At 45.1% G+C, this 123478-nt stretch overlaps 5 protein-coding genes across 10 annotated transcripts; 2 read left to right on the top strand and 3 right to left on the bottom strand.

Annotated features, from left to right (window-relative positions):
• Positions 1-37344: 37344 nt before the first annotated feature.
• On the top strand, positions 37345-57780 carry UBTF (upstream binding transcription factor). 4 transcript variants are annotated; one of them, XM_036754833.1, is made up of 21 exons: positions 37345-37637; positions 40631-40753; positions 43248-43423; positions 43791-43874; positions 43977-44132; positions 46845-46909; positions 47162-47282; positions 47651-47761; positions 48244-48377; positions 48539-48680; positions 49685-49726; positions 50621-50734; positions 50911-51066; positions 52018-52173; positions 52345-52455; positions 53111-53199; positions 53314-53503; positions 55346-55393; positions 55546-55614; positions 55743-55886; positions 56005-57780. In XM_036754833.1, the coding sequence occupies exons 2-21, from the start codon at positions 40696-40698 to the stop codon at positions 56128-56130; spliced, it is 2292 nt and encodes a 763-aa protein (XP_036610728.1). In that variant the 5' UTR covers positions 37345-37637; positions 40631-40695; the 3' UTR covers positions 56131-57780. The 4 variants fall into 4 exon arrangements, with proteins under 4 accessions (XP_036610728.1, XP_036610731.1, XP_036610729.1 ...); XM_036754834.1 differs by lacking the exon at positions 37345-37637 and adding an exon at positions 37848-38080; XM_036754835.1 differs by lacking the exon at positions 37345-37637 and adding an exon at positions 39197-39366.
• Positions 57781-72876: 15096 nt separating this feature from the next.
• On the top strand, positions 72877-81135 carry ATXN7L3 (ataxin 7 like 3). Its single transcript, XM_036757072.1, has 13 exons — positions 72877-73097; positions 74630-74740; positions 75234-75366; positions 75967-76138; positions 76219-76316; positions 76470-76492; positions 76757-76802; positions 76980-77011; positions 77354-77422; positions 77676-77719; positions 78080-78151; positions 78247-78380; positions 78591-81135. Exons 2-13 carry the CDS (start codon positions 74690-74692, stop codon positions 78737-78739), a joined length of 1023 nt encoding a protein of 340 aa, XP_036612967.1. The 5' UTR covers positions 72877-73097; positions 74630-74689; the 3' UTR covers positions 78740-81135.
• Positions 81136-81226: 91 nt separating this feature from the next.
• TMUB2 (transmembrane and ubiquitin like domain containing 2) lies at positions 81227-84785 on the bottom strand. Of its 3 annotated transcripts, none has more exons than XM_036757283.1 (3): positions 84671-84785; positions 82799-83359; positions 81227-82624 (listed from the first exon to the last, which is right to left on the bottom strand). In XM_036757283.1, the coding sequence occupies exons 1-3, from the start codon at positions 84751-84753 to the stop codon at positions 82261-82263; spliced, it is 1008 nt and encodes a 335-aa protein (XP_036613178.1). In that variant the 5' UTR covers positions 84754-84785; the 3' UTR covers positions 81227-82260. The 3 variants fall into 3 exon arrangements, with proteins under 3 accessions (XP_036613178.1, XP_036613180.1, XP_036613179.1); XM_036757285.1 differs by having other exon boundaries at positions 84676-84756; XM_036757284.1 differs by lacking the exon at positions 84671-84785 and adding an exon at positions 84133-84496.
• A 1076-nt stretch (positions 84786-85861) lies between these two features.
• Positions 85862-89780, bottom strand: ASB16 (ankyrin repeat and SOCS box containing 16). Its single transcript, XM_036757281.1, has 5 exons — positions 89387-89780; positions 88711-88978; positions 87753-88239; positions 87102-87215; positions 85862-86563 (listed from the first exon to the last, which is right to left on the bottom strand). Exons 1-5 carry the CDS (start codon positions 89685-89687, stop codon positions 86378-86380), a joined length of 1356 nt encoding a protein of 451 aa, XP_036613176.1. The 5' UTR covers positions 89688-89780; the 3' UTR covers positions 85862-86377.
• Positions 89781-92475: 2695 nt separating this feature from the next.
• Positions 92476-120340, bottom strand: HROB (homologous recombination factor with OB-fold). Its single transcript, XM_036753633.1, has 10 exons — positions 120059-120340; positions 119108-119158; positions 115157-116269; positions 114212-114295; positions 112919-113056; positions 112317-112425; positions 96566-96651; positions 95912-96037; positions 94614-94755; positions 92476-93839 (listed from the first exon to the last, which is right to left on the bottom strand). Exons 1-10 carry the CDS (start codon positions 120086-120088, stop codon positions 93775-93777), a joined length of 1944 nt encoding a protein of 647 aa, XP_036609528.1. The 5' UTR covers positions 120089-120340; the 3' UTR covers positions 92476-93774.
• Between the last annotated feature and the right edge of the window lie 3138 nt (positions 120341-123478).

Genomic DNA, 123478 nt, shown 5'->3' with positions numbered 1-123478 from the left:
AAGGACAAACAACAAAACAATAGAAATAACCAAACTGGGAGGTAAACACTTTGCTCTACATACTCTTTCAGTCCCCAAGGGAGAGCAGACTCAAACTTTAAGGGATTGCTCCTTAACCTGGGGGTACTTTCTGGTCCCAGGAACCTTTTTCTTCTTTCACAGAGTCCTTACCAAGTTCATTTCTGGGTGTGGCATAGCCAACGAACCAGTCACTTCCGCTGGACGTGGTGTCATGGCTGCTAGGTTGACTCAGCAATGGCTTTTCACCAAATGTGGCTGCTACCAACACCAATTGCTGGACCTCTGACGGTTCTTCCAACCATTTTGACACCCGCATGCTTGGCTGTCACCTGGTTGGTTTGACTCATTCACTTAAGATGAGGAAGAGAAAAAAATAAACAGAGGTACCAGGCCTCTGTCTTAGGAATTTCACTTTGCTTTTACTAGGCAACTGGAGAGGGGTGGAGGTGTGAAAGGAAAGTAACCAAAGTCCTATGAAGCCTACAGAACAGGAGTTAAATTAAGTTGTCCCCTCCCAGGAGGTACGTGTGGGAATGGGCCTCCGGGGCCATCCCAGGGAGCATGCACCTGTGCTCCCATGGAAGCTTCCCAGGACTCCAGGGACGTGGACTCCTCCTCACTGGGGGATCTTGTGCTTTGAGCTGATTAAGCAGTTTCCTTATTGGACGCTGAAGAAGAGCCAGTGACTCAATGGATCTTTAAAAAGGGAGTGATGTACCATTTGAAAATCCACTAAACCTCTTGCAAGTAGCTTCGTTTCTACAAAGGTAAACATTTGTTAAACATTAAGGCTATCTCCTAACCTGAAGACAAATCAATTTATTAGCTTTATGTTCCGCTTATTCCTACTGTCAGTTTATTTTGCAAAGCGGCTCAAAGTGTCATTCGGCTCAAATGTGCACAAAGAGATTTATTGGTAAAACACCAGTGTTTTTTTTTTTTAAATATCAAATGGTTGCATTTTCATTGCCTAAATGATTCATTTAATGTGACGTTTATTTTTAATAATTTAACAGAATACTTATAATTTGCCTTTCAGCATTTATATTAAAACAACACTACTAGCTTTCTTTTGGCAGAAACATTTTAAAGTAAATTTGAAGCTTTTCCAATTAGGACAATTATGCATTGTGCTTTGAACTACCATTATGATGTGCAAATACTGACAGGATAAAACAATATTTTAACTGTGTTTAATGAACCTTGATAATAAATACATTTTCTTTTTTTTAAAGGGGGTAGAGGGGGGTGATCTGTCTCTCTTCCTATCCATGGATCAGATCAGTACTATTCAATACTATCCCTGAAAGGGTAGAGGGAAGAAGGCTGCCACCCTTATCTCCAACCCAGCAGCATGAGAACTACCTGGAATGGCATCTAAAGCAGTGGGGCAAGCTTGCGCTTGGACCCCTGGCTGCATGCTATGTGTATCTTTACCTGATTCTGTGCAACGAAACAGCAAAAAATCCCAATATGGAAGTATCCAGTCTTGGAGGCAACTTCAGGAGTTTGAGAATTGGGAGTGCTAGGTTCCTCAGGTGAGTCTGACTGGCAGCACGGGGAATTTCTTTATAGAAGAAGATGACCACTAAGAAGCCCTGCTCAGATTTGCAAGAAGACAGGGGCATGGAGGGATTTGTTTGGACAGTGAAGAGTCAAGGTAAAATGCAAGATATCTAGTCCCACCAAATTCCTTATGCTTTGATGCTTTTAAAAGTCCTCAGAGGGCCATAGAGATCTTCATGTGAAGTTCTAAAGAACTCTTCTGAACACGGCTCATGAGACACCCCAAATTTACTATCTCCTCCCTGCCCCCCAGCTCCTGGGAAAGCATATGTATCTACTTCTTCATTCATTAAAATAGCATGATGTAATAGGCTAGGCCTGACTCAAGCAAATCCCCTGGTGGTTTAGGTCTAAAACGGGAACAAAATGAGAAACTCATAATCTAACAACTAATAAAAGGAGGTTTACATAGTCATCGCTGCAGGAAGACATTCAGAGCAGGGAAGGAAATGTTAATCCAAAACAAATCATCGATTCAATTGAGCATAGCTTCTCAGTATTGTTCCTGCTTGATGGCCTATGGTCTAAAGCCTCAGGGAAGAGTCCCAAGCCCTTGTGGACTGGATGTTTTGTACCTACACGACCAGTAAGCTACGTCAATGGCCCAAGCCTTAATCCTCCAAGCCAATCAAACATAAAGAACATTTCTTATATCTCTTCATGAAAAACTAGCCTAGGTTGCGAGGACTGGGAAGTCTCTTGGGCTATTGGCTCTCACCAGACATAGGATTGCATGGCATCAGTATGAATGTCTCTCTACATTGCTCTTTCTCATAAGCGATGTCTTGTTTTGGGGGTGTCATTTCTTTGCAGCCAGAGTTATAAGCTTCTACCCAAAGACTGCCATATCAAGTCAGGTGATACACTGTTGTTAAGTCATTTTTTCAGTCGTGTCCGATTCTCAGTGACCCCATTTGGGGTTTTCTTTGGCAGAGATAACTGTAGTGGTTTGCCATTTCCTTCTCCAGCTCATTTTACAGATGAGGAAACTGAGGCAAAAGGGGTTAAGTGACTTACCCAGTATCACACAGCTAAGTGTCTGAGGTCGGATTTGAACTAACAATGTTGAAGTGATAAATTAATTCAGAGCAAAAATTCATTTAATGGAATAGAATAGCAAAGTGATACCCCTCCCCATTCAGTTTCCCCACTTCCCTAACATGAAGGGGAAAGGACAGATCAGTTCAAATGGATGCTATAAGTCTGAGCTATGCTGCCTAATCAACTCACCTTCATTCAGAGCTAGACAAGGTGGGAAACAATCCCACTGCCATTAACTTTTGCTCATTACATCTACTTCGTGAAATTCCTCTTACTGAGAATGCCAAAGGAACACCTACTCAATTAGAATTAAAGTTAAATGACTTTTCTACCACTGCAAAACTCATGCAAACTCTGTGGGCCTAATCCTGGTATAGTCTTAGGAAAAACACTGTAATCTCAGTTGGACCTTCAAGGCTTCCAGGATCAGCCCATTCCCCCAATCCCATTTCTACATCATAACCAGAGCTTGCATTAAGAAAAAAGTTACATACATTGTCTCATTTGATCTTCATGACACCTCTATGGGCAATATTATTATACCATTTTGTAGATAGGACTTAGGTCAAAGTGAATGGTTTTGCCATAGTCTCTGAAGCTGGGATGAAGACCTGGGTCTGCTAGGTCATAGGGCAATATTGCATGCTGACACTAACCATATTTTAGCTCCCAGATTCTTGCTATCTCCTTGACTTCCTCGTCAACTAGTATCTTCCCCAGGAATCCTGACACAGAACAACTTTGTCTCTTGAGACTTCCTTCGTTTGGTCTTTCTGCTTTAGTTGAACAAGCCTTTTCACTATCTCTGTCTCACCCTCTCCAGTCTTAAAAATCATTAGCCTCTCTCCTGTCTTCCCATACTTTTTCCTAACCTTCTTTCCAGCCCTACTTATTCCAGTCCAAGAAGCATTTATTGAGTGTCCACACCATTGCTGTGGTGCCTCCATACCATTCTTAGCAGTCTGGGGTATCAACTGGACAGAACCAGCCTCTAACTTGTGAACGGCCAGGGCCGAAGAGAGCAGGCTAGAGACGGGAGAGTCGGGAATCAAACAGAACTTTAATTTCAAAGTGAGGGAAATAGCTCGCAAGCGGAGACACATGTGCCGGGGCCCCACCCCTAGTGGGGGGACCAAGGTAATGTGGGGAGATCTCAGTACTAATACCGGTGGCTACACAGTGAGCAGTAGTCCTGACTCTAAGGGATAACAACAACAATGAAACAAGTTTGATTCATAGCAGGGTTTGATGACTGGAACATGGCTACTTGTCCAGAGCTCGTCCGTCCGAGTTCAGAGAACACCTGGTGCTGGTCAAAGCAATACGATAATTATGTGATTTTGCCAGAGGGTGAGATCATCCAGAGGGTAAGCTCAAATGATTGTTGTTATGCCAAGCTCAGGGCACAGCCTACTTACTGGGCCTCAGCTCTGAAAAACAGATGTCTCCTAATATCTTGACAGGGGATACAAAAGAAGCATGAGATGTGGCCCATGTCCTTGAGAAGCTTATAATTAAATGACATGTATACATAAGATGAACAGAAAACCAGAAAATAATATAAAATGAATAACCAAAACACGTCAATAATGTCTGATGTGATATTCGATATTCCAAACCCATAGTTCCCCACCTCTGCAAAGAAGGAAGGGAAGTATATTTTCTCCACTGTTCCCTGAGGTTGAGCTTGTCCACACTGTAAGAATTTGGGGGTGTTTTTATTTCCATTTCCATTGTGGTAATATTGTACATACTGAATTTCTAGTTCTACTTACTTCACTCTAAATCATTTCATATAAGTATTCCAGTGCTTCGCTGAATTCTTTATATTGTTTCTTTTTGTATTGTTTCTTGTAATATTCCCATATATTCATATACCACAATTTGCTTAACTATTCCCAAGCCATGGGCATCTCCTTTGGTTCCACCTCAGTACACAAAAAGTGCTGCTACAAATATTGTGATATATTTAAGACTTTTCATTCCATTTCTGACCTCCTTGGGATCACACGATATGCCTAGAAGAAGGAACTCTGGGTCTACAGGTATGGACATTTTAGTCATTTTTATAGCATAATTCCAAATTGCTTTCCAAAATGATTGGGCCAATCCATAGCTTCACTGACGATGTATTAATATACCTGTCTTTCTGTAGCTCTTCCAACATTGACTATTTCCGTATTTTTTCAATTTCCTGGGGATGAGGTGAAACCTCAGAATTGCTTTAATCTTAACTTATTTTATTGTTAGGGCTTTGGAACAATCTTTCATAGCATTAGTAATAAAAGGAACTTTTGAGAACTGGGGGTTTTTTATATCTTTTGACTAATTATTCATTGGGAAATGGTTCTTGGTTTTATGTATCATGTTAGCTCTCAATATATCCTGGATATCAGACCTTTATCAAAGATTTCTTATGTGAAAGTTTTTCTCAATTGACAACTTTCCTTCTTATAAACTAACTGCTTTTTATTCATTAAAAAAAATCTCTAAATTTCATATAATTGTAAAATTGAAAATTGGTTTTAATTCTATTTTGCTAAGACTTAATAAAGCTAGATTTAATATTCTTTTCCATGGTTCCCTTTATAAACTTCGCCCACCACCCATGTCCCAGAGAAACTTGACTAAGGGGTCAAGCTTTTGTTTACAATTTTGTTACAATTCCACCTTTATAACCCCAACCATCACGCACTTTCCAGAGAAATTTGATTAGCCTAAAAAGCCAAATGCTATTAATTTAAACTATTGTAATAACTACTCCCATCCCATCTTGATAGGTTAATTACCAGATACTTCATGAAATTTGTACTTACATTTAAAACAATTGCTTTTCCTATTGATTTTCCTTGGATTTTGTTAGTAATATATAGAAATACTCATGATTTTTTTTTTGCAGGGGGGGAAGGCAGGGCACTTGGGGTTAAGTGACTTGCCCAAGGTCACACAGCTAGTAAATGTGTCAAGTGTCTGAAGCCGGATTTGAACTCAGGTCCTCCTGACTCCAGGGCCAGCGCTCTACTCACTGTGCCACCTAGCTGCCCCAATACTCATGATTTTTATGAACTTATTTTATATCCTACTACTTTATTAAAACTATTAATCCTCATGATGAGGATTCCTCACTGATTCAAGGGATTCCTAAGCAAGCCAACTTCTTGTATGTAGATAAAGATAATTTTGCTTTCTCTTTCTTAATAGTTATTTCTTCTAATTATTTGTCTTGTGCTGTTGATACACCTAGTAATTCCAAAACTGTCAAATAATAGTGTAGAACTGATCTATGACTAAACTTATTGGGGGGCAGGCAGGTGGCACAGTTGGATAAAGTATTGGGCCTGAAGTCAGAAAGACTCATCTTCCTGAGTTCAAATTTGACCTCAGACACTTACTAGCTTTTTGAAGTTGGGCAAGTCGCTTAACCTTGTTTGCCTCAGTTTTCTGATCTGTAAAATGAGCTGGACAAGGAAATGGTAAAACATTATAGTACCTTTGCCAAAAAAAAAAACAAAACAAATGGGGTCACAAATTGTTGAATACCACTGAACAAAAAACTTATTGGGACAGCTTCCACTGCTCCTCTAATACAAATAATGCTAGCTCATCGTTTTAGGTATGTTCTTTTGATCAGATTAAAGGATCCTTCCATGCTTATTTTTTTAGGATATTTATCATAGATGAGGATTGTAGTTTGTCTAAGGCATTTTAATCATGGTTCTCTAGAATTTATTATTTATATGACTAATTATGTCAATTGTTTTCTTAACATTCTTAATATTGAACCTTGATTGCATCCCTGATATAAATTTAACTTGGTCATAATGAATTTTTTTTGATATATTGCTATCATCTCTATTCTAAAATTTCACATAAAATTTCTCCATCAAAATTAATTAATGATATTAGTCTCATTATCTTCTTCATCCTTCCATTGTTTGGAAATCAGGACCATATTTAATCTCATAAAAAGAATGCGGTAGAGTGCGTTCTTTCTTTAATTTTTTGAACATTTTATGTAATATAAGGATTAATTGCTCTTTAAGGATTTGCTAGAATTCACCCATAAATAAATCCACCTAGAATGCTTAATTTTTCCTTTTGGTGGTTCATTTATGTCTTTCTCTGTCTTTCTGAGACTAGGTTCAGGTTATCATTTCCTATTCTGTTCATTTCAATATTTTAAATTTTTTGGTAAATGTTGTGGAAGAAAACAATTAATACTCTGTCTTAGGAAAAATCTGTCAGACTGTTAGCTGACATGAAAGCATTTCTGCTTAGAGGCGATCCAGATAGGCAGAGTTCCATCTCTAAATTAGGATACCTTCTGTCCCAAGTGGCTTCCAACTTCCAATTTATAGGAATCATGAAGCACAAAACGAAGCTACCCAGCAAAGTAAAAGAAAGTTACACGTGCAGAGGAGGGATCTATCAATGAGAACTCAGTACTTAGGGCACGTGCAATATTTCCCTGTCTGGTACTAACCCATGTGAAGGCTTAGTGAGCCTGGTGAGGATAACTCTGACTTTTTCCTGTAATCTTACTACACAGTGACAAAAAAAAAAAAAAAAGTTTTATTTGGCTGTTTAGCCAGAACTGAGAGTGTCTATAAAGGATTCAAGCAGACTGTCTCTCCTGTTCTCCTCACGACAACAAACAAAGCAAGAATTGTGGTGAGATCCCTTGTTGGGGGATCCCTGCCCCACTTGGCTACAATACGGTCACAAATGCATGGTACTTCTGTATACTTTGTCTCTTGTGTTTATTTTTTTCTGATATTAGGACAGGTGGGGTCCACAGAGAACCAAGAGTTTTATGAATTTAATTTTTAAACTACTTTGATAAAAAAATTTTAATATAATTTGTTTCATTAATAATCATATATATTTTATTTTATGCATTTAAAAACATTATTCTGAAAACACATCCATAGGCTTTACTAGGCTATGAAAGGGGACCATGACACAAAAAAAGATTATACTCATTCACCGTATCTTAGGTGAATGAGTATTTGGAGAGAAAGCGGAAAAGAGTATGACCTTGTAAGTTTTGAAAGGCTGGAAGAACCATCAGAAGTCCAGCAAGCCCGGGTACTAGACACCTCTCTTTATTAGATTAATTTAATTTTAGGGATTTTTTACAACTTTTTTTATATTTCAAATTTAATATGGTACTTGCAACACTGCCTTGCTTCTCTGTGTCCCCCTCTGAACTTCCTTCTCTTCTCCTCTATGTTTAATGATTCATTGATACTCTTTTCTTTCTAAAATTAAGCTAATTTTTTGCAATTAGCAAAATTACTTTTCTCTCTCTCTCCCCCACCTTCACAATTAAAGAAAAACGAAACCTTTGTAAAAAAAATATGCCTAATCAAACAAAGCTAATTTTTATATTAGCCATGTCCAAAAAATATGTATCCTAAACCATCACCTGTGCCCAGCACCTTTTTGTCAGGAGGTGAGTAGCATGTTTCATCATGTATACTTTGGAATTGTGGTTGATCATTGCATTGATCAGAGTTCTTATATCTTTCACAATTATTTGTCTTTACATTGCTGTTGTTTTTGTATGAGTTGTTCTCTTGTGATTTTTACTGCATTGTGTTTGATAAAGGATGTATTTAATAGTTCTGCTTTTCTGCATTTGCTTATAAGGTTTTTTGCATTGACACATGGTCAATTTTTGTAAATGAGTTGTTCCAGCCAAGCATATGTATATTCCTTTCTATTCCCATTTAGTAATTACCTGATTGTCATTTGTAACTTTTCCAAAATTATATCCATGTCCTTAACTTCTTTTTCATTCATCTTCTTATTAGATTTGTCTAGATCTAGGAGGAACACTTTGAGGTCTCCCAACTATTACAGTTTTGCTGTCAATTTCTGTCTATTCAATGATTAACTTTTTTCCTTTAAGTATTTAGATGATATGCCATTTGATATATGTGGTTAGATATAGACACAAAATATTGACATTATTTCATTATCTATGGTGTCTTTAATCAAAATGTAGTTTCCCTGCTTATCCTTTTAACTATGTTTGTTTTTACTGTTGCTTTGTCTGTGATCATGATTGCTACCCTTACTTTTTAAGAAGTCATCTGAAGCATAATAAATTCCATCCTGGCTCTTCATTTTAATTCTTTATCTTTATGTTTTAAGTATATTTCTTGCAAACAACATAAGGTGAGGGGAAAGAAAGGAATCTGACCAAAACAAGTAACCTATAATTAAAATATTCTATTCCTATTTCTCTCTTCCTCTTCTCTTTTTTAAAATATAATTAATTTATTTTTAGCTTTTAACATTTACTTCCATAAGATTTTGAGTTTTAAATTTTGTTCCCCCTCCCTCCCCAACCCCCTCCACTACATGGTGTGTAATCTGATATAGACTCTATACATTCATATTAAACATATTTTCACATTAGTCATAATGTAAAGAAGAATTAGAACTCATGGTAGGAACCATGAGAAAGAAGAAACAAAACAAAGCAACAAAAGAAAAGGAGAGCAAATAGTATGTTTCCATCTGCATTCAGACTCTAAAGTTCTTTCTCTGGATGCGGATAGTATTTTCCATTGTGAGTCTTTTGGAGTTGTCTTAGGTCCTTGCATTGCTGAGAAGAGCTAAGTGTATCAAAGTTAGTCATCGCACAACATTGCTGTCATTGTGTACAATGTTCTCCTGGTTCTGCTCATTTCACTCAACATCAGTTCATATAAGTCTTTCCAGGATTTTCTGAAGTCCGTCTGCTCATCATTTGTTATAGCACAATAGTATTCCGTTACATTTATATACCACAACTTGCACAGTCATTCCCCAATTGATGGATATCCCTTCGATTTCCAAATCTTTGCCACCAAAAAAGAGCCGCTATAAATATTTTTGTACATGTGGGTCCTTTTCCCATTTTTATTATCTCTTTAGGATACAGACCTAGAAGGGGTATTGCTGGGTCAAAGGGTATGCACAATTTTATAGGCCTTTGGGCATAGCTCCAAATTGCTCTCCAGAATGGTTGGATCAGTTCACAACTCCATCAACAATGCACTAGTGTTCCAAATTTCCCACATCTTCTCCAATATTTATCATTTTCCTATTTTGTCATATTAGCCAATCTGATAGATGTGATGTGATACCTCAGAGTTGTTTTGATTTGCATTTCTCTAATCAGTAGTGATTTAGAGCATTTTTTCATATGACTATAGAAAGCTTTAATTTCTTCCTCTGAAAACTGCTTGTTCATATCCTTTGACCATTTATCAATTAGGAAATGACTTGTATTCTTGTAAATTTGACTCAGTTCTCTATATATTTTAGAAATGAAGGCTTTATCAGAGACATCTTTTCCTCTACTCTTCACCAAGCTCAAACTTCAATCTCTGGTTCTTATACTTCTCCCTTTTTAATTTCCCTTTATGATCAGCCCTCTGAAGTTTCAGATTTTATGTTTGTTTTTTTTTTACTTCTGACTATTCTTTCCAGTACCAGGCCTGGAGTCAGGGAGACTTCTCTTCCTGCGTTCAAATCCAGTCTCAAACACTTGCTAGTTGTGTGACCCTGAACAAGTCACTTAACTCTGTTTGCCTTAGTTTCCTCATTTGTAAAATGAGCTGGAGAAGGAAATGACAAACTACTCCCATATCTCTGCCAAGAAAACCCCAAATGGGGTCACAAAGAGTTGGACACAACTGAAAAGGACTGAACAACCACAACAAAATTCCTTCTCTGACTTTACTGTCCATCTTGCACGTTCCTTTCCCTTTTCCCTATCCCTGCCCATTTCCTTGTTGAATTTAACATTTATCTACACCAAACTCTGTGTGTGTATGTGTTTGTTTGTGTGTGTGTGTGTGTGTGTGTGTGTGTGTGTGTGTGTGTAGTGGGGCAGCAGCTAGGCGGTACAGTGGGTGAAGGGCTGGGCCTAAAGTTAGGAAGACCTGAGTTCAAATCCAGACTCAGACATTACTAGCTATGTGACCCTGGCCAAGTCACATAACCCTGTTTGCTCAAATGCCACAAGGGGGTGGCATGTGTTAGGAGCAACAAGGCTAGTTTTTCCTTAAAAGGTGTTGAAACAGGGCAGCTAGGTGGTGCAGTGAGTAGAGAGCACTGGCCCTGGAGTCAGGAGGACCTGAGTTCAAATCCAGCCTCAGACACTTGACACATGTACTAGTTGTGTGACCTTGGGCAAGTCACTTAACCCCAATTGCCCTACCCCCCCCCCAAAAAAAGAACCAGAAAAAAAAGTGTTGAAACTATCCTTGAGGCTTAATTGGCCCAGGTGACTAAAGCTCAAACGATTGATGCAGCTTCCTAGGGCCCTATATTCATTCCCCATACCAAACGCATAGAAAGAGAAGCTCTACCCACCTGAATCAAGGCTGTATCCTTTCTGAGCATCCGTTCCATGCTATGGCTAAGCAAACCTCCTTTCAGTAACTGTTAGATGTTCTACAAGCATTTTCTTTTATTCCAATCCTGAACCTGAAGGCACCAGGCCAGCCTGAATGAGAGCCAGCCTCCAACACCCTCAAAGCATCCAAGCACCGATCTAGCACAGGTGATGGGCCAGAAGCAGGCAGGATGTGTCTATGTATACTTTGTTATACTTAACTTTCCCTACTTGATTCTCCAGGCCACCATTTCCCTCCCTGCAATATCAAAAGTGAGAAACTACCCCGACATGACTGGGTAAGAGCCTACCTCCTCCCTGTAAAACCCATAACCCTAATCTGCCCTGGCAAGTTACCCTCTTGTGGAGATGATAGGACCACAGTCATTACTCCAAACTGATATGTGGAGTGTTGGCAAGTAGCCCAAAGGCCACTACTCAAGTGGCCTGTCACTGAGCCCTCTTTTCTTCTTCCTGTTACTCCTGAACATCATTATGGCCCAGGGTCCGGTGACTTCACTCAATGTATCCTTCCTTTGCTGTTCCCTGTTCTCCCCCCAACCCAGGTCACCTCTTGCCCCTAAGTATCTCATTTTAGGCTTGGGACATGACATGCTCCAATAAAGGCCTATTGCTATATGAATTTCTGGCCTGACTCATTTGTAAAAACCTCCCATTAGTCCTAAAACTGCTAGAACAGACTAGAATAACTCGATACCCCTTATGACTGTAGAGAATAAGGAAAGGTCAGGCATAAAAATTCAGACTTAAATAATAGAAATGATGATGATTGTGATAATGATGACCTACTATATGCTTCAGCATTTTACACTTACATATGAATGAATGAATCAATGAATGAATGAATGAATTGTCATTTTCTAAGGACTTAGCCTTGTATAAATCAGTGCTGTAGATATAAATAGAAAAATGAGATAGTCTTGGCTGTCAAAGACCTCACATTCCAATATTGGAAGCAACACATATAGGAGGGCTTAGTTGTATGTAGGACATGTGGAAAGGCCCAATAGTCCAGAGGGCTCTATAGTGGGGCATGTGTTATTATTATAATCATTGTAATTATTTAATATTACTTTATTAGTCCAAGTTTTACAGAACAAATCCTTTTATTAGGGGGATTTGTTCGGTGAAGTTTGAATTCAGTCAAAGGGCTGCGCTTGAGGATCTAGAGGGTCACGTGGTCTTGACGCTGCAGGTTCCCCACCCCTGGACTAGACTTATGGTTTCATTGATATAGGGAACTCCCAGGTAAGAAAACTCCATCTACCATTACAGGCTGGTACCTTGGCATCTTGGCACCTTCTCCACAACTTAATCTTAGAGAATTTCCTAGAGCACTAAGAGGTTAAGAGATTTACCCAGGGTCACACAGCCATTATGTGCCAAAGGCAGGACTTAAACCCAGGCTTTCCTAGTTTTGAGACCACTATGTCATACTGCCTTATTATTATTATCATCATTAATTATTACTATATTATAGATTCTCATAATAGCCCAAAGAAGTAAGTGGTTTATTGTTTACATTCAGTCATCTCAGTCGTGTCCAACTTTTCATGATCCATTTTGGGATTTTCTTGGCAAAGATACTGGAGTGGTTTGCCATTTCCTTCTCCAGCTCATTTTACAGATGAGGAAACTGAGGCAGACAGGGTTAAGTGACTTGCCCAGGGTCACAAAACCAGTAATTTTCTGTGGCCAGATTTGAACTCAAGATGAGTCTTTCTAACTCCAGGCCTGATACTCTATCCACTGTGCCACCTAGCTGCCTTATATAAAACATTGTTCTCTCCTATGTCACGGGATCATAGATCTAGAGTGGGAAGATCATCATCCATTTTCTGCTCCCAGCCATGCAGTCTCTATCCTAGGCCTTCTTCTCTTCTTTCTCTCCGCTTTCTTTCTTGGTGATCTCCTTAGTTGTTCGGGATTCAGGAATCATCTCTATGTGGATGACTCCCAAATTTATATATTCAACCCTGGTCTTTCTCCTGATCTCCAGTCCTGTATCACCCAACTTCTTGATGTATATAAGCCGAGATGTCCCATCAGCTTGTCAAACTCAACATATCCCAAATGGAACTCATCATTTCCCCTGCCCCAACATCCATCCTTCCTTCCCCCAAACTTTCCTATTTATTTTGAGAATATCACAATCCTTCCAGTCACCTGGGCTCATAAACCTGGAGTCATTCTGACTCTTCACCCTTCCTCACTACCCCCAATAGTCTATTAGTTGCCAAGTCTTATCAATTCTTCCTACATATCATCTCTCACTTCCATTCCCAACTCTCCACTTACCAGCAGCTCAGCTCTAAACTGCTAGGGCCAACTCTCTCTCAACTCCTCAGCACACAGTTGGATTCCTATATAATAATAATAATTTGATTGATGTTGGAAATAATAAGATTTGATTTATGAACTTCTTCACATTTGTTAAGACTTTAAGGAGGAGAGAGAGTGGGCCAAGATGGTGCTGTGAAAGGAGGGGCCTATGGGAGCTCTCTCACAAATTCTGTCAGATAGCTCTAAAAAAGTGAATCTGAGCAGATTTGAGAGAGTTAGAAGCCTCTGGGAGACTGAGTGGGGCATGAGTGCTGGGCATGTGGACAGCACCAGACCACAACAAATGGGAGCAGCAGAGGAACCCAGCCAGTGAGCTAGGCTGGAAGAGCTCTGGGCGCAAAAAACACGGAAGCAGGAACAGGCCCAGGGCTAAAGCCAGGAAGAGTCTAAACAGAGAAAGAAATATAGACCAATTTCCCTAATGAATATTGATGCAAAAATCTTAAATGAAATATTAGCAAAAAGATTGCAGCAACTTATCATGAGAATAATACACTTTGACCAGGTAGGATTTTTTCCAGGAATGCAAGGCTGGTTCAATATTAGGAAAACTATCAGCATAATTGATCATATCAACAACAAAACTAGCAGAAACCATATGATTATCTCAATAGATGCAGAAAAAGCTTTTTTTTTTCAAAATACAACATCAATTCCTAGGAATAAATGGAGCCTTCCTTAAAATTATAAGTAGCATCTACCTAAAACCATCAGCAAGCATTATATGTAATGGGGATAAGCTAGATCCATTCCCAATAAGATCAGGGGTGAAACAAGGATGTCCATTATCACCCCTATTATTCAACTTGGTGCTAAAAATGTTAGCTTTAGCAATAAGAGAAGAAAAAGAAATTGAAGGAATTAGAATAGACAAAGACGAAACTAAGTTATCCCTCTTTGCAGATGATATGATGATTTACTTAGAGAGTCTTAGAGAATCAAGTAAAAAACTACATGAAATAATAAAAAATTTTAGCAAAGTTGCAGGATATAAAACAAACCCACATAAATCCTCAGCATTCCTATACATTACTAACAAAGCCCAACAGCAAGAGACAGAAAGAGAAATTCCATTTAAAGTTACCGTAGACACTATAAAATATCTGAGAGTCTACCTGCCAAGACAAACCCAGGACCTATATGGACACAATTACAAAACACTTTTCACACAAATAAAGTCAGATCTAAACAAATGGAAAAACATCAGTTGCTCATGGTTAGGCAGAGCTAATATAATAAAAATGACAATTTTGCCTAAATTAATTTACTTACTCAGTGCCATACCAATCCAACTACCAAAAAATTATTTTACAGAGCTAGATAAAATAATAACAAAATTCATCTGGAAGAACAAAAGGTCCAGAATATCAAGGGAATTAATGAAAAGAAATGCTAGGGAAGGTAGCCTAGCCACACCAGATGTTAAACTGTACTATAAAGCAGCACTCATCAAAACTATTTGGTACTGGCTAAGAAACAGAGTGGTGGATCAGTGGAATAGGTTAGGTATATAAGATGCAGTAGTCAACGACTATAGCAATCTAATCTTTGATAAACCCAAAGAATGCAGCTTCTGGGCTAAGAACTCACTATTTCACAAAAACTGATGGGAAAATTGGAAAATGGTAGGGCAGAAACTGGGCATAGACCAATATCTTACACTGTATACCAAAATAAAGTCAAAATGGCTTCATGATTTAGGAATAAAGGCTGATACTATAAGCAATTTGGGAGAGCAAGGAATAGTTTACTGGTCAGATTTATGGGAAAGAGAAGAATTCATGACCCAGCAAGAGACAGAGAACATTACAAAATGCAAAATGGATAGTTTTGATTATGTTAAATTGAAAAGTTTTTGTATAAACAAAGCCAATGCAACAAAGATTAGGAGGGAAGCAGAAAATTGGGAGAAAATCTTTACAACCAGTGTCTCTGATAAAGCCCTCATCTCTAAAATATACAGGGAACTGAGCCAAATCTATAGGAATATAAGTCATTCCCCAATTGAGAAATGGTCAAAGGATATGAACAGGCAGTTTTCAGAGGAAGAAATTAAAGATATTTATAGGCATATGAAAAAATGCTCCAAGTCACTATTGATTAGAGAAATGCAAATAGAACAACTCTTAGGTACCAGGTCTCTCCTGTCAGATTGGCTAACATGACAAAACAGGAAAATGATAAATGCTAGAGAGGATATGGGAAAATTGGAACATTGTTACATTGTTGGTGGAGTTGTGAACTGATCCAACCATTCTGGAGAGCAATTTGGAACTATGCCCAAAGGGTTATAAAAATGTGCATACCCTTTGATCCAGCAATACCACTTCTAGGGCTATATCCCCAAGAGATCATACAAATGGGAAAGGAACCTGTATGTACAAAAATACTTATAGCAGCTTTTTTTGTGGTGGCAAAGAATTGGAAATCAAGGGGATGCCCATCAATTAGGGAATGCCTAAACAAATTGTGGTATATGAATGTAATGGAATACTATTGGGCTATGAGAAATGAGGAGCAGACAGACTTCATTATAACCTGGGAAGATTTATATGAACTGATGCTGAGAGAGGGGAGCAGAACCAGGAGATCATCATAAACGATTACAGACACACAGTATCTGTAAGAACCAACTTTGATAGATTTGACTCCTCTCATCAATGCAAGGTTCAAAGATGGTTCCAAAAGACTCGTGATGGAAAAAGCTATGCACATCCAGAGAAAAAATAATGGAGTCTGAGTGCAGATTGAGGCAAACTATTTGCCCTCTTTTTTTTCCTACTTTTTTGGTTTCGTTTCTTCTTTCTCATGATTTGTTCTATTGGTTATAATTCTTTTTTACAGCTGGACTCTTACGTAACTAAGCTCAATGTGAAGGTATATGTAGAACCTACATTGGATTACATGCTGTCTTGGGGAGGGAGGAGAGAGAGGGAGAGAAAATTTGGAACCCCAAAACTTGTGGAACAGAGTGTTGTAAACTAAAAATAAAAAATAAATAAATTTATTTAAATAAATTTTTTTTAAAAGACTTTAAAGAGGAGAGAGATTTTCTTTTTTTTAAATTTTAATTCTTTTTTTATTTTTAGTTTACAACATTTGGTTCTACATAATTTCGAGTTCCAATTTTCTTCCCTCCCCAAGATGGCATGGAATCCCATACAGCTTCCACGTATAACTTTGCATTGAATTAATTTACACACTAGTCAAGTTATGGAGAAGAACTGTGATCAATGAAATGAATCATGTGAAAGAAGAAACAGGACCAAAAAAAAAAAAAAAAACAACCCAAAAACAAAAACAAAAGAGAGAAAAAGAAAAAAAAAGGGGGGAGAAAAAGGCTAGCATGAAGTGTGCCTCAATCTGCATTCGTACTTCATAGTTCTTTCTCTGGATGTAGATAGCATTCTGCATCGTGAGTCCTTTGGAGTTGTCTTTGTACCTTGTGTTGCTGAAAAGAGCGAAGTCTGTCAGGGTTGGTCCTCACAGAATTCGTATATTTGTGGTTGTGTATAATGTTCAAGGAGAGAGATTTTCAAAGACATGGGCTAACTCTGCCTCTCCTTGGTCCTCTCTAAACTAAAATGCTTAGATTAAAATAATCTAGATTAATAAAAATTGTTTCTGGCAGTCTTGCGCCTTAATAAAAAAAAAAACAATTTTAACACCTAGTTGTCTCTATGATACGTCTGTTACCTTCTATAATTTCATTAAGTGATCTGGGAAGAAATTCAAATTACCAGTGGTTCTCTGATCAACCCTACTACCACATTCAAAATAAATATAATTTTAAACAAAGGACCATACTCTCCAATCTCATCAAGCTGATTAGAGGATTCATTAAATGGGTGAAGGACTCCTTTAACCACCCCCTCCCCTTACAGGTGCTGTAAAAGAAACAGGAGTCATACCCCAGTGCATATAGAAGTGAAACCTACCCTCAGCCGGTAGACAGCCCTTACTTAAGGAGCTATGCAGTCTCTCCTCTGTGTCTCTGTGATTCTCCTTCATCAGCAAGTCTTGTCCAGTCACTGTTCCTTAACAATGCTCAGTTGTTCCAACATCCTCCAACCTTGGCAAGTGACACAGGTCCTTCCCGTTGCTGTCCAGAATTCCCTGGAGGCCTCATGATGTCTATTCTCTGTTTCCCTGCCCTGTGATGTTTAACTCTCTTGTCCTTAATGGTGTTAGTTACCTTATTCCTAAGACAGCCCGCAGAGCCCACTCTGTGAAGTCTTAGAGCTGCAGCCACCAATATTGTAGCTTCTTCATAACCACAAGGTCCAGAGTAGTGTCCCTGGCTTCTTTAAAATCACTGTTGTTTTCCACCCTGGTCCTACAGGCTACCTCCCTCCATACAAAGGGGCCCTTCACTTGGCTGTGGCTCAAATGGAGCTTTGTTTTCTATTCTAAGTTAGTACGTGTTGATTCTGCAGCTATTTGCCTCTTTCCTCTTCAAGTTCTTTGGATTCTGTGCATTGTGTCAGCACCTAGCACTGAGGCATTTGGAGTTCAGAAAGGCACTCAGGCTTCCTTTCCATCTCCTTTCTTCCTCAAGGGAAACTGGAAATGGATATTCAAATGACTTTGGGCTGATGTTGTATCAGTAAGGCAAGATCCATGATATTGATGGTGACCATGAATATGCCTGTATAGTTCTGAATCACAAAGTATAAGAGACTCTCTGTATAGAAGGCAGAAGAAGTAAAACAGTTATTCAGACACAAAGGATCAAGTCCCAAAACCAATAATTCCAATTTGACATAGAAACAATTGTATCCCAAAACCAGTAAGTTCACTTCAATGTAACAGTAAAGGGATTAAAATACAGTATCGCAGCAAGGAGCCAAGCCATCCTATAACCTTCCCTTCTGCTAGGGCCTTTCTGAAAATACTCACTCTTGAATCCTAACTATCTGCTTGCCTGCATCCTCTCCTCCTGCAGTTCTGAAAGCCCTTGCAGTTCTTAGAGCCCTTCCAGTTCTTTTTCTCACAATTCTCTCTTCTTCTCGCAGTTCTGTCTTCTTCGCAGCTCTCTAGTCTCCCACTCTCCGCAGTTCTCTAGTCTCCACAGCTCCCTAGTCTGAGTTTAATGGCTACCCACAGGGTATATATAACCTGTGTAGGCCTGGGGGTTAGCACCCAGTAGCAAATGGGTGTAGGCCCGGGGCTTAGCACCTAATAGCAAAAGGGAGTGGGCCTACCTACAAGCAAGCTTCTCCTAATCAAACTTCCCCTAAATAGCTCCACCTGAGGTGGGAGAAAGATCTCTGATCACAGTAGCACCACAGATGTCCATCAACTGGGGAATGAATGGCTGATGATTGGGAAATGGAAAATGGAAAATGCTACAGGAATATGGGGAATGGCTAAACAAGTGGTGACATAGTATTGTGATGGAATACTATTATGTTATAAGAAATGAAGAGCAGAATGGTTTCAGAAAAACCTGGGAAGACTTATATGAACTGATACAAAGTGAAGTGGACAGAACCACTGTACGCAGTAACAGCAAAATGGTAATGATGATCAACTGCGAAAGACTCGGCTATTCTGATCAAGACAATGATCCGAGACAATTCCAAAAGACCCATGATAAAAAAAAAAAGTTATCCACCTCCAGAGAGAGAACTGATGAACAATGCAGGTTTTTTACTTAGTTTTTCTTGGGGTTTTGTGTGTGAGTATGTGTGTGTGTTCTTTTGCAATATGTTTTGCATGATTTCATATTATAATTGACATATTGTTTGCCTTCTCAAGGGGTGGGGGAGGGGTAAGAGGAAGGATGAGAGAATTTGGAACACAGAAGTTTTAAGAATAAATGTTAAATTTTTTACATGTAATTGGGAAATATTTAATGAAATATATAGTGTGTGTATGTATATATGTGTGTGTCTGTTTCTAGCACAAATGTCTATGGTTGAGAAAGGAAATCCCTCACTATAGCAATGCCCTTCCTAAAATGTGGCACTTGGTACTGAGCACAATATCCAGGTCTAGTATTTCCAGTAGCATCATCGCTTTCTTCATTCCAGACACTAGGCCTCTTGGTAAAATCTAAGATCGCATAAAATTTTTGTGGTTGACATATTACTCCATCTTAGGCAGCTAAAGCTAAAGCTAGCAGTAGCTAGAACGCTGAAACTGGAGTCAGGTGGACCTGAGTTCAAATGTGACCTCAGCCACTTACTAGGGTTATAAATGTGGAAGAGTCACTTAACCTCTGCCAGCCTCAGTCCCCTCATCTGTAAAATGGGGATAATGATAGCATCTACCTCCCAGGATTGTTGTTAGGATAATATGACTCAATAACAACAAATCTGTAAAGTGCTTTGCAAACCTTATGACACTATAAAATGCTTTGTGGCTGTTACTTAGTCATTTCAGTTTTGTCTGACTCTTTGTGACCTCATTTGAGGTTTTCTTGGCAGAGACACTGGAGCGGTTTCCCATTTCCTTCTCCAGCTTCTTTTACAAATGAGGAAACTCAGGCAAACAGAGTTAAGTGACTTGCCCAGGGTCACACAGCTAGTAAGTGTCTGAGGCTGGATTTGAACTCAGATCTTCCTGACTCCAGGCCCAATACTCTATCAACTGATAATTATACTTAAAACAAAACAATGCCCAGATCTTTTTTATATGAATTTTCCCTATTGATTTTTGAAATTCAAGTATAGGATTTCATATTTATTTCTATCAAGTTTCACCTTATTAGATTTTTCTCCATCTCTCTTTTTCTCACATGATCTTTTTAAATCATGACTCTGTCATTAAATATTCTAGATATCCCTCTCAACTTTGTGCCATCTGCATTTACAAAAATCATTTCCCATTTCTGAAATATACTCCCTCCTAATCTCTACGTCTTAGAATATTTCTCTTCCTCCAAGCTTTTGCTCAAATGCTCCCCGCCCCCGTAATTGCCAATATTCTCTCCTTCCTCAATTTATGTGGCTTTATGCTTCTCTGTGTACAAGGTATAAAGGCTACCTTGGATATATGACCACAGCAAAAAAGCAAAAAGGCAATAAAGTGAGTCACACAAATGTTTTGGTTTCCCAGTGCATATAAAAGTTATGCTTATACCATACTGTAGTCTATTAAGTATGCAATAGTATTATATCTTTAAAAAATGTACATACCTTAATGGAAAAATATTTTATTGCTAAAAAATGCTAACCAGCATCTGAGCAGTCAGCAAGTTGAAATATTTTTGCTGGTGGAGGGTCTTGACTCAATGTTGATGGCTGCTCACTGAACAGGGTGGTGGTCATGTTGCAACAATTTGGCTAACACCTGCTGTGGGGGTGAAAGACCAACACAAGCCCAACAATAAGATTGCTGCCAGCATAGGTTCTTTTGATCTGCTTTACTAAGGAAAGCAAAGTTAAGAGGTTAACAATCTTATTTTAATCCAACATATACATATAAACTCACTTAGTTCAGGAGGAAAAATCAGCAACCTGAACTTCAGAGCAAATACAAGTTACAAATATACACGATATAAACAGACCAGATCACAATTCATAGTTACCAAGAAACCATCAACATCTGAGTTGATGAGCCAGGAGGCTCTTAAAGCAACTGCCCAGAGTCCCACGCCAACACTCCTCCAGGAGTGAGAGCCTCAAGCAAAACAGCTCTGTTCTCTCTTTTTATACAGTCTTTGGACTACATCAAACGTCATCTGAGTGACCAGAACTTAGGCTGCTACTATAGGCTCTGGCCTTAGCAACTCCCCTTAGGGCACTAGGGGCTTCCCACCTCTCTCAAACTAGTAAACTAGTTTGCTAACCAGCCTGGGGCTTTGCACCTAGTAGTAAAAGGGTGTGGGCCTGGGGTTTAGCACCTAGGAAGACTCAATCAAAAACACTTAATTAATTTAGCATTCTAAAACAGTAAAAATAAAAAGTCCCAACTTAATTAATATTACAGGTTGCTGAAGGTTGGGGTGGCAGTGGCAATTTCTTAAAATAAGACAACAATGAAGTTTACCTTTTACTTGAACACTTAGAGGCCATTGTGGGGTTATTAATTGGCCTGATTTCAATATTGTTGTGTCTCAGGGAACAGGGAGGTCTGAGAAGTAGAGAGATAGAATGGCGGAGCAATTAGAACACACACAACATTGATCAATTAAGTTCATCCTCTTATATAGGCATGGTTCATGGTGCCCCAAAACAACTACAGCAGTAATGTCAAAGATCACTGATCACAGGTCACCATAACAGATATAATAATAATGAAAAAAATTGGAAATATTGCAAGAATTATCCAAATGTGACACATTCACGATGTGAGCACATGCTGTCGGAAAAATGGCACTGACAGACTCGCTTGTCAGTCAACACAAATCTTCAGTTCGTAAAAACAAAACAAAACAAAACAAAACAACAAACAAAAAACCAACAGCCCAATATCTATGAAGGGCAATAAAGCCAAGCACAATTAAAGGAGGTAGGCCTATATCCTCCCAGTAGAATGTAAGGTCCATGAGGGCAGGAATTGTTTCCTTTTTGTCTTTATATCCCCAACACCTAGCACAGTGCTTTGTCTATAGAAGGTACACTGGGAATGTGTGTGGAACTAAACCTGCAAATATAATAAACATGACACTTATGTTCTCATCTTTGTGCTTTCTCATCTGTAAAAGGAGGGAGTTGGACTAGAAGACCTTCCCCTTCCTTCAAAGCTCCAGATCTATGATGCTAAGTAAATAACAGAAGTGTAGTATAGATTTCTATGGCCTCATTTGAACTCAGGAAAATGAGTTGTCCTGACTCCAGGCTCAAGTGCTCTATCTAGCTACCCCAATTGCTGGTATAAGCCCTCACTAATCAACAAAAACTTCTGGGAAAATCAGAAAGCAGTCTGACAGAAATTAGGTTTAGAGCCGTATTTCACACCATACAAAGATAAGTTCCAAATGGATACATGAGAACCACACAGTATTTAACAGCCACAATTATAATGGAGTGGAGTATAGAAAATACAATGTTCTAAAAGGCAAAAGATAGAGAATTAGAAGAGTAACTTACCCAGCAAAACTGAGTACAATCTATAGGAGGGGAAATTGATCTTCAGTGAAATAGAGGACTTCTAAGCCTTCCTGATGAAAAGACCAGAGCTGCTAGAAATTTTCAAATACAAACACAGAACTCAAGAGGTAGATACAAGTAACCACAAAGGACTTTATAAGGATGAACTGTTTACATTATAAGCAGGGAAGAATGATACAAGTGTTCTTTCAGAATCCTAATGTCACCGGGGGTCATAGAGGGAATCAAATAAAAGAGAGGGCCTAAGCCAGGTTTTGTTACATTTTGATGATCTTAAAAGAAAAAAGGAAAGGGAGGCAGAAAGAGAAGAACTTTGGAAAAACAGTCTCACTGTTGGTGGAGTTGTGAATCCGTATAGCCCTTCAATTTGGAACTATGCCCAATTTTTGACCCAATAATACCATTATTAGGCCTATAGCCCAAGAGGTCAAGGACCTACAGGTGCAAAAATATTTGTAGTAGATCTTTTTGTGGTGGCAAAGAACTAGAAGCTAAAGGGATACCCATTAATTGGGGAATGACTGAACAAAGTATGGCATTCTGTAATAAGGGAATACTATCGTGCTATGAGAAATGATGAAAGGGACAATCTCAGAGAAACCTGGAAAGATTGGATCAACCAATACAGAATGAATTGAGCAAATCCACGATTTATATGATTAACACCACTGTAAAAATGAATGACTCTAAAAGATCTAAGAACTCTGATTAATTCAATGACCAACCATGATTCCAGAATACTGTTGGTGAACTCTCTAACACCTGACAGAGAACAGATAGACTAAATACACAGAATAAGGTACATGTTTTTGGACGTGGTCATTGAGGGAATTTGTTTTGGTTGACAATGCATATTTGTTACGAGGGTTTTGTTTTTCTTTTTTTTCCCCCCAGGGTGAAGAGTGCTGCAGAAGAAAGAGAAAATAAATTCTTATATTTTGGAAAAATAAAATTTAATTATAAAAAAAAAACCTCCCAACCCATGATGCCCTTCTAGTTTTAAAAGCTTGGGGCCAACTTCCACAATTGCTTTCAACTCCTGAACTTTGATTCCTTAACTAAGGAAGATCTGAGTTCAAGTCACTTAGACAATGGCCAACACAGGAATTTCTTTTGCTTCATTATTAACATTTGTTATAAGGGTTTGGGTTTTTTTCCCCCAATGAAGGTGAGGTGAAAATCAACTTTTATTTCACTGAAAAAGAAAATTTAATTAATTCCTTTAAACAGAACTCTTCCTCATAGAAGCAGCTAGGTATTACAATGGATAGAGTGCTGGACCTGGAGTATAAAGTTTATGTTTAGAGTTTTTATTTGCTTAAAAGGAATAATAGTAATGTCAATGTTGACACATCCTTGAACAAATACCTTCCCCCAAACCAATTACCATTCTTTAACTGTTCCTTCTAAGCATTCCCCCTTCAGACTTACCAAAAAAAATAACAAAATTCATCTGGAGAGAAGGTCAAGAATCTCTGGGAAATAATGGAAGACAGTGCAAAGGAAGGGGGCTTAGCCTTCTTCAGTCACAAACTAAGCTACAAGGCAATAATCATTTGATACTGGTTAAAAACAGGCAGCTAGGGGTTGGAGTGCTGGGCCCAGAGTCAGGACAACCTGAATTCAAATGTGACCTCAGACACTTAGTAGCTATGTGACCCTGAGCAAGTCACTTAATGCTGTCTGACTCTGTTTGCTCAAATGTGAAGTGAGCTAAAGAAGGAAAGATAAACCACTCTTTGCCAAGAAAACCCCAAATGCAGTCACAAAGGGTTGGACATGACTGAACAACAACAAAAGTAGATTATTTGATCAGTGGAGCAGATTAGACACATAGCACACAGAAGGAAATGAATGTGGTGTTCAGAAAACCCAAAGGTCCCAATAACAGGAGCAAGGACTCGCTCTTCTAAAAAGACCATTGGGAAAACTATAAAGCTATCCAGCAGAAATTAGAGTCAAACCAACATTTCACACCATATACTATAGTAAGGTTCAAATGAACCCATGGCCTAGATATAAAAGCTCACCTCAGAAACAAATTAGAGGAACAAAGAAAGAGATTCCTTTCATGTCTATGGATAAGAAAGAGTTCATGACCTAACAAGGGACAAAGTGGATCACGGAAGATAAAATTTGACAATTTTGTTTATATAAAATTGAAATCTTCCGTACATATATATGCAAAAAAATCAATACAGTTAAAATTAGAAGGGAAACAGCTGGGGGGAGGGGGAATATTTGCAGCAAATCTGTCCAATAAACATCTGATATCTGAGATATGTAGGAACTGATTCATATAAATAAGAAACAAACTCATTCCCCAATAGATGAGTGATCAAAGATAAATGACTCAGCATTTCTTCAGGAGACTCTACCATGCTGCTCATTTCACTTCCAGCTTAACCACTTCCCTGCCAGCTACCTCCCATCCCCACGTCTTTCAAGACCAGTTAGATTTTGACTTCTCTTGTTAGAATACCAGTTTTTTGAGAATAGGGATAGGCTTGTTTTCTTGTAGTGGTATCCTAGCACTTGGCACAGTACCTGTTACAGGATAAATGTTTAATAGCTATATTATCTATCACCTATCTATATCTGTTTAAAAATATGAACAGGCAGTTTTCAAAAGAAAAACTAGTTATCAATAACCATATTTTTTAAAAGCTCCAAATCACTAAGAAGAGAAATGCAAATTGAAACAACTCATGTTCCACTTCACACCTATTGGATTGGTTAAGAAGAAAAAATGGAAAATCACAACTGTTGGATGATAAACATAAGAATTTGGAACTATACCCCAAAAGTCATTAAGCTGTTTATATACCTTATGACCTGGCAATACTACTACTGGGCAGATGCCCAAAGAGACCACAGAAAGAGGGAAAGGACCCATACATACAAAAATATTTAGAGTGGTGTTTCTTCTTGTAGGAAAGAATTGGAAACTCAGGGTTGGCCCATCAACTGAATAATAGCTGCAGAAGTTATGATATAGAGCTAAGTCAAATTCATAAGAATACAAGTCATTCCCCAATTTATAAATGGTCAAAGGATATGAAAAGCTTTCAGATGAAAAAACAAAAGCTATCTATGGTCATGTGAAAAAATGCTCTGAATCGCTATTGATTAGAGACATGCAAATTAATACAATTCTAAGGTACCACCTTATACCTATTAAATTAGCTAATATGACAGAAAGAAAAAATTACCAATCCTGGAGAAGATAGGGGGAAATTTGGACACTAATGCACTGTTTGTGAAGTTGTGAACTGATCCAGCCATTTTGGAGAGCAATTTGGAACTATGCCCAAAAGGCAATACCACTACTAGGTCTGTATCTCAAAGAGAATTTTTAAAAAGAGGGAGGGCAAGGACCTACTTATACAAAAATATTTATAGCATCTCTTTTATTGGTGGCAAAGAGTTGTTGCTGTTGTTTGTCCTTCATTCTTAAAGAGAACCTTGACAATAAGGAGGTGGTACCATGACAAGCAAGTGAATTGTATTTAAGTGAGGGAGGGCTGTGCAAAGTCAGCACACTCATTTTCTCCTCCAGACCCATGGAAGTTGAGGGAATGTCCATCAACTGGGCAATGGTTGAACAAGTTGTAGTACATGATTGTGATGGAATACTATTGTGCTATAAGAAATGATGAGCAGGATTCTTTCAGAAAAATCTGGACTCACATGAACTGATGCAAAGTGAAGTGAGCAGAACCAGGAGAGCGTTGTACAGCAATACTGTACAATGATCAACTGTGAATGACTTAGCAATTCTCAGCAATACAATGATCCATGACAATTCCAAAGGATTTATGATGAAAAATGCTATTCATCTCCAGAGAAAGAACTGAAGGAGTCTGAATGCAGATCAAAACTTACTTTTTTTAAAACTTTATTTTTCTTGGGGTTTTTCTTTTTTTTGGGGGGGGGGTTCCTGTGTTTTCTTACACGAGTAATATGAAAATACTTTGCATAACTTCACATGTATAATCTGTATCATATTGCTTACTTTCTCAAGGTAGTGAGGAGTGGGAGGAGGGAGGAGGAAAGAAGAGAATTTGGAACTCAAAATTTTTTTTTAAATGTTAAAATTTTTATAGTAATTGGAAAAAATTTTTAAAGAAATTGTGGTATAGGAATATAATGGAATATTAATGTGCAATTTAAAATTATAGAAGGGGTGGATTCAGAGAAACCTGGAAAGCCTTGTAAGAAAATATTCAGAGTTAAGTGAGCAAGAAAAGAAATACAATTTTTTATACAATAACAACATCATAAAGAAAAAGAACTTTCAAAGATTTAAGAACTCTGATCAATGTAATGACCAGTCATAATTTCAGAGGACTGCAATGAAATATGCCATCCCCCACCTTACAGAGAGGTAGAAAAGTGAAGACCTAGAGGTACAACTTAAGATATACATTTTCAGACATGAACAATGTGTGAATTTATTTTGACTGTTTATTTGCAACAAGGTTTTTTTGTTATTTGTGTCTTTTTTTAATGAAGCTTTAGAAAGGAGGAAGACTGATAATAACGATGCCAAAACAAGAAGAAAGAAAAAACAGTTACTGTAGCATTTTTTAAAAAAACATAGAAGTGGGGTTCAAAAGCAGACATAGACAAATAGGACAGTTTTGAAAATGACATATTGGCTTTTTTTTTGCTTTCTTTCATACATATATATAGTTTATTTCTTTTTTAATTTCTTTTTTATTTTTAATTTACAACACTCAGTTCCACAAGTTTTTGAGATCCAAATTTTCTCTCCCTCCCTCTCCTCTCCCCTCCCCCGCAAGATGGGATGTAATCCAACATAGGTTCTACATAGACCTTCACATCAAACTTATTTATATAATAGTCCAGTTGTAAAGAAGAATTATAACCAATGGAATGAATCATGAGAAAGAAGAAGTGAAACCAAAAAAGAGAGAACAAATAGTTTGCCTCAATCTGCATTCAGACTCCATAATTCTTTCTCTGGATGTGCATAACTTTTTCCATCATGAGTCTTTTAGAACCTTGCATTGATGAGAAGAGCCAAGTCTATCAAAGTTAGTCCTTACAGATACCATGTGTCTGTAATCATGTATAATGATCTCCTGGTTCTGCTCCCCTCACTCAGCATCAGTTGGTATAAGTCATTCCAGGTTGTAATGAGGTCCATCTGCTCCTCATTTCTTACAGCACAACAGTATTCCATTACATTCACATATCACAATTTGTTTAGCCATTACTCAATTGATGGGCATCCCCTTGATTTCCAATTCTTTGCCACCACAAAAAGAGCTGTTATAAATATTTTTGTACATACGGGTCCTTTTCTTGTTTTTATGATCTCTTTGGGATACAGCTCTAGAAGTGGTATTGCTGGGTCAAAGGGTATACACATTTTTATGGCCCTTTGGACATAGTTCCAAATTGCTCTCTAGAATGGCTGGATGAGTTCACAACTCCACCAACAATGTAAGTGTTCCAATTTTCCCACATCCTCCAGCATTTATCATTTTCCTGTTTTGTCATATTTGGCTTTTTTTTTAACAAACAATTCATATAAAATCTTCTTTCTCTGTTCTTCTGGGTATACAAAAATACTCATTTGTTTCTGTTGGTCAAGCTTAGAATAAAATAAAAGTAAGTTTGTTTAAAAATAGCTTAGGATATTGAAAGGTCAATTGGTATGGGTTAGAAACAGGATGTAAACCCAGGTCCTTCTAATTCTATTCACTATACCAGGCTGCCTTATTTCGAGTGAATGCTATTTTTTAAAGGTGTTTGTCTGTCTCTCTGTCTGCCTCTCTCCCCCTCCCTCTCTATCTCTCTCTTTCTTCCTTCCTTCCTTCCTTATTCCCTTTTCAATCTGGTCAAAGGTAAACCCAAGAGAAACCTCTCTCATTTGAATTTAATAAGAAAACAATCCCTCCTTAATAAACAAGACTGAGTCTCTTAGTCTCAGAGAATCCAGATTCCTCTCTGAATTTGAATCAATCTTCTCTTAGAAGCTAATTAGGCCTTTCACTCCAGTGAAACCTGAGGATTTGAGAACTAGGCTCTGTCTCCTTGACACTGATTAGACCTTGATATGGTTTTTCATTCAGATGAAACCAGTGACTTTAGCCCAGGATAATGCAAATATCATTTCTCAAAAATTCCTAAAAGACAGAGACCTTCATGGGAATACTCCCACAATACTCTCTTCACAAATCTGGCTCTTGATGTTCTGGTCAAACCTGCACTTCTGGTCTTGTTTCTTCCACGTTATTCCTCCATGAATTCTATGGTTGAGCCAAACTGGACTACTAGTCATTTCCCAAATGCAACATGCCTCTCCCTGACTCCCTACAGACTGTCAGACACATCTGAAATGTATCCCCCACTTTCCCCGTTCCCCATCACTGCCTTTAGCTTGTTTCTGGAAGGCTCATTTAGGGACCACTTACTTTATCCGTGGAACCAGAGAATCTCTGAGCTGGAAGGGATCTCACAGGCCCTTTGATCAGCTAATATCTGAACAAAAATCCTTTTTTTTTTAAACTATAGAGCACTGAGTAATCAATTGCCATCAATGAAGAGAGTCCTAGTCACCCTTAATTTTAATTTGTAATTTTTTCAGTTGGTATTATGGTAGAGGGTCCCTGGGAATTGCTGTGGCCAGCCTGGTGATAGAAGTTAGGCTGGTCCTCTGAAAACAGACATGCAGGGCATCATCAGGTCTATACTTCCTACCAGGAATTATAATCACCCCATCTCACGGTTAATGAGTAAGGAATTTTAATGGTCTTTCTCTTTAGCACCTTGAAGCTAGGTGATAAAGTAGATAGAGCACTAGGCTTGGAATCAGGAAGACCTGAGTTTAAATTGGACCTCAGAGAGCATTAGCTGTGTGACTCTGGGCAAGTCACTTAAATCTGCCTCAGTTTCCTCATCTGTAAAATGGAGCTGGAGAAGGAAATGGCAAACCACTCCAGTATCTTTGCCAAGAAAACCCCAAGAAGGGTCAAGAAGAGTCAGATTAACCTCAATTGCCCTGCCAAAAAAAAAAACCCCAAAAAGAGTCAGAAATGACTCAAATGACTGAAGAACAGGTCATCTCATCATGTCCCAAATCAACTCTCCAACTTGAACCCCAGGTTATCTCTCCTACTCCTTCCCACAGTTTTCCATTCCTGTTTATGTGTGCTCTTTCTCCCACTAGAATGTAAGTTCTGGCATTGTCTTTCTTCTTGTTTATATCTGTATTCCTAGCACTTAGTATAGTACTTGATACAGAGTAATACTTAACAACTGTTTTATCTATCAGTGCCTTAATCGCAAGAAGAAAAGCATAGCTGTAGAAGGTGGAGCTCTCTTAGTGATATCACTTAAGTTTTCTATCAAGGATAGTGTGCCTTCCCCTCCCACAGGACTCATACTTACCACCATCTTTGGCATTTTTAACTGGTTGGGAGGAAGACTCAATCAGTTAAGTACTTCCTGAGTACCTACTACTTGCCAAGCACACTTGGAGGGGGGGTTGACAAATACATATTAATAGATATAGCATGAATATAAAGTCGATAATTATATTTGTTATATTTATATAGTTAACAAAAATATATTATGTTAAATATATTTGTTGTGCTATATATCATAATATGTAGGTGATATCTCATATATCATATATAGTATACATTATAATATCTAATTACATAATATCATATATTATGTAGATTAAATATGATGGGTTCATTATATGTTGCCTATAAAAATAGGACACCTAGGTGGGACCGGACCTGGAATCAGGAAAACTCATCTTTCTGAGTTCTAATATGGCCTCAGATAGGTACAATGACTCTGTGATCCTGGGCAACTCACTTAATCTTGTTTGCTTCACTTTCCTCATCTGTAAAATGAGCTGGAGAAGGAAACGGCCAACCATTCCAGTATCTTGGCCAAGAAATGGGGTCATGAAGAGTGAGACTTGTTTGAAAGGAATGAACAAAAACAATGATGAACTAAGGAGGTTGACGCATGCGTGGAGAGAAGGGGATAGGATGGGAGAAATGTGAAGGTTGAGACAGCAAGATTTAGCAACTGTGGCGTGCAAAAGAGTAAGGACTGGATTATGAACCTGGGACACTAGATGTCTGTTGATGCCTTTAAGAAAAATAGAGATGACTGGAAAAGTGGTGAGTTAGAGGGGAAAGATAATGAGCTCAGTTTTAGACATGTTAGGTTTAAGAGGTCTCTAGGACATCAGGTTTGAAATATCAAACAGATGATTGGTGATAGAGGATTGAAGCTCAGAGGAGAAACTGAGGCTAGATATAAAGATCTGGGAGTCATCTTCACAGAGATGCTAGTTAAACTTGTGGCAATTGGTGACATTACCAAGAAAGAGAGTCTAGAAGAAGAAGAGAGGAGGGCCCAGAACAGAACCTTGAGAAACACCCACAAATAAGGAATATGATAAAAACGATGAGCCAGGAAAGATTAGAAAGTGGTCAGATAGGTAGGAGTCAAATCAGGAGAGACTAGTATCTCCAAAACCCAGAGTAAAGAGTATCCAGGAAGAGAGTATTAAACTATACTATACTATTAATACTACATAATACCATACTATATACTATATTAAAATACTCTACTATTAATCAAAAACAGGTTGAACACTAAGAAAAGACCATCAGATTTAGCAATTAATAACACAGGTAACTTTGGAGAGAGCAGTTTCAGTTAATGATTAGATCCAAAGCCAGAATGCAAAGGGTTAAGAAATGAGTGGGAAAAAAGGAAAAGAAGCAGAGAAGATAGACAACACTTTCAAAGGAGTTTCAGAAAGGAAGGAGAAATATAGGATGATAGTTGGAAGGGGTGGTAGAGTCTAATAAATGGTTTTTAAATTTTAATTTTTTGAAGATGGGGGAGACTGGCATGTTTGAAAGTAATAGAAAAAGAACCAGTTGATATCTGGCTTAAGGATCCTTCCTTAAGGAAGGGGCTCAGAAAGTCTCTGAGCTGCCCATCTAATTCAAGTACCAGTGAGGACTTTGATAGGAAGCTGATGAGGTGAGGTCCTAGTCCTAGAAGGAGAGGGAAAGAGAGCCAAAAGGAACACTCCAAGACTTGAAACCTCAATCAAGTTGCAACTTGTGATTGTTATCTCTGCCTAAGGGGAAGTGGCTCTCCAGGCTAAATGACTTGTGTGCCCCAAATCAGGCAGGGGACACTTGGGTTCTCAAGCTAAAAGTGTTCCTTTCAATTTGCCTGGAGTCCTAGCCAAGGTAGTTGCTTGAAAAGAGGCAGACAGCCTAACTCCCATATATCTACTCCAGCCAAAACCTGAAACTTGTACCAGATAGAATAATGATCAAGTAATATCAGGAGAAGCTACAGTAAATTATTTCTTCCACCTTCAAAATGCCCAGAAAGTCAGCCAGATGACCACAGACAACAGGAAAGGGGTTGCCAGCAAAATAAATGCTAACTCAGGTAAAGAAGTTGGTAATCTTTTTAGCTTGACCACAAACAGGCCCAAGATGTGAGTAGCCTTCAGGGCTCTGTGTTTAGAGGATCCCATAAGAAAGCATGGCGGGGGAGGGGATTATAAGGAAGAAACAAGAGACAGAGACAGAAAGAGACAGAGAAAAAGACAGATCAAGGTGGAAGAGAGAGGAAGAGAGGGAGGGAAGGAAGGAAGGGAGAGAGAAAGAGAAAGAAAGGAAGGGGGGGAGAGAGAGAGAGAGAGAAAGAAAAAAGAAAGAAAGAAAGATAGAAAGAAAGAAAAAGAGAGAGAAAGAAAGAAAGAGAGAGAAAGAAAGAAAGAGGCCTTGAAAGAGCCGAGAAGCAACAGTAATCAATGTGGTCCTATAGTGCTCAGCCCAGGTCAACCCAGGTGCCCTGGGGCTCTGAGCTCCCTAGCACTTAGTCCTGAGATGATGACATATGAGACCCTGAAAATCCATCACTCTGCACTTCCAAGAATCAGGAAGTTCTAACCCTAGGATGTAGAGATTGGCACAGGAGCCCAACTAACCGAGGAGGAGGTCAAGCAAGGGCTAACCACCTTACTCCAAAAAAGCAAAGCAAGATGCAGAGCCCCAGCCTTGGCATAAAGTCCAAGTTCAAGAACTAAAGCTGAAGAAATGAGCAAACCACCAAAAGGAGACATCAATTAGTATAAAAAATTAGGTAGATCCAGAGATGGCCACAAACCTAGCCTAGGAAAGCAACTCCATAACAATTGCAAGAAGAAACTCAAAGGAAAAGATGGATTTTCCACAAGGATGCCAGGAATATCTAAAAGAAATAAAAAATTAAAGTAAATCAAGAGAAAGTAGCAAACTTACTCCCTGAAAACTAGAATGGACCAAAAGTCAATGTCTCCAACAGACAACAAAAAATATTAGAACAAAATAAAAACATTGAAAAATATTGAGGAAAATGTAAGCTGATATCAAAAACAGCTGACCTGGAAAACAAATCAAAGAGTGATTAATTTTTATGTCATTGCGTTCCCTGAAAATCATGATTTTTTTTCATAGCCTAGACACTATATTTCAAGAAACTATAAACAAAAAATGAAATTTATTGAAAGAAGAGCAAAGTGAAGACAAAAAAAAAACCCACCAATCACCTCTTCAGAAAAAACCCAAAAGGATAAATCCCAGGAGTTCCATAGCCAAAATCCAGAGCCCCTATATCAAAGAAGCAATATTGCAAGCATCCAAAAAGAAAGTTTGAATACCAAAGAGCCACAAACAGGATCACACAAGACCTGGTAGTTTCTATAATATATGAAAGACCTTGGATCACAATATTCCGAAAAGCAAAAAAAAGTGGACTTATAACCAAGAATAATTTACCCTACAAAGCTGAGTATAATCCTATGGGGAGGGGGAGGTGGAAAAGTTTTTTTTTTCTTCTGTGTTTCAAGCATTTCTTATGAAAAGACCAGAGCCAAGTAGGAATTTCGAAATATCAGCATCAGAGTCCAGAAAAACCTAGAAAACTAAATTTAGTTCAGTAAATGTAAGGAGTTGTATTATGACACAGTAACTAAAACTCCAATAAGGAGAAGAGACTAGTATCCCTTCAGAACCTTAATATCTTCAGAGTATTATATGGTAGGGGCTAAATTAGAAAAACAGGACTTGAAGGTATCTGTTCTGTTCTAAAGGTTTTAAGAAGGCAAAAAGTAGAATAAAAGGAATTTACTTGTGTAGAAAAGAGGAAGAAAGGGATGGAATTTTATATTCCTTAAAATTGAAATACATTTAAAGAGCATACAAAGACAGAGTGAGGGGTCAGAGGAGTGGGCATCAGCTACACCTTTTATTTGAAACAAAGGAAGGTACAACACCATAGAGTATTTTGTTTTGTTTTGTTTTTTTGCAGAAATACATTAAATTCAATAGGGAAACAAGGGTGGGGGAGGGCAGTGTATAATTTGAGGTTAAGAGGAAGGATAATCACAGTGAAGGAACAGTTACAAACAAAACAAATTTCCTGATCCTAAGACAGTATTAAGGGAGAATGGAGGGTGGGGGAGGGAAAAGGTAACGGAGAGAGAAGCAAAGAACTACTGGAATCTAAGGTGTGCCCAGCAATTGGGGAATGCCTGAACTATATTATTACTCTATAAAAAAAAAAGACAAAAAACATGATTTCAGAGAAATCTGGACAGCATGAACTAATACAGAACCAAGAGAATGATTCATACAAAGACAATAACATTATAAAGGAAAACAACTTTGAAAGGCAAGAAATCTGATCAAAGTAGTGACCAACCATGTCTCTTAGCAGATCCATGAGAAAGCATGTTACCCACCTCTTGACAAAGATGATGGACTAAAGGTGCAGAGGCATACATTTTTGGATATGGCCACTATGTGGATCCATTTTGCTCCATAATGCTTGTTCCTTAAGGAGTTGTTTCTTTCTCTCTGTTTTTAATTGGGGTTGGGAATAGAACTGTATGGGGGCAAAAAAGTTTAGCAAAAATTATTTTTTAAAGAGAGAGAGAGCCATTGAAACTTTTTTTTCAATTTGCAGAAAAGAAGGAAGTTCATAAGAAAGCACAGACAAGCCAGTTTTGAAATTAACGTGGAATTTATTATGTACTTTTAAGAACAGTATGAAATGGAGATTCATGGTTTCACATACAATCTTTTTTTGTGTTCTGTTATGTATAAGGAAACTCACTTTTTTATATTTAAGTTCAGGATAATGAAAACAAAAAAATTAATTTTCAAAAATCCACACATTTTGCTAGAATATTTCCTATAGTGCATTTTGCCTACATTTCTCCGTTGCCTCTACAAACAAGCCGATCCTGTAGCAGGGATTGTCTGGCCCGACCACCATGCCCACAAAAATGGAAATTGAAGAAATTAATTTAAAGGGGGAAAAATATTGTCATCATGCTCTAACCCCTACCTTGTATTATACAACATGTGTTCATGTTCTATCTCCTCTTTCGGAATATGGGTTCCGTGAGGGTAGACGGTTGTGCCATTTAAAAAAAAGAAAATGAAAAGCAAGCTTTGCTTCCCTAATGATGCTATTCCACATAGTAGAACCTTAAGTAATCTTTGTTAAATTGAATTGTAAAATTTCCAGAGTTCACTGAATCTACCTTGCAGCTAGGTGAAGTAGAAGGCTGCAGGACTGAGTCAGGAAAGCTCAAGTTCAAATTCGGCTTCAAAAATATAATTAATGCATGACCTGGGCAAGTGCCTTAACCTCTCTGGATCTTATTTTCCTCAATTGTAACATGAGAGTTTGACAGTCTCTAAGGTTCCTTCCGACTCTCAATCTCGATGCTTTTGAATGAATTTAATCTGTTGATCAGCTGTTTTTACTATTATTTTGCTCCACGTCTTACAAGTCCGGTTATACCAGGGTTTGGGGAGGGGATGAGTAGGGAGAAGGTTAGTCTTGCTAGGCGAGGAAGGGTCGGTCCAGGCTGGATGCACCTGGGTTCAAATCTACAGATTCCCTGCTGTTCACTTCCTAACCTCAAGAGGAAGGCACTGGACATAAACAAAACAGCCTGCTTCCAAATGGGAAGGGAGCCATCCGTGACTTTTGTCAATCAAGAAACAAAAAATCATTAGTTGTCATTGCTGTAAGTCGGGATAACCCCGCTTCGTTCCAAAGTACTTTACATAATAGCCTCTCGGCCCAATAGCATCTAAGTGCAGGCTAGGAGCCAGCCTGGTTTCCTGGTCTAGCTCGGAACACGGAAATCTTCCTGGGCCTGTTTCCTCCCGGTCCGTGGGGGAAGGAGGGAGGCCAATTGCAGTCACCTACAAGGGCCCTTTCAGGTGAAAATAACATGCCTATAACATACTGTGAGCACAGAGAACATACGTCCACCATTGCAACACTATCAACAAACGCTGATTCTGTTGTGTTCCAGGCGCAGGGAATAAGGATATTCTAAATGAAATAATCCCTACTCCAAAGGAGAATGCAGCATTCAGAAGCGCAAATTTTGGCCTGGGCTTTTTCCCCCGATTATGTGAAAGTAGGCAGATGTGTGACGAGATTATGCTCGGAAAGTGTTTTGAATCCTCCCTGGAAACAGGAGAATACACAAGCGTCTGGCCATCCTCCTAAACACATGCCTTGTGGGTGAGAAAAGCAACTGTATCCGCGCAAGAGTGAGCATGAGGGTGCAGGGCGAGCTTCGCAGCCCTCTGCCCGGGAAAATGGCGCTGCTGTAGGGGGAAAGCAATCCCCCTCACCCAGACGCTAGGGCAAGCCTCGGCCTCTGCTCCTAGACGGCCCCTCGGGTTCCCACTTCCTCGGTGGAGGGAACAGACACCACCAGCTAAACCTTCCAGAGAGGAGGGACGTCCGAGGCGCCCTCCACCCCTACAACTCTCTCCTTGGATAAACCCCAAGCCCCGGAGGGACAGTTAAAGCTGAGAAATGCCTCCTCCTTCCCTCCCCGCCCCTGACGCAGGCCTAACAGGAAGAAGGCCTCCTAGGAGTAAAGGGGGATCCCGACCAGCCTCTGCAGGCAGAGCGCTGGGGCTGCCTGGGTCCCTCCCGCGCCTCTCGCCGCCGGGCGGTGGGGGGTGGGGGTGAGACTGCTCCAGCCGCCCTCTTTCTCCGGGATGACCCAGGCCTTTTTGACAAGCAAGCTGATCCCGTGGTGGGGATTGGCTAGCCGGACCGTGACGCCCATAACAACAAAGGTGGAGTTGGAAGAAATTAGATTAAAGGGGAGAAAAAAAATTAAAGGGGGATCTCGCTGGGGCGAAAAGGAGACAGACCGAAAGGCAGAGAGAGGAGAGAAGGCAGATCCAAGTCCCCGTCTCCACCCTCTCCCAAGCCCCGGAGCCCCGCCTCGCTCCTAGCTCTCCCTTCGCTCTCCAGTTTTGTTTTTTTTTTTTCCGCCTAGGGGTGGGAGGTAGGGGGAGTCTTCTCTCCGCTTGGTGCCAAGCCTCCCTTTTCAGCATCATCGCCCACCCTAGAGGAGAACTTTTGGAGAAAATCACGCGTATTACGAATTCCACGGAGGGGCATAAAAACCAGAATGCCCTAAAGGAACAGAGATGGAAACGGGGGGGGGGGCTTTTTTTGTTTTTCTGGAAATATAAGAAGAGAATTTTGACATATCATACTCCCCCCTTTCTCCTCCTCCTCTTCTTTTGGCTTCAGTGTTGCAAAAGCAAAGAGCAATAAAAAAAAAAAACGCGCACACAGATACACACGGAGAGGCACACACACAACACTCCAGTCGCGAGAAGGGAGAGTTGAAAAGAAGCAAGAGGGAGAGAAGCCAGGGAGAAAAGAGAAGAGAGGGAGGGGTGGTGTGAGGGGAAAAGAGAAGCAGGTTCCCTAATAAATCCACCTCCGTCTCTCTCTCTCTCTCTCTCTCCCCCCCCCACCCCCCTCCCCTCTTCTCCAGCCCAGGGTAGGGAAGAGAGGAGCCGGAGAGAGCAGATGGAGGAGTGGAGTCCGCTGTAGGGCTGTGGAGCTTGGCTGGAGGATGGAGGAGCCGCCAAGCGCCCGGCTGATTGGAAGAAAAAAGCAGAGCGATGGAGGCGGGGGTAGGAGGACGATTTCTCTGCGGGGACTGGCGGCGGAGTCCACGCCCGGGTCGGGCGCTGCAGAGCTTGGCTAGCTTTCAACCAGCGCTCCCCGGCACCAGCCCCACTCGCCCCCCACCCCCGGCCCTCCCGGCGGCTCCGCAGGTGAGTGCGAGAAGGAAGGGAAAAGCCAAAAAGAGGGGGAAAAGTGGGCTTTTTTTTTCTTTTTCCAGCCCCCCAGCGGGAGGGGAGGGGTCGGTGGGGGGAGATTGAGGGAGCTCGGCCGAAGAGGAGGGGGAAAGGAGAGGCCGGGGAAGGCCTGGGAGGCGGCGGCGGCGGGGCTAGGGCACTGACAGGGCGAGCGCTCGGAGCGCTGCTGCGCTGCGCCGGGGCGGGCGGACGGAGCGGGGCGGGCGGAGCGCCGCGCGTGTGGCTCGCCATTAGCCGTCCCTCCGCTTCGCCATCGCGGGCTTTGTCTGGCGACTCGCTCCCCCGGCGTCGGCTGCAGCGGGAGCTGCAGATCGGCTCCACGTCCCGCTCCCTCGCCCAGCCGCCGCTCCCCGGATCCCCCCTGGCCCGCGCACCCACACCTAGACACACGGAGCCGGGTAAGGAAGCCCCTGCGTCTTCGTATTTCGGTGTAATGGGGGAGCCGAGAGAGGAGCTGCGGGAGGCGGATCTCCATGCGCTCGGGGAAGGCCCGAGCGAGCCATGCCGAGCTGGATTGAGCCAGCTCCTTGGAGGCACCGCTTCAGACCCGATTCCCGCGGCGTTTCCGGGGTGTAGAGAGAAATGGAAAAAAATCGGGGGGGGGGGAGGTTTGCTGTGATTTTTTTTAAAACAAGATTTTGGAACCGTGTTTTTCTGGGAAGGGGAGCTTAGCCCGGCGAGAAAGGGGAGAAGCGGTAGCCGCTGCTCTGCGGCCAGCTTGTCCCCCGGCCCGGCGGCGCCGATTGGGGGTGAAGGTGATGGTAGTGTGGAGGAACTAGTAGGGGGAAGAGGGCATGGATTATGCCCCGGGAGGTAGACGGAGAACCAAAATTTCTTTGCCGAGCTCCGCAGAAAATAGATATAAGATTATGGAGGAGATTCCTTTGCTCCCTCCCAGAGTCTGGGAGACCCATGGTGTTCCCTCTCCTGAGCCCGGGCCTTGCGCCCTCCAGCTTTGGCCGAAGCTGCTAGTTCTCCTACGGGTCTGGGGAGGTCGCTCTCGCCGCCAATTCACTCCTTCTCCCCGGCCCCGATCTCCGCCGCCATCCGGGCGGCTGCGTGTCTGTTTTCCCTCGGCCCCCCCCAGCCGCCACCAGCCACCGCTGCTGCCGCCATCTCCCCCCCCTTCCTTCCCTCCGCCTCGGCCGCCCGGGTCCCCCCCAGCTCCCCGCCCCTCCTCCCAGCTGCCCCCCGTGGAGCCCGCCCGGGCTGGGCTGTGGGAGGGAGAGGAGCCTTCGGGGCGGGCGGGCGCTCGCTCCCCGGGGGTCGGTGTGCGCTCTACGGGGAAGGACGCGCTCGCTGCCCCGCTTCTCCCGCCCCCCCCTCCCCGCTCCTCCTCCTCCCTTCTCCCTCCTCCTTCCCGCTCCGGCGGCGGAGGCTGCAGCGGCGACGGGGGGTGTGCTCGCAGAGCCCGGGGCCGGCCGGCGGGCGGGCGGGCTGCCTGCAGGCGGAGGGCGCTGTGCTTTGTGCTTTTCGCCGCGAGGAGCAGCAGCAGCAGCCGCCGCCGCCACAGCCGCCGCCGCCCCAGCAGCAGCAGCAGCAGCAGCAGCCGCCTCAGCAGCCGCCGCCCCAGCCGCGCTCGGAGGAGGAGGAGCTGCCGCGGGAGGGAGCTGCGGCTGTGCCCGGCAGAGCGGGGGAGGAGGGAGCCGCGGGAGCGGGGCGCCCGGACGCGGAGCTGCGCCCGGTAATCGCGGGACCGGGGCTGGGGTGGAAGAGCGAGAGCTTGCGCTGGGGAAGGCGAGATCGAGCGACGTGGAGGGAGGGGACCGAGGGCCGAGCTCGGGAGGACGGCACCCCAGGAGCGCGGAAGGGGAAAGGGCCGGGGAACGTGGGCTGGGGCCGAGGAGCTGGAGCAGGAGGCCAAGGACGGAGCCGGAGGCCGCGCGAGGGGGCCCGAGCCCCCGGGAGAAATCCTGCCCGGGGGGGAGCTGGAGGAGGAGGAGGCTGGGGGGAAGAGAACGCGGGGCAGACTGAGGAGGACGCGCGGGGCAGCCGGGCTCCGGGAGGCCCAGGCCGAGCCTGGCCGCGGGGCGGGGGAGCCCGCGTTCCTCCCGGGGCGGGAGCCGCAGTTCTCCCGGATCGCCGGAGGGGGCGGCGGGGACGGCGAGTCCTGTACGCCCCCGCCCGCCCGCCTGCCTCCCCGCCTGGCTGCCTCCCTCCCTCTCGGCCTTGGCTCGGCTCCCCGGGGGCCGGGGCGGGGGCGCCGCCCGGACTGGGCCGCGGGGCCCGGGGGACGAGGAGGTGCTGACTCCAGCCGCTGGGGCCGCGGCTGCTGCTGAGCCCGGCTCCGGATCGGGGGGCGGCGGGGTCCCCCGGGGCTGGGGGTAGGGGGAACTCCAGCTGCTCGGCCTGGGGCGGGCTGGCCCGGGCTGGAGGCTCGGGGAAGGGGGGGGGAGGGCGGTGGGAATCCGGATCCGGGTCCCCGGGGGCGGTGCGGCCGCGGCGCTCCGGGGCTGGCGGTGCCTGCGCAGCGTCCGGGTCCCCGCCGGGCTGCGGAGGCGGGGGGAGCAGGGAATGGAGGGGGGGGGGCGGAGGAGGAGGAGACTGGCGCGCGCGCCCCTGTTCCCGCGGCGGCGCGCGCCCTTTACCCGCCCTTCTCCTCCCCCCCTCCCCTCCGGCCACCCCCCTCCCCCGCGCGAGGAGAGAGTTTTGTTTTTTTCCTTGGGGTGGAGCTCGCTGCACCCTGGAGCCCTGAGCAACCACACACGTGGGGGCCTGGGAGTACTCCTGCAAGCCTGCCCACCTCCTCTAGGCAGAGCCCTGCTGCAGGGGGAGGAGGGGAGGGGGGAGGGGGGCAGAGAGGGGGGAGGAGGGAAGGACCCTTGCCAGTCCAGAGGTTGGGTGGGAAGTGTGGAGACTGCCCCCTTTCTTTTAGGGGGAGAAGCTGAAGGGGAACCTCCTGGTGCTCCCAGCCAGGCTGAATTGGGGAATGGGTGTGCTCTTTCCAGGGTGAAACGCCTTTCACTCCCGGGCTGGCTCGACAGGACAGAAGTAGAAGCTGGACAGCTGGACAATGAACGGAGAAGCTGACTGCCCCACTGACCTGGAGATGGCCGTACCCAAAGGCCAAGGTGGGAGAATCCTTACCCTCACCCCTAACCCCCACTCACTTCTCTGTGGGCGTATAGAGCTGTCCTTTTCCCAGCCTCAGTTTCTCACCAACACCACTTCTTCCCCCATCTTAAGATGAGAGAGCTATAATCTTGGGGGTGGGGTGTTCTTTTCACTCCCACCACCAAATTCTGTGTACTTTCTTCAACACTGCCTATTACTTACACTTTGAGCAAAATCATCCTTTTGGTGGGGGGGGCCTCGAAGGATGGAATCCCATAAAACACGAAGAATAAGACTTTGGAAGCTCCTTTGAGGGCAAGCAACCTGTTTTATTTATCTTTGTATCCCTCAGAAAGCTCTGCACATAGTAGGTGCCCAATAAATGTTTGTTGAAGGAAGGCATTACAAATCTCGAGGCACCCTTAAAGCAACTGCTCCCCTCTGCTCCTATGAGACTGGATAGATTTAAGTTATTTGTCATCCATTTCAGAAAATGTTCTCTGCTCTCCCACTCTCATACACAGAGTATATCCCTTTTTCCATCTGGATGTTTAAGAAGTTGCTTAAGTATTCAATCTTCACAGAACAAAATCCTCCGTTTCTCTTGGGTTCCAGCCAACTGTGGGAGTGGTGGGGGTATCCCTTTGATGTGAAGCCATAGACAAAATTCACTGCTCACTTTGGGTTTGGAGGAGTAAGGGTTTGGCTATGAAGAGGAGGATTGGGTTTATTGGGGGGGGGGGGGGGTGACAAAGGCTTCAGTTTTATTAAATTGATACGATTTTTACGGGGTTGGGGGAGTGGCTTCATTATGGTTACTTTATGGTTACATTATGGTTACTGTATTGAGCAATCATGTTAAAATCCCTTTTCACTCTTGGAATACTGAAGAAATCCAGCCTGTCAGAGTGAGGGGGGATTGGGGGAAGGGATAGGGATTGGAGCATCTGGCATCACCCTGAGAGGATTATGGGTTCGTGTGACCTATGCTAGGAAAGACCTCTGTCTGTTGCAGGTTACTTACTGGATAAAAATGAAAACAAATAAACCACTTTGATTGTGGTCCCTGGTACAGCTGCTTAACAATTCCCACAGTTCCCTCCTTTCTCCCTTACCATCTCTAAACCAAGACATATATAGTGCAAAAAAGAAACCTAGATGCTTGCTTTAGGTTTGGACTTATATTTGTTTGGAACAGCTGTTTCAAATCCCCATCTTTGGTTTCTTAGAGAATTGAGCCAAGAAGGCTAGGGATTCTTTCCCAAGTCACCCAACCCTATTCTTCTATTTCTGCCCCCCACCCCGAATACTGCCCCTCTTCTTGGGACTGTGGCTTTTTCAGATTCCTACCAATCTACCTTCTTGTCCAGCCAAGGGGAGGTTCTTCTCTTCTCCAACCCCAATTTCAATTCCATTTTTCCTACCTCTGTAGGAATTCCGCTATGTATGGGATTAGGGGCATTAAAGATGTTCCTTCTTTACCCTCTGGTTTCGACATGTGATAAAGAAACATCTGTGTGAATTTCTCAGGGTCTCTCCCACATCCATAGCCAGGGTGTTAAGCCTCAGCTACAACTTGGCGGCTGTTACCATACGTTGCCTCCCCCGCTTCCTCCCCTCTCAGAGAAGCCAGCTGAACTCTGTGGGCTGCGCAGCAGTCCCTACATCCGGCCCCACTGGGAAGGACATCCTCTATGTCCCTGCGAGCTTTTGCTCCTCCCTTTTCCATTTGAATAATATGACAGAAAAATAATTTCTCTCTATCCCCCCGCCAAAAGCACTTCAGATTATAAACTGCCTCCTACTTAGCCTAAGCTAAAGTTCTGTTCCTTAATTTAATGAGATCTCTTCTTTTCCATATGATTTGTTTCTTTTTTGATATTGAGTCGCATAGGGAAGGATTCTAGGACCAGTCTCCCATGAAGAGGCAGCAAGGCTGAGTTCAGATTCCAGCTCTGCTCCTTGGTGCTGTGTGACCTTGGGCAGCTCACTTCAGCTCTGGGTTTCTGTTTGCTCATCCATAAAATAAGAGGGTTGGAAGAATGATATCTAAGGTCCCTGCCCAATCTATAATCCTATGAAAATGCTGCTCATGTGTCAAAGGGAAATAGGAGTTATTATGGCAGTATCACTTGAGTCCTTGGTCACTTGGATGCTACCTATTTCTCAGAGGTGGTAGGAGACAGGAAAAAAAAAGTTCCTAAGGACAGCAAATTGGAGCTGGCCTCAGCTCACCTCTTATTTGTGGGATGATAAGCCTTCTGCCATGTATTCCTCAGGGAGATAAATTGAGTCCTGAAGGAAGCTGGGCTTTTGGAGGTCAATGTAGTTCAGCAAAGAAATATTTATGAAGACACCTACTATGTGCCAGGCATACCTAGCAAAACAAACAAGAATACAAAGACCAAAAAAAAGGGGGGGAAATGGCTCCTGTCCCCAGGGAGCTTATATTCTACTGGGTTGCAGCCCAGCCTTATGATGGTGACATCCACTTGCCTCCCTTCCCAACAGACCGCTGGTCCCAGGAAGATATGCTGACCTTGTTGGAATGCATGAAGAACAATCTGCCTTCTAATGACAGCTCCAAGTTCAAAACCACAGAATCACACATGGACTGGGAGAAAGTTGCCTTTAAGGACTTCTCTGGGGATATGTGCAAACTCAAATGGGTTGAAATCTCTAATGAGGTAACCATCTCTGCTAAACCTACACCTGCTCTAGTCTCCCTAGGCAGACTACCATAATTTATTCCATGTGGGTGTCCTTATCTACCTATTGATGGGAGTGGGGGTGTCTTTCCCCTAGCAAATGGGTGGAGAAGGTGGTTCTGTGTATCTATAGATGTGGTCATTTTTTACTAGTTCTTCATCGCCTCCACCCCCGTGTCTCTGTGTCTCTTTCCTCTCTCTCTTGCTTATGTGTAAGAGTGCCTGTTACCTAGCTTGGGGCTTTGCTTTTTTACTCTGGCAACATGGTTACAAAGAAAATGAGGTCTGAGTGAGCAGTAATCCCAGCCCCTGACATCCCCAATGTCATTTTTGTGTTCTCCCTAAGGTAAGGAAGTTCCGAACGTTGACAGAACTTATTCTGGATGCCCAGGAGCATGTCAAGAATCCTTACAAAGGCAAAAAACTCAAGGTGGGTCTCTTTGAGATTTGATGAGGACAGAGGGAAAATGGGTTTGGGATAAGGTGAGGAAAAGGCTGAATCTGACTATCACTTTGGCCTCTCTCCTTTCAGAAACATCCAGACTTCCCCAAGAAGCCTCTGACCCCTTATTTCCGATTTTTTATGGAGAAGCGGGCTAAGTATGCAAAACTTCACCCAGAAATGAGCAACCTGGATCTGACGAAGATCTTGTCTAAGAAGTATAAGGAGCTTCCTGAGAAGAAGAAGGTGGGGGGAGGGGGACAGAGGTGGGAGGGATGGTTTCACTTTGCCTGTGTTACGTGGGCAGGCATACACACATACGTACATACACAGAGTGGATGCTCAGAGTTGGGACTGGACCACACCCATTCACTCACAGACCCCATCACATACAAGTGAACTCAGGTGGGGATAGACTCACATTGTTACACAAGGCCATGTGTTCTTTCAAGAAAGCATGGCACAGGTATGTGCACACCTAGACATACACACATTGTGTCCCATAAACATTTGTATTTGTACACATGTTCCCCCACATACATGCATCCCCACACACTTGGCATCCAGGCATCTACTTGTCCAAAACTGAAATCCGTATCGTGGTCATATATGCTTTTTTTGCAAACACAGACATACATAAAGGCATGCTCTCTTAAAGACATGTTGATAGCATGCTGGAGGTGGGGGTACCCACTCATGGATTAAGATTTAAGTTTCAGGAAGAGTGGTGGGCAGGAAGCTAGACATGAGCTGGGACTGACCAAACCACACAGAGATAGATGTGGGGGTAGTGGTTGACAGATTCTGTATAGAGACTTCCACATTGAACAGTGATATATAGAAACGGGTAGAAAAACCACAACATAACCATAGGATGTTGCCTAGGATAGAGCCTAAGGAAGAGCTTGGAGGATGAGAAGGAGGAGGTGGGCACAAGTGGCTAGCATTTAGGATAGATAGGGCATAGATAAAAAAGGAGACAGAGAAGCAGGAATCAAAGAGGGGAAGAGAAGAGAGAGGAGAGACTGGACAAAGAAACGTGGCAGGAGGAGTATGAGAGGTGAGGACCAGTTATACATAGGGAAGAGCATTGGTCTGAACCAAACAATGAGGAAGGTAAATCTGTCATTCAGAAGTAGTTGTAAATGTATTTCAAAGTCAGATGGGAACCCTGTCTCTTTAAAGTCATTGCTTCCTGCCCTGGTCTGACTGGAAGAGCAAGAGGTGACTACATACCTGTGCTTATATTCACATATGCATGTGTGTGTATATATGTTACTGTATACCCGCAGAGAAGGATAGAGTGTCAGGCAACCTAGAAGGAGAGGAAGAAGCAGCGTGGTCTCATGGAAAGAGCCATAGACCTGGGAGTCGGGTCATGGGTTTTTGCACAAGCTCAGTGTGTGACCAGTCCTCCCTGGGCTACCTCAGTTTTCTTTGACTGTGAAATGAAGGCTTTACTCTTAAGTGAGCTATATGACCTTCCATCATGGTTATTCTGTGTTCTCTACGAGAGGACGGAAATGCTAAAAGGGGAGGGAAGTCAGGAAACAGAACCCAGACTAAAAGGGAAAAAAAGATGGCAGGAGTGATAAAATGGAGGTTTGATACAAGTGAAGAGAAGGGATAGACACATTAAAATTACTCAATGAGGGGGGAAATAAAAGACTAAGGGATAATTTTTAAAATAGAAATGGGAATATAAAGATATGATTCAGAAACAGGGAAAAAGATCGAGGGAACCAGTGGGAGGTGGAGTGGGGGGGAGGGGTGAGCAAATTCTCAATCTGTCTCTTGGTCTCTTTGTGGACTTGGACACATTATTTAAATCTTGTGCCTCAGCTCCTCACTCTAAGATAGGGTTTGCACTACATGATCTTATAATTGCCTCATCAGCCCTAAATCTTAAGATCTGAGATAGGAAAGAGAAAACTATGGGAAGAAGCATCATTATGAATAAAGGTTAGACAGGAAATGTCTGTATGGTTGGGGGAAAGATTAGAAAGGGGGTAAGATGAAAGGCAGAATATAGACTAACAAAATAAGAAAGGGAAAAGAAATAGGGATGGAGAAAGGCTGTGAGAGAAGGGATAGCTAGAGCACCCTGAGGTGTGACCCTGGAGGAAACCTGATCGCTAAAAGTCTAATTATAAAAAAGGCAGCTCATTTAGGGCACACTAGCATGACAGAAGCAAAGCAACTCAGGGTTTGATAAATACTAAGTGACCCTTATGGATTTTAACTACCCTGCTCTCAGCCAACTTTTCAGGAACGGGTCAGTTCTATAAAATGATGTGGGACTAGCTTATGTTGACTCAGTGCTTTGGGGTTTACAAAACGCTTTACGCCCCCCCTCCTTTGAGGCTCTCGGTAGTCTTGTGGAAGTTAGTAGTTGAGACTGCAGAAGAATGAGTCACTTGGCCAGTGTCACACTGCTGAGAAGTAGTGGAGTAGGGCCCAAACCCAGGTTCAGCTTCAGTGTTATTTTCTCACTGCTCTGATGCCTGAAACTTTCCCATCAGCCCCACCGGGAAATCTGACAGTGAGGCAGGTAAAAAGTGGGGCATAGAAAGAGCTGATAGGATCATTATTGTAGAGCCAGAAAGGACCTTGAGAGGCCCTTATCTGTACAGCTCACTGTACAGATGAGCAAACAGGTTAATGGCTTCCCAAAAGTCACACAGGTAGTGTCAGAGGTGAGATTTAGAGCCAGTGCTCAGATAGAAAGGGGGATAGAGGGGTGGCCATGACAAGAAAGGCTGACTTGGCTGTTCTGCCTTGGTGCCCCTTGAGCCTCTGCCCTTGCTGTTAAAGGCAAGCAGACCATCCCTCTCTGGCTAGCCCGACCACCTTCCTTTCTTAAGCTCATTCTCCCATTAGGGTGAATTGCTGGGACTTTTCTGTGGTTGGGGAAAGGCAGACCTTGCCCGCATGGTAACCCCTCCTCCCCTCCCCCAGATGAAGTACATTCAAGACTTCCAGAGAGAGAAACAGGAATTTGAACGAAACCTGGCCCGATTCAGGTAAGGGAGTGGGATTGGAGAAGGGGCTTGCTGGACTCCTGAGAAGGCAACCAGCCAAGGGCTGTATGTTCACGGTGGAAATATTTGATTCTCATGCTGACCCCTGGTGGATAATGTAGCCTGATGGGAGGTGGTCACAGCCTATGGCCTAATTGACATTTAGAACCTTGTGATGGGGTTTGGGGGGCGGAATCAGAGTAGTTGGGTTGGGGTCCTTATCTCAGCACCCACTTACTGGTACCCTCTGGCTAGGGAGGATCATCCTGACCTAATCCAGAATGCCAAGAAGTCGGATGTGCCTGAGAAACCCAAAACCCCCCAGCAGCTGTGGTACACCCATGAAAAGAAGGTGTATCTGAAAGTTCGCCCTGATGTGAGTGGGCTAGGGTTTGGGAGGGGCAGGAGGAGGGAGGGTTGGGAAACTGCGCCAGGTGGGGCCATGCACGGAGGTGGGGAGCAGGAAAGGAGAGCCCACGGGCAGGGGGGTGGATTGCATGGACAAGGCCGGGGGCTGGACAGTGTGCGTGTGTGAGAGTGTCTGCGCACGCTTGTTACCCTGAGAGAGGGAGGGAGGGGGGCCTTCCTCGGACCCTCCTCTCCATCCCTTCCCTTCCAGCCCGTGGAGGACGCTGATGTGTCCTTCCGTGGCTTCCTGTCCCCCCTCCTTGGGGGAGGGGGTCTCTCTGCCCCCCTCCCCCTGCCCGGGCTGCCTGTGTGTGTCTGACGGCTTTTGGTTTCCAGGCCACTACGAAGGAGGTGAAGGACTCCCTGGGGAAGCAGTGGTCTCAGCTCTCGGACAAAAAGAGGCTGAAATGGATTCATAAGGCCCTGGAGCAGCGGAAGGAGTATGAGGTCAGGCTTCCGCTGCATTCCACCACTGGGCCCCCCAGCCCCTCACCCCAGCTCTTCATGACTTGGGGCGGGGCAGGGGACCCCCAGAGGGCCCCCTCACCCCTCTACCCTCACCCACTCTATTCCATGGCCACCTCGCTCTGTTTTTGGAAAGTTACTTCCAAGCTGAGCGAAGGGAGGTGTTTAATCCCTGGCCCCAAATAGAGGGAGGGGCCATTGTGGCCCCCTTTCCTCTCCCTCATCCCACCCTTGACCCCTCTTAAAGGCTCAGGCTAGAGCAGGGCAGGGCGCTTTTAAACCAACCCACCCCCACCCCCCTTTGACAGGGGGTAAGGGTATGGCCAGAGAGCTGGCTGCTCCCATCCCCCCAGCTTCTTTCTTCCTCCCCTTTCTGCCCAGAAGCGGCTGGCCTCCCACAACCTATCCCTGCTAACCCCTTGCCCCCATTCGCCCCTCCCTCCACCCTACCCCTGACTCTGCAGGAGATCATGAGGGACTACATCCAGAAGCACCCTGAACTCAACATCAGCGAGGAAGGCATCACCAAGTCCACCCTCACAAAGGCAGAGCGTCAGCTCAAGGACAAATTTGATGGGCGACCCACCAAGCCACCTCCGTAAGAATTGTTCCTAGAATGGGGAAAGGGAAGGGAAAAACGGGGATCCAAAGGGTGGCTGGTAACTTCTACATGGCCTCTACTAAGAGGACTTGCCCCCCAGAACCCTAAATGATGGACATTTTTTGGTTAATGACCCCTACCCATATGCCCTCCCCCAGAAATAGCTACTCCCTCTACTGTGCGGAGCTGATGGCCAACATGAAGGACGTACCAAGCACAGAAAGAATGGTGCTTTGTAGCCAGCAATGGAAGCTCCTTTCCCAGAAGGAGAAAGATGCCTACCACAAGAAGTGTGACCAGGTGAGTGTAGATTTGGGGAGGGAAGAAGAGGATCTGGGTGGTGGGAGGGGAGAAGATAGAGGACCAGCCACCACATCCTCATCACTGCTGACGCCCAAGGGTATCTGCCTTCCTCCATCCATCACGGGATGGATGGCTTAATTCAGGGGTTCTTAACTAGGTCTTCAGACTGCCCACAAGGGAGGGGCCCATGAATTTGGAGGAGGAAAAAATTCCATCTTTTTTTCCCCATTAATCTCTAGCTGAAATTTATCATTTACTTTAATTATTTAAAAACCTTTTTCTGAGGAGTCTGTTGGCTTCATCAGCCTACCAAAGTAGGCCACAATACAAAAACTTTAATTCTTGTCATTCTGGTGCATCAGTTCCTAAACCTTTTGGTTTCAGCACTCTTCAAACTCTTACAAATTATCGAGGAGCCCCTAAAGAACTTTGGTTTATATAGGTTATGTCTACTGATGCTTACCATGTTAGAACTTGAAACAGTATAAAATACATGGATACCCTGAAAGTGTCTAGGGAAGCCTCATAGGTCTTTGGACCACACTTTGAGAACTGCCGGCATGGTTAGTGAATTCTCTACTCCTCATCCTCCTTCCTCCTCTCACCCCCCCATACATCCTCTCTAAAATAGCGGCAGAACCCAGAGGTCTTGTCTCTTCTCCCTACAAGGACCGTTGTGCTTCAGAACATAGGATCTTGAGGTTCCTTCCTTCCTGGTCAGGAACTTTGTTATACAAGTTTTGCTCTTCAAACCTGTGCCGTGGCTGCCCTTTTCTATCATACCTCCCATCGACGCGCCCCCTCCACCCAACTCCCCCTATATTAATGGTGTTTGTAGACCCTGGGGGGACGCTTTAGAAGTTTAGAAAGAGTAAGTCACTTCTATAGTGGACAGGCCTTCCCCGACCTAATGCTGGACTTGTCCAGCCACCTCCCCACCTACCCCCTGAAAGAGTGAAAAAACAGGCTTCCATGACTAACTCTCCTCCCTGCTTCCCCAGAAAAAGAAAGATTATGAGATTGAACTCCTGCGCTTTCTGGAGGTGAGTATTGGACATGGGCAGCCCCTGGGAGAGGAGGGATGGAGGTAGGGTCACAGTGGAGAATCCAGAGGATCCTGGGGCCAGGTCTGGCTAGGGGGAGGGTAATGCAGCAAGACAGACTCCAGGTCAGGCCAGGAGGTTTGTTAGCAGGCGGGAGTAATTCATCAGCGAGGTGGTACAGTAGATAGAGTGCCAGGCCTAGAGTCAGACCCATCCTCCAACAACTGCTAGCTATGTGACCCCGGGCAAATCACTTAACCTTGTCTGCCTCGGTTTTCTCATCTGTAAAATAGGGATAATAGCACTCTCCCCCCAGTCTTGTGAGAATCATATGAGTTGATAATTATAAAACACTTCGTACAGTGCATGGCATGTAATAAGTGCTACGAATGCTAACGTCGTTGTGTTATCATAGCACTTTGCACTGTGCCTACCATGTAGTAAGTGCTATATAAATGTTAACCACCATCATCATCGTCATTATTATAGTGCTTAGCACTGTTAATTATTACTAGATTTAGCACTGTGCATGGTATGTAGTAAGTGCTACATAAATGAATGTTCATGATAGCCATTTTATTCTCCCTTCCTGGAGCCCTTGCTCTCCAGTCAGAGGACCTACCTGGGTTCAAAGCTCACCTCTGGCACCCTGTGTAACCTTGGAGGAGCCACTTCCAATCCCTGAACCTCAGTTCCCTCAGCTGTAAAAAAAGAGAAAATGAGGTTGGCATCTGAGGCACAGCTATGGATCTGTGATCCCTATGACCCTAGGGCAGAGCTTAGGTGGAAGCTTAGAGGGTCCTGACTCCCTCCAGGGGCTCAGTCAAGGAGATGGAGGCAGACAAGGAAGAAAAGAGCAGTGTCAACACCCTATGTCCTCTCCCACCCCCTCAGAGCCTGCCTGAGGAAGAACAGCAGCGTGTCTTGGGAGAGGAGAAGATGTTAGGCATCAACAGGAAGCGAGCCACCAGCCCTGCCTCTAAGAAACCTTCTCCAGATGGTAGCAAGGTAAGGATGGATGGAGGGGAGTGGTGCCCTGGGCTCAGAGATGAGGCACCCCCCCAGCTTCCTCAAACGTAGGCTCCCTGCTGCTGGAAACCCATACAAGTCACACGATGTCCTGTGCTTTTCGATGGCCTCTAAGGTCCCTGCCAGGTCCCTGCTAAGGTCCCTGTCTTTGCCAGGGCGGCTCCGAGAAACCCAAGCGGCCTGTCTCCGCCATGTTCATCTTCTCGGAGGAAAAGCGACGCCAGCTGCAGGAGGAGCGGCCTGAGCTGTCAGAGAGCGAGCTGACCCGGCTCCTGGCCCGCATGTGGAATGACCTGTCCGAGAAGAAGAAGGTTGGGGGGAATCATAGAGTACCTCCCCCCACTTTCCTAGCTCCTTCCGAGAAAGGGAGAGACCTTAGAAGCCATCGAGTCTAACCCCCTCATTTTACAGATGAGGCCCAGAAAAGTTAGTAGGATCATTGACCTAGAGCTGCCTTTGGGGAAGGAGAAAGCTGAGTGGAGGCCGCCTGTGTCCGGCTCCTTGAAGAATCCAATAAGCTGCCCACACCGGTGTCTATGAAGCAGCACAGACCTATACCCAGCAACCCTCCCTAAGCCAGCATTTTGAGCCGAGGTGTTAGAGGCGGTTTGGTGGGGCGTGGGTAGAGTGCCTGACTCCTGGAATCGGGAAGACCTAACTTCAAGTCCAGGCTCAGACATTTACTAGTCACTTCACCTCTGTTTGGTTCCGTTTCTTCCTCTGTAAAATGAGCTTAATAACAGTACCCAGCTCCCAGTGTTGGGGGGATCAAGTGAGATTATATTTTGTAAAGTGCCTGCCAACCTTATGCTCAGCATGTGGCCTGTAGTATGTTACTATTGCTAGTGTAATTACATGACCAGGTCATATGTGCTTCTTGGGCAGCTATAGAAGATCATAGATTTAGAAACCCTGGAGGCCAGCTCCCTCATTTTGCAGAGGAAACAAGAATATAGAAGTCACAGAGCTCCTGAGTGTCTTGAGGCAGGATTTGAACTCAGGTCTTTCCAAATCCCAGTACACTCTCCACGGTGCCATCTGGAGAACTCGCTGTGTCAGCTCAGGCAGAGGAGGTCCTCCAGGGAGAACATTAGTGGGAGTTGCCCTGGGATAGACATCTTGAAACCTCTCTCCCTCGTGGTATTACGTGGTATTGTAATTCTGAGAAGAATGGCGGAGGGTGGAAGGAGTGGGCCCGCAGGAGCCAGGTGCTGGAGGTGGCCAAGACCCTGACCGCCTCTTGCTGACCTTCCCCACCCCAGGCGAAGTACAAAGCAAGAGAAGCGGCCCTGAAAGCACAGTCCGAGAGGAAGCCTGGCACAGAGCGGGAGGAGCGGGGAAAGCTGCCTGAGTCGCCCAAGACTGCAGAGGAGATTTGGCAGCAGAGCGTCATTGGAGACTACCTGGCCCGTTTCAAGGTTGGAAGGCGGGTCAAGGGGGCTGGGACTGATTGAAGTGCTGACAAGGGGAGGGGGGAAAGTCTTCCTCCTAGAGTCCGAGGGAGCAGGTCTGCATGGGGTGCATGTGGATCGAGGGGGAGATCTCCTTCCCCCACCTGCACCCCCCAGCGCCGTCTTTTCCTTGGCCAGAATGACCGGGTGAAAGCTCTGAAAGCTATGGAAGTAACCTGGAACAATATGGAAAAGAAGGAGAAACTCATGTGGATCAAGAAGGCAGCTGAGGACCAGAAGAGATACGAGGTGTGTGGGGGGAGGGCGTAGAGCAGAGTGGCCCAGGTTGTGCAGTGGAGAGTTCTTCCCAGTGCCATGCCCAGATCCCTTTCTGGTGCCCAGCCCTGGGTTATGGAGGCATCATTTGTTGCAGGTCCTCCCAGGCTTCTTTAATGCCAACCTTTTGTCAGGGGGCAATCGTATTCTGTATTTTCATTCATCCCCGTATGGGCCTAGCTACTTGCCCTTGCTTTACTTCCTCCTAGGGATGGGATTGGGGAGGAGCAGGGATTAGCACTGTGCCTGGCACCTAACAGATGCCTAGTAAAGGTTTATAGAGTTAAATTGCATGGTATCCTGGCATGCTCTGAATGGGCCAGGTTAAGGAGCTACAGCAGGGGTAGGGAACCTACATTCTCAAGGCCACATGTGGTCTTCCAGGTCCTTGGGTGTAGCCTTTTGACTGAGTCCGAATTTTACAAAATAATCCTTTTATTAAGGGGATTTGTTCTGTGAAGTTTGGATTAGGTCAAAGGGCTGAACTTGAGGACCTAGAGGGCCACATGTGGCCTCAAGACTGCAAGTTCCCTACTCCTGAGCTATAGCATGTCTTTGAGGGCCAGGGTGGGTGGGTGGGTGGATGGGATTTGTATACTGATCCAAGCTTTTCCCCCTCCTCCTGTAGAGAGAGCTGAGTGAGATGAGGGCTCCCCCAGCAACTGCCAATTCCTCCAAGAAGATGAAGTTCCAGGGGGAGCCCAAAAAGCCTCCCATGTAAGTCATGGCCTGGGAGTAAGGGTGGGATAGCGCCAACATCTAGAAGTTGGGGCTAGGACTCCTGGGACTGTAGTGGTGACTCGGACCTGTCTGTCACTTCCTCCCGCTCAGGAACGGTTACCAGAAATTCTCCCAGGAGCTGCTGTCCAATGGGGAGTTGAACCACCTGCGCCTGAAAGAGAGGATGGTGGAGATTGGCAGTCGGTGGCAGCGGATTTCCCAGGGCCAGAAGGAGCATTACAAGAAACTGGCAGAAGAGCAACAGAAGCAATACAAGGTGCACTTGGACCTTTGGCTCAAGGTGAGAGCTTGGGAGGAGGAGGAGAAAGAGGAGGAGGGGAGCCCACCAAATCAGTCACCTTCCCATAGCGCTGGGGAGGTTTACAAAGTGCTCTCCTCACAATAGCCACACAAAGTGTCGGTAAGTGCAAACACTATTCTCTGATTTACAGGCAAGGAAACTCAAGCTAGAAAAATTCATAGGATTTTAGATTTAGAGCCAAAAGGGGCCACCTCCCCCATCATACGGAAGAGGAAACTGAGGCACAGAGGTGTTAGTAGGATCGTAGACTTAGAGCTGGTAGGAACCTCAGAGGAATTAGAGTCCAACCCCCTCATTTTACAGATGAGGAAACTGAGGCACAGAGAAGTAAGTGATTTGCCCAGGATCACACAGCTGATGAGTCTCAGGCAGGATCTGTACCCAAGTCTTTTTGACTCCAAATCCAGGGCCCTGGATTACCCCACTCCTTGGTGGAGGCTCACAGCTGGCAATAGTTAAAACTTGAGATTTGAGCCCAAGGTCCCCTGTTACCAGACCCTCACACCAGTGCTGCCTAAGAAAGATCATCTTAGTGGAAATTGTGGCATGATGGATTTCTATTGTGTGGCCTTCGATTCACAGAGTGAGTGGAATCTTGCTATTTGTCTGCGGCCTTCCCTCTTGGAAGCCACTTGCATAAGTGCCCCCATGTCTTGGCTCCATCGTCCACAGAGAGGAACACCTCCTGGCTGGGTGCAAAGCAGCATGAAAGGACTTAGACCTGGACTAGGCAGCTAGGTGGTGCCATAGTGCATAGAGCACCGGGCCTGGAGTCGGGAAGGCCCGAGTTCAAATGATGCCTCAAACACTTCCCAGCTGTGTGATTCTGGGCAAGTCGCCTAACTTCAGCCCTCGCTGTAAAATGAGGATAATTATAGCACCTGTCTCCCAGATTGCTATGAGGGTCAGACAAGGTATTTATAAAGCGCTGTGTAAAGGCTGGCTGCTGCCGTCATCATCATGGGGGAGGCAGAACCGAGTAAATAGTGGAATTTGAAGACATTGCGTATCCAGAAAATCCATGTGTATTGTGCAGGCTGCTTGGATTCAGTTGTGCGACGAGTCCCATTCAGATTATTCAGTAATAACAGCCAGCAGTTGAATAGCGCTTTAGGCTTTGCACAGGGCCACCCTCCCCACAATCCAGTGGGGCAGGCAGTGCAGCCATTGACGGGCTCATTTTACAATGAGGAAAGCAAGATTCCTGAAGCCTGGCCATGGCCCTGGCACGGCTAGTCAGTGTTCATGGCAAGATAACAGCTCGGGTCTCCTGACTCCAAATCCAGCAAGCACGTGAGCCCTGTCTCCGTCATTGCTGTCTCTTCCCAACATGGAAGGAAAGAGAGACAACTGGAGAGAGAGGAGGGGGCAAGACACATGCACAAAGAGAAGCCAAGACTCCCACAGAACCAGAGAAAGAGGCCTGCACTCCCTTAGAAATTGTGTGAGGCGGACATGTAACTCTGGACCAGGGCTTGTTAGACCATAGGAGCAAGGAGAGGACAGGTGGTTAGACCCTACCCACCCTACTAGGCCAGTTCTATAGGTTCTAGTTAAGTGGGTTAAAAAGTGAAAGCTTAGAAGTGTCAGGGTTAGGCCAGCACAGGCTCATAGTCCTCATGGTGGAAGCTTGTAGAGATAAAAGGAGGGGTAAGCCTTCTGCCAACCCTAACCTTGCCCCACCCTTCCTCTAAATCCTTTGTGGGGAGTTGTGGGCTATAAACTAGGGGGTCACCCAGATTTTCACAGAGGTAGAAAGGAATTCTTCCCCCCCACCTTGCTGCTGCCTCTCATACTTCTCTCTGTCTTCTTGTCCTCCAGAGTCTGTCCCCCCAGGACCGTGCAGCTTACAAAGAATACATCTCCAATGTGAGTCTGGGGGTGAGGATCTGGGTGGGCTTGGTGGTAGAGGGAAGGCCTAGGCAAAGAGATCCATTTGAGTTGAAAGGAAATTCAGTGAAACTAACATGGCTTGAAATTCAGCGCCGTTGTTTGTTTCCCTTCCCATCCCTCCCCTACAGAAACGCAAGAGCATGACCAAGCTTCGAGGCCCAAACCCTAAATCTAAGCCCACCATGCAGTCCAAGTCGGTGAGTGGGAAAGGGGGGAAAGGAAGGGGATTTTGAAGGGAAGGGGTCAGGAAGGAGCAAACAGGATCGCTTCAGGTCCAGGGAGGAGCTCCCAGTGGACATCAATAGTTCCTCCCTCCTGCCCCCAGGAGTCAGAGGAAGATGACGATGATGATGAGGAAGAGGAAGAAGATGAAGAAGATGATGATGATGATGAAAATGGGGATTCCTCAGATGAGGGGGGCGATTCTTCTGAGTCGAGCAGTGAGGATGAGAGCGAGGATGGGGATGAGGTGAGAGCTCCTATGCTGGAAGTGGGGGGTAGGCCGAGGCCATGGGTGGCCATTCAGACGAAGGAGATTTGGCTTTGCCCTCCCCTAAAATCACAGTGCTGTCCTTTACCCATTTCAGAATGATGATGACGAAGAGGATGATGACGAGGATGAGGATGAGGACGAAGACGAAGACAATGAGTCGGAGGGGAGCAGCTCCAGCTCGTCCTCCTCAGGAGACTCCTCTGACTCAGACTCCAACTGAGCCCCGGGAGGAGGCCAGGCCTGCCTCTGTACCCCCAGGGGCCTAGGAAAGCCTTTGGGGGGCTGGGGAGGGGTTGAAGGGAGAGTCCCCTCTGTGACTCCTATTTTTTTTTTCACCCCTCTAGTTCTGCTCCCGCCCACCCTCATTTTTTTTAAAAAGCAAAATGCATGGGGGGGAATGAGGGTGGGAGGGAGCCCAGGCTAGGACTCTGCAACCTTAGAGATATTAGCCCTGGGGGAGCCTCCGGGGGAATGACCATCAGACTGAGCCAGTGTCTACCCTTCCTTCCACCTCTACCCCTCTCCCAGAATCTTGTCACAGTCTCCACCCCCTAGCTGCCCACCCTGGACCATGGATCTCACTGCACTTACAGCTCCTAGCATGGACATTGGAATGGGGCTGGGGGGACGGAGGGGTACATAGGGGTTGGAATGGGTTTTCAGGGGTGGGGAGGCCTTGAAGGGTGGAGTGTGGCTCTTCTCACTCCCCACTTTCCCCATTCAGGGGAGGGAGTTCTGAAGCTGTGCCCCCTGCTCACCCCCCACCTCCCCCTGTGTGACTGGTTGCCTTGACCACTTTGTTGGAACTGGGGATATGGGGACATTTGCAGGGGGTCCTTTAAGAAGATGGGGGTGGTCCTGAGTCCACCTGCCCTGGCTAACCCCCTTGCAGGAAGGCGCTCCCCCTGCCCCTCAGGGCAGCAGTCTTTTTTATATATGTGTATATAATTTTTTTTAAGCTCTGAGCTGTCAACGAGATGTTTCCTACCGATCTCCGCTACTGTCTCTGTCTGTTCTGTCGTTTGGGGGTTAGGGAGGGACTGGGGGGCTGTCATTTTTTAAAAATTGTCTTGAGTGTGGAAGTGTGACTGTGTGGCCTGTATATAGCATGTGTGCATGTTCGTGTGTTTGTGTGTTTGTGTGTGTGTGTGTGAGAGAGAGAGAGAGAGAGAGAAAGAAAGAAACGAGGCCTGACCCCTTGGGCCTTTAAGGTAGAAAGAAGGGAAATGGGAAGCAGACTGGAGGCTCCCCTGTCTTGTCTATCCTATCCTACCCCCAAGGGAAAGAGGCAGGTCCCCAATCTCACAAATTCCAAATTCTTGCCTGGTAGACACTTTGGGGAGGGGGGAGGTGCTGGAAGGAGACAGGAAAGCTGTATGAGCTACTCCCTTGTTCCCTTGGGGATGTGTATGTGTGTGTATGTATGTATGTATGTGTGTGGAGGGTTTTGGTTTTCTTTTGGGGGGGTAATGATTCTCTGACCTAGAATGGCATGAGGTTTGGGGGTATCTTAGGCCCTAGGGAGTTTTGTTTCTGGGGAGGAGATGCAGACTTGGTTCTGGTTAGCTAGGCTGAGGAGTAGAGACTGGCAATATGCTATCCTCCTTGGGATCTGAGAGTCCTAAGGGTGGACTGAGAACTTGTATATTTCAGCCTTCACCCCTTCCTCCAGCAGGGCCCCTATATCCCCGAGGCAGCCTAGTTTTTATTGCAATGTTTCATTTTGCTAAAGGCTGTTGGATGCAGCTGACCTTCTCCCCCGCCCATTCCTAATTCCTTAGCCTACCTGACACCCCCAAGCCACTTTGGATTTATTTCTGTGAATATCATTTTGTAGATGTTTGACTAAATTTGGATTTAACAAAAACAACAATCATGTCAGTGACTTATTTAGGCTTTCCATTTAATTTTATCTTCCATCATGGGAAAACTAAGGGACAGAGGGAAACTGGAAATTGATGCTGGGAGGGAAGAGGAGGAGCCTTGACAGACCCAGTCCAGTGATTAGTAGACTCTCCCAAAGGTAGCCAGACAATCTATGCCCTGACCTCAGGAAAACACAGATGCTTAGGGGTGAAGCAGGGGGACGGGGGTCTCCCCCATCCCTTTGTCCTGCACCTGGAAATGGTGGAGGGGTTCATCTGTTTGCCACTTGACTGTGTTTGCCTGTCTCTCTCCACCCCCTAAGACCCAGCAGGAAATCAATCCCACTTCCTGCCCTTAGTTGACTGGCCCTACCACTGTTGTGTTTCAAGTGGACTATGTTTTAGTATAAAAAACAAACAAACAAAAAAAACCAAACCTGGGACTTTTTTTCCCCCAAATTGAAAAATTCTTACAGTGCGGACAAGATCGAAGATGGGTGGGTGGGGGGTGTTGGTACTGTAAGAGGTCACACTAAGTGCATTTTGGCACTGGGACAAGTTGGTAGGGTGGGTTTTTGTTTTTTTTTTTTTCTTTTTGAGGGGAGAGCCTAAGGGAGGGTTATGGAGGCCTCCCTATTTTTTTTTCTAATATTTAAAGAGTGTTTTGTAGGTTTCAACAACTATGGCCACAACTTGGATTTCTATCACTGGGAAGGGGGGGGGGGTGAGGGTGGGATGGCTAGAGATGTCTGGCTGCGGCCAACTTTGGAAATTTTGTTCCCCCCTCCCCCTTTTTTTTGTATAATAAAGTGAAAAAAGGTTTGGCTGATGTCTCATCACTGGGAGTTGTTTAGGGACAGTGGTGTTGGTAAAACAATAAGTGGAGAATGCAATGACCTTGACTTGCTTTTGCCCTGGCTGCTAGTTACGTAGCCAACCCTCCCTGCCCCAGCAGAGTGTGCAAGTATGGTTGTGATGAAAGCCCCCCAAGTTTAGATCCCACCCTCTTAAGCAAAGTCCGAAGGCTCCCAATACTGGCAGGTAGCTTTGTCCTATCTAGCCCTCTTAGGTTGTCCCCCTTCAATTAAGGTCTTAATTGTCTATTATGAGACAGGCATTTGCTAGATTTCTCCCATCAGATCTCTAAGCTATAAGCTTGTGAAGGTAAGAAAGAAAAAAAAAGCTGCATGATACCAGGATGAGGGTGAAAAGAAAGGAGGAAGAAGGTTGGGCTAGGTGGTAACTGGGAGAGGGTAGTATCATTCTATAATCCATCTGATGTTGGAAAGCTCTAGGCCTTCTAGGTCTCCCACTAACTTTCCACTCAATGGAGGTTTCCTTCCAGGATTGGTGGTTTCTCCACATTTAGTAATAGCCCAACTTAAATCTGATGAGGGGGGAAACAGCTTCTGAGTGGTGAAGGCTTTTCAACACACTCCTTCCGTCTTAAAAGACTGTCTTTCATAAGTATCTACTATGCACAGAGTATTGTGCTAAATGCTGAAAATACAAAGACTTCTCTCCAGTTCAAGGACTCTTAAGTTTTTTGTATTATGGCCCTTTGGGCAGCCAAGTGAAACCTACAGACCCCTAGACTCCTTGGAATAATGATTTTAAATTTGTAAGATAGGATACAAAGAAAATCAACTACACTGAAATGCAGTCATCGAAATCTCAAGAATGCACAGATCTCAGGTTATCTCATAACAGTCCTGGGATGTAGGTGCTGTTATCTCCATTTTATAGATAAGGAAACTGAGGTAGCTACCCAAGACAGAATTTGAACTAAGATCTTGGATTTCCATTTTTTTTAAATGGCTAAAATAAAACCTGGGGCTTTTTTTTTGTTTTTTTTGTTTTTTTTTTTTTTTTTTGGTGTGCTGTTTGAAAAGAAGCTTCACTTATCTGGAAGCTTAACTAATGGAGAATATCCCATTCCCTGACCATATGGGATCACTGCTTTAGAGGGTGTTTGAACTGGGTTCAAATAGAAGTCTAGGATCCCCAATCCCTTTGTCTCTTGTAATTCCTTAACCTGGGCTTTTGGTGGCACTCAGTTCTTGAGGTTTGGAGTCTTGATACTGAACAGCCAATGGTTAGATCCTCTCCTAGGGTCTCCCAAGAGTCTTCACACTCATGGCCAGCCATCCATTAGTCCAGATCCACCAAGCTCCCAGGCTGAGCTAGGTAGAGCCACAGGAGGAGAGGGGAGAGGAGGGGAGGAGGAGGAGGAGGAGGAGGCTCTCTTGAGTAGGGAGGAGGGGCAAGGGCATCAGAAACAGCTTTCCTTTCCCGTCCACCCAATAATAATAGCTCTATAAATGAATAGGTATTTGTATAGCACTTTAGGTCATTCTCTCCTTTGGTCTTCACTACCACCTTTTGAGGCAGGCATTTTGTGGATGAAGAAATTAGCTCCTGAAAGTTAAACCCATGATCACATAGCTAGTTAGGGTCCAAAGTGAGACCCGAACCCAGGTTTCTCCTAAAGGTAGTGTTCTCTCCATAGTCTGCTGTGTCCATAGCACTTGAAGATGGGTGAGGAGTTGGGTGGAGAATCCCATCCACTTACTATGTGAGGGAAGATGGATCGGACTAGAGCTGGAAGGGTCCCTATAAGATGATCAAGGCCCAAGCCCATAGGGGGTCATTTCTTTGTTTTCTTTCTTACACGTATTAGGACGTATCTCCTTTCACATTGAATAGAGGGAACTTGGAGGTTTTCTTCCCATGTGTTTGCATGGTAGAAGCTATAGTTTATTTCTTTTCATATCGATTAGAGGGTACAGGAAGATGTGCTGAAAGCCAAGAGATCCAAGGCCTGGGAAAAGATTGGGACCTCCATCATTACATCATACCTCTGTAGCTTAGCTGCCAATTTCTGAAAACTCCACCTAGTGGCTGGCACTGTGGCTGTGTGCCCCATCAGCCTAGCCCACACTGAAGAGGAAGCCAGAGTGTCGACTGTGACTGCCACCAAAGGCAGAGGGCTAGAAAGCTGGTAGGGGTTCCAGATCAGAGAATCTAGGGGGAGCTGGTGACAAGGATGATGACAATGACAGCTCGCATTTATATAATGTTTGCAAAGTATCTCATTTAATCCTTATGACAACCTTGGGAAGTAGGTGCTATTATTATCCCTATTTTACAGTTAAGGAAATTGAAGCAGAGGTTAAGTGACCTGTCCAAGGTCACATAGTGTGTGAAGCTTCATAGCTTCATAGGTGTGCCTAGCTCCTATCAATCCAAATCACAATAAAACATTTATTAAGCACCTACACTGTGACATGCCTAGAGTCAGGCAGACTCATCTTCCTGAGTTCAAATACAGCCTCAGACACAATGTGAGCCTGGGCAAATCACTTAGCCCTGCATACCTCAGTTTCCTCATCTGTAAAATGAGCCGGAGAAGGACATGGCAAACCACTCCATGATCTTTTCCAAGAAAACCCCAAATGGGGTCACACAGACACAACAAGTGTGCTAGGCAAGGTCAAAGATAAGACACTCCTTAAGGAGCTTACATTCTACAACATCTGGAAAATAAATAGAGGCACAAAGTCATTTCAAAAGGGAGAAGGTGCTTATAAGGGGGGAATCAATAAAAGCTATAGGCAGGAGATCATTCTTGAGCTGTGCTTTGAAGGACTGCTTGAGGCAGAGGAGAGAGGAGAAGAGGAGTGAATTCCCAAAATAGGGCATCATTTGTACAAAGTTATGGTGGCTGGAGGTAGAATATTGCTTAGCAGAAACAGCTAGTAGACTTGTTTGACAGAAACGGAGAAAGTATGAAATTTGGAGAGTGTAAAATAAGATTGAAAAAGCAAAGGGGGTTGGTTAGGGAATGCTTTTAAATGTCAGGTTGAGGGTTTGGGGGTTGTTTTTTTAATCCTAGAGGCAATTGGGAGCCATTGAAGATTTTAGGGGTGGGGTGGGGAAGATGATCAGATCTATGTGTAAAACATCTGTGGTCACAGTCACTAAGTGATAGCACAGGCACTGCAGAGATGTAAACAGCCCAAATCAGCTCATTTGTTGCCTTTCTGAATAACAGCAATAATAATAATAGCATGTTAAGGTTTGTAAAGCACTTTACATGTACTCATTTGATCCTCACCACAACCCTGGAAGATGTATTATTATCCCCATTTTACAGAGGAGGAAACTGAGGTAGACAAAGCTTAAGGGACTTGCCCAGGATCACACAGCTAGTAAATTTCTGAATCAAGATTTGAACTCTATTCTTCCTGAATCCACAAACCCACCTATCTCAAGCCTTACTACCACTACCTCAAGCCTATAGAAGGTCAGTGTGGCATTATAGATCTTTTTTTCAATGGGGGAGTATAATATCCAAGTTGTCTACCACATGACTCTCTACTTAAGGCACCAACCAAGGGCCTCATCAATCAATGAACATTTATTAAGGGCCTACTCTGTTCCAGGCAGGGTGTTAAATGCTGAGGTTACAAAATGAGGCAAAAGACAGCCCCTGCCTTCAAGGCTTTTACAATCCAGTGGAGGAGACAACACGAAAAGCAAGCAGGAAGGGTGGTCCCCATGTGGCTCCCTATCCAGGGTCCAAGCCTCAGATTCTCTTTGCTCCTGTGGCTGTTCCCTATGCCAGCATTTTGTTCAGGAAGATCCTCTTAAGGAAAAAAAAGATGGGGAACTCTAAGACCTCAACACACACACACTGATCTAATCACTAAGATGTCCCAAATCTGTTTCCCCCATGAGACCTTTTCTGAGAACAGAGAATTATTATTAGGAAGCTATTGCCAAGAGTCTGGGCAGGAGGTGAGGAGGGTCTGTACGGTGGTAGCTGTGTAAATGGAGAAAAAAAGACAAATGCAAGAGATAGTGTGGAAACAGAATCAAGGAGTTTTGGCAACTGACTACCGAGGCTGAAGAAGGGTTGAATTGAAGACAACACCAAGATTGCAGGCCCGGATGACTAGAACAGTGAAGGTGCCCTTATAAAAACTGGCATATCTGAAGGAAGGATGGGTTTGGGGGAAGTATAATGACTTGTGTTTTAAACATGTTAAGTTTGATATGTTTACAAGGACATCTAGGTGGCGATGTCTACCAGGCAGTTGGTAATGTGGCAGTAAAATTCAAGAGAGAGATTAAGACTGGATATAGGGATCTATGAATGTCTGGGGAGATAGAGACAAAGAGAAACAAGGAGAGACAGAGACAGGGAGAGACCCACACAGAGAGAGAGGGAGACAGGGAGAGAGAGAGAGAGTGAGTGAGTGGGGGGAGAGAGAGAGAGAGAGAGAGAGTGAGAGAGAGAGAGAGAAAGAGGGGCTTGGGGGATGCCCACACTTCAGAATAAGATAATGATCTAGCAAAGGAGACCAAGAAAATACCATCACAGAGGGCAAAGGAGGAGAGACCATCCAAGAGGAAAGGTGGTTGACTGTCAGAAGCTACAGAGACAATAAGAAATGAAGAAAATTGGATTCAACGGTGAAGAGATCACTGTCCACCTTGGAGGGAGCAAGTGGTAGGGTTGGAAGCCAGATTGCAAGGTGTTAACAAAGTGAGTGGGAGGTGAGGTATAGGCAACAATGTAAACAACCTTTCCCTAGATTATAGGATCATTGATCTAGAACTGAAGACCTCAGACCCCATGAAGTCCCCCGCCCCCTCATTTTACAGGTGAGGAAACTGATGCCCAAAGAGGCGTTGAAACAATTCAGCTAGCAGCTGCTGTGGGGATGAAAGACCAACACAAGCCCAACAACAAGAACGATGCCAGCACAAGTTCTTTTGATCGGCTTTACTAAGGAAAGCAATGTTAAGGGGATAACAATCTTACTTTAATCCAACATATACATATATCATTCGATTAGTTTAGGGGAAAAAGCCAGCACCCTGAACTTCGAAGCAAATACAAACAAATTACAAAGATACATTATAAACAGACAAAATGCAATTCACAGTCACCAAGAAGCCATCAACATCTGAGTTCAGGAGCTGGGGAGCTCATAGTCACTTACCACTCCTCCTGTGGCTCAGAGCCCCAGGCAAATAGCTCTGTTCTCTCTTTTTATAGAGTCTTTGGATGTCATCAAACATCATCTGAGGGACCAGAACTTAGGCACATACTATTGGCTCTGGTCTTAGCAACTCCCCTTAAGGCCCTGAGGACTTCATGCCCACATCAGTTTAGCACCTAGTAGATAGGCACCTAGTAAGGCTCAATCAAAGACACTTAATTTAGCATTCTAAAACAGTAAAAAAGAGTCCCAACTTAATTAACATTACAAGAGGCTAATTAGCATACCCAAGGTCACACTGGTGAACCACAGTGGAAGAACCAAGATTTGAACCCACACCTTTTTACTCTGGTGCCAGTGCTCTTTCCATGGTATCCCATGTCCATTTTAACATGAAGGAATGATTGTATCAAATTAAGGGAGAGCTGAAGATATTTATAGGTGTAAAGGAAAGAACTAGTGCATATGGAGAGATTAGGGATAAGGAGAGAGAGGAAGGAATGATTGAGAGGGCCAGCTTTGGGAGGAGATCGTATCAACAGGGGAAAGGTAAGAGAATAGCCATGTATTAAGCACCTACTATGAACACTTTTTTATGAATATTACCTTATCTGATCCTCACAGCTATGTGAAGCAGGTGTTAGTCTTCTCATCCCCACTTTACAGATGAGGAAACAGAAGTTAAGTCACTCCCCCAGGATCAGTAAGCACCTGAGGCTGGATTTGAGCTTGGGTCTTCCTGACTCCAGGCCCCAGTTCTGGCTCTACCCAATTCATCACCAGCCGCCATGGTACCAATAGAGGGGTTGGCCTTGGCATAGAGAAGGCCCCCGCCTTTTTTGTCAGAGAATGGAGCAAAAGGGGAGACAATGGGGGATGACAAAGAGGGGATTTGAGGTATGGAAGGATGGAGTCAAAGAAGCTCTGAAACTTACTGTCTCTGAAGCCTTGCATATGTCACTTCTTCAAGAAGCCTCAGTTTCCTCTTTCTCTGTAAAATGAAATCAATTGGATTAAATGACCATGGCTCCTTCTGGGACAGCTACATGGATAGAATGCCCAGCCTGGAGTCAGGAACACCTGAGTTCAAATCTGGCCTCTGACATTTACAAGCTGTGTGACCCTGGGCAAGTCACTTAACCCTGTTTGCCTCAGTTTCCTCATCTGTAAAATGGGCTAGAAAAGGAAATGACAAATCACTCCAGTATCTTTGCCAAGAAAACAAACAAACCCAAAAAGGGTCACGAAGAGTAAGAAACAACTAAAAAGCAATTTGGTTCCTTCTGGCTCTAAACCTATGACGCTATAAGGATGTCCTCTTTTTTGTTTTTTTTCTCAGTAGGAGATGAGATCCTCCCCTAAGAGGGAAGGGGGAGGAAATGATAGAAGTCTGGAGAGAGAGACAAGAGATAGAGGCAGAGAGAGAGAGAGAGAGAGAGAGTTGTAATCATAGTCAATCAATCTAAAATGAAAAGACTATTGTTCTATAAGAGGCCCTATGAGATTAGATGACATAAAACTGCAATAAAACCCGGACAACTTGGTTATTTGGACCTTTTTTTCTTTTTGGTAAAAGTTTTATTGCTGCTCTTTTTCCCTCACATTCTTAACCCTTCTCATTAACTCCCCCACCCCCATAGAACCCTTCTTTTTAACAAATAAATACAATTGAGTAAAACAAATCTCCACAACGGCCCTGTCTCACAATGTATGCCTTGTTCCACACTTTTGACTGCCACCTCTCTGCAGAAAGAAGGGAGACAGACTTCACCATCAAATCCTCTGAAATGGTAATTTGTCCTTCAGTCATGTACAACTCTTTGTGACCCCATTTGGGATTTTCTTAGCAAAGATACTGAAGTGGTTTGCTATTTCCTTCTCCAATTCATTTTACAGATGAGGAAAATGAAGCAAACAGGTTAAGTGACTTGCTCAGGATCACACTGCTGAAGAGGTTAAAGAAAAAGTGATGATAGGTAGAGAACCATAGGTTTCTAGGGGTGCTGGAGACCCCAGAATACTGACACACCGGGTCCTGCTGAAAGAATTCGACTCAAGCCTTCTCAGCCAAGGGAAAAAACAAAGTTTATTAGGGATTCACCATAATGGCTTGTCTTAAGAAATCCCACCCTTTGTGACGCCTGTTTTCACAAGCGGGCCAGATTCAATCTGAGCTGAGCTGGATTGAATCTGAGCACCTTCATGGAGGCAAGATGGAGATTATATACACAAAGATTGTAGGAGGGATTGAGGGGTGGTCTGGGGTGACTAGAGGAGGGCTTTAGGGAGGGTCTTGAGGAGGAGTCTAAGGAGGACAAGATGAGGTGAGACTCCAGGAACCAAGAGAATGGAATTAAGGGTGGGAAGTAGCTGAAGGCATGGATATTTATAGTACCAAGGGTGGGAAGTAGCTGGACAATAAAGGGCAAGGCTAGGTAGAGATTTGGGCCAAATGATAATGTAAGACTTATGGCCTTAGGGGAAGGCCAGATCTAGTTGGAAGATTCAAGGAGAGTTCAAGGGGGCTCCCAGAGACTGTGTTCCAGATTCAAGGGGGTTCCCGGAGACTGTGCCCTCATCACTGCTACTGAGTATCCGAGGTCAGATTTATGCACCGGCCCAGCGTTCTATCCACTGTACCCCCTAGGGGCCCAAGATTATAATTGGTCACTGTATTGATCAGAGTTATAAAGTTATTTTCCTTTATATAACTGTGGTCATTATATAAATTGTTTTTCTGGTTCTGATTTCTTTGCTTTAAATCAGTGCATATAAGTCTTCCCAAGTTTCTCTGAATTCCTCATATTCAGAGGTAATTTCATAAGGCACAGTTTTATCTCATTCATATGCCAGCACTGTTCAGTCATTATCCCAGCCAATGGGCATTCCCTTTCCTTCTAACAAGAAGTACTCCTATCTGGGCAGCTAGGTGGCACAGTGAGTAGAGCACCGGACCTGGGTTCAAATCCAGCCTCAGACACTTACTAGCTGTGTGACCTTGGGCAAGTCACTTAACCCCAATTGCCCTGCCTTCCCCTCTCAAAAAAAAAAGTACTACTATCAGTATATATAGGTCATAGATCTAGAAATGAAAAGCTCCACCTTTACTTCTCATTTTTTGGGGGCCCAGGAAGGTTAAATAACATCTTCAAGATCACACAAGGAGCATCAGAGGAGGGAATTTAACCAATGACCTTGCAGTCCAGAGACTCCACTATACCATTCTTATCTTTGGAGCAGCTAGATGGTGCAGTGGGCCTGAGTTTGAATTCTACCTCAGATACTTAGTAGCTGACTAAAGACTCATCTTCCTAAGTTCAAATCTGGCCTCATACACTTACTAGCTGGGCAACCCTAGGCAAGTTGCTTAACCCTGTTTGCCTCAGTTTCCTCATCTGTAAAATGAGTCGGAGAAGGAAATGGCAAACCACTCCGGTATCCTTGCCAAGAAAGCCCCAAATAGGGTCGTGAAGAGTCAGATACAATTAAAAGACAAAAACAATTTTTTTTGGAGGGGGAGGTACAGCTAGGTGGCAAAGTGGATAGAAAAACACCAGGCCTGGATGCAGGATGATCTGAGTTCAGATACAACCTTAGACACTGGCTGTGTGACTCTGGGCAAGTTACTTAACCCTTTTTGCCTCAGTTTCCTCATCCGTAAAATAAGCTAGAGAAGGAAATGGCAAACCACTCCAGTACCTTTGCCAAAAAAAAATCCCAAAAAACCAACCCAAAATGGGGTCATGAAGACTAAACAACAAACAACATGGACATCAAAACAGCTGGGCCATGCCCCATTGGCTTCCTGGCAACTAGATGAGAAACAGCCCCACCTTGAGGCCCCAGCATTTCTTGCTCCTCACTCTCTAAAGGAAACTTTTCCCCAATTGCTCTTAGTGCCTTCCCTCAGTTGATTATTTCCTATTTATCCTGTATATAGCTTGTTTTTGCACAATTGTTTGTTGTCTCTCCCGTCAGACTGGGAGCTCCTGAAGGGAAGGTACTGTCTTTTGCCTTTCTTTGTATCCCCAACACTTTATTGAGTGACTGACTCTAATTAGCCTGGGAAAGGGAGGTCCATTTGGCTAGTTAGTGCCTTTTGCCGGCATAATTTATTTTTTCCTGATTCAGCCTTTTTCTTCACCACACGGTAATCAGACAGGACACAGTTTAGAATACCTGGTCATGCTCTGAAATGAGGAGCAGGATACTCTCTTATGCATGTGGATTATACCAGGCAAAGAAGACCGCACATGTTCCTGAGTTGGGCTTTCACCAGTCTGTCATATAAAGGATGGCTTTTTTGTAGGGAGAAGGGAGGAACACATTGGGAAGTGAAAGTGATTTAAAAAACCAGCAAAAGATATCTTCTCTTTTTTTGGTCAAAAGAAAGAAAACTGCCTCTTCAGATTATTTATCTATTGGTGAATGACTCTTGTTCTTATACATTTAAATCTTGTCTATCAGATCCAATCTTATATATTTAAATCTTAGATATCTTTATTATAGATATTTGTTGCAAAGATATTTTCCCCAATTAACTGCTTCTCTTCTAATTCCAGCTACACTGATTTTATTCATGTTGTCTGACTTTCCCCAAAGGACTTCTATGAGATATGAGCAGGAAGAGAGACAGCAGGTGATGGCAGTAACCCAGGAGTTTGGCAAGGAATAGCTAGTTGATGAGAGTACAAGAAGGTAAGGGGTCTAAGGGCAGCTAATAGTATGTGGTCGAACTGGTCAAGGCCATGAAGGCATGGAAAGGAGGAGGGCAGAGAACAAAACAGGGAGGGATAGAAAGATTGGAGGCCACCATATGGATAAAGAACAGATTTAGGAGGCTAGGTAGTTGCGTTGGTAACTAAGGTGGGGCTCCAGGTGGGGCCAATGAAGGGAGGTCTGATTATATCTTTGCTCCCAAGTAGGTCCAAAACCCCTAGCTACTAGGTGCTAAGCCAATGTGGGTGTGAAGTCCCCAGGGTCCTGAGAGGAGTTGCTAAGACCAGAGACAATAGTAAGAGCTTAAGTTCTGGTCACTCAGATGACATGTGGACAGCTAAAGAGTGCATAGAAAGAGAGAACAGAGCTATTTGCTTAGGGCTCTCATTCTTGGTGGTATGATGATGTGGAGACTGGGGGGCAGCTGTAGTTAAGAGCCCTCCAGCTTGTAAACCCGGATGTTGGGACTTTGTTAAACTCTGGTAACTATGTATTGAGATCTGAATCAGACAAGGTCTGTCTGTTGATGTTTGTAATTTGTTTGTATTTGCTCTGAAGTTTGGGGTGCTGGTTTTTTCTCCTGAACTAAGTGAATGATATTTGCATGTTTGATTAAACTGAGATTGTTAACCCCTTAACGTTGCTTTCCTTAGTAAAGCAGATCAAAAGAACCTGGGCTTGCAGCATTCTTGTTGTTAGGCTTGTGTTGGTTTTTCACCCCCACAGCAGCTGCTAGCTGACTTGTTGCAATACTAGTGGAGACAGGAATTCAGAGAATCGGATGGCATGGAATAATTACATTACAGGTGATGATCTGATTATCTGAGGACTCCTACGCAACTAAGGGGAAGAAGAGATGGAGGTCGTAGTCACTTACTATAGCAATCTACTCTTTGATAAACCCAAAGAATCCAGCTTCTGGGCTAAGAATTCACTATTTCACAAAAACTGCTGGGAAAATGATAGGGCAGAAACTGGGCATAGATCGATATCTTACACTGTACACCAAAATAAAGTCAAAATGGCTTCATGATTTAGGAATAAAGGCTGATACTATAAGCAATTTGGGAAAGCAAGGAACAGTTTACCTGTCAGATTTATGGGAAAGGAAAGAATTCATGACACAACAAGAGATAAAGAGCATTACAAACTGCAAAATGGATAATTTTGATTATGTTAAATTGAAAAGTTTTTGTATAAACAAAGCCAATTCAACAAAGATTAGGAGGGAAGCAGAAAACTGGGAGAAAATCTTTGCAACTAGTGCCTCATCTCTAAAATATACAGGGGACTGAGCCAAATTTAGAGGAATACAAGTCATTCCCCCATGGAGAAATGGTCAAAGGATACGAACAGGCAGTTTTCAGATGAAGAAATAAAAGCTATCTATAGTCATATGAAAAAATGCTCAAAATCACTACTGATTAGAGAAATGCAAATCAAAACAACTCTTAGGTACCACATCTCTCCTGTCAGATTGGCTAACATAACAAAACAGGAAAATGAGAAATGCTGGAGAGGATGTGGGAAAATTGGAACATTCTTACATTGTTGGTGGAGCTGTGAACTGATCCAGCCATTTTGGAGAGCAATTTGGAACTATGCCCAAAGGGCTATAAAAATGTTCATACCCTTTGACCCAGCAATACCACTTCTAGGGATGTATCCTAAAGAGATCACACAATTGGGCAATGGACCAGTATGTACAAAAATATTCATAGCGGCTCTTTTTGTGGTAGCAAAGAATTGGAAATCAAGGAGATACCCATCAATTGGGAATGGCTGAACAAGATGTGGTATATGAATGTAATGGAATACTATTGTGCTATAAGAAATGGGGAAGATACGGACTTCATAAAAACCTGGAAAGACCTAAACGATATGATGCTGAGTGAGCGGAGCAGAACCAGGAGAATATTATACACAACCATAGACATATTGATTCTGTGATGACTGACCTTGATGGACTTGGCTCTTCTCAGCAATACAAGGTTCAAAGACAACTCCAAAGGACTCATGATGGGGAGAGCTATCTATATCCAGAGAAAGATCTATGGAGTCTGAATGCAGATTGAGGCAAACTATATGCTCTGCTTTTCCTTTTCTTTTTCTTTTCTCTTTTGTTTTTTTGATTTTGATTTTGTTTCTTCTTTCTCATGATTTATTCCATTGGTCATAATTGTTCTTTACAACTTGACTATTGTGTAAATAAGTTTAACACGAAGGTATATGTAGAAGATATATCGGATTCCATCTTGGGAAGGTGGGGGCGGAAAAAACCTGGAACTCAAAATCATGTGGAACTGAGTATTGTAAACTAAAAATAAAAAATCTCAACATAAAAAGAAAAAGAAAAAATAATAAAAAGAAAAGAAAAGAAAAGATGGAGGTCATGGGAGGGGAAACACTTGAACTGTGAGCTCTAGGTGATTCAAGAGACATTGCCATTTACGTCGAAGTCCCCAAGTATGAAGACTGGGTTTGGGGTTGGAGAAGAAGAACCTGTCTTGAGTTCACTGAGAAACGACTAAGAGACTGGCAAAGTTGACATAAAAGGAAAATAACAAATGTTCCAGGGGTTGTGGGGGAAAAAAACACATTAATGCACTGTTAGTGGAGTTGTGAATTGGTTCAATCATCCTGGAAAGCAGTTTTGGAACTTTGCCCCCAAAGTTACTAAACTGTGCATTTGCCACAACTAGGCCTACACTGCTAGACCATTTAACCTAGAAATACCTAGGCTACATAACAAAAAGATAAAAAAAAGGGGGACCCATATGCAAAAATATTTATAGCAACTTCTTTTCTTTTCTTTTGTGGTTGAAAAGAACTGGAAACCAAGGGAGTGACCTTCAGTTGAAGAATGGTTGAACAAATTATGATGTATGAATGTAATGAATTTTACTGTTCTGAATGAAATGATGAAAGGGAGGCTATCAGAGACACCGGTGGGAAAACTTAGACGAATCGATGCAGAGTGAAAGGAGCAGAAGCAGGAGAACAATTTATACAATTAGCAACATTGTAAAGACGAACTTGAGAGACTTTAGAACTCTGATCAACGACATCGACAGCCACATTTCCAGAGGACCCAACATAGAACATGCTACCCATCTCCTGAGAGAGTGGTGATGGAAATCAGGAGGCAGATTACGACACAGTTTTTGGAAACCGCCAGTAAGAGATTTTGTTTTGCTTGATCATGCATATTTGTTACAAGGGCTTTGTTTTTCTTTTCTTTTTCCCAATGAGGGAAGGTGTGGGAAGATACATTTGTATGTGAAAATTTAATTATTATTAAAGTAATAATCATTGAAATTATTTTTTTTAAAAGAAAAGACTAAGAGTGGCTTGGCCATCGCTAGACAACTGGGACAAGGAGTTCAACTAAGTGACACAAATAGATGGAGTGAAACTCAGAAGGAAGAGGTGGCATCCTTGGCACAGTGGGCGGAGCGGCTGGAAGGCACGCTGAGGGGTGGAGATGTATCCGCTACACCGGGAGGTAAGTGTGTGTCGGGGGGTGGTTCAAGGGGCAGTGCCTAGTCCTACAGCTGGAAGTCCTGGGATCTTTTCGCAGCCCAGTAAAAGCCGCAACCAGCAAGGCAGTGGTATTCATTAAGCCACATTCCCCAGAACACTCCGCCTGCAAAGCGAGGGGCGGGACTTTCCCGCGACAAGGGAGGGGACTGCGGGTCGAGAGGCGTCCCCAGGGCGGGGCAGCGGACGCCAGAGTTCAACACCACCCGCTCCCCGCCCAGTTAGCCGGCCAGGATTGCAACAAAGTATCCACCACCCGGTGCGCCGCGCACCGCCGCTTTAAACACCGCTTCCGCCCCGTGCGACCCCATTGGCCAGGCGGCAGGGATGCATGCTTCCCATTGGCGGGAGGAGACAATCGAGGCCCCGCCCCCTCCCCACGCTCTCTGGGGAGGTGCTGCCGTCGGGACGTTCGGCCGCGGCGTGGCGCCCCGCCTCTTCGCTTGGCTCCCTCCGCCTCTCCCGCCCCATCTCCGCCCCCAATAGCCAATGCTGCTGAGCGGCGGCCCGCGGGGCAGATGCACGCGCTGGGACCCCGCTAGCTCGAGCAGCCGCTGCGCGCGCGGAAGAGAGAGCAGGCGGACAGGAAGTGAGGGAGGGGACAGCGGGAGAAGGGGAGGGGCCCGAGGGTCGAGGCCGCCGCGGGGAGGCCGAGCGCGGGGCGGGGTGGCGCGCGCGCCCGGCTTACCTCGCGCGCGCGCTCTGGGCTCCTCGAGCCGCGCCCCCCGCCCGGGAGAGGCGGGCTGGATCATCCCGGGGCGGGGGGGAGGTTAGAGGGGGAGGGGCGGGGTGAGGTGAGCAGGAGGCGGTGACGAGACAGCGAGGCCAGGAGGGAGGGGAAGGAAGGGGCCATGGCCGCCTGCTGAGGCGGCGGCGGCGGGGGGGAGGGGGTGGCTCGACCCCCGGCTCCGGGAGGCGAGGCGAGGGCGGACGGACGGACGGACATGGGTCCCCGGAGGAATAGCAGCAGCAGCAGCAGCCGCCGCCGTCGCCGCCGCCGGAGGACGCGGTCCTGAGAGGCCCCGGGGCCCAGGCGCAGCCCCCCGGGCGGGGTGAGTGAGGGGGAGGGGAGGGGCTTGGGGTCCCGTGCCTCCGCCCCTTGACCCTTGACCCTCGCGCCCTCTGACCCGCCGCCGCCGGGCCCGCGTTCTCTTCCCCGCCCCTCCCCCAAGTCCCGGAAGCAGTGGGTGTTTCTCGGTCCCGGGGTGTGGCGTGCCTTCTTTCCCCCCCCCCCTCGCCGCCCCCCCCCCCACCCTGCACTTGCGCTGGGATGGGAGAGGCCCCCGGGGCCAAGGAAGGGGCTGTTCTTTGTTTGGGAGGGAAGACCAGGTTGCCCTGAAGGGCTAGGACAATAGCTACCTTGAGCACCCTTCCTGCGGGGCAGGCCTGGGAGGCTGCCCGGGCCTGAGAAGTTGGGGGGGGGTGGGGCAGGACCTTGTTTCTCCCCGGGTCTGGGTAGTGATGGGAGCCGGTGTGGCCTGGGCTCCTCCCTCAACGCACCCCCCCCCCGTGTGATGCAGCATCTATGCAGTATCGAGGAGGGTGGGAGAGAAAAACTAAAGTCTCCCAACCTTAGTGACCTGTTATTGTACCTTATTTAAAAAAGAAATCCAAACCCCCCACCATTCGCAAGCCCAGGGATACTCTGGAGGGGGGGCTTTGACACCTCTAGACAGTCTACAGTTGGGAGGAGAGAACCAATGAAATAGGTTATTGCTTTCTGCCATGCTGTCCTCTTTGGGCATGGGATTGCTTGGTGGGGGGTGGGGGAGGTCTTCCTTCCGATTCCCAGCTCCCAGTCTTTAATCTATGCTGAATAATAGATCTAGAGCTGGGAAGAATTTAAGAGCTCCTCTGTTCCACTCTGCACTTTTACTGATAAGGAACGGGAGGCCCTAAGGTTAGTAGGTTAAGTAATTTGCCCAAGGTCACAAGTATTAAGTGCTGGAGCCTAGATTAAAACCCTGGTTCTGTGATTCAACATCCATTGCTCTGGACTGTAATGCAAAAATCCAGCACTATTCCGTGCTCCTTTAACTTGGTCTTTTTACAAGGTTAGTTAGCTTCATTGCTTTGGGTTGATTTCATGAGGACAGACCCAGGGTCCTGCCAGTTACTATGACTTTGGGTAAGTCATTTAGCTATTCTGGGCCTCGAATTCTTAATTTGTAAAGTGAAGTGGTTGGATTAGAAAATCCCCAAGATACCTTCTTCCTCTAAATTTTTTGTGAGAATTCACCAAAAGTCTAGGAAAGGGAGTTACCTAAAGTGGCGTGGCTCTAGGCTTTCTATGGCCACCATGGCAAAGCAGAAGTCACTCTGGGGATGAGATGTGTTTATGTTGGTAGAAAGGGTTACACTTAGGAATATATAATTTTCTCCACCGAGCCCCCCCACCCCCCTCACTTTCAGGAAAGTTGAAATGGCTTAAGGTTTCCAGCCTCTGGAGTTCTTAAACAAGGTGGAAAACCCAGTAATCAGTAAATTGGGGAGGGAGAGGGGAGCTGGGGATGGGGGACAAGACCCAGTAGAGGTCCTCTGGACTTAAGCTATGCTTCCTCCCCGCAACCCTCAATGTGTACAGCTGTGTTGCCGCCTGCTGTGCTATGAGCAGTCAGAACGTCTTCTCCACGAGAGTTTGCAAATGAAAATGGAGGAAATGTCTTTGTCTGGCCTGGATAACAGCAAGCTGGAGGTGAGGACTCTCCTTTCTGTTTCTCTGTCATCTTTGTTCTCTGGGCATCTATATTCGATATCAGTGGCAAAGAGAAACCGTTGGGCACGGTGGTATGACAGAAGGGGCACTGAAGGATTTGGAGTTAGAAAAGGCTTGGGTTCAAATATTGCATTTGCCATTTTCTACCTGCCCAAGGTCACATCAACTTTCCATAACTGAGTTTTTGTCTCCGAAAAATGAGGAGGTTGAATTAAATGTTCTAAGGATAGACTAGATAGTCTCCAAAAGTCCCTTAAGGCTCTCTACCTTAGGCTCCAGGAATTTGGAATAACCACTTCTTTGGGGAAAGGAGTAACTGAAAGCCTTGAGAACTAGGAGAAAGAAGAATAGGAATTCAAGATGGGGGATGGGCCTCTCATGCCTGGATCTGAAGCAGTTGTAGGTAACATTAGGGAAGAGGTTCAAGTAAAAAGGTCCCTTGCACTCAGTGTTGTTCTTTCGTGGGGCGCAGGCCATTGCTCATGAGATTTATACAGACCTGGTGGAAGACGCTTGTCTGGGACTCTGCTTTGAGGTGCACCGGGCTGTCAAGTGTGGCTACTTCTTCTTGGATGACACAGACCCTGACAGCATGAAGGACTTTGGTGAGACTCAGATGGTGGAACGATACAATTCTATCCTAGAGGCTTACTCCCTGTCACCATAGACGAAACCTTGGCCTTGGGGAGAATAATTTTCCTTGCTTCGTGACTTAGGGTTTTTATGGTTAATTGTGGGATGGGGGCTGGATTTTCTAGACTAACTCTACCTGGGTTATGAACTGAGTGGGAATTGAAAAGACCTGATGCTTTACAAAAGGTTACACTTAGGAATTACACAGCCTTGGCTTTCCTGGCTTGGGGGGGTGGGGGGAATTGGAGGAGGCAGGTAAACAGGGTAGGGATGTGCAGGTGGGAGCGTGTTCTTTGTCATGGTCCCGGCCCAGGATTGGTATCCCTTTCATGCCTGCGCCGTCTCCACCATAACTGCTAAGCCCTGCGGTGGGTACAGACGTGACCTTCAGAACCTTCCTTGGGAACAGCAGACCTTTCCTTTCTCCCATAGTCCCATGCGTCCGTCCCTGCCCATGGGGAGTCGCATGTCATAGCTGAGGGGGGAGTTGTGTGTGAAACGAGGGCTGCTTACTGAAGGTGTCTAAAGGATCCTCCTCCTTACCCTGATCTCTGTGACCCTCATCTCCCCAGAGATTGTAGACCAGCCTGGAGTGGATATCTTCGGGCAAGTGTACAATCAGTGGAAGAACAAGGAATGTGTTTGCCCCAACTGCAGCCGCAGCATCGCCGCCTCCCGCTTTGCTCCCCACCTGGAGAAGTGTCTGGGCATGGGCCGAAATAGCAGCCGCATCGCCAACCGTCGGTGAGTGGGCAGGGAAGCCCTCAGGTGGAGGGGCAATCACGGAGAGACCCCCATAATCACCTCCCATCTCCTCCGGACAGGATCGCCAGCAGCAACAACATGAATAAGTCTGAGAGCGACCAGGAAGACAACGATGATATCAATGACAACGACTGGTTTTATGGCTCGGAGAAGAAAGGTAGTGTAGATCTGCCTGGGAGAATCTGGGGGGCGGGGGCGGGGCGCAACACCCAGTTCATGCTTCGTTGTGGGGGGTAGTAGGCTTTCCCTTGTGGGGCCTTAGATTTGGAAGCTTCAGGTAATCGCAATCATGTTCCTTTTCTCCTCATAGCAAAGAAGAGAAAATCAGACAAGGTGAGAGATGGGCAGACGGAGGAATAGTGGAGTGGGGGGTACACAGAGAAGATACGCTTCCCTCTGGGCCCTCAAGGAGGCTTTGTGGGCTTCAAGCTAAGGGTATTTTTGGTTGACCTGGCAACGGGATAGCTAAGTACTAGGGTAGAGAGAGGAGGGGAATTGGGGGAGCGGAGTGGGGACTTGGGATGTTCTTACGTCAACCCCCTTTGCTTTTCCTGCTTCTTTGCTCCTCTATACCCTAACCCTTTTCTCTCTTTCCAGAACCCCAACTCCCCTCGAAGGTCCAAGTCGTTAAAACACAAAAATGGTAAGTGGGGCCAGGGAGGACTTCAGACTGTGACTGTGGGGATAAGAGACTAAGGAAACCATCTGGGGAGAGTCGGTGACCCTTCTGTCACCCCCACATCCTCTCTAGTTATTTACAGGCCCATCTACCTGTACCTCTACGTCCAATCCCCCTCCTGTTTTTTTTTTTCTTTTTCAGGGGAACTTAGCAGCAATTCAGATCCTTTTAAGGTGAGTAGGGCCAGTACCATCTCTGATAGTTCCTCTACCTTTTTTCATCCTTGGTGGGGTGAATTTTTCTCCGTATGGATTCAGTTGACACAAGTTGGGAGTGTGTTGCTCTTTGTATTACGGCAAATCGAATGATGTTCTAACAGCCAGAAGCAGTGAGTGGTTTTGGGACCTCCTCCTACCTGGTTTCCTCTTGTGCAGCTGAAATGATTCACTTGAAAAACTGCGATCGTAAAACCTTGCTACTTAAGGGCTGTTATGTATCCACTGCCACCTCATTAACTCTTTCCATCTCCTTTTCCCCATCTTCCCTCTCACTGACCTTCTCTCATCTTTTCACAGTATAGCAACTCTTCTGGGATCAACTATGAAACGCTGGGTCCTGAGGAGCTTCGAACCCTGCTTACCACAGTGAGACCCTAGGAAGGGGAGGTATCTGGGCCTGGGAAGGTGTGGAGTGAGAGAAAGATTATGAAGGTCAGGTAGTGGCAGGACAGCCCTCTCCCACCTGGCTGTCTGTTCTGATTTGTGGATTGGGGGAAGAAGGGATGAGGTTGCTGTCATTTAAGACTTGGGATCTAGAATTTAGGAAGGAGGGACTGTTTAATAATATAGTGTAGATTCGTCTTTTTGTCGTCGCCTCAGCTTTGTGTTCTTCTTACAGCAATGTGGGGTGATCTCTGAACATACAAAGAAGATGTGTACTAGGTAAGCAAGGGCCGGAGTGCTGGGTGGAGGGGGAGTAGCACTTGCTTCTCTACCCACCAAGGAGTGCCAAGCTAAATAGCATTATCTTCTCTCCTAACCCTTGAGATGGGCTGTGGGTTTCAGATGTCTCTGGGAATGAGTCCCTCTCCTTTGGTGTGGAATCATAGAGATAGACTAGCTACACTCTGCCATTGTAGGTAAAACGTCAGCATTCATACTTTGTTGTACAATATAGGGAACAGAGCTTTCTATACAAACCTCCCTCTTTTACCAAGGTAGGACATATCCAGAGGGCCCAGAGAATGTAGGCATCCGAGTTTCCTGGCCACAGTTGGGCTGTCACAAACATTTCCCTCACAGGTCCCTTCGCTGCCCCCAGCACACGGATGAGCAGAGACGGGCTGTGCGTGTCTACTTCCTGGGCCCCTCAGCGTAAGCAGCCACTGTAAAGGGACGTTGGGGATAGGGTGGGGTGGGTTGTGTCCTCAGGAGATGACCAGTGTCCCTAATATCCCTCTCACCTCCAGCCCTTTGCCTGAGGCAGAGGGCTCTGTAGAGAACGACAGCTTTGATGTGGCTGACAGCCAGGCCCTGATGAGCCGGCTACAGTGGGATGGCTCCTCTGATCTCTCACCCTCTGACTCTGCTTCTTCCAAGACGAGTGAGAATCGGGCTGGGGGGTGGGAGAAACTGGTTGGGGGGCAGTAAAGAATTCTTAGTCTTCCATGTGCCCAGCACAGTGTCAAAGAATAAAACTCTAAAATGTTGTTCCCGAGGGGAGTAGAAGTGTAGAAATGTCTACCCTATATTTAGAAAACGGGGCAATCTCTAGTAGCCTTCCACAGACTCATTCTCTCTGCCTTCCCCCCAGGCACTAATAACTCTGAATCAAGGAAGACCAAGAAAAAGAAACCCCACCTAAGTCTGGTGGGGGCAGCTCCAGGCCTCAGCTCCAACAAGAAGAAGAAGCCAAAGCCCCCTGCACCCCCCACACCTAGCATCTATGATGACATCAATTGACCAGAGGCTGGAGGGTGTTCCCTTATCTGGGCCAATCTCCCCCATCCCACCCCAATTCTGGTTGACAGGTGGCAGCCTTCGGCAAAGGCCGGGGATTTGGGGTTGTGAAGTATGGGGGGGGATCACACCAGCTCCTGGTTTGAACCACAGCATGATGGCAGGATCCTATTGACTGTGCACGACCCTCAGGCGTGCAGGACTCAGACCTGGACATACTCTGCCTTGAACAAGTTTTTCTGGGGAGAGTGTTTTTTTATTTATTCTGTGATTTCCTGGATGTCCAGCTGGGATTGAGAGGAGCGGGGCCAGACTTGGATACCATGCTAGGGTGCATATACTGCCTGCCTTTCACCCCAGGGATTGAATGAAATCCCATGGAAGGCACATTGTGGCTGTCCTGGGGGCTGTGCATTGGGAACTGAGCCCCAAAGAGGCCCGTCTGCCTTTCGCAATGTGAATGGGTCTGGTGCTTGTGGCTGAGGGCTACTCTGCTGCCCGTTCCCAGAGTCCTGTCCAATGACCCTCTTCCTGGAGTGGGTGGGTAGGCACAGAGTATCCCCTTCTTGGGGCAGTTCAGACTGGTTCCCCTCTCCACCTTTCTCCTCAGTATCTTAGGGTCACCCGGGCCATGTGAGCCCCCCCTCTGTTGGAGAGCCAAGAGGGGCTGCCAGAAACCTCTGGCTTCAGGGAATGGGAAGGGAGAGGGGAGGAAGGGGAAACTGCTTATCGGAACTTTCCTTTTCCCCCTTCCCTAAACCCCAGAACCCTTGGGGGACAGGGCCCCAAAGTGAGTGGGAACGGTGCTGCTTTATTTGAAATGTTTTCTTACCTCATCCCCTGCCCTGGGAAAGGGCCCAGCCTCACCCTCAGGGTGGCCCCAAGTTCCCCCTGCTTACCCTTTTGTCCTGATAGGACTCCCCAGGTCCTTATTTGCTGCTTGCTGCCCTCTTTCACTCCTATGTGCTTTAGTTCATCTCTTGCCTTTCCTTCTTAGCTTCCCCCCCCCCCCCCAAGTTATTTATTCTGGACTTGTGGTCTGACATTCTGAGGAGAGTCCTGATCTTATATAGTGGTTGGGAAGAGGATAGATGTGCCCATAGGCTTGTACCAGAGGAGAAAAAGACCTAGTACACCAGATATTGCCCATTACATCCTGCAAAGTTGGAATGGAAGTATTCCCTTTTCCCTCCACCTTACCACCCAGACCCATCAGGCCTGGGGGTCTGGGATACTTACCAGTTTTGAAAGTTAGTGGGAATACTACTGGACTTGAAACACAATATCCTGAGTAACCTTGTGGAGGGAGTGGGGTGGGCATTTATCTTTCCTCCCAGGATGGGGAAATCCAATACTGATCTGGCCTACTGGATCCTAGCATTAGTAGACAGGACTGGATTAACAAATTTGGGTGGGTCCTGGATAGCTAGCAGATTGGGGGACCCCCCCAATTCCTACCCACCATCTCCAACTCCCTGGCTGGGCCTGGTTACTGATTGGTTTTTAACCCAAGAATTTTGTTTTTTAAAGGAAGAAATAAAGCCAAACCTGAGTGTGAGAGTAGAAGCTGGGCCCCAGGGCAATCCCTGCCCCGTATTTACAATAACCCTCCCCCTTTTTGGAGGGAACCTAGCGCTCCTTAGCCCTTCCAAATCATGTCTTGGAAGCAGGTTGGTATTGGAGAAGGGGCAATCCTGCTGGTTGGGTGGGGGCATGGAACCCCCACCTTCTGAGAGGTGACAACAGCTCCCCGGGGCCCAGTGATGCTTTTATTATACTGAGGCCCAGGTGGTTCCTACCTTCCCCTTCCTGTCTGAAGAGGGAAAGCTAGGAAGCATTTTGGGAGATTTCCCAATGTTGACTTGCCCAACTACGATTCAGCTCTCTGGGCACAGCCCCACTCCCTGCTGGGCTATATGAGATGAGCCTGGCCCAGCTGGGATCTTTAGGGAACAATTTCTTTCCCTTTGGGGAAAGAGGGCTTACTGCCCTTTAATTGCTGGGTTAGGAGCTTTCCAGGCCTCTCCCTTTCCCTTCTCTAGTAACAGGCTATGTGGATTTTGCTTCCCTTCCTTCCCCTAGTTCCCAGCTAGATGTACTGTCCATCCTGTAGCCTCTCATGTGTCTGAGTATGTGTGTGGGGGTTCTGTATTGATTTTTCTTTGTGGCCGGTGGCTTTTCTCCTTCCATGCATCACTCCCCCCCTGCATGCCCAGGGGCCACCTGCCTGGCACTAATGCATGCTGGGGCCATTGGGAGGGAGGGGTGTTGCTGTCCTGTGGTTTTGAAATTTTATTTTTGCATATGTAATCCATCTTGTACAGGTAGCTAACTTTGTAAACGCTGTGTATTCCCCATCCCCCATGGCTGCTGGTGTAAATAAATTGCATTTTCCTGTTGTTAAGTAGGCTTGTTCATCCTCCACAATCACTCTGGGGGAAGGGCTGGAGATTGACCCACTTGTCAAAAGAATGAAAGCTCAGAGGCAAGTTTTGAGTGACCAAGGCTGGCCACAAAAGCAAAACTTTATTCAATCACAGGCAGTGGCCATCGAGTCAGGAGCCATAGGGGCAGAAGTCTCCATGCCACAAGGGCAGTTATTTCAACCACAGAGGGCATAATAGTGCAGACATTTCTTCATGGTGTCCTGGCCATGGATTTGAGGCAGTAGCAGTCCTAGCCCTACCCCTGCACTTCTTGATCCTAAGGTCTCACCTCTGACTCCCAGAGATCTGTCTCAACTCTAAAGGGCTTTGTAAAAAAACAAGTATGCAAGCAAAGTGCTCTAGAAAAGGGGAAAACCTTGGAAATTCCAGAACATGAGAAACCATCCTACTATCACTACTTGGGGGCCAAGGAGCTGAAGGGAAGAGCTGGTCCAATGAAGTACCTTGGCCCTGCCCACCCCCTTCCTGAAGCAGACTAGATTTGGTCATCTTATAAAGAAACTTAAGGACTTGACCGTGGAAACAAGAGGAGGTGGTTTGGCTGACGACTAGGCACAGGGGCCCTGTTGCCCCTGACAGAAGCATGCTGTGGATACTGCTATGCTCCCCTAGTTGGCTGCCCAATATAGAGAGCAGCCATGCAGGAAGCTGGACAGGCCAGGGGCTCCAGTGTGTGCAAAGCTGGTGACACAAAAGAGATGGGGGCAGCTGGCAGGGGGCCCCCTTATATTCTAGGGTCACCTAAGAGCCTGCACCTCTACCAAGTGGGACCATTAGCACAGAGCCCACCCAAGGGGAGGACAATCACTCACACTGGCATCATGGGTGTGTGTCTGGCAGGGTGGGGTGGAGTCCTCATTTCTACCTGAGAGTTGTTAATGGGCAGGGAAAGGGGTATGGTCACCCTGCTTGGGGTAGAGTTGAGAGCATGGAAGAGGCCACATGCCTACCTCCCATGGAGGGCCCACATCCCTTTTCCCGACCATCCCAGGCCCTGGGGTCCTTGGCACCCAACTCTGGGCAGGGAAATAGGGAGGGGAAGGAAGACTGGGTCTTCTTCCCACCCCCATGGTGTCTTTATCGTCCATACATCCCAAAAACCAGGAAGCTGAAGAATACAGTGACCCCTACCAAAGAGACAGTGGCAGGTGCTGTGAAGAACTGTCGGTAGTTGATACGGAAGTACCAAACTACACCCAGCAGCACCACAAATACCGGCACCATGAGGCTTCCCACATTGACGCTGAGACCCGGCGGCTCTGTGGTGGGAGAAGCGGGCAATGCAGAGGGGCCGGACGCTGCTGGCCCTGGGGGTGATCGGTGACAGTGGATTACACAGTTGTCAGTGATGTTTAGGGAGCGCAGGGTTTGAGCCGGATCCTGTAGCAGGCGGCCTTGGTAAATCAGTTTCATCTGACTCTCCTGCCCAGGAAAGTATTTGCTATGAAAACAGGAGACAAAAGTCAGAATGATGAACAGAGCTGGGGGACAGAAAAAGAGACAAGTTTAGGACGGGAGAGTAGCTTAATTGCACATTCCCAGAGACCTCTCAGGTATGCTGGTCTTGTGCCAGCCTTCCTACCTAAGGGTCAGGAGCCCACCTTCTCTTGCTTACCTCTTAAGGGTGCCCACGGTGTCCTCAGGCCTGGCCACAGCCAGCTCCTCTGTGTCATTGAGGAATTTGAGTCGAACGTTGATGAGGCCAGGGTTAGGCAGAAGGTGGGTGCTACCCTCAGACCTCAGGGAGGCTTCTGGACTGCTGCCCCCACCACTAGCTGCCCGATTAGGCAGCCCCTGTATGTCAAGCAGGTGGTCGAGGCCTGGCTCAACCCCACCCCCAGCACCAGGCTCACCTGCTGAGTCCCCCCCACCTTCCTCCTCAGCTTTCTCCTCAGTACCCTCTTCAAGATGGGTGGGCTCAGCTGGCTCCGAGGTGCCCGGCCCCCCGACCAGGTGTTCCACGTGACCAAGACGGAGCACAGAGGTGTCACCAGCTGCCACAATGGTGCCCAGGAGCTGGCTACTGCCAGCATCTGCCACGTAGGTGGAGAGCCAGGCCAGTATGAGGGCCAACACCAGCACCACCACACCCACCACCACCGTCACCTCATTGCCCACGCCTTCAATGAGGGTGGTATCAGGTGGTTCCATGGCTGGAATTCTCACTGGGTCTGAGCTGCAGGGGCACAAGGAGGAGAGTATTAGCTGGGGCCTGGAGAGGGCAACTGTGGTCTCCTGCTTTTGTCATAACCATCCCAACTCAAGGGAAAATGGACTCTGGTACTCTTATTGGAGGGGAGAATCCTCTACAACCAAGAATAAAACCTGTCCTCCAATGTGAATCTCAAACTTCTAAATACCAGGAAATACAACCCCTTCTTGGGTCTGTTTTCTAATCCCAAACCTCAGGGTCTCTCAGCATTAAACGCTATTAAAATGGAGGAGGAAAAACACTCTTTGGATCACACCAGATTCTTCATTGGTCAGTGTTTTGAAATTTGTTTTGAGGCTGTAGGCAGATCTGCTGTTGTGCTGGTGGAGGTGGCCTCCAGGACAGGTAAAGGACCTAAGTTAAGTCATCTCTGATGAACAAGGGTGTCCTTTTAGGACACACAATGCCATCACCTAAAGCTTCCCAAACTTGACCTTTCGTTTCCCCTTTGTTCCTAAAGCGCTGGGGACACAGTTTTAAGGTCTCATAACACACTGCAGGCTTAAGAAAGTTGTCACTGTCTCCAGGAGCTGAGTGAGGGCAGACCAGACCCAGGCTGGAGGAGGGCACACAGCCCTGTGGCCCTTCCCTAAGTATCAGAGTCGCCCCACAGGACCCCAGCTGCCCGGGGTTGTTCTCATTTGTCTGTCATTAGAAAGCTGAGCCCAATGGGACCCCGGCGTTTTTCCCTCTGGGCTCACTACAGGCACAGGTCGGAAGACCCTAAGGCAACTCACAAAGACATCCGTTTACCCCGAGGGCACACACAGACCGCCCCCTCCTCCACGCAGCAGAACCGGGGTAAGCTCCCTGAGGGCAGGCATCCCCAGGAGGGGCTCAGTACGGTGCCTGGCACGAAGGAGGGGCTTGATGAACTGCTGGCAGGTTGGGGGGGGGCCCTGCGAGCAAGCTCTCTCGCCCACCCCTCCCGTCTCCCCGGGCTCGAACTCAACCCCTGCCCCCCTCAAAGGGGCAGCTCGGAAACAGTCCTCTCCTGGCTCCCCCGGGAACTGGGCTGGACAGGGCTGGGGTCCGGGTTCAGGCCCCGGGCCAGACTCGGCTTTTGCGTTCCAGACCCCGGGACGTTCCCGGGGCGGGGTCAAAGGTTACTCCCCCACCCCCAAGCTCGGGGCGGGGCCAGAACCCGGAGGGAGGGGCCGAGGGGCGGCCGCGGGGGGTCCTGGGAAACGGAGGGTACCGGCTGGAGAAGAGAGTGGAACGCTCGGCACCGGGGCAGGGGGGCTGGCCCGACGGCTGTTCCCCGAGGGGCCTCACCTAACCTGTCCAGGCGTCCTGGATGCGCCGGGACAGTCCCGGATCTCACCTGCCCGTCCGGGGGAGGCGGGGCGGGGGGGCATCGGCAGCCCCTGATTCCTTCAAGGACCCGGTCTTCCGGCTGGCGCCGGAAGCTACTTGGACACGAGACGGGAAGTCCCGCCTCCGCCCTCTCCTCGCCGCCGTTGCCGCGGACCGGAGTATCTGTAACTGGGTCCATTTGAAAAGCCGACTTCCGGGGAAGCTGCGGGCAGAGGCCCGTAGGAAAGGGGGCGGGACCCTCCGAGAGGCACGGCCAGCGGCGATAGGCGGTACCGAGGGGCGGGGACAGAGCGCATCCTACATTGGTTTGGGTGTGGGTTGGGAGAAGCCGCAAGAGGCAGGCCGGCCTCGGTTGGTTCCTCAGCGCCTTCCGGCCTGCCGGAAAGGACCTTATAGACTGGTCTTGTCTCACCCCCACCTAATAGACGAGGAAACCGAGGCCCCGAGAGGGGAAGTGACTTACCGGCATTAGGATCAGAGGATTAAGAGCCGGAAGGGGCCTGACTAAAGAACGTTCAGTCGAGCACTCCCACCCTTCTTAGGGAAACAGAGGCCCAGCTAAAATTCAACAAATATTCACCCTGCAATTTAAAGTAACTTTCCCGAGGGTCCAGTTAACACGGGTAGAGCCAGGATTTGAATCTAGGGCGGAGAACTGCTCAGTTTCCTGCCATATCCCTCTCTGAACCTTTGTCGCCTTCTGTCTGTCTACCTTTTCCTCTGTGCAGCTCGCACCATCTCCCCAGTGAGACAGTGAAAATGGGGATGGATGGGTTGTGATCATCGATTGTTCACACGGACCAGCCATCGGCTTCTATTAACGCTGCTGCTTTGAGAGGCAGGAAGCATGAGAAAGCTAGCAGGCAGTTTGGAGGTCTGGCTTGGAGGGGAGGAGGGGGAGTGGGCAATCACTCCATCTCTCTTCCTCGGATCCCTCTGAGCCATTTCTGGAACCTCTTCTCCCCAAATAACTTCAAGGAGTAAAATTTCAGATCAAGAAACTCAGGTCCCAGACCAAACCATCTCTTGTACTCGTCCAGAATGGGAATGGAATAGAAACTGAGGCATCTGCTACAAGCCATGATTGGGACCCAGGGGAACAGGAAGATGGGGGAACTTAAGAGGATATGGAGGTGCAAGACTGAAGGGTAAATGACAAAATGTTTGTTCATTTGTCAACTGTCTCTATCCACGAGGTGATGGGGCAGAAAATACTTTGGGTTCTGGCTTCTTTATAGTGGTACACCAAAGTAATGCCCTTTACATTTAAGAGACAGAAGAATCAAGCCTTGAGATTCCCACCTCCCACTTCTCCCCCAGCACTAGTGCCTACCAGTACTGGTTCTATCTTGACAAATGGTCATTGTGGAGGATCCTCCAGGCAATCTGTGAGGGGGGGTTCTTGTTTTGTTACAACATGCATACTTAGGTTTGTCATATATGTTATTTTCTTGTGTTTAATAAAAACTCCCATTGAGCATCCTTCCCATTAATTGTGGCTTTTGGGAGGAGTGGGTGTCCATGGTGTCCTTTGCCCTATTTGAGTGGTCCCATGGACTTAAAAGGCTGAGAACCACTGCTCTCCAAGAGCTCCTTCCTCTAAATGAGAAGGGTTGTGCAGCCACAAACAGGACTTGGGCATCCAGCACCTTCCCCAACTCAAGCTCACTGAATGCTCCCCTCAATCTGAAGGAGCATGTAGTCCTTCAGGGCAGGGGGCAGTGGAAGCTGGGATACAGCAAGGCGACAACGATTCCTGAGGTAGCTCCGGAGGGCATGCCTGGCCAGATGCTGCAGCCGCCGGGGCTGGTTTGCCATTTGGAAGGCTGAATTGTAGAAGGCTTCATGCTCCTAAACCAGGAGAGAAAGTTAATTCACTCAGTGTCCTTGCTTCATGGTGGTCCTATTAGAGAACAATCTAGGTTAGATGAGGAGATGGGCACTGCCCACCCCCATTCTCAGAGGCCCCAATGATTTATGAAGTGTACTTGGGCAATAGGTACAAAAGAGAACACTGATTTGAGGGACTGGTGGAGGGTAGGGACAGGAGAGGAGGAAAGGTCTGTTTAGACTCTTAGGAGGAGTCTGGGATGCTTCTCATGTAGGCAGTTCTTCATAGTTTATTCTTTCTGATGAGGCCCTCCTCCACCTTTTCCAACACACCTCCCCAATTCCCTTCCACAAGTAGGTAAGCCTTACATGGCTAAAACCACTTGCTAGCTCTTCTCTCTGCCTCTACTCACTGATGGTCAGAGCTGTGTCCAGACACCTCAGTGTCTTGTCTCCTGGGGTGGAGGTGGGGGTGGGGGTCTCTGGAGGAGAGGGCTCCATCTCTTCCCTTGTGCCTCGCATAGGGCTAAGCCCACGGGAGACATACTGTCGGACATACCTGCCACAGCTCTGGGGGCACAGCCTCGGCCCAGGTTTCACTAGGTGGGACACAAGGGTAGGCATTGAGCAGTACTTCCAAGGCTTGTGGAGAGGAAGCACATAGCTTCAACATCTGTGGGAGGAGGGCAAGAGAGAGGACAGAATACTAGAAGGAAGCACTACTCATCTTCCCTTTCCCCCAGACCAAGGTGAGTGAGATCACTTCTCCTCAAGCCTAGTCTCAACCTTATTTTGAGGGGCTAGGTGGGGAAAAGGTAGGATATGATTAGGGTTTTTCTCTTCCCTTATCCATGCCTCAGTTTATTTCTTCACTAAGGCATGTTCCCCAACCTTCTAGCTTCCAGCTGCTTCCACTGGACCCCAAACAATTCAATTTCTGCCCCCTTATTTCCACCCCAAATTAGGCACATAACAAGTACTAGAAGTTAGAAAAGGCTTAGGAGTGAAGACAAGCCATCACCAGGGCCAAAGCAGTAGGACCTCCTCTCCTCTTTTGTCCTCCCCTTGACTGGCTTTCTTCTTGACAGCATCATCTGGCCCCAAATGCCAACATCCAGCCATACCCTTATGCCCCATGCCCCCCAGACCTGGCTTTCCCTCCTTTGCCTCCTGCCCCCCCAGACTGTCCTGTCCCTTTGTCTTCCATCACCTCTGGGCGGATTGGTTGAGCCCCATAGTCCAGCAGGGCAGCGATGAGGATCTCAGGCTTCCTGTCAGGGACATCCTCAGCTGCCTGTAGAGCACAGTCCATGGGTGTGTGTCCGGCCCCATTGGGAACATCAGCCTGTGCCCCATGATACAGCAGCAGTTCTGCTAGACGCTCACAACCATTGACGCAGGCATTGTGGAGTGGTGTGTGGCGCTTTCGGCCTGCTGCCTGGGGATCTGCCCCGGCCTCCAGGAGCCGCTGGACCACCCCCTCATGCTGCCGTCCTGGCCCTTCGGCCCCAGCACAGGCTGAGTTGAGGGCAGTTTCGCCTTGGCCTGTACGCAGGGCCACATCAGCCCCATGCTGCAGGTACAAGGCTACGTGTTCTTCCAAGCCCCGACCAGCAGCCACATGCAAGGGCGTGACCTTACTTTCCCTTGACGCCAGGTTCACAGATGCTCCCATTTCCACCAGTAATTTGGCACATCTGGGGGAGTGAGGGAGGAAAACCAGAGTCAATTCCCTAGCAGAGGTCCTAAACCCCTTAGGCCTGTCCCTCCAGCCTCTCAGGATAAAGTAAGGATCCAAGCAGTTTGAGTCTTTGGAGCTACAAGGCATGGTGGACGTACAAGCTCACCAGCATCCCTTTGTACAGGAACTCCCTTGGCCAGTTCTTCCTCTAGCTTTGCTCTGGACTTCTCTATTTCAGAAGCTTCCCTAATTCCCCTTAGTGTACATTCCTTTCCCATCCTTGGTCACCTGGAGCTCTGCTAAGCAAGAAAACTTGCTTTTTTTCTGCAAGGCACTGGGATATGTATACAAAGATAAAGACATGGTCCCTGCCCACAGGGAGTTTTTCAGTCTAGTAGGGAAATCAAATGAAAAAAGAAACACAAAACTATGAATGATTATCCAACTATTCTATGGCAAGTGACACCTCGGCCCCAAAGGAACCTACCGGAAAGACTCAGGGGTAGTACAGAGGTGGAGGGGGGCCATGCCTTCCTCTGATAGCACATTAGCATTGGCTCCAAAGTCAAGAAGCAACCTCACACAGTCTGGCTGGGCCTGGGCACAGGCCTCATGCAAGGCTGTCTGCCCCCCGATTCGGGCATCCGGATCAGCACCCTGGAGGATCAGGTGGCGGACACAGTTGGTGTAGCCTCGGGCTGCCAGAATTTGTAATGGGGTCGTCTGCTTGGTCCTTGGAGTCAGTACCCAGAGGCCTGGGGGATACCATCAAATAGGGTCATGAGCAGAATAAGACAAAACAGGGAGGGGCAGGAAAGGGATGGATACAACTATTTCCTACAAAGGACATAAGAACAGGACTATAGAGTGGACAGGATGAAACATCTTCTATCAAGAGGACTAGGAAAGCCCTCAAGATACCAGATGAAACTGGGCACCGGCCAGGGTCACTTGTTCCTCTACCAAAAAAAGAGGTAGGGCAGGGTAAGCTAAACAGTATTTCCTAAGAACTTGGAGAATATTCTCCATTGGGAGAAAGGAGGAAGTCCCATCTTGGTGTCAACACCAGCAGTGGGGAGGGAATAGTGTCTAAAATTCTTACCCCATGACATTCTTTTCACTCCCCTTTCTACTCACTTAGGCGCCTCCTTGATGCCCCTTACCCAGTTCAGCTGACCATGCTAGCTGGTCACTGACAGTCTCCACAATCATGTTGGCTGTTGTTTCATCCTGGAACAGGGCCTGGATCCGTTGTAGATCACCCACAAACAGGGCATTATGGACAGCTGGATCCCGGCAATAGCAAGGGGTCCGGCTAAGTTGGGTCCGGGTAGTTGGGGGGCACCTCCGGTTGTAGCGCTGCCAGGCAGCTGCCCGGCGCCGATCTTCCCATTCTAGCCACTCTTGCTGCAGGCGAAGTGAGCGCAAAGTGGAAGAAGTGAAGGGGAAAGTCTCCCTTGACATGCTGTGGTGAGCCCAATTTATGAGAGCGGGTGCTCAGGCAATACCGGGCTCACACTACATTACCATCTCTGCTCTGAGGAGCCCCCCTTTGCCAAAGCTGTTTGTTCAGGAGCAGCTGAGGCTATAAATAGGCCTCCCTGGCAATCTGATCAACAAGTTTTGTGCAGTGTCATGGTCCCAGTAGAGAAAAACTTGGGCCTGAGCCCCCTCCAGAGGCCATGCTGTCTTATTAACATGTTTACTTCCATGCTGGGATGTACAGAAGGTCCCAGCTGAGGCTACTCTCTGGATCCCAGTGGCAAGGTCCAGGGTAAGTAAACCAAGTCTGGGTGGGGGGAAAAGAAATCAAGTGGCCTGGGTTTTGCTAGTAAGTTGTTTGGATGATTGACAGACCCGGGAAGTAAAGAGAGATGGAATCAGTCACCAAAGTTAGCAAGAGGAGACATGCCTCCAGCCTCCACACAGGATGAGAGTACAGAACCTAATGAGGTTTCTTTCATCACAGGGACTTAAAAGGAGAAGGCCAGCAGTTAGCCATTGCACACACTCTTATCTCCTTCCCTTCCATTCTCCCTCAAGCCCAGGCAATAAACCAGGGGACAATAATAGCCTGAAAAGGGCCAAAGAGCAGTGCATTCTCCTCTTCCTCAGCCAAGCTCCTAGTTCTCACAAATTGGCAAGTTTGATCACCTCCCAGGTGCTTGGGAAGTTATAGGAAGGTAGAAAACTATCCAAAAATAAAACAGAAGGTCTTCAGGCAGAGAGTGAAAGACCACTCATTGGCGGGATAGTTTAGAGTGCATTCCTGCTTGGGTTGGACTTGGTGTCTTTCCAATACCAAGATTCAAGGAAGTGGTACAGCAAACTCATCTCTCCCCATGGGGATGGCAGCTTTACTTAGACACCTCTAGAGGGGGGAATGGTGCCAAAAAACAGCATCTATGTCAGTACAGGGATCAGCAATGCAGCTTCTGCCAGCTCCCCTAAGGTGAGGGAGGCATCTTTCACAGTTACCCTAAAGACATAGCAGGAGCTTGATATGACCCAAGGGCAATGGAACTTGTTGGATGCCCTCAGGTTTGTTGAGCGCCTTCTCTCTCCTGATACACCATGCTGTGCTCTTGCCCAGGGGATTAAAGGCCTCTATTTGTTTCAAACCTACCCAGAGCTCTCTGCCTTCAACATTTCTTCCCTGCTAAAGCTGTGTTTGATGTTACAGCTGTCCATCCTTCCCACCCAACCCCCACACCCCCAGCCCTGCTTAATAAGTGTACTTGGGTCCTATTTTGGTTTAAACACCTGGGCACTTGAGGTTGTTTTGGTTCTATCATCTTACTGTTTTCCTAAACCAGCCCACTCACCTCACCCTGCCTCTGGTTCCACCTGTCCCACGTAGGTAGGGGTAGATAGTTAAGGAAGTGAGTGGGTGACTAAAGGATCCCTCCCCTCTCCTCTATCTGAGATGCTTTGGGCAGAAATGACATCATGACCAGAAAGTGCTTGGAGATCATCAGAGAAAGGCGCCTCTATAGACTCAGCTATGATTAACCCTATTGGAACTCATTATTGTATAATTAAACTGCCAACCATCTAGATGCAGCAGTTAGCAACCCACAGCTGAATTCCCATGGTTGGAGATCAGCAAAGCAGGGTGGGGCTGAGGGAGCCAAAATGGGTAGTGTGTACACCTTTCCTCTCTTGAAGGGGCAATAAAAACTCAAGGTGAATTGTGGATGGGGGGTGGGGACGGGAATCTTGTTAGGGAAGGGAATAGGAACAGCACCCTCGACTCCCAAATCTGCTCTTGGAACCTTCCCCATCCCTGACCAGTAGAGAGCACTAAACTGAGAGGTACCCTCATTGTGGTGCCCACAGAATATCTTTGTCCCTCTCTCATGCTCCCCAAGGAGCTAAGCAACTTGAGTGGAACATGATTTTCTTTTCTATCCCCCATATTACTGTGAACATACAGAGACTGCTTCATTCACCATTTACTGAGCAGATTCTGGGCAAGGTGCTGTGAGAGATACAAAGGACACAATCACTGTTTTCCACAAGTTTACACTGTAATTGAAAGGCCCAGACACGTAACTCTAGTAACTACAGTGCAAGGTAGAATGTGCTCAGTGCCTTATGAGAAGTATCATGATACAGGAAAATATAGCGACAGATGTGAATGCTGAATCTGTTCACTGGTATGACCTAGACAAATCCACTCACTTCCATGGGCTTCTGCTTCTTCTTTTGTACAACGAGAACATTTCTAAAATCCTTTCCAGCTCTAAACTCCACAGCTATTCTTTTCATCTTTCTATCTTTGGACAAGAGAGTTTAGAAGAGAAAGGCCTGTGGGCTAGAAGAGCCTGAGGGAGTTTCATGGAGACAAGACTGATCTGGGCCTCAAAAGCTAGATGGGAATATGACCAGCAGAGATGGGATGGGGCAGAAGGAAGGAAAGGGACATCCCAGGCAGGAGGTAGGGTAGAGATGAAAGTGGTTAGGTGCATGTGCATCCAAGGGATGGAAAGGGGTCCAGCTTAGTTACAGTAAAATATTCATGTAAGAAAGGTAGATCAGGGCCAGGCCATGGTGCCGACAGTCCCGCAGGCCACCCCACTGTGCCTCTGCATTGGCTGCTCCTCATGCCTGAAATGTCCATCCTCCTCACCTGACCCGCAGAATGTCCCACTTCCTTGACACCCCCCCACCCCACTCAAGCACCAACTTCTATGTGAAGTCTTTCTTAATATCTCCAACTGCCAGTGGCATCCCTCCCAAACAACATTATGCCTACTTGTATTTATTAACTTTCTATTTATTTTGAACAGACATACACACACATACATATGTACACTTAGTAGGATCCCACCTTAGAATGTAAGATCCCTGTGATAGGGGCTGTTTCATTCATTAATGCATAGTACAGTGTCCAAGGCTTGGAACATAAGAAATGCTTATTGAATGACTGATTGCTTCCTCCATCCCCTTTAGCCTTTCCTTTTCTCTCTTTAGCCTCACAATGGAGATACATTTTAGAAAAGGGGAAGTTACATTTAGAGAGAGGTCCCAGGCCTAAATAAGGCGGTCCTTGAGAGTGAGCTGGCAATTTAGACCTAACCCTTTGGGTCCTCTCCTTTTCTAGCAATGAGCAGCAGATGCTAGGATAACTCTATCTTCCCTAATTGCATTAATTAACTGAGACAGTTTAGGGATGGGACAAATATAAAGAACTGCATCTCATCCTCCTCCTTGACCAGTCTCTGATTTGGGAGTAAACTACTGAAATCACTACAGTAGGAGACTAACAGTTAATGTTACAGTGTCCTCTTCTGTGAAGGCTCTCTGCGCTGAGTGTGCAGCCCTCCCTCATGACAGGGACCCAGGATCAAGATGGGTAGGACATAGAAGGACATAGAGAAGAAGCCAAGGAGGCTGAAGTCACAGGAGAATATGGCAGGACAGCACAGCCTAAAGTCCAAAGTGGCACCGTACTTTATTTCAGAACATGGCACAATACCCTAATTCCTTGACCCTAAACCTGAAAGCCGCCTGCACAAGTTAAACTATGTAACTTCAGCGTAGACTTTGTTTTAGGGGAAAATAAATAATTCAGGCTTACGTGAAGTAGTTTTTTCAGGGACAGGATGAGAGCAGAAGAATACATGGTTCTGAGGGGAAAATGAGCTGATAATTTAGCCCCAGGTGGGGAGGTAAGGGAGGCGATTCTGGGGAAACACGTCCCTATTTGTTCCTGGCTCTCCAACTATCCAAAGAATGGGGACCAAAGTGAGAAGAGGACAAGAAAACAAGTCTTTGGTTGAAACTGATGCTCCTTGGGGCCAGGCTGGATTATAAATCAGACCCCCACTGTCTCCAAGGACACAAAATGTTAAGAAGGAGATGCTCTGATCTGGAAGATGAGGAGAGCTCTCCTGGAAACAGGCAGTGAGGGGCAGCTGACATGCTCACAAGACTGTCTGCTAAGGCAAGAACACAGCCTTGCCTTGATCTGCTCTTTCACAAGGTTAGACACGTCCATGCCTGACTTGCAACAAACAAGGGGATGCCAACTGCTTGTGGTCCTGTCTCACCAGCCACTGTCATCAGAGAAGAAGTCCTCAGGCAGCTCACCTAGAAGCCCATCCAGATCATCTGCACAGCACAAAAGGGGAGGGTAAGAGTAGTTAGCTCAGTTCCAGATGCAAATACACATTGGGGGCTCAAGTCTCCTAGGATTACTAGTCCCCACTCTCTGCTACCCTAGTGGGGAAACCTACATAATTGTCCTTGGGTTGGAAGAAGGTGCCCTAGACATTGCAGTTAACTGGCCCTTAGATGCACCCAGCTTCTTCTGCGAAAGTATCCCACCCCTAGTCCTGGAGCATTCCTGTCCCTCCATGTAGGTTTCACTTTTTTGTGGGCTTCAATGAAGTAGCATATGCCAAGTATGCCATGAACTTTAAAGCCCTCACATATACACATACACATACCAAACACCACACATTCCTATAGTAACTTTAAGTTTCACAGAGCACTCTCCCGAAAACAACCACGGGGTAGGTGATGCGGGCAATATTACTGCCACTATACAGCTGGGTAAAGTGAGAATCTGAAAGGTTAAGTAACATGTCTATGGTCACACTGACAAGAGTTCCATTTGCTACTGTCCACAACCAAAGCTAGAGGCAGAATGTCTGCCTTGAACACCCCAATAATCACTTACAACCCCCCCCCCCCCACCAGGTGCTATCCTCTTCCTAGCCAGGTGGCCTGCAACACAACTCAACCAGGTGGGATTTGGAAGATCTGAAGCTCCAAAAACAGAAGGACAAAACTGACAGTGGTCAAAAAGCCTGGCTGGTCATTCTTCATGAAAGAGCAGCAATAAAAGTGTCTCTTCTGCTGGACAGAGGCTGGCTTTCTTACCTTCTTCAGGAAGCTCTTCTCTGGGGGCCGCCTCCATTCTGGCTATCCTGTGTTCCTCTCCTGGTTTCTCATCACAATGAAGAGCACTAGAGGGGCTCTCAGGGGCAGACGGCTGAGAATGACACTGGATAGGTCTAGAAATCTGAAAACGCCCCGAAGAACTGAATAGAGTATCTGGAGTCTTTCAGCCTTCATCAGGGTGGGCAAGGGGGAGTCAAGGGGCACACTTGCCCAAACAGGCTTCTAAGCTCAAGCAAATACACCAGGTTTTGGTCAAATTGCTAATGGAAAGCTTATTTCCTTTAGCAATATGACCAAAAGCTGGTGTACTTGCTGTAGCAGGAATTACCCCAAATATCCAATAATCCAAAAAGCCATTTGTTCCATGCTGAAATGTCTGTGAGTTTTGGGTATCAAACTCCCCTTCTCTATTCTGTCTGAATGGGTTGATATTAAAGGGCATTTGAGTTCCCTGACCACACACTGACCGATGGCATACTTCCGGAGAAACTATTATTGTTATTAAACCTATGGTCACCTGGGGCCTCCAAGAACACTCTCATGTAATACAGAGAGAAGTTTCAGCTAGCCAGGCCTATCTGAGGCCACATAACTAATTAGTGGCAACTACACAAAGGCAAGTCCAAAGAAAACAGGGCACTGTCAAAGCCCAACAAAAACCTAGGATAAGAAGCAGGGAGGGTTTGAGTACAGTGTACAGGGCGTAGGGAAAGAAAGGGTGCTGCCTAATGTCCCAGAGCTTCCAAAGCACCCTGCTCTCAGCAGAGCTGCTGTAACACAATGTCCCAGACCTGAGTTTCTCCATTTTCAACCCCAAAGTCTTCAAAGTCCCATAAAGTCCCCCTTCTCCAAGACTGCAGTGGCAAAAAAGAGTGAGTTCAATCTAACACATTAGGCTAGTTGGCCTACTGCCTGACTTTGCATGCTCTGTGGCTCTTCCACCCTGGGGACCCCAATCCTTAGTTAAATTCACAGTGATTCTCAGCACCTTAAACTCTGGAGTCTTCAATAAGATACTTGAAGGCCACTGGGAACCTGGCCTGTTCACACAGACATTCGCTATGCTTACCTTACTACCCTGTCAGCAGTGGGGACCTGGGGAAAGCGGAGTCCCCTACTATAAGAAAACTGCTCCCCAGTGTCAGCCCTTCTGGGAAGCAGAGATACTAAGGAAGAAAACAGGTTAGAAGATGAAATGAGAGGAAATGGAGGAAAGAGGAAAAAAGAAGGGATCCTTTGTCTTCTCCCAACTGTCCCATCTTTGAAGGCCCTCTTACCTTGGCAAGGGGCTGAGAGCTCCTGGGGACTCTCCCATCTCCGCAATCTGGGCTGTAAATCTGGACCAGGTTGTTGGGTGTCACATTAAGGTAGTGGTTGCGGAGTGAGGGGGAGAACACTCCAATCTGGGGAACACGGGAAGGAGATGGTCACAGTCCCATAGGTACTCAAAGCTAAACCCCCGAGTGGCACCCATCTGGACAGAAGATTCTGACTGCCCTACACCAAGGTCACACAGAAATCTTTACACCTGGACCCAAGTCCCTCTTCCTGCCTCACCCCAGCACTAGGAGAAAAGAAGCAGCACCAAAGACACAGAAAGTAGCTCAGCAGAAACAGAATGTCACATGAGATAATGGATAGACAGCACTCTGCAAACTTTGAAGCATTCTATCAAGGTCAACTCTTCACTAGGGGGCCCAGAGCTACAGTACAAGTGCTCAAGGTGGGGCCACAGAACTGCCATATTCCTGTTTGGGTTCTGGGAGAAAAAGCGGCCAGCTAAGCCATTATGCAGGAGTCACAGCCCTGGGACAGAATAACAGAGGTGAAGTGCTTTGCAGCACTACATTAATGGCTGCTTGTGACTCAGGAGGATCTCCAAAGCCAGCTTGGTTTACAATAAATGGCCCTTACTGCTCTGACTCCTTTACCTGCTTCAGCAGAAGGACAGAGCCAGTCCTCAGCTCATTCTGTCTCTCCTCCAATAGCAGCCGGTGCACTGTACCTTGCATCTCTCCTGCAACAGACCAGAGAGACAGATAAAACAGGTCACCCAGACCCAGTCACAGCCACAGATGTAGCCACAGCATAGCCCAGTTCCTCCCTCTCCTCCTTCTGCTAACCTCCTAGGATCAGTGACAATGAATAGAGAAGCACCACATTTAGAGCAGTGTATCAGTTTTAGGTGCCACATTTTAAGAGGTATGGAGAAGCCAATTTGCTCGACCCACTACTCTACTCTGTTAATTTGTTTAATCTTAACTTACTTTTTTGGTCATCATCCATCTTTTCCTTCCTCAGTTTACCTCTTCATGATCTACTTCCTGGTCTTTCTTTTTTCTCCTTGTCTTTAATCCTGCTTCCCTTTCAATCCCAGAAGTAGAATCTAGACTAGTAATTGGGCTTAGAGATTGTATGACTTCAAATTTTCTCCAATTTCCCCCAAATTTTCCCTCTCTTAGTTCAACCTCCAACCTATCCCACTAGTCCCAAACCCCTCCAAGTCATCTACAGTATTTCCTTCTCATTATTTGGCTGAAAGTCCTTCTCTCTTCTACTCTTTCTCTATAAACTTCTGTCATAGAAACTACTCCAGGATGGTTGGGGTGGGGGGCAAAGTGGGGACGATGCCATGGACTAAAATGCTTCAGGGGCAGTCACCACAGGAGGCATGCGAGATGCTTAAGAATATAATTCTGAAACCATAAAGATCCCATGGGGAGAAAAAATGGGATTTGTTTGCAGAGATTACGTGGCTGTACAGGGAACTTACCAACCAACTCAAATTTAAGAAAAATGTATAGAATATGGAAGCAAGGCCAGGTAATAGGATGAATATAGGAGCATAGCACAGTGCTTTAAAAATAATGCCTAGAATGTCACATCTCAAAACAATTTGAGACTAGGGAGGGAAGCTAGGAAAAAAGAAGGACTTTTTAAAACATCAAACTGGGGAGAAAAGGAGAATCATGGAAGGAATAGGAGTTTTGCTTGGAGGAGACTGGATATGTGACAACAGAGAAAAGGCAAAGATGCTTCTTTCTTACCTAGTTTCTATCTTCTCTGCAAATGAGAATGAATTTCACACACTGGAAATGACAGAACAAGAAGGACTAACAGGGTGATGATGTCTAAGGTAAGTGAGGAGATAGGAAGAGAACACACTGAGCTGCCCTTGATGAATTCAAGTCACCTGGCCCAGATGAATGACATCCTAAGGACCTTAAAGAACTGGTGGATAGGACTGCTCAGTCAGGGTCAATGACACCTGAAAGATCACAGAAAATAGGAAAACTACCACAAAGTTTGAGAACGGAAAATGTTGTTCCAATTTTCAGAAGAAGGGAAGAGAACAGAGCCTGAAAAATATAGGCCAGTGAGCTTGACTTTGATTTCAGGAAAATTCTAGCACTGATCATGAAAAAGATGGTAGGCAAAAATCGAGAAGGGAAACGGTGATTTCAAAGAGCTAGTTTATCTTCATTAAGAACAGGTCATGTTTTAGACTGTATATCGGACTGTCTCAGGAAGGAGGGAGGGGTGAGACAGAGGGATAGAATTTGGAACTCAAAACATAAAAAAAAAGCCTCAACAAATATCAAAAATTGTTTTTACATGTAATTGGGGTGGGGGGGAATAAGAAAGAAAGAAAGAAAGAAAGGAAGGAAGGAAGGAAGGAAGGAAGGAGAGAAAGAAGGAAGGAAGAAAGGAAGAAAGGAAGGAAGAAAGAAAGAAAGAAAGAAAGAAAGAAAGAAAGAAAGAAAGAAAGAAAGAAAGAAAAAGAAAGAAAGAAAGAAAGAAAGAAAGAGAAAGAAAGAAAGGAAGGAAGGAAGAAAGAAAGGAAGGAAGGAAGGAAGGAAGGAAGGAAGAGAACAGGTCATGTAAGACTAACCTTTTCATTTTTTGACATGATTACAAATTAGCACATGAGGGGAAATGCTACAACTATAGTATGCCTAGATTTTAATAAAAGCATTTGATGAAGTATAGTATCACACACTCTTCTTGTGGAGAAAAATATGGATTAGATGATAACGCTATCAGACAGATTCAGAACTGGTTGGATGACCCTATTCAAAGAGTAGTTGCTAATGGTTTGATGTTGGTGTACCAAGAGGTCTCCAGTGGAGTACCCCAGGGATCTGTGCTTGGCACTGCGCTATTTAACATTTTTATCAATAACTTAAGATAAAAGCAGATATTCTATGCTCCTCAAATTTGAGATAACTCAAAGCTGGGAGATCAGTGGATGACAGGATCCAACAGGATCTCCCCATGCTGGAGCTTTGGGGCTGAATTTAGTAAGATGAAATTTAAAAGAGATTAATGTAAAGTCTTGCACTTGGATACAAAATAATCAAACTTTACAAGTATAAGATGGGGGAAAGTGTGATTAAATAGCAGTTGTTCTGAAAGGATCTAGGAGTTCTTGTGGACTGCAAGCTATGAGTCAACAGTGTGACGTAGCAGCCAAAAAAGTGAATGTGATCTTGGGCTGTATTAAGAAGGGTATAGCTCATATCCTGTTTAGGCCTCTGCAAGGCAGCCTCCTAGGCCTCTGCAAGGCAGGGTCATTTGAGGATAGGTCTATGCAAAGCAAACGCTATCTAAGGATAAGAAGACATGGCAGAGAATACCTGCCTTCACAGTTGCTACCCGCATGAGAAAGAACAGAAATATTTCAATTTGGTGAGCATTGAGGAGACTCGTTCCCAGGAACAGGGAGATAAAAACCTCTATGTTAATCTATTACTTCATTGTAGTTTTATGAGAAGTCAGAATGACTCAGCAATTAACCTATAAAATACTGTCAGTGTTCCCATTAAAGTCAGTCTAAAGCCAGACTATATGACTCAAAAAAAGGGTATAACTTATTTATTTTCAAGTTGTATTTTTTTCAATCAGCAAAAATTAAGTCTTCTCTCTTTCCCACCTCAGTTTCCCCTTACCCCACAATGAGAAAAGAAAAACAAAACCTGTTATAATCATGTGTAGTTAAGCAAAATAAGTTGGTCCAAAAAATATATGTCTCATTCTGCAATGTGAGTCCTTTACCTCTCCGTTAGGAGGTAAGTGATGTTTCATCAAGAGTCCTCTGAAACTGTGATTGGTCTTACACTCATCAGAGTTCCTAATTCTTTCAAAGTTGTTAGCTTTTATCATATTGTTGTCATCATATAAATTGTTCTCCTGGTTCTGTTGACTTCAATTTGTATCAGTTCATACAAGTCTTCCCAGGTTTCTCTAAAACCATCTCCATCATTTCTTACAGAGCAATTTATATACCATAATTCTGTCACCCTTATATACCGCAATTTGTTCAGCCATTCTCCAACTTATGGAACCCCCCCACCCCCACCCCAGTCTCCAATTCTTTGCCACCTCAAAGAGATATACATAATTTTGGACATTGTTAAGTTTGTTTTGCTTGACTAATCCCTCCCTTAATCTACCCTCCAATTCTCCCTTCTCTCCTTTTCCTATTTCCCTGCTGAGTAAAATTGATTTTTGTACCCAACTCTGTTTATCATTCCCTCCTCTGAGGAGTTCAAATGAGAATGCAGTTCAAATTTCAGCCTCTTCACCCCAATTCCTCCTTCTTGTCTCTATAATTATGTGAGATGATTTTCCTTAATTTTCCTTCCACTTTCCCCCCTTTCTTCCATTCAGTTCTCAAGATAATCAAGACATAATAGAACCATTCCTAGGGCTTATCTGATTAGACTCCCTCTAGGATGCCTAATGACAATAAAAGGTTTAGAGGGGATACGTGTATTATCTTCCCATATTAGAATGTAAGTTATTTATTCTTGGTTAGTCCTTTATCATTGGTCATTCACGTGTATCTTTTTATGTTTCTCTTAACTCCTGTGTTTGAACTTCAAAATATCTATGAGCTCTGGTATTTTCATCAGGAATACATAGAAGTCTTCTGTTTCATTAAAGATCCATTTTTCCTCCTGTAGGATTATACTCAGTTTTTCTGAGTAAGTCACCCTAGGTTGTTGGCCTATATCTTTTGTGTTCCAGAATATCACATTCAAATCTCTATGTTCTTTTAACAATCGTGACTACTAAATCATATGTAATCTAGACAGTGGCTCTTCAGTACTTGAATTTTTTTCTATTTGCAGCAAATTATCTTTAACCTGGAAGCTCTGGATTTTGCTATGATGTTCCTGGGAGTTTTCAATTTGGAGTTTCTTTCAGGAGTTGACTAGTGGCTTCTTTCTATTCCCACTATGCCTCTGGTTCTAAGAGATCTGGGCAATTTTCTTTTGAGATTTCTTGAAATATGTCTAGGCTTTTCTTTTTTTGATCATGGCATTCTGGTAGCCGGTGATACATTTTTTTCTCCTCAACCTCTTTTCCAGGTCAGTTATAATATGATATGAGATGTCTCACATTTTCCTAATAATTAGAGCTGCCTCAAAGTGGAATGGGCTTCCTTGAAAGATGGTGGGTTCCCTTCCTTGGAGGTCTTCAAGCAGAGATTGGAGGACCTCTGGTCAGGTATATTATAGTGGGGATTCCTTTCATGCACTAAATAGATGATGAAGTCCCTTTTGCCATGAGCCAGGACATTCTCCCTCCTGTTTAATGAGTTCAGCACCTCACAGTTTCCCTCTCACTCTCATACTACAGGACTTAGGCATATATGTTGAAATTTCCTCAAATACTCTAACCTCCAGGTTCCTCAATCTACTCTGCTCCCATGACCTCCTTTCTCTACTCCACCTCAGGGAAACACAGAGATGGTCATACCCTTGATCTTGCAATCATGCCTAAGTTCTCTCCACCCATGATCAAGAACATTGAATTTCTTTTCTCTGATCACAATCTTCCATCACTCTATTTCTCCTCCTGCCTTTACTCCCCCAAACCTATATACTCCTTAGTATTTTGCCAGGCCATTACCTCTGCTCTGCCACACACCCTTCCTAATCTTACCTCCTTAGTGAAACAATTCAATTCTACAAAGACCTCTACTCTCAAATCTTTTGTTAATTTGTTCAATTGCCAAATCCCAACCCTGGATTATTCCCATCCATTACATTCTTATTCACATACTGAGCTGGAGGAAGTCTCAGATTCTTACCAATTGGGTCCACTACAAATTTATGTTCTGATCTCAGCTGGGCTTTCACTGTAGCAAGGCAATCCTTTTACTCATCTCTTATCGATTCTCTAGCCTTCTTTCTACAGCACCATTCCCATTTCAAACCTTCTCTTCTCAAGCCTTCAACAGTATTCCCTCTCTGTTCTCTCTCAGCTAATTGCTAAGAACTTTCTTTACCTCATCTGAAAGGGAAAGGAAAGGAAGCTCTTCTCACAATGGATCCTTGAGCTCATCCCTTATCTTTTCTAGCAGACTGCCCTCATTATCGTCTCCTTCTCTCTAACCTTCAGTCTCTATCTAATGGTTCTTTCCCTGCTGCCTACAAACAAGCCCAAGTCTCTGTAATCCTTAAAAACAAAACACCTCACTATCATCCTATATACTTCCTCCTTTTCTCAGCCAAACTCCCTGAAAAAGCTGTTTATAGTTGCTATTCCCACTTCTTTTCCTCAACTCTTCTTAACCCCCTACTATCTTGCTTCTGACCTCACTCAACAGAAACTGCTTTTTACAAAATTACCAATAATTTCTTAATCACCAAATTTTAATGGTATCTTCTCAGCTCTTATCTTCTCAAAAGCACTTCCTCCTGAAGCACTAGATACTGTTAACCACCTCATTTTCTCCTGGATACTCTGTCTTCTCTGTTTTTTTTTTTTTTGTGGTCTCCTCCTAACTGTAAGACTGGACAATTCTTTATTAATCTGACATCCATATTATGCCTTCTAACTATGGGTATATCCCAAGGTTCTGCCCTGGGCCTTCTTCTCTGTTCTACTTTATCTCATTTGGTGACTTTACTAGCTCCCATGCATTCAATTGCCACCTTTATGCAGATGACTCATCAGTCTATATATCCAGCCCTGTTGTCTCTCATGAACACCAGTCCTACACCACAAATAGCTTCTTGGATATTTCTAACAGGATGTCCCATATACATCTCAAATTCAACATGTCCAAAGCAAGAACTCAGTATCTTTCCCCTAAAACTTACCCTTCTACTGAACTGCCATGTTACTATTGAGGGTAGTATCGCCCTTCCATTCTTACAGTTTCACGCCCTCAGTGTCATTTTCCACACTCTCCTCTCCAACTAACGATCACTACTCACTGTTCAGGTCCTCATTACATCTTACCTAGACTACTGCAATAGCTTCATATTTGGTTTCCCTATGCCAGCCTATTCTCCACACAGGCACCAAAGTCATTTTCTTAAAGCACAGGTACAACCATGTCACCAATGCAACAAACTGCAGTTACTCCCTGCTGCCTCTACGATCAAACATAAACTCCTGTTATGACATTTAAATTGCTTCACCACCTAACCACTTCCTACCTTTTCATTCTTAAGTATTATTTCCCTCCTCCCTGTTCTACACATGCCCTATTCTGTCTGTCCCTTGTGCCCGGAATGACTCTGGCTCCTCACCTCTGCCTCTCTTCAAATCCTTGGTTTCCTTCTAGACTCAACTCAAATACTGCCTTCTCACAAAATCTTTTCTGACTCCCCTGCTGCTAATTTACTCCCATCCAAAACTGCCTTATATCTGTTTTACATGTATTATATATGTACCTATCATCTCCCCCATTATAATGTAAGCCCCTTAAGGGCAGAGACTGTTTATAACTTTGTATACCTAGGGCTTAATACAGTGTCCAACACACTACAGTGAGTGCATAATAAATGCTTCACGACTGACTGATTTGAAAAATCTTATGGAGCGAGAAAAATGATTATTTCTCTCATATTAATAACCAATTATTGAATTAGGACCAACGTTTTTCCCTTTTCTACTTCCTCATTCAGAAATCAGTTCCTGTTCAGGCAGCCCTTGAAGTACAGAATTGATGATGAGAAGGAAAACTCAGATTTGTTCAAAAGGTAAAGAAATTTTAGTTTAGGTAAATGGATGGATTTTGGCCCATTGTGTTTTACTCAAACAGATCTGGGAAAATGTGTACTCTCTCTTTTGTCTAGATTACAATTACACAAAGAAAAATACAAAATGGCCCTGTCTCCTAGAACCCTAGATAATCTCAACAGAAATACCAGAGAAGCCCCCTCCATCTCTACAGTGAGTGGCAGAGCAGTGGAAAATGTGCTATGAATCAAAGTTTTTAAACCATCTATAAACTAACTTATCTATTGGTCCTCTAAATGGGAGACCTTTGTCCAATGGCAACAAAAGGACAAACTAATGGGGAAAGTGAATCAAGTCAACTTGACATTCTCATTATAATCAAAACCAAAAGACAAAAGGAAGTTGCAGCTAAATGGAAAGATGGTTCATAGATTCTCCTTGCAGAGAAAAATGAAGCTGGAGTTAAGTTTTATTGACTGTTCAAAGGCAACAAGAAACACCCTTCTTTGGGACATATGTTCATCTCATGCAGTCCTCATAAGTGTTTGTACAAAGACAACTAGGAAAATAATTGCAATGTATGTACCAACATCTGTTTCAGAGAATGAAGAGGTAGAGAAATCTTAGGAAAAACTTTCTGAAGACCTTCCAGATTAAGTTAACATATATTTTGATTCCAAGTGATTTCAATGCAAAAGTGGGAATAAGTGAGGATGGCCAAAAAACCCCCCACAAAAGCACAAATAAGGAATAAAGATAAGGAGGACAAAGACTTGTAGACTACACAAATACACCTGTAGAGCATGAAAATTCTGAGAAAATAGTTAGACAACACTGGACATACAGAACACCAAAACTAGTAACTTTCAACAACAGAAAGTAACTTATCCCTGATGTAGAAGTCACTTCTGAATCAGTTGTCTTTTTACAGTCAGACTACTGATTTGGTAGGGCAAAGATCAAAATTAGTACAAAGCTAGAAAAATAAAAATGATACAAAAGATATGACACAAAACTAAAACAACTCCAAATTGGCCTATTAAAAGTTATTGATAATGAAAATATATACCAGAGGTCAATGAACTATTGACAACTGTATTTCATATAGTTCCTGGGTTTATCTTGGCAGGTATACTCCCAGGTATTTTTTGGTGGGAGAAGCGATTGGGGTTAAATGACTTGCCCAGGGTCACCTAGCTAGTAAGTGTGTGAAGCCACATTTGAACTCAGGTCCTCCTGACTCCAGGGCCAGTGCTCTATCCACTGTACCACCTACCTGCCCCCTGACAAATGTATTTCGATATAACTGGCTTTCTTTGTAATCCTGTGTATTTGATTTTATGCATTTAAAAACATTATTTTGAGAAGAGGTTCATGGGCTTCACCAGAATTCCAAAATGGGTGTCCATCACACCAAAAAGGTTAAGAATTCCTGACATATATTCCACAAAAGTCATTCATAAGTTTAGCTGATGCATATCAATTGCCATCATATCCCAAGGAGGTCAAAGCATTTTTTGTAGTAGCAAAGAACTAGAAACAAAGTAGATGCTTATTGATTAGGGCATGGCTAAGCAACTGTTGCAGATGAATACAACAGAATATTACCTTGACACGAAAAAATGATAAATATGAAGAGTTCAGAGAAACATAGAACTTATATGAACTGATGCAAAGTGAAGTAAGTAGAACCAAGAAAACAATATATACAATTATTACAACAATGTAAACTGTAAATGAAAAGAACAAAGAGTAATTATACTGTGTAATCACACTGACCAAAGCTTGGTCCTGAGGAAGAGAAGAGAAAATGCACCTTACTCCCTTCTCTGATGACATGGAAGGCTAAGAGTAGGGAAGATACACTATCAGATTCCACTGATGTCTTGGGTAGTTTTGCTAAACTGCCTTTTCTCCCATCTTTCTTTTTTATTCTTTGTTATAAGGAGGTTCCCTGGGTAGGGGAAGGAGGATGGACATATTCCAAAATGGTGACATAAAAACCATAGATATCAATGATTTTTTTCTAAAAAGTAAATCAATTGCCTTAACAAGTAGACCAAAAGAACCTAAATCAGCAAAGACCTAGAGTTATTTGCCAAGCAGAAAGATACTGAAGCTAAGGGAAATAACAGTTTAGAATAAAAACTTATTTGTTAACTCTTAACTAGAAGAACAGCACACATCAGAAAGAAGCAGTAGATAGTAAAACCAGTTTAAAGAAAGTTTGGTGAGAGAATTAAGTTAGCAAAGTCATGCCAAGAGCACTGAATGACACTATAAGGAGAACAAGAGAAGACGGAAAAGATCTGCCAAGATTTTTATAATGGACACAAAGCCAAGATGGCAAAGAAAAAGCAGCAACTCACCTAAGCTCTCCTCCAAAACCCTCCAAACACCTTTAAATAATGCTGTAAAACAATTCCTGAAGTGGCAGAATCCATAAAAGGACAGGATGAAATAATTTTCCAGCCAAAGATAATTTAGAAGATTGGCAGGAAAGGTCTGTCACACCTGGGTAAGAGTGGAGCACAGTCCAGCACCGGCTACACAAGTACTGACCGGGCACCAGCAAATTGGCACAGGCCTTGGGAGCCACTGAATCAGCAGTGACAGCTGCTGCTTCTGGAGCTCTGAGCCTACAGATGGAACGGGGTTGAACAACTGACTGGAAGGAGATATTGGCACTGGGGGCAGGACTCTATTGCTTTGTCCATACTCAGATCTGGGTCGCAGTCCTGGGTGGCAGTCCCAGGGCAAGGAGGAGCACTAGCACACCAGAGCTTGTAACTGCAGTAGAGAAGAGACCCTCATCACAGTTTGAGGGCAGAAAAAAGTTTTTGTGGTCACTCCAGACCAGAGCACAGGCCAGAAGAATAGTAAAACACACCTCTCCTTAGACGTACCACCTTGTAAGGAAAGAACTGAAAACTTACAGGTCCCTAGAAGTACCTCTGAAAACAGCTGCACAAAACCCCTGAAGCTTAGGACAGTGTACCCTCCACCCTGGAAGCAGAGTCCCACTTTAACAAAAAGAAACTGGCTGGGAGAATGAGCAAACAATAGGAAAAAAAAAAACCCTGACCATGGAAAGTTATTATGGTGACAAGGAAGATGAAAACACATACTCAGAAGAAGATAACAATGTTAAAGTTCCAACATCCAAAGCCTCCACGAAAAATATGAATTGGTCTCAGGCCATGAAAGACTCAAAAAGATTTTGAAAATCAAGTAAGAGAAGTGGAAGAAAAATGGAAGAGAAATGAGAGCGAGGTAAGAAAATCATGAAAAAAGAGTCAACAGCTTGGTAAAGGAGACACCAAAAAATACTGAAGAAAATAACACCTTACAAAACAGACTAGGCCAACTGGTAAAAGAGGTACAAAAAGCCAATGAGGGGAAGAATGCCCTGAAAAGCAGAATTGGCCAAAAATGGAAAAAGAGGCACAAAAGCTCAATGAAGAAAAAAAACTCCTTAAAAAGTAGAACTGGCCAAATAGAAAAGAAGGTAAAAAAGCTCACTGAAGGAAATAATTCCTTATAAATTAGAAGTGAGCAAATGGAAGCTAATGATATTATGAGAAATCAAGAAACAATAAAAAACAAAAGAATGAGAAAAAATAGAAGAGAACATGAAATACCTTGCTGGAAAAAGAGCTGACCTGGAAAATACAATTAGTAGAGATCATACAAAAATCACTGTACTACCTGAAAGCCATGATCAAGAAAAAGAGCCTAGACATCATCTTTCAAGAAATTATAAAGGGAAACTGCCCTGATATTCTAGAACCAGAGGGTAAAATAGAAATTGAAAGAATCCACTGATCACCTCCTCGAACAGATCTCAAAATGAAAACTCCCAGGAATATGATAGCCAAATTCCAGAGTTCCCAGGTCAAGAAAAACACATTGCAAGAAACCAGAAAGAAACAATTCAAGTATTGTGAAGCCATCAGGATAACACAAGATTTAGCAGCTTCTACATTAAAGGATCAGAAGGCTTAGAATATGATACTCCAGAGGGCAAAGGAGTTAGGATTACAACCAAGAATCACCTACACAGCAAAACTGAGTATAATTCTTCAGGGGAAAAAACAGACATTGGAGAACTTTTAAGCATTCTTGATCAAAAGACTAGAGCTAAATAAAAAATCTGACTTTCAAATACAAGACTCAAGAGAAACATAAAAAGGTAAACAGGAAAGGGAAATCATAAAGGACTTAATAAAGTTAAACAGTTCATATTCCTACATAGGAAAATGATACTTGTAACTAATAAAAACTTTCTCATTATTAGGGGAGTTAGGAGTATATGTAGATGGGGAGGGCCCAGATGTGAGTTGGAAGGAATGATATCTAAAAAAACAAAATTAAGTGGTGAGAAAGAGGAATGTACTAGGAGAAAGGGAAAGAGAAGGGTATATTGGGGTAAATTATCTCTCATAAAAGAAGCAAGAAAAAGCTTTTACAGTGGAGGGGAAGATGGGGAAGGGTAGAGGGGGGAAGTGAGTGAATCACTATCATCAGAATTGGCTCAAAGAGGGAATAACAAACACACTCACCTGGGTATATAAATCTATCCAACCACATAGGAAAGTAAAAGGGGAAAGGGATGGGGGTGAGGGTAGGGGAGGTGTGTGATAGAAGGGAAGGCAGATTGGGGGAAGTGGGAGTCAGAAGTAAAAAACTTGAGGAGGGACAGGGTAAAAGAGAAAGAACAGAATAAATGGAGTGGGAGGAGGCAAATAGGATGGAGGGAAATAACATTTAGCAATCATAACTGTGAAAAAAATTTTGAAGTTTCTCTGATAAAGGCCTCATTTCTCAAATATATAGAGAACTGAGCCAAGTTTATAAAAATAGGAGCCATTCCCCAATTGATAAATGATCAAGAGATATAAACAATTTTCAGATGAAGTAATCAAAGCAATCTATAGTCATATGAAGAGGTGCTCTAAATCACTATTGATTGGAGGAATGCAAATTGAAACAATTCTGAGGTATTACACCTCATGCCTATTAGATTGGCTAATAGGCCAGAAAAGGAGAATTGACAAATGTTGGAGGGGATGTGGGGAAAATGAAACATTAATGCATTGTTAGTGGAGTTGTGAACTGATTCAACCATTCTTTAGAGCAATTTGGAACTATGCCCAAAGGGCTACAAAACAGTGCGTACCCTTCGGCCAGCAGTGTTACTACTAGGTCTATATCCAAAAGAAGATAAAAAAAACAAAAGGGAAAAGGAGCCATATGTACAGAAGTATTTATAGCAGCTCCTTTCTGGTGTCAGGAAGTTCGAAGTTGGGAGATGCCCATCGATTGGGGAATGGCTGAACAAGTTGTGCTTTATGATAGTGATGGAATCCTATGGTGCTATAAAGAAGGATGAGCAGGATGCTCTCACGAAAACCTGAAAAGACTTAACTATGAGCTGATGCAAAGTGAAATGTACTATATACAAAGTAACAGCCATACTGTAGGATGATCAGCTGTGAATGACTTAGCTATTCTCAGCGATACAATGATCCAAGACAAGAATTTATGATGAAAAATGTTATCCAACCCCAGACAAAGAACTGATGGTATCTGAATACAGATTTTTTTACTTTATTTTTCTTGTGTTTTTTTTGGTCTATGTTTTCTTTCACAGTGTGACTAATATGGAAATATTTTTTGCATGGCTGCCCATGTATAAGCTATATTGAAATGCTTGCCTTCTCAATGTGGGGGGAGGTGAGGGAGGGAGGAAGGGAGAGAATTTGGAACTCAAAGTTTTAAAAACAAATGTTAAAAATTGTTTTTACATGTAAGTGGGGAAAAATAAAATACCAAATAAAATTTTTAAAAAGAATTTTATGATGAATTCTTTTTACTATAAAGAAAAGGTAACTGAGAAAATATCAGTAACTTTTTACTCTCATCCTGCCAAGCAGCAGCCACTGATCCACCTTCCACCTCTGCCCTGGTTCTCCATCTCCCTCAATGAGGGCTCACTCCAGATGTCCCATGCTGGACCCAAACCATCACACTAAACTACAGCAGGCCAGCTTTCTACCATACTGCTGCACTCATACCCTTACCATGTTCACCTGTTACACAGGGAACAGAAATCAAATTACTATAAAGGGCATGTCAGTTGACTGCCCTATGACTGGGTTCACCGTGACTAAAACACTCCTCGTTGGCCCTATGTGTGTTTTCTGATACTGTTAGAATATAAACTCCTTAGAGATAGGGAATATCTTTGGGTTTTTTATTTGTATTGCCAGTGCTTAGCATAGTGCCTGACATTTGGTAAACACTTAAATGCTTTTTCATTCATTCATACATACCCATATGTCTACTTTCTCATCTCTACAAAATCTTTGTGAGAAGAATATATACATGTATCAAGGACATCCCTGATGGATATATGGGAAGGGAACTGACAAGCTTTTACAAACAGTATTCTATAACAGACCATATCTTTACATTCACGAAACTGACCAGAAGGAGCAAAGAAGAGAAAATCCCATTGCACTGTTTGTTGACTACAAAAGAAATTTAATTTGGTAGACCAAAATGCAATTTTAAAGGCTTTCCCTCCAACAAGGTATGCCCCATGCTGACTGCTTCAATCTACAGAACATTGAAGATCACTGAAGAACCTTCTAAATAAAATTAAAATACCATATTCAGCGTAACTATACAAAGAGGAAAAATCAAGTGGATGAAAACTATTATCTAGTTTATGATTTGTAGCTGGATGGACAGCTTGTAGAGCTGGTCCATCAGTACACATACATCAGATAGACACTGCAGATGAACAATGAACTGAGCCTACAACTGAATAGGAGGTAGAGAGAGGACCAAATTAGCATGAGCCTAAGCTCTCCTCTAAAATAACCTCTTTAAGAAAAAAAAACCCACCATATTCTTAACACAACCATTTTTATGGGGATGCTATGTGGCTATAAATCGTAAAACACCATTATTTCCAAGGAATAAATTGCAAGCCATCCAACAGGCAACAAAAGATTCATGGTAGATGTAAATAGGCTGCATCACCTCACCCAAGATGAAATGCATTCCAAAAAAAGCAAATTAAAAAATACCATTGTAGACACGTAAGACTGCATAAGAAATCAAGCTGGAGATGAAAAGTACCTCCCCTTATGTTACCAGGAAGTAGTCAAATGAAAATATGGCCAATGCAAAGTAAATCAGCAAACCTGGGAATTGTAATATTATGGAAAAAACAAGAAATCAAGTTGGTCAAATGACATGAGCAAGGGATAATAGACAGACAGCCCTCATGTCACACTAGCACCTAGGTAATGTTACAGCACCCAGAAGACTCTTGCAAGGCACACTGTATAAACCTTTTAAAGAGGATTTCCAGGAAGACTTGGACAACAGGATGAGAAAGTATGATGGGAGTACCCATACTGATGAGACCAGAGCTCCATTCAAGTAGAACCATCCATTTAGAGCCAGGAAGGGCCTTAAGAGTCCATTTCGTCCAACCCCCTCATTTTATAGATGAAGACACTGAAGTGCAAGAGGATGAGTTGTTTAAGGTGATGAAAGCAGTGTCAAGGGTGGGCAGTGAACCCAGGGCCCGTCTCCAGAGCTAAGGCTCTTTCTACTGTACCATGGACTGTTTCACTTGGAGAAAAAAAGCATTTGGTGTTGGAGGTAGAAGGGAAAACATAAAAACAACCTTCAGATACATGTGTCACCTAGAAGAGGAACAGGATTCTGTGTAGTAGAGAATATGAACCAGTGAATGAAAGCTACAGACAGGCTGGTTCAACATGGAGCAATAATTTGTTCTAAAAACTGGGAATTCATGGGCAATGTAATAGACTGCTTTGTGATGCAGTAAGTTCCTTATGCAACAAGTGTTCCAAGCAAAGGATAAACTAGACAGAAATGCTATCCAGATCACTGGCTTCCACAGCCCTGCCAGCTCCTAGTACATCTCTAAAGGACTAAGGATCACTTGTTGCTGTGGACTCTGAGGTCATGGAAGTGGCCCCCCATGGTAATCAGGGCAAGATTTTTTACTATCAAGTGCCTTGAATGAGTCTGGCCCTGGTTTGAATGGGGCAGGTAAAGTGGGATCTTTTGTCTTGGAATGCTTCTCAGCACTGGGGCAGTCGAGTCATTGATCTGTATATGATGTGGTGCTTTCTCACACCCTGGTTTCCCACAGGAATGCTAAGTTGGCCCCAGCCCTCATGGTCCCGAACAGGGTACATGTATTGGAAGGTTAGCATTTCACTTTTGGGGATACACTCATTGAAAGGGTGACAAGACTGTGTGCAAGCCGTTGAAATAGCCCCCCTGGCTTTGTCACCCAGATGTTGGTGCTTCTCTGGTAACTATGAATTGTGATTTGAATGAGACAAGGTCTGTCTGTTGATGTTTGTAATTTCTCTTTGTATTTGCCCTGAAGTTCAGGGGGCTGATCTTCGCCACCCCACCCCACCCCACCCCCCGCCACTGAACTAAGTGAATGACATATGTATGTTTGATTAAACTGAGATTGTTAACCCCTTAAGTTTGCTTTCCTTAGAAAAGCAGATCAAAGAACCTGTGTTGGCAGCCCTTCTGTGTGCTCTTGTTGTTGGTCTTACATAGCCAGAGTAGCTGCTAACAACACCGTAGTCACACCACTGGGGGGGGGGGGAGGGGCAAGGCCCTGCTCCTCACCTGTAGGATCTTTGAAAACCACACTGGCATCTACTGTATTTCGGCTCAGGGATTTGATCATCACGGCCATGGTGGGCACTTTGTTCCTGGGAAGTTGCTTCAGGGCGGCCTATAGAAGAGATCATGAGAGGCTGCTGGTGGGGTGGGCCAGATAGGGAGCTGGGGTTGGAGGTGCCATATATACCAACTTTCTGTCCTAAGGATAATCTAAGTGGAGCACTCAATTCTGCCTCTCCACAATGCCTAGAGGCTGACTGATCTTCCACTTCTTCTCTACCTTCTTTTCTTTTAATATTTATAAATCTATTCTATAAGAAAGCACCCTAACATAGATGATGACACATATAAGTGGACTACTAAATGCAAAGCAGGGTACTTTATCCAGGCCCACCCCTGAAAGGCAACCTGCTCTTATTGTCCCACTAAACCTACTCTGGGGCCTAGAGATATCCCAGAGATGGACAATGGCGAGGCCCTTCCTGGTCAAATATATATATGTGAGGGATGGAGCTAATGGTTCAGGGAAGGGTTCGGGGAAAGCAAAGAGATGCTTTTCCCACCATGGGGGAAGGAGGTATGAGATGGAACAGCTTCCCTCTTACCTTCCGCAATACCATGACAATACTGTATGTGTGGAGGAAGCAGGCAGGGTCTTGGTCATCTAGTCCCAGTTCAGCTTTCATAGTCAGCCAGGGGCCATGCTCAAAATCTTCCTCTGAGGGCTGGGAACTGGGTACTTCCTGGAGAATAGGCAGGAAGTGGAACCTGGGTGAATGAGTTTTCATCCCACTAAAATTTTCTTTGGCTTAGAAGTGGGTGACAGAAAGGGGAGAGCTCTTTCCTCGACAAAACACAATCTCCATCTCCTCCTATCCATGCCAAAGTTTATAGAGATGAAGTACTTTCACTAACAGTTCAAGAAAATGCTGTCAGGTCCTCTTAGAAGGTCTTGATTTAAAAAAAAAAAAAAGCAAAGTTTTTAAATCTTTGGTGTAGATATGCCCAGAAGGAGCTTTGGGTACAACAGGGATTTGTCAGCTGAAAAATAAAATGACACATGCTCCTTTTCTTACCAAGCTCTACTCTCAATGTCCCTTTGGCTTTAGCTCTATAAGGCTGATTAAGGCCCAAAACCATCTCATTGATGCTTTGAACTTAGATTATTATTTACTGTGACAGTTGGAAAAATAGCTCAATAGATGAGGGAGGTGGTACTAAATAAAACTATAGTAAAACATTAAAACCAAAGACAAAAACCCTTCAAATGAAAGGACAGCTAATTAGAGTCAGAGTTAGGGGTGGATGACTGAGTCATAAAATAGGGATCTGGCTAGAGAGAACTTATCCAAGATTTATAACTGGAAGATACATTAGAGACCATACAGTACAAATCTGCCCCTGCTACCCCTATACCTCATTTTACAGATAAGAAAACTGAAATGCAGAGAGGTTAAATGATTTACCCATCGTTCACACATGATTTACTGGCAGAAATGCTCTACGCACCCCATCAGTCATTCTCTATGATTTAACAAAATGACTCTCTTACCCCTAACCTTGTAGGAAGGGGATATTAGAGCCTTTATTTTCTAGATGCAGAAATTTCAATCTGGGGAAAGAGAATAAGAGTAGATCTATGCCATCAATTAAGAGTCTGGCTGATATGAGAAAAGGTCCCCATCCAATGGGGCCTTTTGTGGCTGTCTCTTCTAAGTCTCCAATTTGAAATGCCCCTTTGATTCCACAATATCATTGAAGATGCCCAAACTGTTCAATTGTTGGGAACCCATTCCCAAACTGGTGACAGGGATGCTTCTTCCCATATGACCATCCCACTGAATGATGAAATTGAGTTCTGACTTGGGCAAAGGGACAATGGTCACAGAGCAAGTTACCTCTGTCCGGAACTTAGCTAATGCACCATGAGCTGGAGTCTGAGGAGTTGAAATCATAATCTCCTCCAGATTTTTTCCACTGTGCTAAAAGGAAAGAGAGAGAATGCAGTTTGAATGAGAACAAGCTCAGCAGCTGTTATTTACTAGTATAGCTTTGCGTCTGGGTTACATAATAATGTGTTCAGGGAAACTATAAGAGACAATTAACACATTACATTTTTCCATGTCTCAGGAGCCTCACTAACAGACACTAACAGATGTAAAAAATAGGCCTCTGGGGATCTTTGGAGGAACATGAGGAAGTTGCAACTGGCCCAGGGTGGTTGAAGAGGCTACTTGTTAGGGCCAGCTAACCTATAGACCCTCCCCCCACAGCAAAACAGTCGTACTGCTTCCCATTCTTCCTTCAGGTCAGCTGGCTATCCTCAAAATTAAAGATCTTCCCCTAGTGTGGTCCAGGATAAAAAAGAAGTCGCTAGCTCCCAATTAAACAATTCAGTGGACTCTAGCTTTAAATTCCTCTTCGGAATCCACTCAGCAAGTGGGGACTCCTCAGACATTCCTCAAAATGCAAGGTAATTGAAGAGTTGGTTGATGTTGTTGGCAAGAGTCTTTGCCGCCCCTAGACCGGCCCACAGCACCTCCACTGATCCATGATCCTAAACCTATTGTGATTGTCAAGTCCTTACAGATATAATTCCCTTCTTCCTTATTGCTAACTTGCATCTCTCTTCTGCTAGGAGGATCAAGGAGGGTTATCGATAAGCAGCATTTTCCTACCAACCACCTTTTGCCCATTTGCATTGGAAGCACCATTTTTGTCCCTTTCTCATTCCCCACTGGTAGGCATACTACATTCTGACCAATCAGATCAAATGTTGCCAAGACATATTGTTGCAGACCCTCTCTATCCTCTCAAACTTCCTGAAAAGCCCAGTCATTTACCTGGTGAGGCAAGATGCCAGCTGGTCCAGGAAAGCGGCGGGCTTTAGCCCGAGTGGGCATATGGGCAGGCATCCCAGGTGTCCGACTGGTAGCAGTGACCAGCTGTACAAGGTGATTCGTGACTATAGGGGTCTGAAGAATCCCTGAGGCTGCCAGGGAAGAACAGGGGGTGGATGGGGAAAAGACAAGTGACTCAACAGGAGAGACCCGAGCTTGGGACTCTAACGGTCTCTGGCCAGAGCTAGCCACTGGGAAAACGGAAGCATTTGGGTTGGAAACAGCTGGCCCCAGAACCCTAGGTTTTCCATTTTCCCAGGAACGTGGAGATTGGAATGGTTGAGGAGTTAGGGAACTATTTTGAGAATTGTTCTGAGCATAACATTTAGCAACTTGGAGAGGCTGAGGCACATGGAGATGACTGCCCCTAGGACCAGCTTGCCAGGGGGTGGATTGAGTGGGAGTTCGTAAGCCAGATGGGAAAGTGAGGCTGCTGGAAGCACCAGGTCTCATAATAAGCTGTGGGGTCCCATGGTGAGTTACACGATCTGAGAGTAGGGGCTCAGCCAGTCTGGTGACTACTGACCCTTGGCAACAAGATTCTCCCAGCTCTGACATTCGGAACCTTTTAACTTGCACAGGGTCCTCCTTCTGCCTGAGAAACAGGCTTTTCACATCTGAATCCCCCTGCCTCAGTTCCATGCATGATAGCATGCTGAACTCATCCTGTTTACTTGTCACAGTGGTACCAGCCACTGGATGTTGGTTCACAAGAGAGAAAGGCCCATGAGGTTCTGTGGTTACTCCTTCTGGAGTCACTCTGCCTAGATCTCTAGCTCCCCCAGCTAAGCTGGGAGAAGGGGACAGTCTTAGGAATGTTGATGTCTTAGGAGAATCCCCTCCTGCCGAGGGCACACTAGGGGTAGGGAGTCTGAGACCCTGGGCCAACAGGCTCAAAGCCCCTGAAGGAAGAGTGGAGCAGGAAGTCAGTTGTTCAGATGTCGATGCCTGGTTGGCAGCTTTGGGCTCAGAACACACAGGTTTCAGGCATCCTGGATTTACAGAGAGCGAACTGGAGAACTTGTTTTCAGTGTCCACTACGGCTGATAAGAAATCCTGCCAATAGGACCAGAGGAATCAAGTTTTAGCATATAGGACAATTGGCAGAATTAAAAAGATGAATCTTCTTACACACATTCTTCTAGATACATGTACTAATAGAGACAGAAAGAAGGCATGAGAAAGCAATAGTGCTCTCACCTCCTCTCACTGTGACCTTGAGGCCTAACCCCATACCATCCTGGACTGAGTTTTACGCTCTTTTCAATGCATGATGTTAACACAAGAAGAATAACAACCTATTTGGATGGAGATCTCAATGCAATTTAACAATCACTGAAATGAGTCAATGTAGCTGAAACAAGGGGGCACGGTTTCATAGCAATCTAGTCCTCATCCAAGAACCTCAAAGTACTTTAGAAATGTCATCTTATTATCCTTGTTGTTGGGAAGCAACTAGAGGACTAAAAGAACAAGGGCCCAGAAGTGAACTGTCCAAGGTCACAGAGCATTTCCATCGACAGAGATAGGAACAGATCCCTGGTTCCCAGCTCCCTCCTCAAGTTCTATCTCCTATTGACAATGTGGACCTCACCAGCTCCACACGAGTACATTCTGGGCAACTTTGGAAAGGTCCTACATCCACAAAATGCAGAGAAGTTAGCTACTTTTTCTAGCAGGTTAAATCAAGTGAAGCTCCTAGCTGGTAAACAAGGCAAAGCTGGCACCTTCAAGCTCAAAAGATCTATTCCCTTGAAGCAATCAGAACTGTTGACTTTAATCAGCAAAAAGTTGGCTAGGGGGTCCAGAAAAGGATGTTCTTCTGCTTTGTCTGTTATCACGACAGTCAGTGAACCCCAGATGGGATTAGATTAGGGGTTAGAACTGACAATCATAGAAGAACAATTATTATGATAAAGCCCAAATGATGGTAAATGTTTATGAATCTCCTGCCTTCCTAAGTGAGCCTTCCTAGGTGTGAGTTCATTCATGGTGGGTGGGGTAAAGACTGTCTTCCCATTTTCACGGATGAAGAAACATGAATCCTCAAACATAGACTCCACCTCCTCCCAATTCAACCTTGAAGCCACAGAGCTGTCCCCAATTTGCAACTGGAAAGTTCTGCTGTCACCTGGCAAAACTAAAAAGGGGTTATTTCAACAGTCTTTTTTTTTTAGCCTGTGATCACACCTCTCCAAAGCTGAGAGACAAGGCAAGAGCAAACCTTCTGTTCAAGAAAACCTGACAATTCTGAATTTCATAGTTGACAAAACAAGAGACTTGGAGTTCCCATACCATGAAGCAACCCAAAGACACCAGATCTGAAGGAGGTGACCTAAGTACTTAATAAATGCTTACTGACTAACTGAAATAAGCTCCTACCCTCTCTGTGACTCTATTTCCTCCTTCAAAAGGGAGAATTATGCGAACTTTTAGCTTAGCCTAGTGAGTAAGGGGTGATTTTACATAGTTTTCATCATACAAAATCTATCACAGTGCCATATGAAATTATGCAAAAAAGCCTTTTGATGATGATGAAAGGGGGGGGAAGCATATTTACATTAAGTACTATGAATACAACAGTTGATGCATGAGAGCTTTTCCATTCCCTGAAGAGAACATTTATACTAGCAGAGCATGGGTCACAATTGAAGCAGCCCAGCATAGCAGATAGAGGCCTGATTTTGGAGTTAGAGGAGTCCAGTCTGACACATATTCTGGCTGTATATATATGCTAACACAGTGCCTGGAACCTAGTAAATGCTCAAGAAATGCCTGTTACACTGTGTGTGTGACCTTGGACAAGTCACTTAACCTCTGAGTGCCTCACAAAGCTCTAAGACTATAAGTTATAGCTGAATTGTTGGCCCAGATATAAGTTTATATAAGGATATAAGTTTCCATACAAGTTCTCTAGAGAGAAGAATTCACATTCACAGTTCAGTACCAAGAAAACAAAGATGAAAAAAGTTCAATGCCTTGGCCTCAGAATCAAAAGATTTGGGTCTCAGTCCTGGGCTCTACCTGAATCATTACATGACCTTGAAAAAGTAAGTTAACTTCTTGGGGTTTGCCAAGCCAATAAAAACCTACAGTCTTAGAATCTGAAAGCTGCAAGAGTTAGACATCATATAATCCATTTATGGACCAAAAAACCTAAGGTCCAGAAAGGTTTAAGTAGTTTGCCTATGATAAGACAAGCTTTTAATAGCTAAGCCAGGGCTAGAAACCAGGTTTTCTGACTTTTTCGTAATGCATTCCATTCCCATTCTTTTCTCTCTCTCTCTCTCTCCCCCTTTCCTTCTCCCTCTCTTTCCATTTCTTCCTCCTTCCTTCCTTCTCCTGCCTCTCAAAAAAGACTGGATCTCCCCATTCTGATCGGGCTAGATTCCACAGCTGATGAATAAAGGAGCTTTGATTTATTCTGTTTCCAACTTGAACCAGTTCCCTCCTTCAGTGGCAGCCTGGTGCCCTCTAATCCCACCCCCACCCTCCTGGGGGGGAGGGGTCCTAATATTGATACTGAACTTAGTCCAGTTATTGGCTTGGCCCACTGCACTTTGGAACTCCTGAGCACATGAGATCTGTGGCAGAAATCAGCCTGTGCTGCCTCTCAAAGTACTTATAAAATGCTCCTTCCCTGTCTCAAGGATATACTTAAACAGAATGTCATTCTGAGATTTAAAGCAGTAAACCACCATTTGAGGGGCTTTTTTTCCAAGCCATAAAACTAGGCATTTAGCTTTTTCTCCATTTTCCACTTTCTCAAAGACTGAGACAATCTACCATGAAAGTCAACTGAAAGGGCTGGAGTCAGGTGGATATGTTCTAGGCCAAGATGTTTACAACCTAAGTGAGAACATCTCTCATCTCAGATCACAAATGCTTTCTCACCTCATCTTCAAATTCATCTTCCACAGCAAACAGGTTCTGCAAACTACAAGCCTGAAAGGAAAATAAAGCAATTTGGGGGAAGGGGGAGAGAGGGAGAAGTATGTGAGTGAGAAAGTTACTATTTACAAGTACATTCTGTCCTCATCATTTCTCTTCCCACTTTTAATGACCTAACAAAGTTGTCAGGACTATGGTGTGGAGCTTTTTTTCTGGTAATTTTTGTTTTGTTTTGTTTTTGCTGGAACTTTAGGAGGAAGGGGGATATCGGAGAAGAGCAGGAGGCAGGATTTTTTTCCCCAAGACTCAGAAGCCTTGCTCCTCATAATATAACTTATCCTGAATCTTTTTGCCAGAGGTTGCAAAGGGGAGGTTATTGAAGAGTTCGGGTCACCCCTAAGTCAAAGCTGGGAACAAGGGACTTTTAATGGGCAGCATTCCTCAAGCCAGGCCTTAGAGCCAGCATAAAAAAGGGGGTTGAGGGGGGGGAAATCAGTACTGGAACCTTGCCTCAGTCTTGGGGCTCAGGAAATAACCACTTCCAAAGGCTCGAGCAACCAGACTCCTCGCTCTGGGCCAGGGGAGACTGAAATGTAAGGCTTCCCCCCTAGACCTTTAATTAATGCTTATTGGATAGAATTGGAATTGATTTAGATCATCTGGGGTCCCGAAGTGGGGGTCTTTCTTTCTAGGCAAGGTCACAGTGCCTGGGTCAAGAGAAGGGAAGTATCCTAGCCCAGAGGTGGACAAGGACATGGGGCAACTCCCCGCAGGCAAGCCTGCGGGCGGGGACGGGAAGAGGCTCCCCCATCCGCATCTCGGTTGCCCCAGCTCCTCTAGGGGTGGGGCCACGAGGCGGGGGAGGGGCGGTACGGGCGCGCTAGTTAATTTATCAGGTGGCGGGGGGGGGGGGGGGGGAGAAGGGTGCAAGACCCCGCGGCCTTTAAGGATTACCGTCACGATAGCGGGTGGACTCCCTTTCATCCTCCGCCATGGACTCGAGCTCGAGTCTAGGCCCGGGCCCGTCGCGGCAGGTGACGGGAATAAGTAGGCCCGGGCTCCGCGCAAGACAGTCTGGCTAAAGCCGGAGCTCCTGCGGCTGGAGTGAAGCGCTCCAGGACCGGGAATCCGAAGCCAGCGGGCAGCCGAAGAAGTGCAATTCCTGAGGCCTGGATTCGAAACGGCCGCCACTCGCCTACGTCACCGACATCTTAAAGGAGTGGCTGGAAAGGGGAGGGAGACGGAGGGGGCGGAGCAGGTCTGATTTCTCCCCGGAGGACGCAAACCCCTCCCCCTCCTTCCCTGTCTTAAAGGTAAAGCCGAGAGCTCTCTGCTGCCCCCCAGCGGCTCCTTCTGGAGAGACTGAGTGCTCCTGGGTCCTAGATTTAGAGGGGAAGGGAATTTAGAGATGAGCAAGTCGTGTGCCATTTTACGGAGGAGGAAGCTGAGGTCGAGACAGGGGGAAGGCCTTGTTCAAGGTCACTTAAGGAATAAGTTAGCAAAATCGGGTTCCAAGGCACCAGAGAGGTTTCTGGCCCTGAGTCGACCCACCCCCAATCCCAGCCCGAACTTTGCCTCTGAGTCTGTCTGGATCTTTCTCCGCACGGGGGCTCCTTCACTTCTCCTTCCTCTACTTCTATCCTGTTCGCCTTTGCCAGGGCTCCTAAAGCGCTGCGGAGGCCAAACTGGCTCCATGGGTGGCTGATGAGCCTGAACCTCCTATCGGGACCCAACCCCACGAAATGGGTAGCTGAAAAATGGGCACTAGAGGGCGACCATAACCCAGTCCAGGAGAGAGAACAGGTCAATAGAAAAAGGTGTCCAGGAATAGGAATAGCTCCCCACTATCTGCAGGAGTCCCCTCATCAAAAGCCCAGTGGAGAATTCAGGACCAAAGCCTCCTTTGCTACATAAACAGCAACAGCAGATGGAAAATTTCTACTTTCCAGCCGCCCTTTCCTACTTTATCATCAGAGACCAAACAGAGAGGCAGCGAAATCTATGTACCTTGAAGGAAGGCTCTTTGGCAAAAAGTACTAGCTAAAGGGTACTTAGAGATCTATGCTGTCCTCCTGTATTTTATAATGGGGATGTCGTGCACCCGTTATCCAAGAAGCCTGTAGGTTATGGGAGTGCCATCTCTGTGGACCTTCCCAAGACCTTCAAAATGGAAGTATTAATGCTCCTCACAGCACTTACCTCATAAGGTGCCTTCCATCTGATCCCTCCTGACACAGGACTGTTTTCTCCTTATCGATAGGGGTGGAATAATGCCAATAACATTTATAGAGTGCAGTTTTGTTATTCAGTCCTGTCCCACTCTTTGTGACTCCATTTGGGGTTTTCTTGGCAGAGATACTTGAGTGGTTTGAGATTTCTTTCTCTAGCTCATTTTACAGATGGGGAAACTGAGGTACACAGGGTGAAATGACTTGGCCAGGGTCACACAGCCAGTAAGTGTCTGAATTTGAACTCATGGAGCTGAGTTTTCCTGATTCCAAGTCTAACACCCATATAGTGCTGTAAGGCTTCCCATTTTGCAGATGAGGAAACTGAGGCAAACTGAGGCAAAGTAACTTGTCCAGGGTCACATAGCTAGGAAGTATCTGAGGCTACATTTGGACTCAGGCTTTCCTGACTCCAGGTGTAACACTCTATCCACTGGGTGGAAGCAAAGTCTGTGAGGAAGAAATTCATAGAAAGGCGCTAGGAACAGAATTCTGTAATCTTGTTACCCTTTGCCCCTGTCCCTCCCTCTTTTGTAACTCTAATAGGAATGAGTAGATGAAAATCTCTTATTAAGTGCTAAGCAAGCTAAGCTAAGAGCTCATTTCCCAGCCTGGGAGGGATGAAAACGTTTCTGGGTTTTCGTTCTCTTCTCTCCTCCAGATTTGACTTGGAGCTGCTACCTAGTACTGGCCTAGCCACAGAGAGACCCAATTGCATGAATGTCCTCCCCAGATGTATTCAGCCAAAGTGCCCAGTGCTCAAAGTAGGCCTTACCACTTAGCAGCCTGATCAGGAATCCTTTCGAGCTGCAATTTATATCTCTAGCAATAACACCTCTCCTGTCCTCCCTTCCCTCCATTCACATGACCACTACCAGAGCCAAAACCAGGGCAGAGTAACCAGGACTTTGACCAGAGTGCTCCCGTTTCAGTTTAGGTCAACACACATTTATTAAGCGCCGACTATATGCCAGGCATTGTGTTTAGGTGCTTGGGAAACAAAACACTGAAATAATCTTTACTTGAGGACCTTACATTCTACATGGAAAAACATGTCTGCAGAAATTAAATATATGTATATATATATACACAGTCATTTTTTAGGAGGCAGGGTACTAGCAACTGGGACATGGAGGTGAGAATAGGAGAGGCTTCCTATAGGAGATAGCAATTGAAATAAGCTTTGAAGGGAACTAAGGATTCTAAGGGGTGGAGGTGAGAAGAGAGCGTATTCTTGGAATGTGCAAAGGCACAATGGAAGACAGAACATAGGTACGTGAAACAACAAGCAGCAAGGACATCTTAGATGGAATGTAGAGTTCATAAAGGAGAATAACATGTAATAAGCCTGGAAGGTGCCACATTGATAAGAGCCTTAAAAGTCAAACGGAAGAGTTTGTATTTTTTCCTGTGGAAAGAGAGAGCCAGTGGAGTTTCTTGAGCAGGGGAGACATGGCCAGACCTGTGTGCTTTGGGAATTACAGGCTGGCAGTCTCATGGAGAATATATCGTGGCGGAGAGAGACAAAATGTTCGATTAGGTTATTACAGCCCCGTCCCAACATCCTGACTGCCAAATACAGTACCAGAGCCCATGCCCTAGAGGAATTTCTGCCCTGTCTTCCCCTCCCCCGGCTTGGTGGAGCCCTCTTGCTTTCTACCCTTTTTAGCTTTGGAATGATGAGCTGTGATCAAATAAACTCTGCCATTGTTTCTAGATGGAGTTATGTCAACCTACTCACTGCATGGGGTGTGTCAATCTACACCCCTGTGACCCTACTTACCATCCCAGTAACTTTCAGACAAATGGACCAATGTGTCTCCTCCAGGCTATTGTTCTCCTATCTTGCCCCTATTAGAATATAATTTCTTTGAGGGAAGGGACTATATTTGCTTTTTTATCTTTTTTTTTCTTTTTTGTTATTTGTATCCTCAGCAATTAGGGGCAGCTAGATGGCACAGTGGATACAGTACCAGGCCTGGAGTTAAGAAGACTCATCTTCATGAGTTCAAATCTGGCCTCGGACACTTACTAGCTATGTGACCCTGGGCAAGTGACTTAACCCTGTTTGCCTCGGTTTCCTCATCTGTAAAATGAGCAGGAGACGGAAATGACTAATTGCTGTAGTATCTTTGCCAAGGAAACC

Source organism: Trichosurus vulpecula, chromosome 4 (genome assembly GCF_011100635.1).
Source record: "Trichosurus vulpecula isolate mTriVul1 chromosome 4, mTriVul1.pri, whole genome shotgun sequence".
Lineage (NCBI taxonomy): Eukaryota > Metazoa > Chordata > Mammalia > Diprotodontia > Phalangeridae > Trichosurus > Trichosurus vulpecula.
The sequence above is the reverse complement of the archived record's forward strand: the minus strand, read 5'-3'. Positions and strand labels throughout refer to the sequence as shown.

What these genes read in the sequence shown, in the direction of transcription:
- ASB16 (XM_036757281.1), bottom strand. Translation starts at nt 89,687, where the DNA reads ATGTCAAGGGAGACTTTCCCCTTCACTTCTTCCACTTTGCGCTCACTT. An exon ending in AGCATGGTCAGCTGAACTGG is followed by an intron (nt 88,979 to 89,386) that starts GTAAGGGGCATC and finishes GGTATCCCCCAG; the next exon opens with GCCTCTGGGTACTGACTCCA. An exon ending in TGCCCCCAGAGCTGTGGCAG is followed by an intron (nt 86,564 to 87,101) that starts GTATGTCCGACA and finishes CTCCTGGTTTAG; the next exon opens with GAGCATGAAGCCTTCTACAA.
- UBTF (XM_036754833.1), top strand. Translation starts at nt 40,696, where the DNA reads ATGAACGGAGAAGCTGACTGCCCCACTGACCTGGAGATGGCCGTACCC. An exon ending in GGCCGTACCCAAAGGCCAAG is followed by an intron (nt 40,754 to 43,247) that starts GTGGGAGAATCC and finishes CCTTCCCAACAG; the next exon opens with ACCGCTGGTCCCAGGAAGAT. An exon ending in AACTCCTGCGCTTTCTGGAG is followed by an intron (nt 49,727 to 50,620) that starts GTGAGTATTGGA and finishes CCACCCCCTCAG; the next exon opens with AGCCTGCCTGAGGAAGAACA.
- HROB (XM_036753633.1), bottom strand. Translation starts at nt 120,088, where the DNA reads ATGAAAGGGAGTCCACCCGCTATCGTGACG. An exon ending in GTCCACCCGCTATCGTGACG is followed by an intron (nt 119,159 to 120,058) that starts GTAATCCTTAAA and finishes TTTTCCTTTCAG; the next exon opens with GCTTGTAGTTTGCAGAACCT. An exon ending in GCTCTCAGCCCCTTGCCAAG is followed by an intron (nt 94,756 to 95,911) that starts GTAAGAGGGCCT and finishes GGGCGTTTTCAG; the next exon opens with ATTTCTAGACCTATCCAGTG.
- TMUB2 (XM_036757283.1), bottom strand. Translation starts at nt 84,753, where the DNA reads ATGCCCCCCCGCCCCGCCTCCCCCGGACGGGCAGGTGAGATCCGGGAC. An exon ending in AGGACGCCTGGACAGGTTAG is followed by an intron (nt 83,360 to 84,670) that starts GTGAGGCCCCTC and finishes GTGCCCCTGCAG; the next exon opens with CTCAGACCCAGTGAGAATTC. An exon ending in ACCGTGGGCACCCTTAAGAG is followed by an intron (nt 82,625 to 82,798) that starts GTAAGCAAGAGA and finishes CTGTTTTCATAG; the next exon opens with CAAATACTTTCCTGGGCAGG.
- ATXN7L3 (XM_036757072.1), top strand. Translation starts at nt 74,690, where the DNA reads ATGAAAATGGAGGAAATGTCTTTGTCTGGCCTGGATAACAGCAAGCTG. An exon ending in TGGATAACAGCAAGCTGGAG is followed by an intron (nt 74,741 to 75,233) that starts GTGAGGACTCTC and finishes CGTGGGGCGCAG; the next exon opens with GCCATTGCTCATGAGATTTA. An exon ending in TTATGGCTCGGAGAAGAAAG is followed by an intron (nt 76,317 to 76,469) that starts GTAGTGTAGATC and finishes TTCTCCTCATAG; the next exon opens with CAAAGAAGAGAAAATCAGAC.